The sequence below is a fragment of the Tiliqua scincoides genome, chromosome 1 (assembly GCF_035046505.1).
Source record: "Tiliqua scincoides isolate rTilSci1 chromosome 1, rTilSci1.hap2, whole genome shotgun sequence".
Taxonomy (NCBI): domain Eukaryota; kingdom Metazoa; phylum Chordata; class Lepidosauria; order Squamata; family Scincidae; genus Tiliqua; species Tiliqua scincoides.
This window is the reverse complement of record NC_089821.1, coordinates 108612703-108756881: the sequence shown is the minus strand read 5'-3', so window position 1 is coordinate 108756881 and position 144179 is coordinate 108612703. Positions and strand designations below refer to the sequence as shown.

At 43.8% G+C, this 144179-nt stretch overlaps 2 protein-coding genes across 2 annotated transcripts; both read right to left on the bottom strand.

Annotated features, from left to right (window-relative positions):
• Positions 1-25889: 25889 nt before the first annotated feature.
• Positions 25890-94107, bottom strand: MTX2 (metaxin 2). Its single transcript, XM_066612289.1, has 10 exons — positions 93893-94107; positions 67969-68016; positions 66929-66975; positions 46460-46532; positions 44463-44539; positions 41350-41442; positions 40910-40948; positions 40408-40533; positions 38588-38664; positions 25890-38227 (listed from the first exon to the last, which is right to left on the bottom strand). Exons 1-10 carry the CDS (start codon positions 93930-93932, stop codon positions 38017-38019), a joined length of 831 nt encoding a protein of 276 aa, XP_066468386.1. The 5' UTR covers positions 93933-94107; the 3' UTR covers positions 25890-38016.
• Positions 94108-130320: 36213 nt separating this feature from the next.
• Positions 130321-132230, bottom strand: HOXD1 (homeobox D1). The gene is made up of 2 exons (XM_066621665.1): positions 131540-132230; positions 130321-130643 (listed from the first exon to the last, which is right to left on the bottom strand). The coding sequence occupies exons 1-2, from the start codon at positions 132228-132230 to the stop codon at positions 130321-130323; spliced, it is 1014 nt and encodes a 337-aa protein (XP_066477762.1).
• Between the last annotated feature and the right edge of the window lie 11949 nt (positions 132231-144179).

Below are 144179 nucleotides of genomic sequence, written 5' to 3'. Positions count from 1 at the left end.
TATCTCTTTGATAGCGTTTGCTGATCAATGACAGGTAAACAAGATGGAAGCATATAGGGAGAGCAATAGCAGCAAAGAGGAGATGAGGAGGAGATATACTGAAGATGTGGGCGATGAGCAGACAAATCCGACAGCAGAAGAAATATCACCCAGATAAACCATAAAATAATACAGAGAGAGGACAGGCTAAGATAGTATGGGGGCCGTATCGCTGAATGAGCTCCGGAAGGAAGTGTGGTAGTATAAAAAACATTGATCTCTTTCATTCAGTGATCAAATGGCTTGTTATGATACTGTGTCATCTTGGATAATAGACAAAGTGTTCTGTGCAAAGAGCACTAGCTAGGATATTTAGAAGAGCTGGTGATTCCTTGCATGTAGAGGAGAAAGCAAAGAGCTGCATATCCAATGAGAATTAAGAGAAAAGTAGGTGGGTAATTCCTCTCAGATAAGAGGGCTGGAAACAAAGGATATTGCTTCTTCTGGCTCAACTGTTTCCACAAATATCTGCTCTCCTAGCACTATAAGGGAGGAGACTGATAATCTAATGCTTAAACTACAGGTGGGCCAAGGGACCCAACTCTCTTTGCACTTTGTTCAGAAGGCTATGGTGAGCACAATTTAGCTACAATTAGGAGGAAACAGAGAGTGGGGCTTGTGAATTTCACAAAGCATCCCCAACCTTTGGTCTTCCCAGCGTCATAACTATCTATCTTGGAACGCAGGTCTGAGCTCAGAATGACTGCCAATTCACTCACCCATCTGCACAAAGCACATTGAACTAGTCCAAACAGGATCAAATGGCAATACTCCTAATCATATGAGGGAGCAGTATGAATGTGCATCTCTCCCCCATCTGGTGTGCCAGTGCGCCATCACTGATGGGGTTCAAAAAGCCTCTCATTGTGCAAACAAAATACCTTACACATTGAGACAAACAATCTTCCCTGTGCAATTAAGTGCTGGGGGGATGTGTGCTCCTATGCTCCTTTGCTATGTGATTGAAGGCACAAACCAAAGAGTGCCCTAGGTCAGCACAAGTTCCCTACACTGGCCTCCCAGTGTCACAAAAGTGCAGTAAGGCATCACTGGGTGAGTCAGGAGGCCATTGTAGGGGACTTGCACTGACCTCCAGAGGTCGAATGTGGCCCCAGCAGTGCTAGTGGAGGATAAGTATGCTCCAGTGGTAGGCCGCAGGCGTAGGGGTCTGGGGAGTTTGGGGGAAGACATTGCAGGGGCATTCCAGGTCAGGGGAAGGGCGGGCTACAGGCAGACCAGTGGAGATGGTTGCCCAGGAGGGGGGTGTGGCCAGGATCTGGCACTTAGACTGGATCCTAACTCCCCCTCCTGGGTGGCTCAGCCTAAGGCCGGGCTGCCCAAATCTGCGCCACCTTTTCAGGTGGCATAGATCTGGAGCAGCCCCATTCAGACCACTGCTGCATTACCCAGCAGTAATGAGAAGCCCCCATTCCAACTGCTGCTGTGATTCCCCTTACCCCAGGTTCTGCCACCCAGCTGGCCTGCTTGTTCCAGTGTAGGATAGGTTTGGGCTGCCCGAGGCATAGACAGCAGATCATCCAAACTCGCCCATGTTCATTCGGTTATCCTGGGTTATATGAGTTTTATTGGAATGTACCACTATGGTACATTCTTCAGAGTCAGGCAGTGACACCATCAATTCCAGGAGAGGCAATCAAGAGATTGCAACAACTTATTATGGCTCATTTCACAATGTTTCAGTGCAGAATAATCTTCTCCACAGTGTTGAACAGCACAGGACCAATGTCTTTCCCCTGCTGAATTAATCAACTACATAACAATTCTGCAATACCGTAAGGATGTTGTGAGCCTCTGGGCTCCTGGGGGCCCACTATGTCTCACAAGGTGGCAATGGGGGACCAGAGGGACTCCAGCTCCTGTGGCAATCAGCTGGCCCCAGTTGCCTCAGATGGGTATGTGGGGGAAGGGGGTTGCTCCACTCAGTTCCTTCTCCCCACAAGCAGAGGCTTCCCAGCACCCTAGTCACTGGCAGGCAGCCTGCCTTCCCTACAGTAAGCTGCCTCTGCTCTCACGCCTGGCTGGGTCAGCTTTTATGCCTGGAACTAGCCCCTCCTGGCCACCCTTTCCTTCCCCAGTGTGTTAAAGAAGCAGTCTCAGGCCCTTCCTGCCCTGCTCCTCAGGCCCTGGGTTTGCAGCCAGTCTTTTCAAGGGGAAGGGGTTCACCCTGGGGCTGCTGCTTGTCTCTTTGGGGCCTGAGCCACCAGCAGCTAAGTCAGGGGGTTCCTGACAGATGTAGTTGCCAACTAACTTTTAAGGGGAGACTTGTTTTGGAGTATGGACCAAAACGCATGCAACCAACATTTCTCAAGCAACTGATTCTTGCATGAGCTGGACTATTAATAAAGGGATTTTTAGTTTCCTCCAACCTGTTTTATTTATATCTGCTATATGCCACTTTAAAATCTGGCATTCTGAGATAACTTACTTCTAAAATCAGGAGGTTGCACATACCCATCATGGCTTGTAGCCTATGATTAACTTTTCCTCCAGAAATTTGTCCAATCCCCTTTTAAAGGCATCCAGGCCAGATGCCGTCACCACATCCTGTGGTAAGGAGTTCCTCAGACTAATGGCATGCTCGGTAAAGAAATATTTTCTTTTGTCTGTCCTAATTCTCCCAACACTCAATTTAGTGGATATCCCCTGGTTCTGGTGTTGTGCAGGAGGGAAAAAACATCCCTTATCCATTTTATCCATTCCTTGCATAATTCTGTATGTCTCAATCATGTCCCTGCTCAAGCACCTTTTTTCTAGACTGAAGAGCTACAAATGCTGTAGCCTTTCCTCATAAGGGAGGTGCCCCAGCCCAGTAATCATTTTTGTCACTGTCTTCCATCCCTTTTCCATTTCCACTATATCCTTTTTGAGATGTGTCATCAGACACAGATGGAAAGTTTATACGGAAAAGGACTTGAAGCCTGGTCTATACGTGCAGAAGAATGAGGTGGTAGCATAGACTGCTGGTGGGGGTGTGTGTGAAATTTTTTGATGCACCCCCTTTCAAAAAACTCTCTGGAAGGAAAATTAGTATTTTAAAATAGCAAAAATTAGGGAAAACAGTTCTATAACAGCCTACTTCTTGCTTCACCAATTTTCTGTTTGCAAGGAGGTTTAAAAAAATGCAGAGGAAACACTTCAAAATGTGATACAAAATTCAAACACAGTAGTGTTTGAGATTCATTTCTGGTCAGTGGGTTCCACTGGGTTTCAAGTTATTTTAAAATATTATTGAAAAATAGATTTTTGGTTGATTAAATAGTCAGGCTTTTTCTTATTCCATTAATGAATACATCTTGTTGCTCAAATATATGGCCAGTAATATATGCTGTAGAAAGTGTTATTCTAGGGTAGAAGCTTGAGGACAACATTCAAAATAAAAAGAAACAGAGAAGACAAGATGGACAGGTCCTTGCCAATACAGATGCCTGCAAGAGGAGGGGGGCTTGAATGCAAAACTTCACACTGGCTCACAGGAGATCCATGTGGAGGCAAACAAGTGTGTCGGAGGTTTCGAAGATCAACAAAAGGAACCGAACAAATTAATAATCCTCTCCTTCAGAAAATTAAACTTCACTCTGCTAAATTAGTTGACCTTCAACGTTTGCCCCAGGGGAACAAGACAAGATTGGAGAGTTTATCTGAAGAAACAAAGAAGAAAACCAGGTTGAAACAAGATGGCTAGTGGAGTGGAAGGGAGAGTTCCACAGATGTTTGTTTATCTACCTTTAATGAGAACTCAGTGAAAGGGTGGGATTAAAGCCAGCTCTGCATGGAAGTTGGGCATTGCGGACCCTGGTTTTTTGCCATGGGCATGTCAATAAATATGAATAAGGGCAGAATCCTAACCCCTAGGTTAGGCCAGCGCAAGTCTCTTGCGCCAACCCAAGGGTGCGCCGACTTAGGAGTTGGGGAGGCCAGTGCAAGGAGCTGTGCTGTCTTCCCCGCGCGAGATCCAAGCCCAGCAGGGTATGTTTGCATTGGCTGAGCTCGGGTGGAGAGTGGGGATCCTGACCCCATTTCCAGACAGCACAGTGCAACCCCTTGGCAATCTGTTCTGTTTGGATCTGCACCATCTTGTCAGGTGACACAGATCCAATTAGACCCATTGGGGCCACTGCTGCATGACACGGGGTAAGGGGAAAGCTTTTCCCTTGCCTAGGTTTGCACTGCTTTTGGCCCCAGACTTGCACTGGATGCAGTGTTGGCCCACTGGCCTGCCTGCTCCAGCGCAAGTTAGGATTGGGCTGCAAGAGTAATAACTCACAGAGCTAGGAAGGGAGAAACATGCTTACATGCCACATGCAGTGAGGTAAGGCTGGAAGGGAACTCATTTTCATTCCCCCATGCATTTTTTAGTTGTTTAAAGCTGGGGTCTCCAAAGTTTTCAGTATGAGGGCCACATTCTATATTTTACACATTTTCACAGGCTGGAAAATATAAGTTTTATAAATGAATGAATGAATGAAATTTAAAGGAATGAATAAGTTTTACTTGGATCTTTTTTACAATAAGCATGAACATGACAATTACAATATGAAATATGTAATTACAATGAAATATGACAATAACAAAGAAACAATGCCTTGTTTAAACTGAGAAATATATAATGAGTAAAAATGTGAAACATTAGCAAATGCTCTGACCCAAAAAAATGTTGCTGCAGGCCAGATAAAATATTGTGGTGTGCTGGATTTGGCTACTCAGCTGTAGTTTGGAGACCCTTGGTTTAAAGTAGTCTCCCTGCCCTCACTTTATATGTGAATAGGGCAACGTGTGTAACCCTGCATGTCTAGTTTGGCCTTCAGCGGAAAAGGACAACGGGAAATTCACATGGTGTTACAGTGTTGTGTATTGGGAAAGCCCCCAAAAGACCACTGCAAAGAAATAATCACTTTTAAAGAATGGAAAGATTTTAAACAAATATAATATAAATAAAGTTATCCAATAAAACCAGAGATGTGTACTTTCTTTGTCTCTACGTAACAAATACTTGGAGGACTTTAGCAGTTTAGACTCTTATCCTAAACTAGTCATCTGAGCCTGATCCTATGTAAGTAAGTCCCACTGAGACTGGAACCCTAAATAACCTGACATGGGGGTAAGCCCCATGAACTAGTGGTTCTTGTTCCAGTGTCACCACCTTCTAAAACTACTGAACTGAGAGATGATTTAAACACTGGAGTATACTGGAAGCATATTACAATTTTCCCAAGTAGCTCTCAGGGCTCAGTGTGTCATATTTCATGTATATAGAGCTGCTGAAAGTTTGAGGGAAGAAAGGCAGGAAAAGAATGCCCCCGGGGGGCCTGGGAAATGCTATGTGTGAACACAGATCCATGAGAGGCAGAACACTGCGGAAGTGCACCCACCAACCCCTCCTGCTTTCATGGTAACTAATAACAGGCCTCAAGTGCTGGCTCAAATGGAAAACTCCATCATTTCATAAATCCTTCACTAGTATATGCAAATGGGAGTCTCCAGGTTCTGCTGAATGTGCAATAAAATCTGTTGTTTTCTAACTAATGGGCTGCTTTTCAGTTATTTATTCTGACTTTGAGCAATTCTGTGTAAAGCAGCACAGGACTATGGGTATTCATATATCCACATAGGAATTTCTACCATGATTCTTGTACCTCCATTGTGTGTTGTTGATCTTGGCCTGAGGAGCACTTCAAGAACGGCTGCGCAGAGAGAGATGTTTGCAATCCTTTGTCCATCTTTGAGTGCCTGTGAACAGCTGATCTGTACTGACTTGCAGAACTGCTCCTTTCTCACATTATGAACACTGGTAGTTGAGTTTAAGCCATTTCTGCCCAAAGCTGCATATACACAACAGGGACCAAATGTGTACACCTGCGCGCTGTACAAAAACAGGTTAATGGTCCAAAGCACATACTGTACCACTAGGGGAAAAGGCTCCTTAAACTTGTCCCTAGCTACATGGGAATCCATCTTGTTGTTATTCATATTTACCTATACAATTCCCATCCTCCAAGAAGTTAAGAATGGCATACATGGGTTACCTCCTTTGATCCTCACAACAACCCTTTAAGGTAGTATAGGCTGAGAGAAAATGGCTGGCCCAAAATCACCCAGTCAGCTTCACGACTGAGTGGGAATTTGAACTGAGGTCTCCCAAGTTCAAGTCTGATGCTCTAGCCCAGGGATATCCAAACGTTTCGGCAGGATGGCTGCATCACATATCTGGCATGGTGTCAAAGGCCAGAAAAAATAAAATTTAAATAAATTTGAATGAATTTCAATACCCATGAATTAGGAAAAAATCTCTGAAAGGCCAGAAGCACCACAGACCTGGTTCCATGATGTGTCCCAACAGAAAACGTTCTCCCCAAGTTCCAAATAGCAGCAGTTAATTAAAAAAAAAAGAAGCAAGATGGACCTGAAAGGCAAGAAGGCACAACAGACCTGGCAAGCAGTACTGACCATGGCCCTTTCTCCTCTTTCCATTCTCCTGGTTCCATCCAGGCACAGTGAGCCCTGAAATCCTCCAGCGGTGAGGGCTCACTGGAGGCCCAATGGAGAGGCTCACCACTGGTCGGATGTGGGCTGGGGTTTGGAGACCCTTGCTCTAGCCACCACTACACCACACTGGCTCTCACATTTCCACAAGCAGCTTCTGTGAAGCGAAGGTGAAGTTTAGATAAGGATGGAATTGTCCATATAGGGTCTTCCCACTTAATCGACGCACATTTAATCCCTTCATGGGGAACCAACTTCATGGACCCACATAGGGAGTCAGGCTTGGGTAATGTTTAAATGGCCCCCTAATTCATGGTGGAGTGATGTCATATTTACATTACAAGCAGGTATCACCGACTGTTGAAGAGGGGATGTTGAGATTTACAATCCAAGTGTAATGAAGAATGTTCTAATAACTCTATGAAGTCAGAAATCTTCTCACTCCCGACAACAGAAGCTGGTTGTAGCTGTCAACTGACATCCTTTGTCTTGTTTTCTGGGGCCAAGCCAGCAGCCCTGCTCAGAAAAAGGTATAACCTAATATGGCTTGTTACGCTTCTTTGCCTCTTCATTTTGCTTCCCACTGCTATGAGAAATGTGGGAAGTATCATATTCATTATTCAAACAGATAACATGAGAGTTTCCAAAGACATTGTTTGCAAAATTTCTGAATCAATATGTCAAGTCGTGCTGTTTTGTGTCATGTTACCGAGTGTTACGTCCTAATCTGACATGATAAGATTACATGATGTATTTGATCTTTAAGCAAGAATTCCTTTGATATGTTCAGCAGACTTGCAGCCCATCAGGGTTTTTTAAAAAAAATTCTTATTATTATGGACACACAGGTCAAATCTGCAAACAATTTAATGGCCATACATCTCAACCCTTGTCAAGCTAGTCCTCTCAGCAAGACTGTCCCAGAAAGTCTTATCAAAGGCTTAACACTTCCAGATGCAGAGTGCCCACAGCCTGCATTGGTTTTTCCCAGTGGGTTGGCTGGGCCATTCAGCATCATGGAGCAGGAAAACCAAATTCACTGACCTCCATTTTCACTGATTCATGCAAACAGATATCTTGTAGACATTCAAGAGCCACAGCTAGCCTGTAGATTGGTGTTTTTTAACCTGCGGGTCATGACCTCAATGGAGTCAAGAAGTATCATTTTTTTTTGGCGGGGGGGAGTCATGGTAATCTTTAAAGCCAGTGGCAAAGAGGGCTTGGATCCAATCCAATAATGATCCTGCCTCATCAAAACAGAGTTCTTGATATTAATCCTGAACAGCCTCTTCTTGCTGTCTTGTCCCACAGCTCCTAAGACTGACCCTGCTCAGGGTGCTACCTCACAGGGTTGTTGTGAAAACACGAGAGGTAGGAAAAACTGGAGCAGGCCAGGCCAGGGGTTTAGAGGCTTGGGTCCCATGAAGGGGCAGGATCAGCGGTGGGTCCCCAGTCTCACACTGTATTCATTTATTGGGGTTGTGGCATTGAAAAGGTTGAAGACCTCTGCAGATTATTTGTTACTGAAATGTGAGCTAGGCCAATGGAGCTGTACAGGAAAATGGCTTCAGACAGGTCTCAGCTCACATTAATTCTTCTGTCTGAGAGTTCTGGCCTCAATTCTTCAGAGAACCAGAAAACGTGGTTTGCTAATTTGCACTTCGTTTCCCTTTCAGAAAATATTGGATCCAGGGCTGCCATGAAGCTTATAGGTACCAAGAAAATCAAAAGAAATTGAAGTGACAAGGATGAATTTGACACAGGCATCACAGAAAGTAAATGTATTATCATCATCATGATCATTAACTGGCAGCAGAGTGGGGCAGAGCCTGGGTGTCTGGTTTTCATGCTTGCAAGGAGGAATTCTCCCTCCCTTCTCCCTATGATGGGTCAGTGTCCCAGAATGTGCTGCTGGCTCCAGGAAAACACCATGTTCTAGAACTCCACAAACTCAAAAATTCAAAATATTTTTTCAGCTGTGCGTATGTCAAGAATGATTCATTTGACTAGGGTGTTTTTATGACAGCCAATAGGGCTGTTTAAAACACAGGCCACAGATCTCCAACAGCCTTTGGATTAGAAGGGCTGCTCCATCTCCGTCCCACTTTCCAAAGCCCAGGAGTTGATCCACTGCCTTGTGAGCCAGACCTGTACCTTGTGATATGTGCCTTTATCACTCAAACTCTGTAGCTCATCCTGATAATGCTCCACAGCTCCCATACCTTCTGTGACAGATGATGGGGTATTGGGGATATTCTAATATAGTCACACGGCACTTCAGACACAGGAGTGACTTGTGGGACTGCATTGGTCTCTAACAGCCCAATCCTACCTATGCAGCTTCTGCTGCATCCCAAAGGATATTTTCGGCTGCTAAAAGGGGGACATTTTTCCCCTTGCCCAGGGGTAAGCCCCAGCAGCCACTATGGGGTAACTTAGACTTGCACCAGCTCAATCACTGCTGCAAGTTCACTTTGCTCTGTGAAGACAGATCAGGCCCAGGAAAGGGCCCTGTCACCACCCCATTCTGCCCCCTTCTCTCCTGTTCTGCCTTTCCCCTGCCCTATTCAACCCCCGCCTCCTTTCAATGCCCTGCACAGTCTTATCTGCCCTGACAGGTGTGCAAGGATCTGCCAGCGTGCAGGAGGTCACTGTAGCTTGTTGCGCTTATCAGTGAGTGCCAGCAGGTCTGCTGCACTTATCAGTGGAGGCTGCTTTAGGATAGGCATAAAGTTGTGCCAGTGGGGGAGGGGGGTAAGATTGGGGCATAAGTTTCAATACCAGGATCTTAATCCTGCATCATCCTTAGATACAAACCAACACAAGAATTGTCTTACTGAATCTAGTCCAGTATTTTGCTTCCAGCAGTGACCACTCAGATGTCTTCTCCTTTTGGGCTTCTGAATGCTGGCTATTCCTTATTGTTTCCCTCCTGTATGTTTCAGAAACTTCAGATTTCCCTTCTGGAGGAAGGGAAATTTTTGATCCAACCCTGTATGTTTCAGAAACACAATTTCAGAAACATACAGAATGTTTGTTCTGTATGTTCAGAAACATACAGAAACATACAAATATGTTTCAGAAACATACAGGGTTGGATCAAAAATTTCCCTTCCTCCAGAGGAAGAAGCTCTGTCAACAAAGGAAGGAACCCTTTGGATTCAACCCACTGCACCTGGGCATGGAGGAGGTTCCACAGAGCAGCCATAGAGCTGCTATTTTCAATGAATTCATCAAATGCTCTTAAAAGCCCTCTAAACTAGTGGCCATCCACTATGTGTGGAAGTGACTGCCATACATTAATCATTTGTCATGTGAATAACAATTGTGAATTCCTTCTGTCTGTCTATCCTGAACCTGCTGCAATCCATTTCATCATGTGGCTTCAAGTTCCTGCATAATTCATAATTTGATAAATGTGCCTCCTTTCCTTTCAGCTCTAATTTTGAACATCCCAAATGCTTTCACTTCCCCTCCATAAAGGGATGCTGCAGAGAATAGAAGGGGCTCTGTGGTTGGTGCACAGCAGTCTACATCAGTTCAGTATAGAACTAGGAAAGCCAGTCAATTTCTTTCTCTCCTACTGAGTGTCTGAGCTCTGTACTGCCCATAGTGACCCCAAGATTCATGGTTGGGAACAAGCAATTTTTTCCAGTATGTATGCATGCACATCTGACCCTCTCTCAATGCAGATGTTTTCTGTGTCATCAAGTGAATGGCAATAATGATGTCTGGGAGCTAGGGTGGTACTTTGTTCAAATATAAACTGGCTCATTCTATCTTAGGAAGAGAGTGCTTTCATGCAAGATTTTTAACAAATGTGCTAAATCATGGACTATGCTTAAAGGACTCTCTTCCTGATCTATATTTTTTTAATAAAAGGGATCCCAGTGCAATCACAGGAATGGACAAATTATCACTTGGAAAAGAGCCTCCTTCACAAAGAGTCCCTCTTGCCTCTGCCTTATAAGTGACCCTTGTGGCAGTGGTGGTTGTGTCATAAGTTAACCAAAAATTCAGATATTAGTATTTTCAAAGAAAGCCTCTAGTCTAGTGCTTTGCTTTTCTAATACACTTTTGTGTAACCTGAGAACTTTTGTACAAAGTAAAGCACGTCACCATTGTAAGCAATCTGCAAGTTGAGCTAATAGGCCCCATTCCAAAAACATCTTTAATTTTTGGTTTAACAAAATGCAACCTGACAAAGAATTCTGTGAGACTTGAAAGCTTATGTACCACTTTGAAGCTTAGTTGGTTCTGCTCTCTCTGTTTGGATCCCACCACCACCCATAGAAGTTTCCTATTTGCTATCTCAAAGGACACTGTGGTCTGAAGAAATAAGTCAAGCACAGTGGCGTAGCTATGGGGTGCAGGGGGTAGCAGTTGCACAGGGCATCAAGCTTTAGGGGGGCAACAAGCTGAGCTTGACACTAGTGTCCAAAATTGTGAAAATCTGAGTATGTTGAATAATAGCATCATGTTATATATCATTGGAAAGGTAATTTTATGCAGAATGCAATGAAACAAATTGCACTGGAATATCTGTATTCTATCAAAAGGTATGGCCAATTAACCAGAAAATGAAAACACAACTGCTTGTGGAACAAAAAGTGGATTTACTTAACTCCAAGCTGACCTATGAGATTGATTGTTCTGAGTGCCAATGAGATGTTGTTATGATACAGTATGGAACCAATAACTTTTTATTTATTTAATTAAATTTGATTTTGTCATGCAGGGGGGCTACAAAATATTCTTTGACCCCAGATAGCAGATATATGCCTTAGCTATGCCACTGACTGGGGGGAGGCAGCATAGCAAGTGGGTGGGTGGGTGAGCTGCTGGGGGAGGAGGTGGGTTGCTCCCAATTTTCACTTTTTAAAAAACCTAGGCATGATGCCACTTCCAGTTGTGACGTCACTTCTGGGGCAACATTTTGAACTTGGCACCAGGCTACGTGATCATTAGCTATGCCACTGGGCAAGTGCCTTCTTGCGGAGAGGCAGCAGGGCATTAAGTCAAGAGGAGTAATAGGAGTCAGTGGGTGCTTTCATCCCATTCCTGCCCAAAGCAGCACAATGGAAAAATACATGATGAAGGATACTGAAAATAAGTGTATCCTATCCAACAATAGGAGGAAACCTAAGCCAGGATGATCTGTGCTTCCTCTCAGGGCCTGCGTCTGCCAACAGCACTGGTGGTGAAGGTAATCTGTGTGTGCAGAGAAAGTCCTGTGGTATGGAACAGGAAGGCTTTTCTGACTAGACAAGCGTAAAGGGATTTGTCTGCTGCAATACTAAGGGGGCTTTTCCACAGCCTTCATCACCTATTTTGAGCTAATACCCTTCATCTTGATTCAGGTCAAACTACACATAGTGTTAAGCATACAATTAGTACTTTGTTAAAACAGCATTCGCAGGAGACCTGATCTGGACTGTGTGGTGGGGGATGGTCTGAAAGCCTGAAAACTCACAATATACCACTGAATTTCAGCTTCTTGTACTGTCAAATACTGAACACCATTGCATGTCAAATATGGCAAAACAGCAACTGTCAGATATCAGCTACTGAAACCAAACATCAATGAGTGTCAAATAGCGCTATACAATACATGAGCATCCAAAGAATATCTGGACACCATCCAGATTGAAACACAAGGTAGCCATGATGATTCTTGCTTTAGTTACATCCAGACTAGATTACTCTAATTGTCCTTTACCAAGGATGGGAAAACCCAGCATGTTGACTTGACTCAAGTTGAGTCTAGAGTCACTGTCCCCCACGACTCCACTTGAAAAAGAGTCATAATGGGGGTGTTTTCAGAATTGCCGAGTCACCCTTTAGTGACTCTAAAGGACTTGAGTTGAGTCTCCTCCCCTTTAAAAAGCCCATGGCAGAAAAAAAAGGGGCTGCAGCCAGGGTCTGTGTGGGGAAAATTCACTTTAAAGACTCCCCTGTTGCCCTGTCCCATCTATAAACAGGGCAGGAGGGGGTGGGAGGGACTGCAAGAGAGTGGGGGCAGAAGATGCAAAAGGGAGAAGGGTCACACACAGCAGCTACAAGGTTTACTAGGACAGCCAGACCCTTGGCAGCTCTACTCAAAAGTAGTCCCACTGCAAGCCAGTCATTCGATAAGGCTCCCTCCTCTCAATCAGCCATGCCATGCAAAGCATGATTGCTATGAACTTCCTCTCCCATTCCCTGCTTCCTCTCTCTCCTTGGCTTTTCAATCCCCTTGGCTCCTCCTCCTGCCCTTCCTCAGCCAATGAAAATATCAGAATGCCCAACCTTTGTCCAATGATTATCCATTCCTTCCTTCCTTCCTTCCTTCCTATCAGAGACAGGAAAAGAGAGCCCAGTCCCAATTCCCCCTCATTCATTGCAACATTAATCCTTCCCTGTCTTGTGGCTGGAACTTTCCTGCTGCTTGCCTGGTTGGAATGCTGGCCCCACCAGGTTTTTCATGCAGCAAAAACAGTTAGAAGCACACACAGGCAGTTAGAAGACCCAGACACAGGCAGACTCAAGTCAGCATGCATGGGGACAAGTGCAGAGTCGGGGGGCCCTGACTTTCTTTCTTTCTTTCTCATAGTCTTCCGCACGCGCAGCTTTTGGGTGACAAATCGCCAAGTCACCCAAAATCATGCATTTTCGCGACTCGAGTTTGAGTCACTGACTCAAGTTCCCAACCCTGTCAATTATCTAAGGTTGGCTTTCCTTAGAAACCACCACTACTAGTACAGGACTGCCAGATGAGGTAGGCAAAAGAGAGCATGACACCAACTTTGCAACACCTCCATTGTCTCTCAGTTGGTATCTAGACCCAGTTCAAAGTGTTGGTGCTGATTGTTAAAGTCCAGAAAGCTTTTGTCCAGGATACATAAAGGACTGCTTTGTCCCACACATGCCTATCAGTCCTACCTCAAAGACCCTGATCTGGGTCCTCAACCACCTGAAGTCTGAGAAAACTGAGATAGGACTGTTGGAATTTAGGTGCAGCGTCACATGCAGGGCTCTGAAGGGCAGTGTACTGTCCAGTCACCTGAGACCTTATGCCTGTCCTCTCTGTGGTTCTTGCAGGAAGTGAGGTCCTTAACACTGTTTCCTTCCTTCCTACGTCCTCTTTGTCTCTCCAGACACCAAAGGAGAAGGGTGCACTCTGCCAGGGCTTCCTTCCCACTGGCCCATCACCACACTTCCACACAAAGGAAACAGCTCTAGGGTTTCCTGTTCCTAAAGTATCAGGGTCTCTGAGCCTAATCAGAAGATGCATGTAATCAACTATGAACTGTAAGTAAAGTATTTCTTATGAAACCTTAAACAAGCCTCTTCTCCTATGTATGATAGCAACTAGCCTGGGTGGTGGTATACTGGGTATTTTACTATAGGAAGGGGGGCTCTTGCTGATTACTTTGCTACTTCCCCTTCTCTCTTTCAACAAGGACTTCTCAAGCTCAGTCGAAGCCTCCCATGCCTGAGGGGATGCTGCAAGGGAACCAGGGATTGCCTCTGAACCAGGCATTCCCTTTTCCCAGTGCACCACAAACTGAACTCCATTGCTTCCTCCAACCTGTATGTTATATAGTGGGTCCATGAGAATAAACGAAGGCATAGAGATAACAGCTCAATATGATTATCCCATCTTCAGAACAGAACCTGGCAATAAAACACAAGGCAAACACCCCTGGCTTTTATAGCCTTTAGCTCCGCCCAGACTCCCCATGATCCCCTGCAGTTGAAACCTTAACTAGAGGGCCAATTGGATGGTAGGATTTCAATCCATCACCCAATTGGCCAGCCATTAGTCTGGGCCAATCAGTTATGCAGGATTTCAATCGTGCATAACTTACATACATAGCGCTGTCCTCATGTCCTCCTCCTCCTGGCCACCTCCTGCCCCATCCTCATTTCTTATTAGTCCAATTTTCACCACTTTGCCTTTTGAAGAGGCAGAGCAGCAGTATGGGATCAGCAACAGGAAGCGAGGAGGAGTAGTTATAGGCACAGCCACCACAGAGCAGGCAGATGGGTAGGTGGGTAGGTGGTGGAGGCAGAAGGTGGGTAGGTGGTGGAGGCAGAAGGAAGGCACAGGGTGTGCATTTTGTCAGGCCACCACCTAAGGAGGCCACATTGTCCCACTTTATGATCAAGCCAGGCCTGCCTTTTGTACACCGGTGTCAAACCCTTCCAAGCCTCCCCCCCCCCCAAGTTATTTTACTTCCTTTGCTGTTGGCCTTTGAGTAACCAGAGAAGACCTGGTTGTTCCAGGGGCCATTCTGAGTCCCCTGGGTGTGCAGGGACTTTCCCTCCAGCTATTGTGTTGGATTGAGCTGAGCTGAGTTTCCCTTGCTGCTTTTCACTTTGCTACTTATTGGATTTTTTGTTTGTTTGCTCTTGTTTATAAAAAAATGATTGCATCTCTTTTTAATATTGTTGGCAACCCTGAAGGGTCTTTGACGCAAACAGCAGGCTAGAAATAAAAATTCATCAAGGAGAATATTGAGAGGAATTTTGGGGATCAAAGTCATTTCCAAGCGAAAGCTTTCACCTTTTCCTGTCCATATTTCAAGGAAATTTGTCTTTCTGGTTACTGAAATAAGCAACAATATGATATGTAACAGGATGAAAACTAGGACATAGATTCAGCTAAGTAGCTAATTCCTCTTTTCAAATTTCTTGTCTTGTAAACTTCACATCATTGTCTGGAGTTGGATAGCAAATACGGAAACAGCTAAATGAGAAACTTCCTTTTTCCTCAGGGTCCAGAGAATACCCAAAGAAAAGTAATTAAAAATGGTGAAAGTAATTAAACACACATGTGGTGGTGCGTGAGGCAGTCTATGGCCTATAGTAGGATTTCCAACCAAAAAGAAAGAAAACAGCTTGGCCTGCTTTTGCTCCTTGGTGAGGACCTTGATGTACAGAAATCAGTTGTTGATCTTTCACAGCATGGCGATAAAACTGGTTACATGTCATTGTGTGCTACAGTGGCTAAATGAAAAGTTGGCAACCCTATGGAAAAACACTGTTACCCGGCACTTGGTATGTATTCTGCAAACACTAGCATGTTAATTTCTTTAGATTTCAATCTCTTCCAGGCTCAAACTTAAAAGTTAATTGCATGCTTAGATGCTTTGCTAAGTGCAGGTGGGAAATGTGTGTGTGTTTTTTAATCAGCATTATTTCATTACCTTAAAAATTAGATTGTCTCATTTGCAATGGCTGGTATCCCAGTCCTGCAATTCTGATATGGTGGACATTTTTGCTTCTACCAGTATGAGCCAGCCAGTTTGCTCCAGCAGCAGTACTGTAGAAAAATCAAACCCCTAGAAATCCAGAGAAGGCAACCATGGCAACTGTGCATCTGCTCCCCCAATTGCCCCTGAACAAACTTCCCTAGCAACTATGCAGGGGAAGCACCTGTCACCATGCAGGAACTTCACACCCACAGAGCTGGCATCATCCAACCCATTCTTCCCCTATAACTGCAATATCATAGCTTCTGAGGAATGCAGGGAGAAAGATTAATAGTATTTACATTTATATTCCACCCTTCCCCCATGAAGTTAGGGTCAGATGCCTGGATGGGGCTACTCCGCTTTACTCTCATAGCCTTGTTCATGTTAGGCTAAAAGGACATGAGTGGCCCATGATTACCCAGTGAACATTGGGGGTCAAGCAAGGATTTGAACCAGATTTCCCCAGTTCAGTTCCAATACTCCAACCCCTATACACACTGGATCTCATTGGAATAACAGCCTTCCTCTCTGCCACTTGATTCCTGATACTGCCACTCAATGCTGTAGCAGGAAGTGAGCGCCATGTAAGTTCAAATCCTTTTCCCAAGTAAATAGTAGCATCCCCTCATCACATCTCCAACACCTATCCACAGTCAATGCTTCGTGTTAGGAGTGAGCTGAAACTAGTAACACTTTTGCACAAACATTTTCAGTCATACTGAAAAAAATCTCTCCCGTTTGGTAGTTTTTCATCACTCCATGTAAAAATGCTCACTTATTTGCATAAACAGCCATCACTTCCTTGCACCCTTAGTTGCTCTCTGCAATGTCATTTTGTAGCTCAGTTGATTTAGTTTGCTGATGCCAAATGATGGCATCTCATTCAATATAGCATTGTGAAATCATCTTCTTTGCCAGCTCAGTGGTTCTCAAACTTGTGGGTTTGTGTACAGGTTCCCCGTCCCTTTAAGGGGCAGGGAAAGGGGAAAGGCAGGGAAGCAATCCCTAGGATCAAGTCCCTGTTGGGGAGGGGGGGTGAAGGGGGTTGATTTCACTTACTTACATAAAGTAAGTGAAAGCACCCCCCCCCCTTCATTCCCTCCTTAGCAACGCGATCCTGGGGATTGCATTACTGCCCTAGCCCCTCCCCCAAAAAGACTTATTGAGAGAGTAAAGTTTCCTCAAAGTTTGAGAAACACTGTGCTAGGTCAGGTGTCTCCAAACCCCAACCCGGGGGCCAGATGTGGCCCGCAGCGAGCCTCTATCTGGCCCACAGCCAGCCTCTTGTCCCCTAAAAGCCTGTGGCCCACTCGACTGAACATGACCAGAGCTGCGCTCTGATTGCATCTGGAAGGTGTTCTGAGGGCTGGAGACGCTGAGTGAATGAGCCCACTCATTCATTTATTCACTCTTCTAAGTTCTATCTCTAATTTATTTAAATTTTATATTTAAATTTTTTCCCGGCCCTCAGCACTGCACCAGATATTTCGTGCGGCCCTCTGGCCAAAAAGTTTGGAGACCCCTGAGCTAGGTGATAGGGTAGAAACATTGTGCATGAATTACGTTTTTTTAATAGCCTCCCAAACTCTCTTCAGTCATTCCATCTCCTGTGCAGGTCTTTCAAGTACAATCTAGTCACAGAGCGGACCTCCCCATACGCCTTTGCATACAAACACTGAACACAGGGCAAGTAGGAGGTGGGGCTAAGTGGCACATGATCGGCAGAGGGGTTTGGCTAGCGTGTTTACCCCTCTTGGAGACCCTCCTATATTCCCCCTATTGGAACTGGAAATGCCTAATAGGGCACTGGTGAACCTGGGGGGTTGAAATGCCTTGGGGTGCCATGCTGTGGAGGCATCTTTCTTGCCCACCTCTGCCCCCATCTGGAGGCCCTTTAAGCCAAACTTCTAGTTCAGCCATTTTCAACCACTGTGCCATGGCACACTGGTGTGCCCCGAATGGTCTCCAGGTGTGCTGTGGGAATTTGGGAGAGGGTCATTTATCAATTGGACCATTGGGGGGATGTGAGTCTGCATTGATAGCACAGTGTGCCTTGTCAATTGTCAAAAAGCTGATGGTTTGCCTTGACCATTTTAGTGCCTTGCCAGTGTGCTGCGAGATGAAAAGGGTTGAAAATCACTGTTGTAGTTTGTAGCTGAAAACCGGAAGTGACATTTTAAAACCTCCTTGAGGCCTCTTCCTGCCCTTGCTGAAAATGTGGGGGAGTGACATTCTCCTATGTGGGGGGGGGGCAGCATTTTGTGGTTCTGTGGGCAGTGCAGGAGCCAGGATCACAAGTCGAATAGGGTTGTAGTAAGCATTGTATTTAAGGTTTAAGAACATTGTGTTATGACTGGAAAAATTAGATGCAACCTTCTATACAGGAATGGCTGATCAAATCTTTGAAGATTGCTGATATCTTGAAGTTTGATCAAACAATCAAACTGATAGTATTTTTTTAAAAATGGAAATGTTCTTCTGATGGTTAAGTGGATTGTATTTATCTGGAATACACTTGGTGTTCTCATCCAACATGAATTTGTTTTTGTTATTCTCTCATCTCATTGAACAGGAATTTGTTTTATGTTAACGTGATAATTACCAAAACAAACAAATCATCTTGAATACAGATTTCCTGTTTTAAAAAACTTTCTGCATTACAGCAGGACTTGCCTGTTAAAATCACCCCCTTGAACAGTTGTTGGGGGACTAAATGAATTTCTCTCAGTTTCCATGACTTGCAGGGTTGTAGAGCTACCTCTGCCCTGCCATGTACAGCAACATAGATACTCTCTCTATCACTATAGCCAAACTAAATTTTTATCTTTTGTAAAATGCCATGCACTTGAAATACTTTGTCATTAGCACAGATAATGTGACTCCACAGGCTGTTTTTATGTGACAAAATTTCAATAATTACCCCGGTAGCTCTAGTTGTCTCCAAATGAGACAACCTGCTGTGCATTTAGGTGCACAAGAACATAAAAGGAGATACCCACTTGAAGGCACATTGGAATGCACATGCCATTCCAAGCAATGTAGGATGGATAGAATGGCTCTTTGCTCAGATTCAGTCTGGATGTGCATCTAAATATAACACAGATGCATGTTCTCAATCCAGCAAAAGATATGGGTATGAATTCATAAAGACACCCAAATCTCCTTAGCTGAATCCATAAGAATTAATAGGAGGCTACAATGAAGAGACAACATTAAGTATTGACAAGTTTCTTGTGCATAGCTGTATGTCAGAGTTTCTCTGTAAACTGTAAGTTTCTCTGAACATAGCTGTATGTCAGATTTCTTTTTTTTTTAATCTCCACCCGTACTGAAGAAAACGTTCAGGACAGTGAAAGCATTGTGAAACTGCCTACCAGTAAGGATACAATAATAGCTCATTTCCTGATCATTAATCCAGACATCATGCAATCAGTCAAAGGAATCCATTTTCCTTTGCAGTTATTTTGGAGACTGCTGCCCTATTGTCACCAGTGCAAGGGACCCTTGACTCAGCAGCCCATGTCTTTCTTTAATTAGAGCCTGTGATAACCTGTGGTCAAGCTCGGTTTGCCAATGGCCATCTATCATAGCGCCTGAACTCCCTGGCATCAATCTTTGATACAGAGACAGCTGGAGTGGGAGCACCAATGGGGACATAGAAGGACATATTGTGCATACATGGAAATGACTGTGCAGTGCCATTGCCCACTGCAGTCAGGCTCCATATCCTTGCTATTTGAGTTCTGACCCTGAGTCAAAAACACAAGCAGATTGCCAGGATGCTGAGAATCCAAAGCAGAGCTGGGGATTTCAGCAGTCCATGTTTCCAATGAGTAACTGCAGTGAAATTGAAATTCAACTGTCAGGACTGAAATGGATTCTATATTCATGCCAAAGTCAATGTTGGTGAGCTAGAAATTCCTCAAATTTTTAAAAAGGGGTTGTAAGGTCAGTAGCACTGCTAGGGGCAGTGACAATGTCATCAGGTCATGTGATGTCATCAGGTCACGTGATGGCATCATATCACTTCTGGGTTCTCCCTTCTTTAGAACTCCTAAGCACTTTCTGGCAGACGCTTTAGTGAAGAGTCTCCAGCAATTGTCTGCAGTATTTGACGTGGCCATGTGTGCACTTTGGAGTTTTAAAGCATCTCCAGCAAGTAAGCAAGACTCTTTACTACAGCTCCAGAGTGTATGCATGGCTGCATCAGTTGCCATCATATGCTTGTTAGAGAATCTTTACTAAAGTGGCTACCAGCAAGTGCTCCAGAATTCTAAGAGTCTCCGGCACACAAGAGTCTGTTGGCAAGTGACATGGCCATGCATGCATTCTGGAGTTCTAAAGAGTCTTGCTGGAGACTCTTTAAAAGTCTGGAGCACATATGTGGCTACACTGAGGCCAGGCAGTGCATTCTTCTGGTCTGGTACGTAGGGTCCCCCTCAGTGGCATCACTAAGATTCGTGTCACCCGGTGCGGGATGCCAGCATGTCACCCCCCCATGCAGTGGGTTGGGCAATACCCCAGGTGGTGGGCATGGTGATGTACCATCACTCTGCCCCCACTGGTTTTTTTGGCTGTACCTTTTGATAGAACAAAGATAGAACACATTCTGCATGAAATGACGCATTAATTGATAGATAACATGATGATATTATTCCCCCAAACTATGATTTTAGTGATTTTGATCACTAGTGGTGTCACACACACCCCCCAGGATGTCAACTTACTAACACCTTATAGCGGCAGTTCTCAAACTTTTAGCACTGGGACCCACTTTTTAGAATGACAATCTGTCCAAGATCCACCAGAAGTGATGTCATGGTGGAAGTGACATCATCAGGCAAATTAAAATAAATAAGTATAAATAATTAAAGTAAAACAAACAAATAAGCAGAAGCCAACCCTGGTCCACCAAGTGAATTTCCTCTGTAGCCTGCTTGCAATAACAACCCCCCCCCCCTTCAAAATCAGTAAGGTTTTCAGTCCCACCCAGTGCCCACTTCAGTTTAAGAACTTGTGTTTAAACCAGATCACTGTCAGGATCCACCTGGCTTTGCAAGTTTCAATAAGGTTCACCTTATCAGCTGAAGCCCCTGTTTTGATCCTTTTTAGTGGGGGGGGGGGGAAGGCTGCCTTCTGGAGCATTTGTTGAGCTCCAGTTCCATCAGATCAGGACTATTCTGGTGGCTTCACATTCCCCTTTGCCTAGCCTGACCACTAGCCAAGGCATATTTGCTTACTCGCTAGTAAATGCGACCTTCCGGCATAGTTTCGCTTTCCATAGGGCTCAATACGTTCTTCTGCTTGGAGGGAGGAACTTCCTTGCCATGTGTTTTTGGGGGCTGCATTCATTGGATCAGGACCATTCTGGTGTCATTGGATTCCTCTCAGCCTGCCCTTTCCAATGGACCAAGGTAAGTTCACCTACTCACAAGTAAACATGCGATATGGCTCAGTTTCACTTTCCATAGGGCTCCATACATTTTTTGTTCTCCGGTTTTTTGGCCATAACTTTTGATAGAAAGGAGATATTTCACTCTTGGTTTTTGCATTGCATTCTGCTGGAAATTCCTGATCGGTATATAACATGATGGTATTACTCCTAACCACCATGATTTTAGCATGTCACCCTTCAGTGTGCATCACCCCCCATGTGTGTCACCCTGTGCAGCCTGCACCGCCACACCCCCTAGCAACGCCACTGGTCCCTCTGCCCTCAACTTGCTATGCCACTGTGTAAGATATCTACAAAACCGATCTTGTCAGAAAAGTGGAATATAATTCATTTCATCCTTCAGTTTCAATTAGTACAGCCAAACTATTGTCTGGGGCTGCTCACTGAGACCACTTTACCCCAATTGTTTTACCCTAGAACAGGGGTCACCAAAACCCAGCCCAGGGGCCAGATGCGGCCGGCGGCCAGCCTCTTGTCCCCTAAAAGCCTCTGGCCCACTTGACCGAACATGATTGGGCCTGTGTTCTGGTTATATCTGGAGGGTGTTCTAAGGGCCAGAGAGATTGAATGAATGAGCCCCTTCATTTATTTATTCACTCACCTAAGTTCCATCTCTAATTTATTTATGTAAATTTTATATTTAAAATTTTTTCTGGCCCTCTACACCATGTCAGATATTTGATGTGGCCCTCTGGCCAAAAATTTGGAGACCCCTGCCCTAGAAGAATAAGACTTGTCTCTTTTTCACAAGTGTGCTGTATTTTTCTTAAGGAAGAGTTGCCATATCCAGCAGTGACTTTTTCTCCACCTATTGCTTTTATGTTTCTAGGCTCAGCTCAATCCGTTGTTTCTTAATCTGTTGATTCAAACAATTTAGTACCCAGATTCATGAAAGACCATGTATATCTTGTCATCTGTTCTGTTTCAACTCCTGCTCCAAGTACCTTTGCAGAAAGGTTCAGCACTCTACTGAGCAGGGCCTTCTCAGTTGTGGTGTCAGTTCTGTGGGATGCTCTCCCGAAGAGCACTTACTTAGCCTCCACATTGTGCACCTTCAGACACCAAACAATGACCTGGCTGTTAAACCATTTGGGCTCAGCTAATATTGTCTGTTGTAGGTACCTTTTACTACCAGTTTTGAGACTATTGCTCAGGCTGCAATGCTATACACGCTTTCCTGGGAGTAAGTCACTTTCAGCACAATGGGAGTTAGTTCTGAGTAGGCATGCATGGCATTAAGCTCGAAATGCTTATTGCAATTATTGCTGCTGTTTGTGTTTTATCTTTATATTTTGTTTTAAGTTTGCAGTTTTGCACCAAGAGTAGTTAAATGCTTCAATTTACATTTTTTTTTCAAAGCAAGATTGTTTCAATTAATATGTACAAGTTAAATAAAACAACATTAGTATGATAATCTAGAAGAGGAGGACTGATACGGTCAATTAATTTGCAAGGAAACCATCCTATCTGTATTTGGACAAGTTTTCTAGAAAACATGTGGACACGATTCTACTGTGGGTTATTAGGCAGAGTTTGGATAAGCATCTGTCAAAGACAGTCTACATCTAGCAGATCCCACAATGCCCAGTTTTAGGTTTGACGACCAGAGAGAGGTCCCTTGCAGACCAGGATTGTTACAGCTGACAACCCTTGAATTCAAAGCTATTAATAAAGCATCTCAGCTGTTGAAATGGTGTATGCATTCTTATTCAAGTAGGAGACTTTGGTACATGTCCCATCTGCTCAGGGATATTAAAGAGAAAAGACCATCCAGCCCAAGCGAAGATATTTTTCAGCATCTAGGGATGAAGCACTGCAGAAAGGACACTAAAGCTACAGTGAATTACATTTAATAATCATCAGATGTTGTCAGATCAGTGTGCATTCTTTATAAATCATCCAGTCCAGAGAGATATTCTTCCAGCCAGGTTGCTAAAAGTTTCAGATAACAGTTTATATCCTTGAGGAGAAAAGAAGACAGGAATACAGGATCTTTAGTGAATCTTCTCGCCTGAACATTTTAGCTACAGTAGCAATCATGGCAGAAATCGTAACTGGAGATGAAACAGACATTAGAGGAAAACATTTGTAGATACAAACAGTGGCGTCACTAGGATTCGCGTCACCCGGTGCGGGAGGCCTGTGCATCACCCCATACAGTGGGTGGGGCAACGCCCCAGGTGGTGGGCGTGGTGATGTACCATTGCCCCCCCCACTGGTTTTTTGGCTGTACCTTTTGTCAGAACACAGATATTTCAATGTGGTTTGTTTCATTGCATTCTGCATGAAATTACGCATTGATTGATATATAACATGATGGTTTTCTTCCTCCAAATTCTGATTTTAGTGATTTTGAAAACTTGTAGAGTCATACACACACACCCTGTGTCAACATACTAACACCTTATTGCAGCAGTTCTCAAACTTTTAGCACTGGGACCCACTTTTTAGAATGATAATCTGTCCAGGACCCATTGGAAGTGATGTCATGGCCAGAAGTGACATCATCAAGCAAATTAAAATAAATAATTATAAATTATTAAATTAAAAGAAAAGAAATAATTAAATAAGGGGGAGCCAGTCCTGTTCCACCAAGTGAATCTACTCTGAAGTAAGTCCTATTGTGGTCAATGGGGCTTACTCTGAGGAAAATGTGGGTAGGGTTGCAGCCTGTAAGCCCAATCCTATGCATGTCTACTCTGAAGTAAGTCCCATAGTGGTCAATGGGCAGCAACCTCCTCGGGTGTTTTTTGGGGGCTGCATTCATTGGATCTGGACCATTCTGGTGTTGTTGGATTCCTCTCAGCCTGCCCTTTCTGATGGACTATGGCAAGTATACCTACTCACAAGTAAACACGCGATATAGCTCACTTTCCATAGGGCTCCATGCATTTTTTTCTTTATGGTTTTTTTGGCCATAACGTTTGAACGAAAGGAGCAATTTCAATTCTGATTTTTGCATTGCACTCCGCTGGACAGTCCGCATCCAACAGTGTATGGCATGATGTTGTAGCTCCTAAGACCGTGGTTTTAGCGCATCACCCCTAGGGTGCATCACCCCCCTGGCCCGTCACCTGGTGTGGCCTGCACCCTCCGCACCCCCCTAGCAATGCCACTAGATACAAATTCCAGAAGCAGAACCAAGTGACTGAATTGAGATGAATATTCTCATTTTCTAGTTCTACCACCAAACATGCCACCAAGTGAGGGCAGGTCACCCAGTAGGTGGCCACCAGTTACTGGCTAGGCTCAGTCCTCCCCCAGGGAACAGGGCAGACATCCAGTGACATCACTAGGGTTGGTGTCACCCAGTGTGGAGGGGAGAGGCAAAATGAAGGAGGATGACAGTGGTGAGGACCAGAAAAGTCACCAGAGTCCAGGTCTACCAAGTTTCCTAAAGTAGAGCCCAGGTCTACCCACTGGATAGACCAGGCTTCCTAGTAGGATTTGGTCTCCTTTAATGTCAGCAGGGGTAGATCTATACATCTGGGGGCGAAGTGGGGCCCCCCCACCAACAGGTATTGCAACTATACCCAAGGCCAAGATACCATCAGCCTGGAGTCCAGATCTACTGGACTTTGTGATGTTGAGCCCAGGTCTACCTGCCTGGTAGACCTGACCTCCTGGTCTTTTGCCCCTCCTTTGGTGTCACCCCCCATTGGTGTCACCCCATGCGATCTGTACCCAGCCTGCACTCCTTACTGATGCAGCTGCAGTCATAAATTGTGGGGGTCATGACAGCTGTTCAGGAGTGTCATGCACTAATTCTGGCCCTGCCATAGTATGTTTCAGCAACTTATCTGCCACAGAATAGTGTTCACCATGGACCATTATTGTCTATATTGTTCAATGATGTATTTTAATGTTGGTTAGGGTTTTTTCTTTTACTACGAAAAGAATACAGAGCCTGAGTATAAGCCTGCTCTATATCAGGTAATTTTCTAATAATTCATGATCTGCAGGGACAAAGCTCAGCAGCTGGTTCTTGGCTAAGTACTCATTAATTTGCGGGTGCTTGTTTTTAAAAATGTCCAAGGTTTAAAATAGACTACTACCAGCGGACCCTCCCAAATCTCACCCCCCTCATTCCAGTTGATCTGCTATATTAGTGTGAATGTTATTGGGGCATTTCTGATAGCATACATGGTTGAGTAGCTTGCACATGTAATTTGGATGCAAAGCACTTATCTGCTTTAGTGCCTGTAATCAGGCAGATATAAAAATGGTAGGGCAATTGTGTCTGCTGCCTACAGACAAGAGGATCTCTCTTAAGGATGTAAATGCTACAAACACATCCCTCTACTTTTAAGGCCTGTCAGAAAAGACGAGCACTTTCTATAGTTAACTTTCACAGAAGAAAATAAATATGGTGGTTTTTTCCAACCTACTATCAAGCTACAGTTGTGCTTCTCCAGATCATCAACTACTACATTTCAGAACAATGCCTTTCTTGCAACTAAACTGCAATTTTCTTCCAATTTGCTCATTAAAATGGCTAACCAAAGAACATTTGGCAGTAATCTGGACTAATTGCAGCAAGCCAGACCCCTGCATATTAAACTAACGCTGAAGTCCTAAGGCATGCTTACTTGGGTGTAAACAGCATTGAAATCAGCAGGACTTAATTCCAAGTAAGTAAATTCCAAGTCAGCAAGCCTTTTCTTATGTTTATGATCACATTACATGAAACATCTTTTTAATACAAGTTGAACAAGCATCTGAAATACATTCCAAGGTGCCTTTTTAAACCAGAAACAGAAAAAGATGTGATCACTTCAAGTCAATAATGTAAACAAATGAACAGAAACAGCAGGCATTCCTATTGGCTGACATGGTGAAGAGTTGGTTACATGATCTTAGAAGGAGTTTGTATTTATTTATTTAATATCTGTCCCTCCCTTTCTCCATGGCTGTCAGGGTGCTTACATGGCTGTTTCCTTCCCTTGCTGTATTCTTACAACAGCTCAGTGAAGTAGGCTAATGAGAATGATTGGCTCAAGATCATCCAGCGAAATGCATGGCTAACCAGGGATTTCAATCTGCATCTTCCCTAGGTCTAGTTTGACACTCTGAGATACTACACACTGGCTGTCAAATAATGAAGTCAAACATTTCAACTTTGGATATTTTGATTGTCAAGTCCCTTCATAGAATTATCATTTCCAGCATTCTTTTGCAGAAGCCACAACAATTAACCTGTTTTGAAACTGGTTTTCATTTGTAATGTAGACACACCCTTAAGTTCACTAGGTTGCTCACTGGATCATTGTTCTGTTTTGAGTTGTACATGCATGCATGCATCTATGTGGCATGTGTGTGCATGTATAACATTAGCCAGTTTTAAATCTCAGCAATGTGCACCAAGTAGTCCTGTGACTAAACATCATAAATTTGATTGGTGCTTTGTTGGCTCCCAGAAGAACAAATACATAAAAACACCCCATGTGAAATCTTAACCCACTGATATAAAACAGCACTGGCACGGTTCATATCTTAAACTGACAGAGTGATGTTGATTATTGCAAGGACAATGGCCTGCATATGTCAACCGATTTGCAAATAATTTATGTCACCTTATCCTCCATTATTGTTTTTGCAGAGGACATACACTGTGTCACCAATATTAAACTGTCTCCCCTTAGAAAGCCTAGCTCAGCTTTCCTTCTCCTCCCCCCCCCCCCCAACCAGGCTGAAGCTGCAGAGCCATCTGCACAGAGACAAACATGCATATGGCCATCATTTGTCCAACATTTTACACAATGTGAAGGTTTTTTTACTTGAAACGCCAGCCCGTGCAGCAGATGATGTATGTGTTTCTTCAGGCCTGTGATTACCAGCACAGAGATGCTGTGCAGTGCTCCTCACCTCATCAGTTCCACAAGCTGCACTCCAAGGTGTGTGAAGCATTTGCAGCAAGATGGCATCTGACATGCAGCCAGGCAGGAGCATTCTGCTGTGAATATTTGACTCCAGATTTTCTTCCCATCAGGGTCAGTTTCTGACCTGCTGAAATTAGTGTGTGTGTGTATGGTGTATGTGCCTGCATGTGTGTCAGGGTGGTGTTAAGATTTAGCACGGCAAAAACAGCAATTTCAAAGCGAGAATGAATGCATTTGAAATGAAAGGATAGCAAAGGGCATTAGGGGCTGGCCAATACCTATTAAACGACCCTTAACACTATAAAGGGAAAAAGATTAATCCAGTGATACACAACTTTAAAAACTGGATGGACAACTAAAGAAAAGAAATCAATGTGATTGGTAGCAAGTGATTCACCCAGTGGCCTTTTAAATACAAAGCGCTTTTAAAGTGTTTTATTATTTTGTTTTAAGAGGTAGATGCTTATTCAAAGCTACCTTGGCTTTCTCTTCATGTTATTCTGCATCATACCTTGAAATCTGAAAAAGCTATATATTAATAAGTCACAGAAGAGGACTGATAAAATGTTGTGGTTTTTTTGTTGTTGTTGTTGTTCTAATGGAAATAGACAATTAAGTCTTCATAAGAAAATAAGAACAGCCCCGCTGGATCAGGCCATATGCCCATCTAGTCCAGCTTCCTGTATCCCACAGTGGCCCACCAAATGCCCCAGGGAGCACACCAGATAACAAGAGACACGCACCCTGGTGCCCTCCCTTGCATTGGCATTCTGACGTAGCCCATTTCTAAAATCAGGAGGTTGCACATACAGATCATGTCTTGTAACCTGTAATGGATTTTTCCTCCAGAAATTTGTCCAATCCCCTTTTAAAGGCATCTAGGCCAGGTGCCATCACCATATTCTGTGGCAAGGAGTTCCACAGACCAACCACACGCTGAGTAAAGAAATATTTTCTTTTATCTGTCCTAACTCTCCCAACACTCAATTTTAGTGGATGTCCCCTGGTTCTGGTGTTGTGTGAGAGTGTAAAGAGCATCTCCATATCCACTCCATCATTCCCATGCATAATTTTATATGTCTCAATCATGTCTCCCCTCAGGCGCCTCTTCTCTAGGCTGCAAAGGCCCAAACGCCATAGCCTTTCCTCATAAGGAAGGTGCCCCAGCCCCGGAATCATTTTGTTTGCTCTCTTTTGCACCTTTTCCATTTCCACTATGTCCTCTTTGAGATATGGTGACCAGAACTGGACGCAATACTCCAGGTGTGGCCTTACTATCGGTTTGTACAACAGCATTATAATATTAGCCGTTCTGTTCTCTATACCTTTCCTAATGATCCCAAGCATAGAATTGGCCTTCTTCATTGCTGCTGCACATTGGGTCGACACTTTCATTGAGTTGTCCACCACTATCCCAAGAACGCAGCTGCCATTTTGCTGCCCATTCTGCCAGTTTTAGAGATCCTTCTGGAGCTCCTCACAATCATGTCTGGTCTTCACCACTCAGAAAAGTTTGGTGTTGTCTGCAAACTTAGCAACCTCGCTGCTCAACCCTGTCTCCGGGTCATTTAAGAACAGGACCCCCCCCCCCCTTTAAGCACAGATCCCAGGACAGATCCTTGGGGCACACAGCTTTTCACGTCTCTCCATTGTGAAAATTGTCCATTGACTTCCACTTTCTGTTTCCTGATCTTCAACCAGTTCCCAATCCATGAGAGAACCTACCCTCTAATTCCCTGAGTAAGGGGATTTTTCAGTAGCCTTTGGTAAGGAACCGTGTCAAACGCCTTCTGAAAGTCCAGATATATAATGTCCTTGGGTTCTCCCACATCCACATGCCTGTTGACCTTTTTAAAGAATTCTAAAAGGTTTGTGAGGCAACACTTACCCTTACAGAAGCCGTGCTAACTCTTTCTCAGCAAGGCTTGTTTGTCTATGTGTTTTGAGATTCTATCTTTGATGAGGCATTCCACCATCTGGAATAGACGTTAGGCTGGCAGCCTATAGTTTCCTGGGTTCTCTTCCCTTTTTAAAGATTGGTGTGACATTTGCTATCCTCCAATCTTCTGGCACAGTGGCCATTTTAAGGGACAAGTTGCACACTTTAGTCAAGAGATCAGCAACTTCATTCTTCAGTTCCTTAACAACTCTTGGGTGGATGCCATCAGGGCCCGGTGACTTATTGATCTTTAATTTGTCAATGAGGTCTGAAACATCTTCTCTTTTAACCTCTATCTGACTTAATTCCTTAGTCAGGAGGGGCCATTCAGGCAGCGGTATCTGCCCAAGGTCTTCTGCCGTGAAGACAGATGCAAAGAACTCACTTAATTTCTCTGCCATCTCCAAGTCTCCTTTTATTTCCCCCTTCCCTCCCTCTCCATCCAGAGGGCCAACTGCTTCTCTGGCGGGTTTCCTGCTTCTAACATATTTGAAGAATCTTTTATTATTCCCCTTAATGCTGCTGGCCATGTGTTCCTCATAGTCTCTCTCATGGCCTCCCGTATCACCTTCTTATATTTCTTTTGCCAAAGTTTATGTTCCTTTTTATTCTCCTCACTAGGGCAAGACTTCCATTTACCAAAGGAAGCTTCCTTGCCTTTTACGGCCTCTCTAACTTGGCTCGTTAGCCATGCAGGCACGCTCCTGGACTTAGTGGAGCCCTTCTTCCTTTGCGGTATACACTTCTGCTGGGCCTCTATTACTGTTGTTTTAAACAGCCTCCATGCACTCTGGAGAGATTGGACTCTTTTTACCTTCCCTTTCAACCTCTTTTTAACCAGCCTCCTCATTTGAGGGAAGTCCGCTTGTCGGAAGTCAAGGGTTTTTGTGACAGATTTGCATGGTATTCTTCCCCGACATGCATGTCAAAACGGATCGCAGCATGGTCACTGTTCCCAAGGGCTCAGTAACATTCACATCTCTAACCAGGTCCTGAGTACTACACAGTATTAAATCCAGAGTCACCTGTCCTCTGGTGGGCTCCATGACTAGCTGCTCTAAGGCACAGTCATTTAGCATGTCAAGAAATCTGGTCTCTTTTTCATGACCAGACACAAACTGACCCAGTCGATGTGAGGATAATTGAAGTCCCCCATGATTACAACCCTGTCCCTCCTTGTCAGCTCCCTGATCTGTTTCCTCATTTCAAGATAAAATCCCTTGTATAGCTTAAAGAGGAGACTGGGAGAAAGATAACTTTCAATCAACGATTATATTTTTATTACAAAACACATAGGTAAACATAATGCACATGGAGAATTGATAAGTCTAGATTTCTAGTATTTGTGTGTAGTGTACCTAGCTTTATGGTGGTTGCATGTGCCGTGTATTTGGTGCATCCGAGAAGGAATCAGAAAAGGATAGGTTGTAGGGAAGGATTTTAGGGGTCCCTGGTCTGCATAACCCAGTTGCTAACTAACATGGGGAGAGAAGGGGAGAAATAGGTAGGATAGAAGGGAGAAGATTCCAGACACAAGATATAGTTACCTGTCCTTGGAAGCAGATGGATAGGAGGTGGGGGGGGGAAGTCCTATGGAGGACCTGTGCCTTGTAGGGCAGCCAGAGAGAGAGAGAGAGATACCATGTGGCTGGAGCTTCCTCTTAAAGGGTTATGGCTGACCTGGAAGTTGGATGTGAATGACCTGGATGTGGCCTCCTGGATGCGCATGCTCACTACACACAGTAGGACACGTGGAGCATGCAAGAACATGATGACTGGGTATCAGCCATGACTGGCCTCCTGGGGGAGGGCGGGAGGCAGTTTGCATAAGGTGCTTAAGAGTGATAAAGCTACAACAATAGAACAATAGACTTCTTCCTCTGGAGGTGCATGCTTGTTTTGCCTAACAGTGATTGAATCAGGAGGCATCCCTGCATTGCTAGAGGTTGTGCAAACTTGTGACTTCTACCAGGGCCTTGGAAAAGTGTACTGGGGGAAGGGTGTCCTGTATTCTGAGGTTTGACCAGCATGAGTTTTAGTCCATAATACATACAAAATCACAACTTGGAAGGGAAAAGGAGATTTTCACCGCCTTCAATCTCTTACTTTGCTGGATTCTACCCCTTCTTTAACATAAATGGCCACCCCACCTCCAGCATGCCCCTCCCTGTCTCTCCTGTATAGTTTATAGCCTGGGATTGCGGTATCCCACTGATTTTCTGCATTCCACCTGGTTTCCGTTATGCCCACTGTATGGAAGTCCCAAAACATTCCCCAGTGCCTAACAAAACTAAACCCCTCCTCCTTACACCACCATCTCATCCACGCATTAAGACCCCTGATCTTTGCCTGCCTAGCTGGCCCTGCGTGTGGAATAGGTAGCACTTCAGAGAATGCTACACTTGTTTGAAGGCTTCACTCTTAAAACACTTACTAGTGAGGTGTGCCACTGAACACAGTGGAACTTACTTCTGAGGAAACATGCACAGGACTGCATGGCAAATCTTTTCTCATTACTTAGTAGAAAGTTATATTACCTTAACCTTGTAATTAGGACAATGTCAGAGCCCTTTGCAGCATGCTTTGTTGAACAGAGCTATAAATTGGTGCTAGGCACAGAGTATTATTTATGTATGCAACCTTAGAACAGACTGCAGCTCTACCTAAACACACTTTCCTGGGAGTAAACCCCACTGAACACAGTAGGACTTGCTTTCAAGAAAATATGCATAGGATTGCATACTTAAAACAGGAAATCAGACAAGACTGCTCAGGCTGCTGGTTGATCTGCTAGTAATGTTTAGACTAGAGTTAAGTTTTAAAAGAAGGAATGTATTCTGGTGACCAGCTGCAAACTGGCAGTACTGGGTTTGCTTGAGAAAGTACAAGCATCTCTATGCATTGTCATTTGGAACAGTCCAATGTGAATTCTGAACATCCAAAGAAACATGGCATTAAAGTCCATTTTTGCCCAGCCCGTGCTGAGTATGTGCAATGTTGTGCAGAAATGGCGTAAGCAGTGCGTCGGCAAGGCTGGCCATGCCTTTTCTTTTTTGCCAATTTAACCAGTGATAGTCCAAAATGCAACTAAATTCTTCTTAAATTTGATAGTCCTGCCAAAAGCTAAGCATTTTGAAGGACTGCATGGTCCATCATGAAGCCCCTTGGAATAAGTAACATGCAAGTGCTTAATTATTATTAACATACTTAGAGCCCCATTCATTGCTTTTAGACATCATCCATTTATTCAAGACAGTTGCTCAGATGTCCCTTAATTAACTATTAATCATTATGTGGTTTGCTACCCAGGGAATTTCTACCCGCACAAGTGTTTCCTTCAGGTGATGTCTTCGGGCAAAGTAGACACGATGGAGCCACATCCCATGAGCCACGAGAGCCCTGCCAAATTGCTACAACACAGGAGGAAGCGGGCAGAAGGCAGATACTGAACCATTTCTCCTGTCTTTATTCCTTCACACATATCCACACACACAAAAGATCCTTCTCCTCAGCCATTTTCCTCCTCAGCGGGGTTACTTTTAGTCTTGGAAAATTCACTGGAAGTTTGCGTGGTATGGGGGTGAAAAGTCCAGGAAAGGCAACGGTTCAGCATCACCATTCTATCTGCCACTGGTGCATTTTTCCATTGTCCCCTGGCCTTACCCCATATGGTCTGCATTCCCACATGTGGGCCTCCTGCCACCACATCTGGCTGGCCCTTGTGGATTATTCCAACAAGCTTCATGAGCAACCCATCAACAGCACATCAGCCACAGAATGCACTCTGATCTCCAGGTAGTGGTTAGAGCACGAGGCAGTCAAAAGCCTGAACTCACATGAGCACTGCCATTTGTGACAAGGTTAGGGCTGCTAGTGTTTCAAAGGGCATGAAGAAGTGAAACAGTAAGACTGAGGACAGAAGAATTACTCTGACACCTTGTACAAGTACAGACACCTCCCTCCAAGCATGGTTCCAACACACTTAAGGGGTGTTTTTTTTTTTTTTTAGTTCCTTCAGTGTAACCCTCAGTTTTGTTTTGTTTTTGCATAGTCCTGCGGAAGCCAACAGCAACCATTTAGAAGCCTGCCTCCTAAAATAATTGGGATTCTCATGTCTAATTTCACTTTTACTATAAAAGATAAGATAACAAACAGCACTTTCTTAGTAACAATCCATTAATCAGAGAAATGATCTTCGTGGGTGTATAGATAATTTAGTTAATTTGGTACTGTTCTGGCCTGCTGCCCCACTCGTGCCCAAAATTACAATTTCTCCTCTAGCAGGTGATAAATAGCAATAAGCAGGACTGATAATATGAATGTTCAAACAAGAAAAGGCAAACATCCTGCAAAAGAAAGGAATGGAGATTGTTGCAGGAGCCAGTAGAAAGCTACTTGGATTGCTGTTCAAAGGTGCCAGCTACAGGAAATGTAATATTTGCGAGCAGCTTCGGCTTCACCTGAGAGGCTGCCTTAAGTGCAACCCATATATGACTAGATACATACTAGCCTAGACTTCTTCTCACACTCCTGAGCCCTCTGTATGAAAAGACTCCCTTACTGTATGCTTTTAAATGTCAGAAGAGCATAAATCTCAACTTTATAAAATTTCAGTTTAGTATCCCCAGTATACATTGCTTATGATTGTACATATAACTTCAAACACCTGTACTGCTTTACTGTCAGAAAGGCAACCAAGGAGGTTTACATTAGAAATGCAACAGACACAGACTAACAGATACAACTAACAGCCCGATCCTAACCTGCGCTGGAACAGGCAGGCCACAGTGGCCTGAGCTGTAGCCAGGTTAGGTGCATGCTGGAGGGCACTTCAGGACAAGGGGATATTTTCCCCCTTACTCTGTGTCACGCCCCAGTCACCCTTACAGGGCTAGTATTTAGCTGGAGCAAATCAGAGCCACCCATGTAAAGTTGCTCAAGCCCGGGACTGCAGTTAGGATGCAGCCTGCACTGCCACAGCCTATCCCGCCTCCTCCCTGGCCTGATCCATCTTCTTCCATCCCCCACGCAAAAAGTCCGTCCCCACCCCCAGAACAATATGAAATTGTACAAAGGCATTCCTGGCCACAGACACAGACTACCTTTCCAGAACAATGCTGGGTGAAGAAAGGCTCCCAAGATGAAGAACTTGATCCTTCAGACTGATCACTGAATGTATATTCTTCTAAATTTGAGGATCCAGACTTTGCTTTCTAGTTATGATCTTAGTTACAACTGCTTGTCATTTTGTGGGGTATGTGTCAATTTTTAAAAAAAAATTCATTTGAACTGTTGAACTGTTCAGTTGCTCTGAACTGTTCACAAAATCAATGTGCCACTGAGGCACCATTCTAGAACAATTACAATAGTCTCTTCACATCAGATCATAATTTTCATTTTTTTAGCCACAGAACCTGCACAGCTTTTTCCCAAGAAACTCAGCCAATCTAATATGAATAGACTTTTCAGTTACACAACTGTCTCATACATATAGGATTCTGTTAAGATATTCCACCAGGGTTAGGGCATTGAAGACAGCAAAATCTTCCTCCAAGAGATTTGCTTAATATAAGAATCCTTATACTTCAACCAGAAGCTACACAAAGTTGCACTGAAACTCCCCCCCCCCCCCCCCCGGGAAACTCTGTTCATTCAGATGGAGTAAGCCAGCAGTACAGACTGACCCTCTAAGGAGAAAGATCAGAGCTGGGATGAACACTTTTCACTTTCAAATTGCGGGGGGGGGGGGGGGGGAATAACTTGCATATTCCTAAAGATCCATAGAACCTCTCAGCAGCCCTGAAAACAACAGGCCTGTTCCTGATTCTGTGGAATAGTGAATTGCATACCAGTATTACTGAACAGGGGTTCATGAACTCTAATGCATATATAATTCATTGTAGAAAACCTGTAACACTCAAACTACTAAGAAAAGCAATTGAAAAGATATGTAGAACCATGCACACATGTTGGTAGATGTCTGTAGATGTCTTAGTCAATGTATCAATGGTATATAAATGTCAGTATGGAACATTTTAAGCCCTTGGTCCAATTTATCAAGGTCCCAACTTTCCAGCACCAATGCAGCCACGCCAACGGGACTTGCACTGCATCCTGTGATGGGGGGGGGGGCAGTCACAGAAACCTGCCCAAGGTAGGGGAATGTTTGCTCCCTTACTTCGGGGCTGCATTGCAGCTGCATCAGCACTGGAAAGTTGGATAGGATTGGGCCCTAAGGTGCTTCTGTGTACATTGTATGTGTGAACTATAGCATAATAAATTTGCACATTTTCTTGTGACACCCTGTATTTGTGCAAAATATTCACTGCCTTTGGGGTGGAACACTATTGTTGGCAACCTTCAGTCTCGAAAGACTATGGTATCGCACTCTGAATGGTGGTTCTGGCACAGCGTCTAGTGTGGCTGAAAAGGCCAATTCGGGAGTTACAATCCCTTCCACACTGGGAGCAAGTGCAGTCTGTCCCTGGTCTGTCTCCCTGGCTATGGGCCTTCCTTCTTTGCCTCTTTGCCTCAGACTGTTGGCCAAGCGTCTCTTCAAACTGGGAAAGGCCATGCAGCACAGCCTGCCTCCAAGCGGGCCGCACAGAGGCCAGGGTTTCCCACCTGTTGAGGTCCATCCCTAAGGCCTTCAGATTCCTCTTGCAGATGTCCTTGTATCGCAGCTGTGGTCTACCTGTAGGGCGCTTTCCTTGCACGAGTTCTCCATAGAGGAGATCCTTTGGGATCCGGCCATCATCCATTCTCACGACATGACTTAGCCAACGCAGGCGCCTCTGTTTCAGCAGTGCATACAATGCTAGGGATTCCAGGGTGGAACACTATAGATGAGTAAAAGTATCTTGCCTGCTCCCCATGGTTTTCCTAAGTTCTGAAGGAACAGAGAAGTATTGTGCAGTATTGGCAACCCACACGCTTTTTCTGTGGGCCATCATAATTTCTATAGCAATGTATCCAGGCAGTTTACCACACCTTTTGAAACCATGCCTAGAAAGAGACAAGGATTGATAGTACAAGATTCTTCTGCATTGCTCCACAGAACTCAGGAAAGGAGCAGGACCACTATATTAACAAGTGCCAGGGAGTAGCAGAGAATGAACCAAGAAAGAGCTCCAGTGGTTAACTCATGGATTTTCTAAAAATTGCAATTTAAACTTTTCATCAATTGATTGCATTGATTAATCAATTCAATCAATCAGAGTTCCAGATCTGTGCTAATGGTAGCAAGGCTACATAAATATTTTTGTTGCTGTAATATGGTGACATGACAATTCAACAGAGCTTCCAGACTTTGTTATATGACAGTTTGGTTAAGTTTCAAAATTAATTTTCCAAGCTCAAAAATCCTAAGCAAAAATAAAACATACACTCACGATGATATAATTGTATTCATTCTTGAAACGCCACTTCCTCTGAATTAAACAGTGCAATAACTACTTAGTCCTATCATTTGAACAAGCATTGCTGAGGCTTAACCTAATTTAAATGGAGCATTCTTATAACTAAATTAGGGCAATGGAAAGGGGGTGATGGGGGTAAGTTTACAAAAACTATTTATCTGCAAAGTCTTATAGTTTTGCAGCTCATCTTACTTTACTTATTGAGTTTGCAACATAATTCACTCTTCCCCATATCCTTAAGTGCAGTCTGAGTGGCTCAAATAGATTTATGCACACTTTATTTGCTTATAATAGATTAGTTTCTCTTGCTAAATCATTTCTAGATAGCTGGAATGTATAATCTGAGAGACACTTTCAAACTCAGTTAATGCATAGTGTCAGACTTTAAGAAGAAGTTAAAAGGTTGATTGGATGCTACTGAACAAGATTTGCAGTCATTTTCTGTTGCAAATTGGTTTTCATGAGGTCACTAATGATTCAAACAACACACAAAATTTGAACACTATCATAAAGACACATACACAAAACCCTGTCACCATGATACACAGAAAACAGAACTACCTGGTAACAGAAAGCAAGCAAAGCACATACAGACTGGCTGCTTCATGCCTGAAGAATTATTGTCCCGAAGACGACTCTAAGCCTGAGCACCTTTCAGAAGACACAGAAACCCCTGTGTATGGCCTTTGCTGGTTGCAGCTGACCGAACTGAAATGGGTAGGAAACGGGCTAGCAACAATTGAGGAAACCATTTTCTCCTATTTATACAACATGGGAGCAGCTGCTGTAAATCCAAGAATTTGTACAAGGCAGTTATAACTGCAGTGCCTCCAAGGTGCATGGAACAACTGCAGAACCTTCAAGTGGCACTTAATCTGATGAACATCAAACCATTACCAAGGAACTATGAGTCATAGAATAGTTTCCTTTCACACTAAGGTATTAATATCTGACAACTGAATGAGTTTAAACCAATTTCTAGCTATCATGGAGTTGTAGTTTAGGGATGGCAGCCTTTCTTTGAGATCCTTAGTTACTTCATGGGCTTCCCAAGGTAGCAGGTACCAAGGAAACCACTGCAGGTAAATAGCCTTTAAACTGGTTTTGTTTATGTGGTGTAGACAAGAGAACTTCTCAAATCTAACAGCTTTCTCAAGACTAGTGTTATCATGTCATCAGCTTAATTCTACAAAATACAATGCAAACTTGTAAGAATACAGCATGCAAAAGACTTAGAAATTAAGGACAAATGTTGTTACAGTTATCATGTTTTTTGTAGTTAAATTTTAATGCAATATTGTTCCAAGGACACTTTAGAATGGTATTAAAATGAAATGCAGGCTATCATAGTGGGAAAACACCAGTAATTTCAAGGTGAATACAGTGTGTGTTTTAGTCACAAGCAGATTCTCTTGGGTTAAAACAGTTTGGCAGTTTCAAACAAAAAATGTGCAACAGTCCTCCCGTTCACAGCCATTGCTAACCACTGCTAAATACAAAATCAAAGCTTCGTTTCATAGTATCTACCAGATATACCAGAACACATTCAGCTCATCAAACTTTGCCTTAATGTTGGCAGAGGAACACTCCCTGAGCCATCTCTATTAGGGCCCTCAAAATAGCGCTGCTCTATTCTTCTGCAAAATGCTATGAGGTTACTGTAGCTTTTCACTTTTTCAGACAGTTCATCACTGATCAGCTGAGTAGTAAGGATTGTGAATAGATGTCCAAATACCAAAGCATCCAATTCAGTTGGCCTAAGAGTAAAGGAAAAATTAATAATATGGAAAAAGATAAAACCACCACCACATATCATACAAAGCATCAGTAGCAGCTCCTTTTCCAATGGGTTTTTCAGTTGTTTTATCCTTAAGATGGTAGGAATTGGGGCTTTTTGAGACCCCTATATTCCAGAACTTGTGCAAGAACACAATGGTTTCTCCCAGACCATCCTTAGCCACTGCAAGGGAAGCAACAGCAAGACTCATCTGGGTCATGACTGTGGCTCATGTGGGTCATCTGGGTCAACAGCTGTGATGGCACAGAGAGAATGTGGCCATAGATATTTCTTTCTCAGTGACTGGCCATTCTCTAATTTTAAGTCAAAAGTAGCTTACTTTTTATCAAAGAAATACAGTTGAGTTCCCAGCCTCTGAGAAAGGGCTTGACAGCACTGATCTACATCTTCTAGCACCTAAAATAGCAAGCAGAGAGAGAGAGAGAGAGAGAGAGAGAGAGAGAGAGAGAGAGAGAGAGAGAGAGAGAGAGAGAGAGAGAGAGAGAGTGTACAATGTAGCTTTTACTGGATAGCTACAGGAACATACAAAACTGTATCATATAACTATGTCAAGACATTAACACAATTGTAGACACTGGAATAGTTGAAATTCACACAGAAAAACTATTGCTGGTGGATCTTGGAAGGATACCCAAAATAGTTTCTGGTATGGATTTATTTTTTTCCTCAGATGTGGCTCTGTTCTTTGTTCTTCATTCCAGCACAGATATTTCATTTGAAACATGAAATCGCTCTTTTAGTGATATTCTCTAACTACCCCTAAAAGCATTAGACAAAATGATAAGGCATAACCAGTGCAATGAGCAGACTTCCTTAGCTAATACAGAGAAAGAGGCCAGGATACAAATGGCTGCAGGCAGTGTTCTTGGAGTACATGAGGTTTACAGCTCTCTCCCCTCCTTCCAGCAGCAGCCCCTTGAACCAACACTCCAGAGGTCAGGAGGTCACCTGGAGTAGCACCTCATAAGGCACAAGGGGCTGCCACTGAAAGGAAAAAAGTCAGTATCAAGCTTATGGATGCACATAATGCAGCATTTTGTAAGGAGACCTCTCTGGATCCTGGTCAGCGAGATCATGTTAGGTTTTTTAATATGCCGTTTAATTACCCATTTACAACTGGGAAAATTGGTCATTATTTTCACCTTATTTCAACTTCAGCTTCACACACTGTACCACACTTTCACCTTGTGATTATAGTACTATATCAGGACTCCAAGCTTGCCATGTGAATAAGAAGGGCCACTTTATCTTTGCAGGATAAAAATACTCATTTTTTTCATGGTGCATAATTTCTCCCCTTCAGATTGTTCATAAGCTTGAGTTTACTTGGAGGGAAGTCAGATTATTCTACAGCGAGGCTGCCATGCTCAAATTAGCTTGATGAATTGGACATCAGATTAAAAAATATATATTAATATAGAACTTACAGAAAATGTGCATGGCAGGCAAAATCTTGGAAGAGGCATTCCCTCTTCTTTCTTGTCTGCAGGACCGGATGCCTTTTTCTTTTTGGAATTACAGGCGTCCTTGGCATCCTCCACCTGCCCCGAAACACCTGCGTCCCGCCTCCCCCACCACCCCGACTTACCTCTGCTGCCTGGCGCTTCGCATGGAGTGCCAGGCGATGGACCACCAGCCTCCAAGTGGCACTGTCCCAGCACAAGCTTGCACTGGGCCAGCTCTGGCATGTTTGCAACAGTGCACACCAGCAGCAAACAATTAATCAACTAATGGCACAATCCTATACATGTTTCCCCAGAAAATGATCCCATTATGTTGGAAGCGCAGCCTAAGATTTCTTTCATAGGCCCAAATCCTAACCAACTTTCCAGCACTGGCATAGCGGTGCCAATGGGACGTGTGCTGCATCCTGCAGTTGGATGGCACTCACAGAGGCCTCCTCAAAGTAAGGGAATGTTTGCTCCCTGACCTCGGAGCTGCATTGCTCTTATGTCAATGCTGGAAAGCCAAGTTAGGATGGCGCCTTTAATGCAACAGCATAATCCTAAAGACTACTGTTCTCAGACTGCAGACTAAAACAGTAAATATAAATGTACTGAGTGGAGCAAAGAAGGCAAACCCTTTTTTGATACTGCATTACCACCTAAAAGACTAAGATTTGGAGTAGTAGTGACTGACCTGATCAAATGACTTGTTGCCCCAGCCAATAGCTTTCATTTTACAACGAATCTCCCACTGCTTCTGATAGGCCAAAATACGATTCAGGGGCCAAGGATAAGGAGAGCCATACCTTGGCTGAGTTATCTTTATTTAAGAAAAAAATGCTCACATTATTGTATAGTTGAGAATAAAACTGGATATTACAAAATGATGAGGGCTGCTACAGTTTTATTGTCATTGCACTGTTTTTGTATACTATTCTGAGCAATTATTCATAACTTGCAGCTACAAAAAAAAGCCTTTAAAATTATATTAAAACCATCTCCGCTTTGAAACCAGAATATCTAGTAATGACATAGAGCTCTCCCAAAATGTATATGCAAGCAAAATTAAAGCGAAAACACAATATCATTAGTGGTATAAACCTCTATGTTTCATTTATGAGGAGGGACTTGCAATTGTGAGCAAAAGTGTTTTCTCATTAAAATTTAATTAAGATAAATGCTGCAGAATCACTCACCTCCTGGACTGTAGCATCATCACACCACTGAAGATACAGCTAAAAACCAAAGAATACTAAAACTTCATAACATATAAGGTTACACAGGCAGCAGCTATTCCTTGCAGCTTTGTCTTCTACCCCTTGCAAAAAAGTCATTAACAATAATATGTAGACCACAGAATGGTGGTTGCCAGTTTTGTCACCATAGAACAGGCACAAGATCCCATTTGACAAAGGAAAAAAAAAAAGATTGAGAATGCAATATGTAAATTTAGATGAATGTCGCATTTGAGCCTCCTGGTTAATCATTACCCACCCTTGTGCTTTATCCCAAAAAAGTAGATAGACATGCATTTGCAGTATCACAAATAAAATAGTATTCCTTTCTCTCCTTCTCCTCCGCCCCCACCATATCATTTATTTAACAAGACTGACAAATTACTAGTGTTTGGCCATACCTCTGCTGTCAAAAGCATATTATTGACTAATTCCATGTAGGCTTTCATCTCAGCTTTTTGGACTTCATCCAACCCGTCACTAAGTGAATGGCCCTAAGGCAGGACAGAAAGTCGGGGGGGGGGGGGGGAGGTGTTGGAAGTGAGAAAAGAAAACATAGCAAAAACCATCAGTTTGGGTCACTTCCAAAGCCGATTGAACTCCAGGGCTTCAGTTCAGCCAGAGAGCTCACTACATCATCACAGACTACACATTAAGAGCATCTGTGTAAACCATAAACACAAGTTTCACAGAGAAAATAAAAATACTGAAGTGCAATCTTTAAGCAGAAAGAAAACACAAGGGGCACCAGTGTACAGTATTTCTAGCTGCAGACCTGTTTTGATTTGCCTTTCCAGCCAAGTAGCTTTTGCAAATACCATGTCATCTTTGTAAATAAACAAAGGCAAATTATGATGATGCAAACATCTTATGAAAATATGCTATTCAATGCATAGGCATCGATTTACAAGGCTAAAGAAAGCAGCAACAGTCAGCGTGAATACTGGCTATCTGGAATTTTAAGATTTAAACAAAGTGAATCTCTGTTCCAAAACGCAGTAGATGGTAAAAGCCAAGATGTAAGTGCAGTGCCTACGTTAGCCAGAATGGCAGATAGCAATCTTTCAGGCAAGGAACAAGATTCGGAAGGGCTACATGGGAAGCTTCCATAAATACCAAGGCTACTGAAGCCCTTGCCTTCCTACTCCAGTGCTCTCAAACCCAAATGCAGACAGGCAGTTCCTGGACCCTTTGCAGATAACGATGAAATCCACAGGTTGCAACCAACAGGGCCTTTGAACACAACTGGAACCTTAGGGTGCAATCCTAACTTGGCTTTCCAGCACTAAGAGCAATGCAGCTCCGAGGTCAGGGAACAAACATTCCCTTACTTTGAGGAGGCCTCTGTGAGTGCCATCCAACTGCAGGATGCAGCACATGTCCCATTGGCACCGCTATGCCAGTGCTGGAAAGTTGTTTAGGATTTGGGCCTTAAGGTTCTGATTGTGTTTGGGAGACGCAATGTGGGTCAAATCTGTGAGTCCCGAATCCATGGATAAAGAGGGCTTGTGCACACACAGAGAGAGATCACCACAGAGAGCTGATTTCACACCAAGAAAAGATTTTGTCCTGAACATTAAAGGTGCTGGACTTACCTAGTGACTAAATGATAAAGAAGTAGGACTATAAGGGGGAATATTTATTTGCTGCTCTTGAGCCAAGGCTCTTAGGGTGACATATATAATAAAATATTTCAAGCATAAAGACAAAATACATAAGCAAATAACATTCCAGCATAAAACCACTCTAAAACTGTTTTCGCCTGGTGCCATACAGAACACAGAGGAGGCCCTAGGCAGAATTATTTGAGGAGGAAATTCCAATGGCAGACTGCTGCAACCAAAAAGGTCCTCATTTCAGTCACCATCCATCTGATCTCATAGACAGCAGAAAACTTGGAGAAGAGCCTCTGAAGACCAGCTCAGAACCTGGGGAGCTTAACTGAACTGTTATGGGCAAGATTCTAATCTACATTCACAGCTGTAAGAATATTCATTTGCACAGCTACAGCTATGACTTGGAAATCTATCTGTAATAGCACAAATGCCTTGCCAAGCTGAATTTCTTCCGAAATCTTAACAAATGATTTTCTTTATGAGCCACTAGAAGCCTTTCCATAAGAACATAAGAACAGCCCCACTGGATCAGGCCATAGGCCCATCTAGTCCAGCTTCCTGTATCTCACAGCGGCCCACCAAATGCCCCAGGGAGCACACCAGATAACATGCAAAACAAAGAACGTTATGCTGTCTTCTACTGATTCTTCCATTCTGATTCTACGTTATTACCATATATACTAGTGTACAAATTGATCTCATGGATCAATCGAGGGCAAGTTTTAAGCCAAAAATCATGGAAATCCCCATGACCCGTGGATAAGTTGAGGGGTGTATGAAAGTCTTCAAACTGGTAGATAATTTTACCTCATTTTACCCTGGAGCCAGATCCTGAAAATGACTTACCAGTAATTGTTCTGAAGCAGCACAAAAATGGAGTCATTCTCCAAACAGGAAGCAAGGTGCTTATGGTTTTGTGAGGAGTACAGTACTTCCATAGCAGCAGCCCTCTCATAGTCTACAACTCCCATAAGCACCTTCACCTTGCTTCTTGTTTGGAGAATAGTTCCGTGTTTGTGCTGCTTCAGAACAAGGTAACATGGCTCCTTTTTTCCCCTGCTCTGGCTACACACCCCCACGCATCCCATTTCTCAAGTCCAGTCTCCCCACCTCACCAAGCAACTGCTCTTAGAAGCCGAGGCCTTACTCCACTGATACATGTATAAGTCGACACAAGTTTTCAGGGTCAATTTTAAGGCATAATGTTTTGAATTATACAAGAGTATATACAATACATCACCAGGATAATCTCATCAACACAAATTTAGGGCGCAATCCTAACCCTTTATGTCAGTGCTTTCCAGCACCAACATAAGGGTAATGCAGCTCTGAGGTAAGGAAACAAACATTCCCTTACTTTGAGGAGGCCTCCATGAGTGACACCCAACTGCAGGATGCAACACACATCCCATTGGCACCGCTATGCCAGTGCAGAACCAGGGGACATCCACTAAAATTGAGTGTTGGGAGATTTAGGACAGACAAAAGAAAATATTTCTTTACTCAGCGTGTGGTTGGTCTGTGGAACTCCTTGCCACAGGATGTGGTGATGGAGTCTGGCCTGGACACCTTTAAAAGGGGATTGGACAAGTTTCTGGAGGAAAAATCCACTACGGGTTACAAGCCATGATGTGCACGTACAACCTCCTGATTTTAGAACTGGGCTATGTCAGAATGCCAGATGCAAGGGAGGGCGCCAGAATGAGGTCTCCTGTTATCTGGTGTGCTCCCTGGGGCATTTGGTGGGCCACTGTGAGATATAGGAAGCTGGACTAGATGGGCCTATGGCCTGATCCAGTGGGGCTGTTCTTATGGGGTTAGGATTGCACCCTTAATTAGTTCAACTATTACCTGGATATTTACAGAGGGTGACCACTGTATTGGTGTATGCTCCTTACCTTGGCTTTTACAAACTGGACAATGGGGCCAAGTTCAGAAACTACTTGATTTCCTACATGAATAAAGGGAACTTTACCTGTGAGATGAAAGGGGGAAACATTAACAGTCGCCGCTTTGTCAGACAAACATTTCAACCCAGTCAGTCCATCTAGCTTGAAAAATTAACTCTCTTTTTGTACACCAATTCCGTTCATGCCACCCCTAAAGTTTCATTGCTGTCTTAGACATGCAGTCAGAATGTTCGGGAAAATATCCTGTGGTATGCAGTGTCCCTGTAACACCCCAGGGTGCCCCAGTGCACGGTTTGGGAACTGCTGACTTTGGGCCTAATTAGATGCATGCACAAACAGATGCATCAGAGGCATGTGTCTAAGTGGAACCATCTCTTTTTCCTCAAATACAATTGTGCATGACGGTGAATCCAGTCAGAACCGGGGAAGCAGGGAAGGTTCATTCTCTCCCTGTGGGCAGCTTTCATGCTGAACGTTGTCATCCCCACCACAAAGGTTTGAGATTTCTCCTGAAATACTATAAGTAGAACAGATTATGGATTAGGTGCATCTGAATTCCTTGGTGGCTTCTGCATAAAAGCTTCTCTGAGAATAGATAAAGATCCAAAATCTGTCCTTCGCATAACAAGATGCAGGGAATTTGGGGCTGCATACAATTGCCCCTGAATATATATACACAGACAGCAGTAGTACTACAGGTGCAAGTTCATTCTGCTTCACATCCTTCACTGCCCTGGGAAAGTTTCTCATTCCTACTTGAATACATGGAACTGCCTTAAACTCAAACATACCATTGGTCCATCTAGCTTGAGGAATTAACTCTCTCTGTTATCTCTTGAAAAAAAAAAAAAAAGATTTTAAAGCCAAGTTTTAAAAGAATATTTATAATTTCACTATCCAAAGTGTTACTCTGGGTTGTGGCCAATTGCACAGGCTCACAAAGCAACAGTAAGCAGAAACAGTGCATCTGTACAATGATGAGAACTGCAAAAGGAACGCAGGGTCCCTTGAACTTCCAGACCTCTCAAAGGTTTTATCGATCCAGACTTTACTTCCACATAGCTACTATATAAAGAATGATCTTTTGGTGTTCCTGCAATAAGAGTCAGCATTTCAGTACTCTCAGAAGGCTCTTATCAGATGGAGGGAATGAAAACTGAGCCAACTATGGAGACACCGAATCTCATAGAAGGAGATGCTTTCACAGCGATGGGTTGTGTGCATCTCGTAAAGGTTGGTCTTCATGCAATTATGGCCACAGACCTCTGCATGTTAATCTGAGAGTAAATCTGACTGAATTCAGCCTGCAGAATCTCAAGCAATGTAGGAAGCAGCCTTCTGGACATACCCCCCCCCCCCCCCACAGCTACAAGTAGCATCACCATGCATCTTGGCGACATACAACTAATCTGCAATAAGGGCCAAATAGAATGTGACAGCAGCATTGCCCCAATCATATAAGAAGAGAGGAGTGAGGGGGGCTGGTTTTAAAAGAGGTGTATGGGTGAGGACTATATCATCCTCCCCAGCTCCTATCCAAAGATTATGTTCCCCATAGGCTCTCCACTCACTTTTTGCCAAACCAGGGCTTTGATGTCAGAAGTGGTTTTAGCTAAGAGAAAATTATAGGAAGGGGACTTCAAGGAGATAAGACATGGGAGAGGGAAGGACTTGGCTCATCTCATCCACATGCCCCTTTTGCTTTGAAAATCAGAGAGCCCTCCACTACCCCTTTGCTGTGACAGTTACATATTTGCACATACTGAACTGCCACCATCATGTCAAATGGCTGTATTTTGATGCATTGTACTGCACAGCACACAATTAAGACTATTCAAATGTATTAAATCCATTCCCTACAGAAAGGAAAGCTTAGTGTAATGAGAAGCAAGCCAATATACAGTAACTCTGACTGATTTCCAAGATGAGATACTGTTGCCATAGTTTCCAAACAGAGGTGCAATGTAAATGAGTACAACTCTTACCAGATGGAGACATATATTCTGCATTTGCCCTACAAACCAGCTGGACTGGCAGACTGCACATTTGCAAAAAGGCCTGAAAAGACAGAAAAGTAAATAAAAAGGTTGTAATTATTCAAAAGCAAAATGTATATTGTTAAAATGGATTGGATTCTTAAGTCTCAAAGTCAGGCTACGTGTTGTTTAAAAAGCTTTTTGTCAAACAACATCTCAGTGCTTGTAGATATAAGGCTCTGACATTTCACTTATCAAAATCTCCATTTTCACCACCTCAGCTGCTGCTTCGGCAAATAATGAGCTATCAAAGATGGCAAGTGGAATTAGGTCAGTCCAAAATGTACACATAGGTCCACAGCTTCTATTCAATTACTGTTGCCTTACCAAGATATTCTCCCCCCCCCCCACATACACACACACACACATTAGAGATAAATAAATCTTATATTACATTTATGTCTGCTTGCCACTGTTCACTGTTGTTTCAGTTTTCTAGTTTGGAAGAAAGCAAGCATTTCTGCAGTTTCAAAATGAATTAGTGAGAGCACCACCACTGTACAGACTGTTGCTTCTTTAACTATCATTCTGAGTGGAAAGCTATCTGAATATACTATATAGATCTGATTTGTCACATTCATCCACCTCCAACCACATCAGCCCTCTTTATATTTAAACATTTATGAAACCCGGAAAAGGTGCTTTTGTTGTTCTTCTGTATTTCCCATATGCCTGGCTGAGCATTCAAAGTGCTTATCCTAGCCCTGGGGTCGGCAACCTGCCATTCTGGAGCTGCAAGCGGCTCTTTCAGCAGTCTGCTGCGGCTCCGTGCAGGGCCAACCCGTCCGGGGGGGAGGGGCTCGCCCCTCCCGCGACGCAACCGCTGCTCACCAGCCCAAGCGCACCTCCCACGCGTCCTGTGGCTGCGCCCCATAGGAGAGGGCGTGAACGGGCTGGCGGAGCAGCTCCTGCCCAAAGAGCCCGCACCGCTGCTGAGGGCGAGCCCCCGCCGCATGTTCCCTCCTGCCCTAGCTGCAGCACAAAAGCAAGCAATTGAGTGCAGCTGCTCAGTCCTCCTCCCAAGCTCTGAGCACAATCCTGTGCCTGTCTCCTCAGAAGTAAGTCCCATTGTGCTTGCTCCCAGGAAAGTGTGCACAGGATTACAGCCTTCAAGCTCCCCACTCAGCATTCCCCCGTCACTCACTCACACTCTCACTGCTCCATTTCCTTCACTTGGAAACCTGAAAGGGGTTTGGAGACCCCTGCACCAGATGGTATTCTGTGTATGTTTGTATACTGTATGTATAACATGCTGTATATGTAGCACCAAAGCATATTTCATTGTTGGGAAGTAATCACTGTTAGTATGCCTTTTATTTTATGCAGTTTTGAACTCTTAGCTTGTTTGTTCAGGAGCACTTTTGTGAACAGTGTTATGTAGTACTAAGTGGTCTTGTTCAGAGGTAGTATTGTGTGTAAAGGCATTTACAAAAGTACAGAAGTAAATGACTGTAAAGAATGACAGTATCCTTCACAAGCAGTTCACCTGTGCACAATCTAAAACTGTTGTTCTCCAACTGTGGGTCTGGACCTGATTTTTAGTGGGACCTATAAGAGGGGATTATATAACTGTGCGCAGAGTAACTGATTGTTTCTGTCTTTTAAATAACTCATGTTTGTTTGTAAAATGTAATGTACGTTGTATCTGTGTGTACACATAGGTGTGCACTTATACATATATTTGTGTACTATTTAGGTTTATACTCTCTACGATTTCTGTACAGAGTTCTCACCTATCAAATGTTTATGCCTAATAAAGGTTTTGTTGACTGTTGACTGTATATAACTGTGACCTACAAGAGGGGAGTGTATAATATAACTGGGACCTATAAGAGGGGAGCACAAACTATATATGCAGTGTTATCTTCATTTTAGATGTCAAAAGGGTTTTGTGGCTCCCAAGGTTTTCTTTTTTCCGGAAAACGGGTCCAAATGGCTCTTTGAGTGTTTAAGGTTGCCGACCCCTGTCCTAGCCTATAAGAAAAGAAAGCTGCTGCATGCACATGCTTCCTGTCACTCAGGTGAGCTAAATGCAAAGACTAACTAAATCCAGACTCTTAACAGATTTGAAGCCTACATTCTTAAAAAAGGTGGGTTGAACATATGATCTTGCCTTATATGGTGTCAGTCCATTGGACCATCCAGGTCAGCATGACGTGTACAACTAGCACCAGTTTTTCCAGGTGCTAGCACCAGGTCTTTCCCAACCCTATCTAGAGATACTAGCAATTGAAACTGGAAGCTTCTGCATGCAAAGCATGTGCTCTGCACTGAGCTACAGCCCCATTTCTATTAAGGGCAAAACATCTACACTGGGATGGAGCTTGGGGAGCAACCTGCTCATGCTAGAAAACAAGTAGAAGCTGGGGTATCTCTTTCTTCAGGAACAGTTAGAAGTGCACTTAGGGCACAATCCTAACCGGCACTTAGGCCGGCATAGGTGCCCTGGGAGGGTCACAAATGTGCTGTAAAGCACATCTGCGCCTCCGTGGGAGGAAGCTGCATCGGCGCATCTAGATGCGCCACCACATGGGGGCCAGCAGAAGCCTCCGCACTGGCTTCCACGCCGCCACTTGCGTCAGCACACCTGCACTGACACAAGCAGCGAAGGGAGGTGGGGGGGTGTGGAGGAGGCGGGAGGGAGGTGTTTCTGGGTGGAGGGAGGGTGGGAGATAGGCTGCCTGGGGAGAGGGGGTGCAGGGAGATGAGGGTGGGGCTGGGACCCTGCAGTTATGCCAGATCCCAACCACCCGTTCCCAGGGAGAACGGAGCAGCTCCAAGCCACTCTGCTCTCCTCGGACTTGCGCCACCTGCAGAGGTGGCACAGGTCCGAGGAGACCCATTGCGGCCAGTAGCCCTTACCCAGGGGTAAGGCGAAGAGCTTCCCCTTGCCTCTGGCTGAGCCACTGCAGCCAACGAACCTGTGTTGGATGCAGTTCATGCCTCCTAGTTTGCCTGCTCCAGCGCAGGTTTGGATTGCGCCCTATATTGCACTATCTGCCCCAGTTGAGACTAGGTTTTAATTATAAACTACGAAGGAGGAGGTGCAGCCAAACAGAATGAAATCATGGCACGGGTAAGGGGGTTTTGCTACACTGTTCTCATAGCAGCTTTAATCCCAATTGTGTCCCATCCCCCCAGTTTACCATTTTTTAATAAAAAAAATTAAACGGATGAAATCCACTGTGGGAGAAACTACTCTAGCCCTTTGTCATGGATTTGTCTTTTTTATGGGGCCCTCCCACTTTCTTTTCAAAATTAAGCAAATGCCTCTAAGTCCTGTCCCCAATATGAGAGTTCTGGCTGAAGATGCTAATTTCTTATCATTTGGGCAAATATCTAGAGCAGTCAAACAGGCTCTATTACCACAACAGAAAACTGAAGGTGATAAAAAGTAGAAGTGCGGGGGGGGGGAGAAACGAGGGAGGAAGCGTCCTGCTGTACACTCTCTTGTCCTGGTCCACTCATTCCCATGCACAGTTCCAAAATGTGCATCATTGCATGCGAGAATGTTCACAAACTCTCCTAGCAAACATGTGATTGGGCTACGTTGGGCAGATGGGTGTCTCTGAAAGACCACACTAAGAAGGGGAGGCTTCAAAATGATACACTAGGAGACCACTACATTTTTAAAGAGCTGCACGTTATTATTTTTCCTACTTAAAATGTTTTGGGCATATTAGAATCACAATGAGTAGTATTTTCCTTCACCAGAAAAATGCCATTGTGAAACTTCACAGAGCAAAAAGGGGGTTGTATTTTTCTCATAGTTTCCTTTATGATAACAAAAACAAAGAGAAAACTGTAATGACAAGTGAAGAATTATTCTCCAATCTGACCGAAAAAAGGAGGTCTGAAAATTATGAAGTAGGAACAAATGTATAAAATATTCCCTTTTCCTATCAAGCAGTGGCAGACCCTGTAAATTGAAAAGTCTGTCTGAAATTACAAATGAAAACTGCTCAGTATCATTCTTGGAGTGACGGATTATATTCCTAATCCAGTTATAGTAATAGCCACATTTGTAGTTTAACATAAATTAAGAGTTTAATTGTATTTGTGACTACTTCAAACAAAGTAACAAATTCCTTTGTACCTGTAAATGTAATTTATAGCAAAGCCAAGTTCATTTTCCAAAACAATCTGTTTTACACTGCACTGGAATGCTGCTGTAATGGTATAATGTAATTCCAGCTGCAGAATGGGGGAAGAGTAGACTCACTGGTAGCACAGAGGAGGTTTTGAAGATAAATGAAGATGCTATTCATTCAGGGGTAATTTCATCTTAGAACCATATGAAAGATGTTTCACTCAGACACAGTAGATGCCTGGCTTGGGATTTCAGTCTATATTCAGCTACAATGTAATGTTGTTAAATCGATTATGTTGATACTGTATTTCTAATCATGAAGAATTCTAGCCATTACTCTGCTTAAAGAATGGATTGTCAGGCTCTCATTATACTTCCCAATCCCTCTCCAGTTTAGAGCAAACTAGCGTACCTTCAGTTCTAAAAATAAAAATTATAAAATTCACATAAGAGTCACAAATCAGAAAAATCAAGATCAGATAATTGGAGACTCCCTTTTAAAAAAGGTTATATAAAATGGCCTTATTTTTCCATTGTGAAAAGCATCTTCCAATGTTTTGTGACAATTCTTCATACAGAGCAAAAGTTTCCACCAATAATATTTCTATTTCTAGGGGATGGGGAACTCTATCTTCCATGCCAACGTTTCTTTTACAGCATTGCATAGAATATGCCTATACAACTTTATTGGCTAGTGCCTGTACAGGGAGCCCCCTGTATCTGGGATCCGGTATCCACTGATTCAGTTATCCAGGGATGCGGTCCATGGGGCCCCCACACGTGCCCCCTGGTGGTGAGGGGAGTTCCCACAACTCAAAACACATTACTTCCAGTTTCACGGAGAAACTGCAAGTGATGTTTTCAATGCCTTATAACAGTGTTTCTCAAAGTGTGAGTCGGGACTCACTAGGTGAGTAATGAGCCAATTTCAGGTGGGTCCCCATTGATTTCACTATTTTATTTTTAATATATTAGGCTTGATGCTACTATGGTATGTGACTGCATTGGGGGAAGATGTTATATATCTGTCCTTTTAACAAGCTACTATATACAAGCCATTCCTCATTATCCACTGGGGTTCCGGAACCCTTAATGGATAAAAAAAAACTGTGGCTAAAAAAGCAGTGGAGACATAGATTTAAAGACCCATTGCTCCTAATGGAATAAGGTTGTGCCTCACCATCAGCAAGGGTTTGCTTCTGGGACTCCCTGCTGATACCATAAAATGTGTTAAATAAAAGCAGTTTAACACAATTTAAAAGTGCATTCCTTTACAATTGTGGTTTAAAACAGTTTTTCTTACTGTTGTAGAGAGGCAGTCAGCAATTAGAACTCCTGTTTTTGCCTGGCTCAACTGAAGAATGCCATGATCACTTGCATGACTCTCCCTCTACAACTATAAGAAAAGCAGTTTGTTTTTTTTTAAACTGTGATTTTAAAGGGATGCATTTTTTCCCCTTCTCCAGGGATCAGCACATTCCTTTTCATTTGCAGTGGCCATTCATGTTGAATCAAATCTATGTATAAAAAATCCGTGTATAACAAAGTTGAACCTATATATGCTTTTAACCAGGGGTGGGCAAACTTTCCACTTTAGGGATCCTGGACCTTAAACAACTGTATAGAAGAGGGAATTTCAGCAGGTGCACCTTGTTATCTCACATCTCTCTTCTACACAATTGTTAAAAGTACAGGATCCCTATAGTTGAAAGTTTGCCCACCCCTGCTTTTAACAATGATATTAAATGGGACTTACTCCTGGGTAAGAGTGAGTAGGACTGCAGCCTAGGATTGTTAAAAATTTTCCTGCTCGATGATGTCACTTCCAGTGGGTCCTGACAGATTCTCATTCTTAAAAGTAGGTCCTGGTGCTAAAGTTTGAGAAGCACTGCCTTAAAACATTACAAGGCCCAGAGAAGCCCTCACTCCCAATGCCATATAAGGCATTAAAAACGTCACTTTCAGTTTCTCAGTGAAACCAGAAGTCATGGATTTTGAGCTCTAGAGTTCAGTCTGAGCCTGGCAGAGGCTTGAACATGGATGAACATCCATTACCTCTGCTTAGCTCAAAAGCCCCTCCAGATGGCAGCCAGGCTCCCCTCACCTCCAGAGGGTCCAGGCTGTGGGGACGGGCATTCGCCTGTATCCACAGGGGGTTCTGGAATGGAACCGCCATGGGTAAGGGGGCATACCCGTACCATCACTTAATCCTATGACTGCAATTTTTATGAATTCATTTCAAAGGACTGGGACTTTCAATGAGTTTTCCCCCTCAACATCTCCTAATCCTTCAGTCCTGGAAGACTACGGCGTCACGCTCTAAATGGTGGTTCTGGAACAGAGTGTCCCCTCCAGTGCGCGAAGCCTGGGTAAAGCAGGTATGGAGGATAGGCTGTTACCCATGCAGCAAATCCCCCCTCTCCACGTCGCTGAAATGGTCCAATGGAAAGGCAGAGGCCAATACGGTTGGTTCCAGCGGTGTCGCAGGAGTTGCCAGAACATGACTGTGTTCAGCTATGAACTGCCTCAGGGACTCCGGCTCCGGATTTTACCTCGAGGTTGACTCCTGAAGCCTTTTCCATAACTGGATGTAGCCACAAGGCAGTGGAGGTTTGGGATCAGAGTTTTCCTTCTCTTAGATGAGCTGCCTTCCCAGGCTAACGAGTCCCATCTACCTGGTGGCTGTTTAGTCTCCTCTTACGACAAGTACAGCCAAACTGAGGGCCTATTCTTATCCCCAGCCCCCAGGGGTAACATCTCCTAATATACCATAGCCATTATGGGAATATTCAAGGTTACCCTTCGCCTGCAGCAATTGCCCAGCATTTATTTACTTCATATCCCTTTTCCCTCCAAATAAACAGAGAGCTCAAAGCAGCATATAACATAAAGAAAATACAGGAAAATGCAAAAAGAGGAACAAAATAAAGTACAATGATTATAAAAATCACAAGGAATTGTGCAATAAAAACACTAACACAATACAATCACAAAACCACAAAGCAACTAGTTAAGAATGGAAGTTCAGATGGAAAAGGAAAGTCTTCTTTTCTCACCAGAAGGGAAAGAGTAGATTTTGTTGCGGGCTCCAACTTTCCTGTATCAAAGTTGGAGTCATACCTCCTGTGTAAGCAAGCCTTTAAACCAAGCACAGCTTTTACCACTACCTTACCAGGCTGGTCAATGGCAGAGCATAAATCTCAATTCAATCCACTTTATTGCCAGTTAAACCATTTCTAACCAACACTGCATATACACAACAGGGATCAAATGTGTACACCTGTGGGCCAGGCAGAAATGTGCTAAAGAATCTCAAGCAGCAGAACAAGGAAAGCCTAGCCAGGCCAAACATCCTGGGAAAGGCATTAGGCAGGACTGTGCTGGTTGGACCATTGGTCAGACACCCTGTAAATAATTTTATATAAGACAACCCCAACCAATTGATTGTGTATGGGTAGGATAGTGCAGTTCTAGACCTAGTATGAGCCTAGTGTAACAGCTAAACTAAATTTTGGCAGAAGTCCATGTCTATGGCCCTTCCACTTTTTATTCTAATTAAATCCAAGCCTCCATTAGGGCAAATTGCATAATTAAGCAAATGCCTAACTGGAGTATAAGATTTGCCCCCACCTCCACCCCCAATATGGAAGTGCTGAAAGGAGTATCTCCTGGCTGCAGATGTTCATCTCTTATCCTTTCAGCAAATGCCTGGAGCACTCAGACTGTCTCTATTACCACAACAGAAAATTGAGAGTGATACGGAGAAGAGTTGGGTGAGGAAGGAAACACTCCTGCTAATATACCCTCTTGTCCTGGTCCAACTCATTCCCAGACATAGTTGTACAACATGCATCACTGCATGCAAGTATCGCCACAATTCTCATAGCAAACATGTGGTTGGGCTATGTCAGACAGATAAGCAAGTTGGAGGTCTTCTGTACCAACTCCACAGTCCTGGTAGGAAGGTTCTTAATTATTCTTCCACCTGCCACTTTCCCCTGTATGCCCATTCCCTTGCATATTTTCTCCCAGCTGTAGCAAATACAAGCCTGGGAACCCTGGTGGGGGAAGAGCAGAGGTAGGTAGTACCACTACCTGCCACTTCTACCCCCCAAATCACATCCACCACATTTTAGTAGAGACCTGGAGTCAGAGGTGTTGCTAGATGCAGCGGAGCCTGGGGCAGTGATGTTGTGACATCACTTCCGGGTTCTCCCAGAGGAGGTGGCGGCAGTGGGAGCTTTGTGATCTGGCTGCCGCTTCCATTCCTTCTCTTTTGGAGGCTCTCGATGAGAGTCAGATTGCAAAGTCGCCAAACATGAGAAGGTGGTGGCAGCCTCTACATACCTGTGACCATGGCTGGTGGTGGTGCTGCTGCTCCCACTGTTGCCACCATCTTGTCTGGGCCCAATGCAGTACCCCCTTCCTGCCTTGTACCTGGTGCCAACCATCCTCCACTCCCCCCCCCACTTGCTACACCACTGCCTGGAGTCATTGCAGAACATCATTTTTTATCCCTGGTATAGTTCTTCTTTGATAATTGTATCTGTGACCTGGAAAGCCTTTTCTAGGTGGGAGAAAACAATTGTACAAGTAAAAAAAAATGGGTATCACTAGCTGGATATAGCAGTACAGGCTTGGAGAGTATAGTGGACAATTAGTATAATGCTGCAGCACTGGTGGTCAATGCTAGTTTGCATCAGAAGGAATATCCTTTCCAACATTCAGAATTTTAATTTTTCTACTTTACTTAGCACTGGTAAAATCTTATCTGGAGGGCTATGCTCGGTGCTGGGTACAACTGTTCATGTTCGACACTGACATCGTAAGGACTGATTGAGGAAGCTACGATGATGGTGATGCATTATGAAATAACATGGGACTGAAGGAACAGGGTTAGGTTTTAACCTACAAAATGTTGTGCAGGGAAGGAATATGCTGCAGATTTTCAAATAAATGAAAGGAATATCAGATGAACAAGAGTTTACCATACCCATTCCATACAGGACAAAAAGCAATGCTGTTCAGTTACAAAGCTTCCAGTGAAAACCCATTTTTGCCCAGCCCACAGGCCATAAACACGTGGTCCCTGTTGTGTATATGCAATGTTGGACAGAAATGGCTTAAGCATTAGAGGCAAGAAGGCACTTTTCAGTAATGGATCAAGTTGCTCCAAGAGGATAATAGACCTTTTCTCCTTAGAGCAACATTTCTCAAACTGTGGGTTGGGACCCACTAGGTGGATTCCCATTCATTTCAATGTTTATTTTATTTTTAATATAGCAGACTAGATGCTACCACGGTACATGATTGCTCCGGGGAAATTACACAAAGTATAGATCTGTGCTTTTAACAGGCTAGTATGTACATGCTTTTAACAACAATAGTGGGGCAAGTGTGGATAGGATTGCAGTCTTTGGAATGTTTGGGGAATTTTTTTTTAACAAATCAGCAAATATTGGGAGGGTTAGGAAGGTTCTTTATTTTAAAAACATTTTTAAATGTATACTTATTGTCAACTTTTAATTTACTTATTTTGATTTGATTTTGTCATATGGAAGTCACAAGTTTTCCTGCTTGCGACTGTAACTTCTAGCAATGACATCGCTTCCATGTTAATTACATCATTTCCAGTGGGTCCTAACTGTCATTCTAAAAAGTGGGTCCTGGTGCTAAAAAGTTTAAGAACCACTGCCTTAGAGATTTTCAACACAGGACAGACAGTAAGAGGACACAGAACTTTAAGAATGACCTAAAGCAGTGGTTCTCACACATTTAGCACCGGGACTCATTTTTTAGAATGAGAATATGTCAGGATCCACCGGAAGTGATCTCATGACTGGAGGTGACATAATCAAGCAGGAAAAATTTTAACAATCCTAGGCTACAGTCCTACCCACAATTACTCAAGAGTAAGTCCCATTGACTATCATTGTTAAAAGAATATACACAGTAGCTTATTAAAAGTACAGGTCTGTAACATTTCCCTAAGTGCAGTCACATACCATGGTAGCATCAAGTCTAATATATTAAAAATAAAATATTGAAATGAATAGGGATCCACCTGAAATTGGCATGTGACCCACCTAGTGGGTCCCGACCCACAGTTTGAGAAACACTGACCTAAAGAAATTGCCATGGGATAGTGATTAGAAAGGAAGACCATCTGACCAATTCTAATCACCCAATATCTTAATTTGTGTGTTAAGATTTACATGAGGAAAGCAGCATGTGGTCTGCCCATATTCTATCCTGTGTGTTCACTTAAGTAGAATAGAATACATGTCAGTTACTTCCCAAAAGCATTGCTATTTTTTCTTTCAGAGAAGCCCAAATTCAAATGATGCATTAGTACAATTACTTTCTGCCTCTCCCCAATGCAAAAAGTTGAGAAACAGCTGGTATAAAACAAAACTATATATTAAAAAATAGTAGGGCATATTTTTACGTAAGAGCTGAATGGAATATATGCTGACATATGGCACAATTTCTGACACTATACAGTGTACATTGGGGTGTGAAGAGTAATGAAGGTTCAGATAAAGAGTTTTATTTTACTTTTTGGTCTTTCTCCTACAAATAGCATGCCTCCAAAACCTTTAATGGTAGTAATGACACCATGGAGAGTTTATCTGTCTTTTGCAAAAATACGACACATGGAAGGCTGAGTAACTGAATTCTGAACCACCTTCCCCCCCCAAACCCTTTCAAACACTGTGGCTATGCACCTTGAAAAAGAAAATGCTAGGAGGTTCCCCCCACCCCATGGTTCTTGCACCTTTGTTGTCAGGTAGGAAGAAGATAAGCAGGAAGAAAAGCAAAAATAACACACAAGGTAACTTTTGTACTACAAGTGTATCCAATTTTTGCAAGAGAAAAGCTTATTACAAGTCTTCCTTGATTGTTGTTTATTTGCATAGTAAGGCAGAAGCTGAAGATACTGAATTAGTACTAAATATGTTAAACTCCAGCAAAAAAGAGAAGTCACTTCCAGATGAAAAATTCCTGAAACAGCAAAGCTGACTAGCATACTTGGGTCTTGAGGAAAAGGGCGGATAGAAAATCCATAGAAAGTGAAATTTATTCATTAGATATTAGAATCTATTTATGGAATAAGATGTATTAAGAGTTTTCTTCTCTGAATCTATGCTATCTCTCAGGTATTAATACAATCAGGCATTAAAGACAGTTATAATAAAAAGGTTAATATAAAGGAAAGTCAGAATATTCACATTAACTCTCCTACACTTATAAAAAGGCACCTTACTAACAAGATACTCAATTCATAGTAGTTGACTGGCAGCCCAATCTTATGCATGTCTACTCAGAAGTAAGTCCCATCAGAGTCAATGGGGCTTACTCCCAGGAAAGTGTGGATAGGATTGGGCTGTTAACCAGCACAAAGGTAGTGTATAAGCTGCATAACAAGTCACTATGATATTTCATTTGGAATAAATATGAATACTTTACACATGCACTTTTCCCAACTCAAATTATCTGGAGATATGAAGAAAAAAAAAGTACTGAAAAATTTTCTTATCTTCTGATTATCTCACCTCCTTATCTCAAGCGCTGAATCAGTATAAAGTGGTGATCATATAGTTAAATTAGTTATCATATTGTGTTCATTTAGACCCCAATACTTCAGATGCACAACTGTATTTTCCCCATTCACATTATCTGCCCTTTGTAGTGAAACCCTGTGTTTGACATTAAAAAAAAAAAAATGACCAACATACTCCAGATACAACAGAAAGAGTGCTGAAGTAACACAGAATAATCAACCTCTCTGCTGTAGGAGCATACATTAAATGTGACTTGGTCTTGTTATCCTCACTGTATTACGTAACACTGAGGTTTGTTGACAAGTGAAGATATTCAAAACATTTCTGCATCAATAACGCAGAAACAAGTAGTTATAGGAAATTCTACCATTAAAAAAAGAGGTTGTATTTGGGGTTTTTTTTTTGTGATATAGTATAATTAAATGAACATTACAATTTTACTAGAATTTAATGAAAGGCAGTATGCAATAAAAAAGCACAGCACACCCATTCTCAATATTTCAAAAACAGACCGTTCTACTTCTGAAATTATCATTTTCTTTTTTATTTGAAGTGACTCTTAATGGAAACTGAATTACTATCAGTATCAAGAAGTTGCAGTACAAACTCAAAAAGACTGTCAATTCCAGCAGCACTGTGTGGCATGGCAGTTAATGAACTAAGTGTAGCACTAATTCAATTACCTACTTTGCGAGCAACTGTAGTCAGATGGCATTTCTACCACATATACATAATTTCCAAATAATGCAAAAGAGAAGGAAACACATGAATCTGGATACTCTCTGCACATTCTTTGAAGACCATGCCAAGAAACAGTGATCTAACTCTTCAATGGGCTCTTGTGAAGCAATGTACGTTGAACTATAAGACTTTCTAAATTTCCTTGGTACATGGCAGTATATTTGGAAGAGCATTTAAACAGGAGTAATTGCATAGGTCAAAGAAAAGCCCAGCAACTTCAGTCATTAATATTAATAAATATTGAACAATCTCGCCTCATGCTGAAAGTTTAGTGGCTAAAGCTTGGACCTGTAATGCTTATTTCAAAAACAAAAAATTATTCACATGTACAAAATAAAGCAGACCCATCATAAAAGTACTAGCTGGATAAAAGCACAGGGCAGCAATTTCTTGCCTGTCTGTTTCTCTCCTACTTGGGCTGTGGCTGCAAAAAGCTTTGCAGGGTGGAAGTACTTTTGGAGCTCTCAAGGATGAAACTGTAGCTCAGTGGTAGATCACATGCCTTGCATGTGAATTGTCACAGGTTCAATCATCTTCATGTACAGCTGGGAAAGGCCCATTTGAAACTCGGAAGAGTGACAGCCAGCAAATATAGACAATACTGAATGAGACGAACCAATGATCAGATTCAGCATGAGGCAGTTTTATATGTTCAACCTTGACACATTATTAAGAACAAGCTTAAGAATGCACATCATATGCATGCATATGAAGTGGCATTACAGTTATTTCTCAAGAAGCTATGCTTATCTGTTCAACCACACATACATGCAGCAGGAAGTTCAGATTAACTGCACTCTTCAACTCAACTCATGTACAATTATATGCACACGGGTGACTATTTCAAACATGACTGAGTACATCTTAATCCTAATGCAAGTGGAACCCTCCAAATGCGACCAAAGCTGTGCTCCAGTCACCTCTAGAGAGCTTTCTGAGGCCCGCAGAGGCCATGTGCATCCAAGTATGGCTCTGTGGGCTTCAAAATGGCCTAAAAGACCAAAAAATGCTTCTTCTGGTTTCTGGAAGGAAACCGGAAGTGATGTTTTTAATGCCTTGTAAGGCATTAGGAGGCCAGGGTTGGAAGTTGCGTTTTTTTTCAGCTTTCAAGGTCATGCTAAAACCTGCAGAGGCTTTATACCACAGATTTCTGTATCTGCAGGGATCTGCAAATGGATCCCTTGCAGATACCAAGGCCCCACCTTTATATCAGGCTGCTTGTTGTCCTATGGAGCAGCAATTAAAATAGCGGGCTGCATTCCCCAGCACAGCCAGCTAGGCACAGTAGGAGGGAAAGACACTGAAAGGCAGCTCAATACTTATTTGTGTTCTGCCAGGCTGAGTGTCAAGAGAATGTTCCTACTCCCACTTAAATTGTGGTTTCGTAAATAGACAGAAAGAGGGGAAAATGTCTTTGGTCCAGTCACCCCAAACTAATTTCCTCAGCTAGAGAGCAGCCTAGATGCACATAAGGCTGCAGTTTTCAAACTCTCTGGGAGTTTGAAAGATGCAGTAAGTGCTTGCAGGGGAGGGGAAGGAGGCAGTGGGGGTGGGGGGGAAGGCAGCGACGCGATCCTGAGGATTGCTGCCCATCCCCTCCCCTGCAAGCACTTACTGCATCTTTCCCAGAGAGTTTGAAAACTGCAGCCTTATGTGCATCCAGGATCGTGTTTGAAAACTGCAGCCTTATGTGCATCCTCAGGATCGCGTCGCTCAGGGGGGCTGCAGGGACTGGGATGTACTCACCAGCCCCTGCAACAGCATCCTGGAGGTGCGGGGAGCCCTGCACGAGTGGCTGCAGGGCTCCCCAGCCTGCAGAAAGTGAAAGTGGAGCGATCCTGCTCCACTTCAGAGCACCATCGCTCTACTTTCACTTTCTGCAGGCTGGGGAGCCCTGCATACACTCGCGCAGGGCTCCCCACACCACGGGAAGGCTGCTGCAGGGACTGGTGAGTACATCCCAATCCTTGCAGCCACGTTAGTGGTGAGATCTTCCCCCCGCCCCCGCCCCTTAAGGGGGCAGAGACCATGGCCCTCAGGCTGGGGCGTCACAATGCCCCATTCTGAATACCAGTGACATAAGACAATTAATTGATAAGGCTGGTGACCAGTCCCTTTCCCCCAAATCACCAAGTGCTTTTGTGCTTGAAGAGGGAAAGCATATGATCCAAACCTATATGAATGAGAAGGGAAATACTCAGCTAAACTGGTTAGGAGCCTGTACAGCAGGGGTCAAAAAACTTTTCAGCATGAGGGCCTCGTTGTATATCTGACACAGTGTCAAATAAATACAAGGAGAACCAATGTTCTGAGAGTTTAACTGAATATAATAAGTGGGTGGGGTGGAAGGAGGAAGGGAGCCGGGGGCAAAGTTGACTTGCAGAGGAAGAGGTGGAAATTGACTTTGAAAAAAGCATCAAGCAACCTACAAATGCAAATAGAATGTTTTTTTTGTATCGGTTTCTCCTCCGTATAAGTTGAACGTAGACATTAACTTTTTATTTATATTCCCCCAGGATAGGTATATATCTCATTCAGCCACTAGAGGTGCTGAATGTAATGGAAAGAAATTATTACCTTGTGATACATTTATCACCTCTAGTGGTTGAATGTAGTATATACCCAGAAGTGCATCTTTGGAACTGTTTTTAGCCCTGAGAGGTTGGGGAACTACATGGGCTGGATAAAATCATTTGGAGGGCCAGATGCGGCCGTGTTGGGGTTTGGAGATCCCTGCTGTACAGGAAGAATATGCATATGGTTTATCCACACAAGTGCTTTAGACAGCAATAACAGGTTTATATTGTGAGTTGGGTCCAAAGAACCACAGAACTTTCAGAACTCAAAAATGGGCTATAATAGTAAATAAAGATCTCTGATCCAAAGATGCCCACCCATTAGCAGAAAGTCCCTTGCTTTCAAAGGGCCATTTCCAATACAGCAGAAGATGGTAGCGTGAGAAAAGTGACCCCAAATCCAGGGACGGTCCTGCTCCTAAGCACATCTTGCCAAAAGTTATTTTCAAACCTTTGTTATGACCCATTCGATTTATAGCTTTGTCTCTTCCTTATTCACCACGTTCCACATACTGCAACACAATCCCCAACATCGTGACTCTGCAGCGTGAGAATTCTACCACTAGCATTTCACAGAACAGTACAATATCACCGTCTCCTTCCGCTCCCTGTTCTGTGAATCCAAGCTACTGTTTCTACAGTCCCATCCATGATCATGCTGCTTCACATCACCATGCAAGAAAAAACGAGAAAGACAGCAGGTCCAAGGAACTTCCCTGTCAAAATTTAGATTGTAAAGAACAGCGACAGGTGAAGTACGCTGATGCGGTTGCATTTGGGAATGAAGACTGGGTGGAAGGTTAAACAAGGTGGTTTCACAAGAGCTGTGCAGCTTTTGAAAACTATGTGTACACATTGCTATGATTTAATTGTACATGAGTGCAGAAGTACTATATTGCACCACAGAAGAGGTACTCCATGTGTGAAAGATATTTCCCTCAAAAAGTTAAGCAGTTGTTTTGCCAAATTCCTGTTCTGAGCTTTGCCTAAAGATCTTATGCCTACTTTAAACTAATTAGTTCCCCCAGATTAACCATGGCTAGATCTAGCAGACTGCAAAAACTACCACTGTACCCCAGCACCAGCAGGAAGGAGACTAGTAAGTGGCTTGCCTATAAGTCTGCAGGGTCCCTCCTCCAAGCAGCAGTTCTTTCAGGTATAATAGCACCACCTCAGCTCTCCACCACTCAGCAGTCTCTGTTTGATTAGTCCGTTAGTCAGCACACCAGTTCATGGTCCATCCTCCAGTCCATCAGTCAGGGTGCCAGTTTGTTTGCCAGTCCATAAGTTAGTGTGCCAGAAGTCAGTTAGCCAGGGAGTCAAGTCAGTTCAATAAGTAGAGCTGTGAGTCAGTCCATGAGTCAACAGGTCAGTTTGGCCAGTAGGCCAAAGAGTCAGTCTGTTTAGCTATCTCCTCTCCTCTTTCTCCAACTACAACCCACAAACTCCCCCTGCATCAGGTGCTGCTTACAACTCTGAAGACCTCATTGCCTCTAGTGGCTGCAGCTGCGCAGAACACTCCCTGATGAAATCCCAGGCTTTAACCCCATGTCTCCCAGATTCACCAGAGCAAAAGGCCACTGCAGATACCACATCCTATCTTCTCGCAATATCTTCCACAATTCCAATAAAGCAGTTAATTATTTTTAAGCTACATTGCTGTGCAGTGTTGTGCAGAATCAGGGAAACCAATGGATCTGAAAGAGTGCATGTTTTGGGAAATGCCCACACCACAGCAACTGAGCCAAAAGAAGGTACAGGATAAAGATATGAGAAACAGGGTTATGAAAAATACCATACTGAGGGTTAGAAGCTTGGCTTCCTTATACTCCTATATCTCCTCCTCTGAAGAAACAAACATCTATGCCAAAATTATAGCCTCTTCATCAGAAAGATGACAGAACAGCTGCTTTATTGGGCACTGCTTAAAAACAACTAGCAAACCAACTGTACATATTAGATCAATGTATTGTGTAGAAAATAAAAAGAGTTTTTTTCCCCTTTTAGAGAAATCACTACTGTATTCCTTATTACAGATCCTTATAAGCCGATACCATTTCCTTACAGCAAAGAAAATTGTTCCATAGAGTTTAAAATCAGATATCCACTGAAATAATATTTATAGTCATGGTTACTATCAGTTGTCAGACCAAAAAATATTGAAGAAAAAGATTTTTAATATATTATGGTTAATTTATCATCTAAGTGACATGTGTAGAACAACAAAATTGAAATAATCAAACAAAATGTTCCTCTGGGGGAAAAATTAACTTGCTTTAAAATGCTATTGTTATTCATCTGAACTCCTATAATCTTGATATGTAGACATAAATATTCTAAAAGTAAAATATTGAGTTCAAAAATATTTACAAGTGTCATCTACTTCTGCCCTAACAAAAAGTTATTTACACCACAACACTCAGGAACGTATTAATGAAAATAATGTTTTGCTCATCTGCAGGATCAACTATGAATTACAAGCAGGATCTGTGACAAAAAAAATTGGATAGTGCTATTCACCTTTAACTCATTCTAGTCTCGTTTTTTTTAAATTAAAAATGTAAAACATACTTTTTTAAAAGACTACAGTCTTTTATGCAGCTTTTATTAACAAGCAAGTTCTTAACTTTTGTTTCCATTTTAAACAGTACGGTGAGTTACATCCCCAGGTGCCTTGTGCAAGCAGAAATGTAGAATCTGGGGAGAGCAAAGGTCTAGCTATGGTGCACATCAACATCAGGGGATATGGCTGAACAGCACACTCCCATTTCCCTTCTACTAAAGCACAGCATAGCCAGATTCATAACTCCCAAAGAAGGATATAGTATCCTCCCATTCATTGTGCTCCAATTCTGTCTCATTTTCTGCAAACTATTTCACTCTTTGCCCAAAATTCTCTGCCCTCCTATTCCTTGCTATTTGTGCCTTCTTATTTCCTTTTTATGTTCTTGATGCTACCAACTGTGTTTATTCCTCCATGCATTTTCAGAACGCTGCCATGTGCACTTCAATATTTTTTGAATTTATCAAAGCATTTTACCATACCTTCCTACCTCCTAAGAGGCCCACAAGGGGATTTACAACAATTAAAATGCATGAATACAATAATAAAATCATTAAAATCCCAAAATAAAATGCCAGTCCCCAAATAATCAAAATAGCTGAACTGAGAGATCAATAAAAATTAAAGAAATGTAAAACTTGCACAGCAGAGGAGGCCACTAATAAAGCAAATAGCTGGTCAAATAAACAATTTTAACTAAATAGCAGAAACAAATCAAAGCTCAACAGGACCTAGGGATTCTGTTGAACCTCCAGAAGGAAGGAATTTCAAAGTTTGGCAGCTGCAATCAAAAAGGCCCTGTCATATGTGTGTGTGTCCCTACCAAATTTCAGAAGGGGGGCAATACACAAAGAATCTTCAGACGTTTAGTGACGTGGGCAAGCAGACTTATGAGGGGATAGACAGCTTGGTCCCAGACTGTAATGGGCTTTAAAAGTTATAATCACTACCTTGAATTCAGCCAGCAAGCAAGCAGACAACCAATGCAGATGGTTCAAAATATATGGCAATGGTAACCAATGCTCCCATGCCGAGGACTCAACTAAAATTCATATTGTAGTATTTTTCACCAGTTGTAGCTTCCAGATGTTCCTCAAGTTCAGCCCCAAACAGATCACATTACAATGATCCAATCTAGTTGCAATTGAAGCATGTGCTACACAGGCTAGATCTGACTTCCTTCAAAAGGGGTAAAGTTTTTGTGACAGCAAAGCTTTGCAAAAGCCTCTGCCCACTGTCACAACCTGACCATGTAACAGTAAGGCAGGTCCAGAAGCACTCCTAGGGCACAATCCTAATCCCTTATGTCAGTACTTTCCAGCACTGGCACAGCGGTGCCAATGGGACATGTGCTGTATCCTGCAGTTGGGTGTCATTCACGGAGGCCTCCTCAAAGTAAGGGAATGTTTGTTCCCTTATGAGCTGCACTGCCCTTATGTCAGTGCTGGAAAGCACTGACATTAGGGGTTAGGATTGCGCCCCTAGACTGTTCATCTGGTCTTTCAAGGGGAGTACTACTCCATCCGGAAAAGGTTGAACATTCACCTCCAAATCAGCCTTCCTATGGATCAGTAACATAAGAACAGCCCTGCTGGATCAGGACAAAGGGCCATTTAGTCCAGCTTCGTGTATCTCACAGTGGCCCACCCGATGTTTCAGGGAGCACACACGATACCTGTATCCTGTACTCCCCTGCATATGGCATCTTGAGGTAGCCTACTTCTAAAACAAGGAGGTTGCATATGCCCATCATGGCTTGTAATCTGTGATGAACATTTCCTGCATACAATCCTTTTTTAAATGCATCTAGGCCACACACCACCACCACATCCTGTGGCAAGAAGTTCCACAGAATAATTACAGGCTGGGTTAAGAAATATTTCCTTTTGTCTGTTCTAAGTCTCCCGATACTCAATACCAGCACCCCATGATCTCTCTCCTGATACATCACAAACAGCTCAGAACCCATTAGCCCAGTGAGATCAGATTCCTTCTGATCTTCACCACACAACATCAATAGAAAATCTACAAATATGGGACCTGTGCATGCATAGTGTTACGCATGGTTCTGGATCAAAAACACAACCTGTGTCAGAGCCATACTGCCACTGGCTATCCCATATTCTAATACAGGCGACTCCCTATATTTGTGATTTCATTTCTCCATTGTTCTCTATCCCCATGCACTCATTACTTATCTGCCTTCCTTTGCAAGGCTCTTCATTTGAAGCCCTTCCTGTTACAGAATGCTGGAGGAGGAACACGAGAAGTAGTCAGCCAGAATGCTGGAGGACAAAGACAAGCCAGAACACTAACAGGAAGCTTCCTGTCAGCATTGTCTTAGTCTTCCTCTTCTAGTGTTCTGGTTGATTGCTTCTCACATTCCTCCTCTAGCATTCTTTAACAAGAAGGGCTGCAAAGATAGACAGATGAAGAACAACACTAACAGGAAAGGCTTGTGCCTTTCCGTACTGCAGTACTGCAGAATAGGGTTTGCTTTTATCTGTTGTTTCAGTATCCTCAGGGGCAGAAGCAAGAATGTATGCCCTGTGGAAAGGGGGAGGTCGCCTGTACTCTTCTTTTAAAAAGTATATTTTGTTTTTAATTTTTAACTCCAAAAGGGCATGGGCAAAGCCTAAAGTGCAGATGAAGTCTAAGAAATAGTTTGTCTCAATGCAAATAAGTCATTGGGACACAATTCAACGGGATGGTTGCTAGTATACACCTCACCGGAATTACTTGGACTCAAGAAGAGCAACACAACGTGCACATCTCCAATTCATTTCAATGTGGCATACATAAATGAAATTTTTCAGTGGAGGGGGCCCCAGATCTCCTGAGACACAAGTGAACGTTTCTCAAGTAAAAATGGTCATGTTTTACCTGAACAGCAAGACAGGCAGCATTATCAGAAAGCAAAATTTGTTCCTCTGCAAAAAGAAAAATGCAAGGCACAATTACTAGAAACAGTGGCTCCTTCCCAATGGATAATTGCAGATCATTTGGGGCACAAAAATAAATGGTGTACAAACACAAGGAGACAAACTACTTTAACTCAAATCACATGCCCCATTACTTTAATGCAGTGTTAAAATGCCTGTGGTCTGAAGTCCCAGAAATGTTTCTTCTAGATATGCCCAACCATTTATCGTATTGTGCCAACAATTAAAAATCCTTTCTAAGAACAGAAAATGTGTTTCAGATGTTAAAAATAATAAAATAAAAGGGTAATTATTCACTTCCTACTAGAAATAAAAACAATTTTATAATTCCTCTTGCGAAAAAGTAAAAGTAGTCACAATCCCTATAAAAAAACCCCAGCCTGCAGTTAATATTGCACACTGTGTCTAGGTCTGTCACACAAAAGAAAGATGACAAGTACACAGCAATAAAAATTCCATGCTTAGAAGACTAGGGCTGCTACCTATTAGTCTTCATTACTTTGCAGTCTTCTGACAACTGTAGCAGGCTGCTGAGCCCCAAATGGGGGCCATAATGTGATCTGATGATATATGAAGAGCTGCTAAAGGGAGCCTGAACCATCCTCGCCTATACATTTTAACAGTTCCTTTTTACAGAGAGCCCACTTTACCACAAGACTTCAAAAATCTGCTGCCTCAGCTATTGGCGCAGTAAATCTGCCAGCCAGGCCTGCAAACCACATCATTTTACACTGCCTACAGCAGCCAATATAATGAGTCAATAATAAACCAAGGACCTCATAGGCCATGAATAGCTGGTTTATATTGGCAGATACAAGCTTAGTAAAAAATAAAATAAAAAACCTCTGACCAGACAAACACCACAAAGGATTCTCTTCTTAACAAGGTATCCCCCACCCTTTGCACTTGCCAGACTCCAGTTAATTATCTTGCTGCATATTTAATGATGGCAGTAACTGCAGGGGAAAAAAAAGTACCCACCTTTCAAGGGCTGATACAATGCAGCATTTTCAGGCCATGGCTCTGCAGCTGCAAAAGAAAAGCAAACAATTGATTAATTCAGAATTTTAGGAAGCCAAAATGAGCATTAGTCATCGTTTCACATTGGAATTTTCTCTATTTGGATCTATAAAGTGCTCCCCCTTCTGCCTGCAACTTTGTAATCTACCTCACAAATCACTCTTTGCTCTCTTCATGCCACAAATATCTAGACAGATGAGGAAACAAGATACACTCCCTTCATAACCATGCTGCAATACCACCACAGCATACCTATTATCTAACACATGGCAAATCTCACACCTGCCAAAGTACTGCTATGGATTTCTCAGCTCTAGTTCACTTTTGCCTATAATATACTATTCTCTACCAGTGGTTCTCAAACTGGGACGTCATGATGACCTGTCCAGAGAGCCCTGGCCTCTCTCCCCTTAAAGGGCAGGGAGGGGGGAAGGCAGTGACGCAATCCACTAGATCGCGCCACTTTGGAGGTGCACAGAGGCTTGCTGCCAATTACCAGAGCCTGCAGCAGCCTCGCAGGGGTGTGGGGAGCCCCGGCACCAGCCTCCACAGAGCTCCCCACACTGCAGAGTCAGTAAAAATCACGATTGCAATCACTTTTGGTTTCAAGAATGCAAAACCGAAAGTGGTCGCGATCACGATTTTGAGGGTCTCCACAGCATGGGGAACACTGTGCAGGCTGGCGCGAGAGCCTCCACACCCCCGGGAGCCTACTGCAGGCTCTGGTAATCAGCAGCAAGCCCCTGCGCCCTTCCAAAGCTGCGCAATCCAGCTGATTATGTCTGCTACCTTCCCCCCACCACCGCACACACTTACTGCAGCTCAAACTCTCCCTGAGAGTTTGAGAACTGCTGCTCTATCCTATTCCTTCACATAAGACCATAAACTTAAAGCACACTGAAGTTGAAGGATTCTGCTAAGAGTTCGGGAGTATGCACAACTGGCACACAATGGCTTCCTCCAAATCATTGTGCCAAGTAGCTTTAAATACATGTTTTCAGGAAGTTTCACAATTTCAGATATCCCCACATACAAAGTTAACATATTATATCATGAAAAAAACCTATGCATCAACACTATCATTATACCATTCATTCGTTTGTTCATTCATTCACAGAAGCTTTTCTGCACTGAATCTTTTGCCAATGATCCACTGTGCACTGCAGAGGATTCTAGGAAATGTTCTAGACCAGGGGTGTCAAACATTAGGCTCATAGACCAGATTCGACTCATGGAAGCTGTTTGTCTAGTCCATGTGATAATTGGGATTTCCCAAGTGCTGCCCTTTCAACAGTACCGCTTCTGCCAAGGTGTCACTTCACAGAACACCTAACCTGCAAAGTGCACCTCAGCAGACGTGGCACGGCTGAAAAGTTGGCCCTTGTGATATTTGGGTTCTCCTGGTGTGTTAATTGGGTTCTCACATATTTGAAAATATGATCAAGATCTGCACATTTTCTCGTCTGTCATTTGCAGTAAATACAGTTGTTCCAACTCTTCTCAGCACAGTGACCTAACTCATTCTTCATGATGGATCCTGATGTGGGACTGACTTACCAGGAAAATGGAGAGGCTTTTCTGGGTCACACTGCTCCAGCAACCCACTCTACTAGCCTCTGTGGGCCTCAGAATGGCCCGCAGAAGCCTTGAAAAGCCTCCCAGTTTTTGGGAGCAAGTTGTAAGTGGCTTGTGACTGAAAAACTACAGTCTTCTTTAAATAAGTACATCTGTCCTGAAAGTTCAAAGCAAAATAAAAAAAACAAACCCAAGATAAATATTGTGACTATTTTTTTCTTAGTTCCTCAAAATGTGTTCATAATTACAGTACATTAAGGGTATTTAGTAAGTCAACATCAGTATATTTTTTGAAACATCAATCATTGACTTAGTTTTCTATATCTATATATCAGGGATTCTTAAATTATGGTGTTGGTTCCATAACTCAAAAAGAGAATCCATCAGATAACACGAAGACAGACAGCTCAAAGCCTTCCTGAACCATGGGGAAGCAAGACTGAAAGGTAGAAAACAGGGCTAAGTATTTCCACTACAGAGAAGCTAGAACAAGATATGAGAAAACACTTAACAACTGATTTGGGTGAGAGAATAAAAAATATGCCTGTGTAAATTATTTCTCAAGATCCACATGAAGAGACACTACTGCCTTACACAGAGTCAGACTACTGGTCTGCATAGCCCAGACTTGTAAATACCTATCTGGAATCTTGGGTTGCAGGATGGTAAATGAACCTCAGCACAAGTTTTTGTCAAGTGGAGATTTACCAATTCTGCAAGCAAAACTTGCAGGCTGTACCAATGAACTATGGCACTGCTTCTCAGAAAAGCAAGTAAAGTCAACACATGTGTGGTACCAAAATGTTTTTTTTTCCCAAATAAAAATCTGCATCACTTTTCGTTTTAACAGTTTCTAAGTGATTCCCCATCCTTCTAAACTCATGAATACAGATCTTGCACAGCATTTGTTTGCCATCTTTTTCATCCTGCTAGAATGCTGTACAATGCACTCAAACCACAACCGATATTTGTATTTAATAAATGGTATAGATTCTAACTCTTGTGTTTCTTACTCTTTTCTCAGCAACACTTTTCTGCCATCTCCAATTCCACACTCACATGTGACCCACACTGGTTAGAAAAAAAGAAAAAGGCACATAGGGAGTGAAGAGAGATAGATGGCAGGATGAAGACAGAAATCATATAAATGACACATTTCTGCTCCTAAACATCATCCCATTGTGTATCCCATTCATAGTTCTCAAGAAAGTGCATCCAAATACCATTTAAGTCAGCTGGCTAATCCAAAATGAACAGATTAGCCAGCTGACTAAAATGGTATTTGGAGGTACTTTCTTGAGAATGATGAATGGGATAAATTGGACTGATGAAACTCTTCAATCCAGTCTTCCATTTTGGAGTTCATAGAACCTTTTGAGCTTATAGAACTTTCCCTTTGGTGTTTATGTGTACAGGTTGAGCCTCATTATTTGCATGCATTCCGTTTCAAGCACTCACTGGATGGAAAAAACGTACTATAGCAAATCAATTTAAAAAACAAAGTTTCTTTGCCCCAGTGATTTAAAAACAGCCTTCCTGACCTTTGTGATGTAAGATAAGAGTCATTAAGAAGACAATCTATCAATCAGTCCTCCTCCAAGAGCTTACAAAGGCACTTCACTCAGCCCCTCCCTTCACCAATGCAAAGTGATCACCTTTCTTTCATGTGTGCCCAGGGGGAAGGGAGGGATCCGTTGGAGAGAGAAGGACTGATGGATTGTCAGCCAGTTGCCCTCTCTCTCTCTCTCTCTCTCTCATTAAGGAGGCTATTGTTAAAGGACTATTCAGTTTTTTAAACTGATTTTAAAGGGATGCATTTTCCCCTTCTCCAGGGATCAGCACATTCCTTCTCATTTGCAGTGGCCATTCGTGTTGAGTCAAATCCGTGTATAAATAGGCTGGACCAGTACAATTCTTAGTGTGCAGAAAATGCATCAGAAAAGACAACTGCTAGTGGCTGAAGGACCAGCAGGACAACTAATTTTAAGGAACATTGTTTCGCCAGCTTGCTCAGGACCTTAGGGAAACTGGGCATACTCAAAGATCACCTCTCTACTAAGCTATATACAGTACAGAGCCTTTTAACAAAAGGGAAAACAAAGGAATAAGGACTTTCATCACAGCACCATACGAATACATACCACTAAATAAGTGATTAGTAGGACTGATATTTTGATATGCTGACATTGCCAGTCATATCATATTTGCAGGTCATAGTTTGAAGACAACAGCCATAACGTTGGGATTGCAAATGGAACTAATTTGTGCACAATGAGTGAAGTTAAGATACTGTTCAGTTTAAAGTTATTTACTCAACATAATCACCACAACTAATGCTTTTACTACAGCTATCTAGCAACTTTCAACAAGATCAAGAAACTGTGTGTGCATGATCCTGCTATCACAACAGTAACAAAAAATACTTGTGACTTTGTAGTGCATGTCTTCCATGGTTTCCACTACCTTAATCTGCCTTTTTAGAAAAGTTGGATGAGATTATAAACCTTGTAATATCGTATATACAACTTGGCAAAGGTCACTCCCTTTAATATTAAATACATTTCCACACAACTGTATCTCTATGTGCATATGGAAAAACTAATCATATCCAAGTGTCATAACCAAACATTTTTTATTGCAATGTTTATTACTTTAGCACAAAAGCTTGCCCCCTGGAGAAATGCATTCTCAAGATGGAAATATATTCCTAATTCTTTGAAATGGAGGAAAACACAAATACAGCCAACAACACAAACAGAACTCTACAAAGATTCTGTGTTACTTTTTCTAAGATAACGAGAACAACCCAATTAAGAAGTTTCGCTTCTGGGAATACAGGGGCCTTTAATGATATAATTATGAAATAAATATGTAATAGTTAGTTGCCATAAGAGGTCCAAATGTTATCAGTCTTCAAAAGACCCTAGAGAGAGATTGCCAGTTAGAACAGGCAATGTTGGGTTAACTAACCAATGGTCTGACCATAAGATAGTGTTATATGTTCAATGCCAACAGTGGGCTGCTGAGCTGAGCTGAATCCTAATCTGCACAAGCAAAACTAAGATCATGCAGAGGACAGACCTTCCCTTCTCCCCTGCAGTCCCTTAAGAACTCCAAATACCTGCTTCAGAGGGTCAGGAGCCCTTGGGTGAGAGCTGCAGGGGGAGAGTAGAATTCCTGGAAACTAGATAGAGGCACCCTTCACAGATGGTAGGGTAGAAAAAAGAACATATTTCTTAGATGAGCTTCATTCTGTCTATACAAACAAGGCTCCAATCCATTTTAACTAGCAAATGCCACATTGCTAACATAGCTAATCTCAAATAGGATTTTAAGAAACAAGAAAGGCTACATATACATTCGGCCTCCATCTTACATGAGGGTTCTAAAGTAAGCATGTAAGAGGAAAATAATGCTGCCTTAACCTAGCTTATATCTGCAAAACACACTCTCTCTCTCTTTAAGAACTAAAATCACACTACAAGGGAACTGAGGGAACAGCAATTTCATTCTCTCATTTCAGACTTGTACAGGGGCATAAACAGAGTAAGTTGAATGGCGGACGGAATCACTTGCACTGTTTAAATTGTTTTTTCTTCTTTTTTTGTTTGCCGAGCACATCTACTTAAATTTGCACAACTAAAGTGTACATAAAACGTGGGCCAGCTGTATATACAGGTGGAGTCTTGCTATCTGTGGGGGATCCATTCCCAGACCACTCGCGGATGCTGAAATCCATGGGTTCCAATTCACAGGGACTCTGAATATGCCCGGAACCTTGTTCCATCATGTTTGGAGCCTTTCTGAGATCCGGAGCAGTTTAAAGAGTACTTCCAGTTTTCACCAAAAACTGGAAGCACCCTTTAAACGGCTTCAGGGGGCGGGGTTCTGAAGCCTGTAGAGGCTGCGCACGGTCTCCGTGGGCCTCAGAAAGGCTCCCAGATGCCACCAGAGAGCAGCTCCGGTGGCATCTGGGAACTTAGGTTCAGCTTCCACCACAGGTTGCAAATTTGCAGTTAGGGAGTCTGGACCTGTATTCCAAATTATAGACAGAATAGTTTCTTAAAACAATATAAATATGGAAAATATAGTGAAAGTTACCAACAATTTCAACATTTTTTAAGACCATATGTTTGGGCTAACTTTTGAGGAACACGGTTGTGGTCCCTCAACTGTGGAAAAGGTACATAAATTACACTGAATTTGCAGAAATATCTTAGCCCACTAGGGAACAGTTTCTTTTATGGCCCAACATAATCCCTGGAATGGGGGCAAGATATAAACCTAAATAAGCCTAAAAAATACATTCATTTCACAAAGATAAGTTTAGAGTAGGAAAACCCCACTATTATTAGTCAATTTAATTTAATATTTGTTTGGAGGGGGGCAAATGCCTCACTCCCAAAATTGATGAGATCAAGAAAACACACACTCTGAATGAATGGAAGCCATCTTAAAAAGGGAGGGGGAGAGTACACAGCATTTTTAATGTACAGCATGACTCTTGCCTTGTGAACAATAGGTGAAGGCATAATTTGTAGAATAATAGGCACTAATATTACACGCTGCTTCAGTTCTGTCATATTTCCAATCCATCAAGTTGATTAATGCTATAATAACTCCACACAAACTTATCATTTGTCTAATAATGAAGTCAGACCAAGTTTATCCTTCGGCAACAGGATTCTTTTGGTCTTTAGATGTTATGCGTTCATCTCACCTAAATACAGGGAGGAAAAAAAACAGTTAAAATTCAACATATGGCTGATGAGTCAGAAATGAGAACTGGTTCCATATAAAGGGGCCAGCATCAGAACCTTCTTGCAATAGTGTTTGAATACTATTTCCTAAGCATGGCCTGAATGGCTCCAGTACTTATCTGCCTCACAATCTCCTTCAGCACAATTTATTTGTTATATACATTATTCACAATTATTTCTTTATTTTTCACATTTTTTACCACCCTTCCTCCAAGGAGCTCAGGATGGTGTATCAAGGCTCTTCCCTCCTTTAGTCCTCACAATAACCCTGTGAGGTAGGTGAGGCTGAAAGACAGTGACTAGCCCAAGGTCACCAAGGATGCTTATTGGCTGACCAGATTTGAACATGAATCTTCCAAGTCTCACTCCAACCTCCTCCACCAGTGGTTCCCAAAGGGGACAAGGTTAGGACAAGGGAACAATATAAGTATTTGCTGGGGCAGAGGGGGATTTGCGACGAAAACCAAGAGTGCCATTTTTTTCCCCACAAATACAGAGGCCTGAAGAGCCCTACAGAAGGCTCCCTGGACCCCCCAGGACTACAATACTGGCTGAAGGTTAGTAAAAAAAAACCCTCCCATCCCTGGCAGTAGCACGATCCTTGGGAACGCACTACAGCCTCTCCCCCCACCCCTTAAAGGGGCAGGGATAAATGCTTCCCTGACTGGTGGGTTGTAACCCACCAATTTGGAAACCACTGCACCACAACATCCCAGCTCTAAGCCCATAGTGTCTGCAAAATAAAAAGGACAATTCAGTTCATATGCTGCATAGTAAATAGTGTCAACTCAAACTCAGGGAAAATCACAGTATAAGAATAATATCCAAGCACCCTATAGTGTGACAATCTGACTAGTATTTGTTTATGCAAGATTATTATGTTGCAGAATAGTCATTTTTAAAAGGCTATTATAGCAAAGGCATCTCTCCTCTCTCTGCCAGCTGCTAGATCTGCAAATTCTCATCCAATGAAACCGTTCTGTGTGGCAAATGGCCTTGTGAACCTCAACAGTCTCCACCGTCAAGTTTGGCCATCGTTAGTTCACCAAGATGAATTTGAAAATGGCTCTGAAAACAAAATTATTCATGTTGGATTTGGCTTGGTGCTGCAAGTTTGTATACATAGTACCTGGGATATCAAAGCATCAGTGAAGGATTCAAATACTTTCAGTGACTGCAACATTTAACTATGACTTGCACATGCAAAAAAATCACATATGAAAGACTGAACAGTTTTATAGTTGTCTCAATATAATACTTTCCAATGAGCCTACTGATAGTTTCAGCTGTGAGTACAACAAAGATGGTGAGAGGTCTAGAAACCAAATCCTACAAAGAATAGTTAAAAGAGCTAGTATGTCGTCTGATGAAGAGAAAACTAAGGGGAGATACGACAGCAATCCTCAAATATTTCAAGGACTGTCACAAGGAATAAGAAGCCAACCTTCTCTATGTGGCCCTAGATAGCACCGTTGAAACTACAGAGAAGTAAATTTTAACTGGACATTATGAAGAATGTCCTAACTGTAGGAGTTCACTGGCACTGGAAGTCTGCCTCATGCAGAAGTGGGCTGTCTCATACTGGAAGTTCTCATACTGGAAGAAATACCTGTATTCTTCTCATACTGGAAGAAATACCTGTATTATTATTATTATTATTATTATTATTATTATTATTATTATTATTATTATTAATAATAATAATAATAATAATAATAATAATAATAATAATAATAATAATAATAATAATAATAATAATAATAAGTTTTTAGGCCAGGGGTTCTCAAACTGTGGGTCACGACCCACATTGAATTTCTGGTGGGTCGTGATAAGATGGCAGCTGCCATCTTGAAAAAGGGCAAAATGAAGTTGGCGGCACCATTTTGAAAAAGGGCAAAATGACCCAGGCAGAGCCATTTTGAGAAAGGGCAAGCAGATCCAGGCAGTGCCATTTTAAAAAAGGTCAAACAGACCCAGGTGGCACCATTCTGAAAAAGGGCAAATAGACCCTTGGGGAGCTATTTTAGGCTTCCAGGCACAGAGTAAACAAACAGAAAGAGTGGCTTGCATATGTGCAGGGCAGGCAGCGTGCCACTTTTCCTCTGTGAGTGTGCTGCTGCCCAGCCCCATTCAAAGGAGGGGAGAGGAGAGCGTGCTTGGAGATTTTCAGGTGCATGCTCCCTTATTCTTGGGGGTGTGCAGGACCCCTCTGTTTGGCTCCTTTAACTTAGGCAGGCGAGAGGGGGAGTGGAGAAGCGCCCTGGAATGGGAACCATGGGTGGTAGCTTCAGCGTCCACACTCTGCTGCCACGCGCTCAGTCAGGCAAGAGGAGGAGTAGGAAAGCGCCCTGGAGTGGGGACCATGGGTGGCGGCGGAGGAGGCTTCAATGCCCACACTCTGCTGCCACGCACTCAGCCAGGCAAGAGGGAGTGTGGAGAGGCCAGGACAAGCGAGGGCTCCCAATATAGCTACCCCACTGTTTGACTCCTTTTAGCAGCTGGGAGAACAGTAGGGCATCCCTGTCTTCCCAGCTGTGAGGAGAATGCTCCATGGCCCCACCCCACACTTCTCTGATGCACACCATTAAAAGTAGTCAAACAGATACGATACATCTCTGCAAGTGCCTTGGTCCTCTCTTCTGCACTGAACATATGTTTGAGAAGCTAGAGACAGGGAGTTGGACTAGATGACCTTTTAGGTTATTCCATGATTTTGGTGATCTTCAGGGTTGTGTGTGAAATGAGCTGAAAGTAAGCACTGAGCATATGTCTGAGAAGCTACAGACAGGAGGGTGGACTAGATGACCTCTTATGTCCCTTCCAGTTCCATGATTTTGGTTATCTTTAGGTTTGTATGTGAAATTAACTGAAAGTAAAGTCAGTGTATGTGGTAAAGAAGCATTTGGAATCTTCAGGGTTAATTGTGAAATGGAGTGCATTACTGGTAATGGGAATGGTGGTGGCTGTTCTCGCAGCTGAGTGAATTCAGAGCCCACAAGCCTTGCTTGTATCTCTGGTTCAATCTTCAGAGAATTACAGCTCTGCCATGGTCTTTCACCAATTTTGCTTTATTGTTGCCAGCTGACAGTTCTGGCATATGTTTAAAACTTCCTACTTCTTGGTGGTGGTTTTACAGATGCAGGTTGTTAAACTTTCATATTTATTCCTAGAAGCATTAAGATATTCAGTAGAAATGGATAATTGCTTTTTAAATATAAACACCAGACCTTTTCAGAGCACAGAATCATGTCATTAATTTTGTGAACTCAGCAGCCCTGATTTCCACATTGCCCTATGCCCGCCCAAACACTGTTTCACCTGCTGGCATTCTTGTCTCCAAAGCACCATGACCCAGGCTAGTTCCAGGGAGTGAGTAATAAGATTTAAGGACCTTTCCTTTTGGAGAATATCACAAAGCTACATTAAATGATGTTCCCAACTTAACACAATGGGCAGTAAGAAGGGCTTACGCCTGGTATGGTACAATGGTAGCTGGGGGGGGGGGAGAATTGGAAGAAGCTTCTGAGCTGGAATATTTTCTCTTTATCATTTACAGTTTGAGTTCCTAGATAAGAACAGTGATGTCACTTCCTGTTTGATGAAATCACTTGCGGCTCTGATAACACAGTGATGGCACTTCCTGCTTGATGATGTCACTTCCTGCCATGGCATCACTTTCAGGTTGATAACATCACTTCCAGTGGGTCCCAGACAGATTGTCATTCTCAGAAGTGGGTCCCAGGCTGAAAAGGGTGAGAACCACTGTTTTAGGCACATCTGAGTGGCCACCTCTCAGGGATGCCATAGTAACTACAGGCACTGACCAAGGGGCTGGACAAAATAACTTCTAAGGAAGTCATCTTCCAACTCTTAGTATTCTGTTTTTCCTAGAGAGACACACAGGACAAGCCTAGTTCAGTGCCCTTTTAAAATAGTCGTGTCTCAACATCCACAGGGGTTCCATTTCTGGAACTCTTGCGGATGCCGAAACCTACGGATAATTAAATACAGGGTCAGGCACCCTATAATCCTCCAAACATGACTGCAGCTGTGCACTGATTGTGTCCAGAGGGCCTAGGGAAGTCTCCTCTACCCTTAGAAGGCCTTCTAAGGCTTCTGGAAGGCTGAAAATTGCAACTTCCAGTTTTCCACTGAAAACAGGCAGTTGCTATTTTTGGCCCTCCAGACATGACTTGAGCACAGTTTCACTCATGTTCAGAGGGACAGGTCCAGCTGAACCTGTGGGTTTGGATCCTGCAGTTAGATAAAAATGAGCGTCCCAAACCTGTGGATAATCAGTCGGGACCTGTAGGCAAAGAAGTTAAGTTTAAGTCATATTTCTGTAGCACAGAGAACATGAAAAATGCTTATAGTTCAGACTACTTCAGAATTGTACATATCTATAAGCCCTTATTACTTCAAGGAGCCTGCAGTCAGGTTCTAGAACTATAGTTAAGAGATCTCTCTTCCATTAGCAGTGATCAATAAAGAAGGCACACAAGCATATATATATATATACACACACACACACACATACACACACACACACATACATACCTTTGTGAATTAGCTGCCGCATCATCATCTTCATTTGCTTTTATAAGTAAATACCTCTACCAAGGCATGATCAATTTCAAAATGTACTCAGACCTCTCTTGTAAAATTGACATTCTACTGCAAGCCAAAAAAGAACAAGTTCATTGAGTTGGAGATTCAATGGTTCTTCAAAAACACACACATTTATTTGAGAGTGTGTGTAAATTTTAAACAATAAAAAATTCCAGGGTTCAAGAATTATAAGACAATACCTATCATCTTTCTTTAAGTTAAGTCAGAGCTATTCAAACTGGGGCATCGCGATGCCCCAGAGCCCTGGCCTCTGCCCCCTTAAGGGGCGGGGGCAGGGGGAAGGCAGCAACATGATCCCCAGGAACGTGTCGCTCAGGGGGGCAGCAGGGACTGGGATGCATTCACCAGTCGCTGCAGCAGCCTCCCTGGGGTACGGGGAGCACTGTGCAAGCGCCTGCAGGGCTCCCCAGCCTTCCAAAAGTGAAAGTGGAGCGATAGCACTCCCCGCGCTCCTTCCAACTGCCTCCCTCCCCTCCCCTGCAAGGACTTACTACGGCCTTCAAACTCCCTGAGTATTTGAAAACCACAGTTAAGGAAATCTGCTACAAATATAATAAATTCAAGCTAACATCCACAGACTGAATCAAAAGGTGTCTTCTCACATACGAAAGGAATCTTTCACTTATGAGTGTTGTATTCTACCTTGTCCTAAAGCACTGAATGAGAAACATGAAAGCAAATCCAAACATGTTCTTCCACTTGCACAAGAACTCGACATCACCCAGATATGTAAACAGGGCAGAATAATAAATCCACAAATACAAATATCAATGCAAATTTTTTAAAAAATCAAGTAATGAATTCACCTGATTGGCTGTGCAGGTCAAATCAAAACTAAAGCTAAAATTCTTATTTCAGACTGCAAGTAAAAGTAAAAGCAAAACCATGATTAATTTTTGTTTCACTTGCAGAAACCACACAGAGCCATCTCATTTATTTTCTTGAGCTGGAAAGTGGAAGTGTGCATTAGTTTTGTACTGCTTTTGGTTACTTTAGAGCAGGGTTCGCCAGGCCCTGGCCCACGGGCCAGATCTAGCATTCACCAAAATCCCTCCCTTCCGTAAGCAGCTCTTACTGTTCCACTGCTCTGCGACTTCATTCATCACCCATCTGGGCATAGGGACACTCTGGGCAGTTGCGTCTATGGCCCATGTCCCAGCAGCCTTTGCACAAGGATGTGCTGGCCATAGACACAACTGCTTAGAGCATCCCTATGCCCAGATGGGCGATGAATCAAGTGGCAGAGAAGCAAAACGTTAAGCACAGATCAGGCTGGGGAGTTTTTGCTGTGCAGTAGTCTCCAGTTTGGAGACCGCTGCTTTAGATCACTGACTGGACCCATGTCATGGACCCATGGTCCATGGACTACAGGTGATCTGCAAGACCCTGAGAAGCAATCTGTGAGGTTTCAGAAAAAAATGATTGCCTTCAATCACTTCCAGCATTTTGCCGAGCAAACACTCCCTACAGACCACCTGAAAGGGTGAAGAACAGACCACCCATAGCCGCAGCCAGCACTGAAGTGTCGGCTGTGGGAGGTCTGTTCTCTGCCCTTTCTGGAAGTCCAGTGGTTCTCAAACTCTCAGGGAGTTTGCCTCAGAAGTCAGGGGGGCAGGGAGAAGGCAGAGGCGCAATGCCCAGCATTGCACCTCTGATTGGAACACAGGGGATGCTGCCACTCACCGCCGCCCGCAGGAGCCTCCCGGGGGTTGGAAGAGCCTGGCACCAGCCTCAGCAGGGCTCCCCATGGAGCACAGACCCCTCCAGAAGGCAATCACGACCACTTCCTCTTTCTTGATCACAAAACCAGAAGTGGTCTTGATCACCTTCTGGAGGGCTCTGCGTTGCGTGGGGAGCCCTGCTGAGGCTGGCGGCAGGCATCCCCAACCCCCGCAAGGCTCCTGCAGGCAGCAGTGAGTGGCAGTGTGCGCCTGCGCCTCAATCAGAGGCGCAATGCTGGGCATCACATCACTGCCTTCTTCTCCTCCCCGCCCCTTAAGGGAAAACAGTACAGGGCTCTCAGGCTGGGGTGTTGCGATGCCCCAGTTTGAAAACCACTGTGGTAAACTGTGGGGAGTGCTCGCTCGTGAGACGCTTCTCCACAAACCACCAGAGAGGGTAGAGAATGGATAGCCCACAGTCAGCAACAAAGCAGCAACCCACAAAACTTCTCTATTAATAATAATAATCACTATTATTCTCTTCTTAATTATTAATCATTATTAATCATCATCTTCTCTAATTATTACAAATTGAATTGTATTTTTTGAATGCAGGGCAGTAGGGGTTTCATGTGATCCACAACAATTCCAGTTTTTGCCTCAGTGTTCTGCAAGCTCCTAAAGGTTGGGAACCACTGCTTTAGAGAGTCAAAATAATGCCTAATCACAAAGAAGAATGACTTAGGCTGCAATCCTAACCAACTTTCCAGCACTGACATAAGGGCAATGCAACTCCAAGGTAAGGGAACAAACATTACCCTACCTTGAGGAGCCCTACATGACTGCCTCCCAACTGCAGGATGCAGCACATGCCCACTGGCACAGCTATGCCAGTGCTGGAAAGTTGGTTAGGATTGCGCCCTGTGTGGCATTGTTACAGATTTTCATTCAGTTGACTGGATAGACTTTTCTCAGCTGCCAATGTTCCACCACTTCATTGCATTACCATTCTATATAGGACGTGTAATTCAGCATAATTTCTACACTCTATTAAATGTTTCTTCATTCTTGTCACGTTATTAGCATACCCCTACCCACTGTATTTATATCTAACAATTCATCCTTCCTTCAGTGACTTCATTATAATGAGGCCACATAGGCATTATCTGAACTGCTCTGAAGTTACCAGCAAGTTTCTGCCTTTTTCTATTTAAAAAAAAGTGCTAGTAAAACAAATGTTTGCTAAGATATCTGAGTTCCGCTCTCATCCACCTCATCTGGCAGCATCCTTTTGAATTCTCAGTTCAGAGGACCACATTTATCAGAAGATGGATAATGATGCAATTATGGAAGTAGTCAAGAATGTCCCTGAAATCCACAAACTAGACGCAATGGCAAACATTGCTGGGTATGATGTAAAAGAAAAATTTTGGACAAAGACATCATTTGGCGGGCAGCAGCGAATGAATCTCCTTTCATACAGTATGATACTGTAGCAGCCAACTCTTGTCCAGGATTGCCCTATGGATCCTCAGCATTTCGCCAACAGTAGCAGCTTGGCGGAACTGGAAGATTTTCAGCTCAGTCAAGACAAAGAGAAACAGACTTAGCAAATGAATGCTCTGCTAAGCCTGTGAATGTTTCTCAAAAACTGTTATGATGGGAAGCTTTATCCCTTTTGGGGCATGTGCACACATGGGAAAGAAAGCATGTACTGTATGGACAACAGATTAAAGAGCAGTAAAGAACGGGGGGGGGGTTATGTCTCATAGCCTAATTTTTTGCATATCTAGCAGGAAAGTCCTTGTATGAAGGTCAACCAGGTTACCCTTCTCCCACCAATCTGCATCTTCCCTCCCCTCCCTCCCTCCTTCCCTCAAGCAAGCAAAGAGGGCAGATCTGCAGGGTCCTCCAACCAATGGGGAAGCACCGGATGGCTGCTAGGTGACAGGGACCAGGCCATGGACCAGGTCAGTAGGTTCTATGTGTTAAAGAGTGGTCACTTGTGTTTAATAAGGTGGCCCAAGTTAAACCCAAGTGCAGTCTGAGGTCTTCATTGAAGGATGCAAGGGTAAATAGAATGCCAGATGCAGGGAAACGGCAGTGAGATGCAAATATCTTGTAGTCTTGTGTGTTCCATGAGGCATCTGGTGGACTGCTGTGAGATACAGAAGCTGGACTAGTTGGGCTCTGGGCCTGATTCAGCATGGCTCTTCTTATGAAGATGCTAACTGCCCTTCCACAGCAAGGGACTAGCAGCACCTGGATAGTCTCAGTAATAGTTCCTGAATTGCTTTTGTTGCTGCCGGAAGTAGCAGGCAAGTAACAGCCAGGAAGCACTGGGAAAGTGAAAAGTACAGTGACAGGTGATCTCCTCATCTGGAATTGCCTCAGTCCCTCAGTGGGGCCTCTCCTCAGTTTGAGCCAAACTCTTCAAGTGGGTGTAGCGTGCAAGCTCCTGTGGCAGGTGACAAAGGGTCATGAGTTAAGGATAGAAGAAAAGGGAATTGGCTGTTGTTGCCTTTTAATTGCGTTAATTTCTTAACTGATATTTTTATCACTGCATGATGGAGTGAAAGCATTGAGGAAAAGAAGATGTTCTATTTTTATTTATTTTGTTTTATTTTATTGGAATTGCTGAAGATCTGGCGAGGAGGTAGGATGTGGTGTCAGCAGTGGCCCCTTTAAGGGTAAGGCCTGGGTATTCAGCAGAGTGTGCTGCACAGCTGCAGCCACTTGAAGGCAATAGGGCCCTCAAGCATAAAAACACCTAATGAAGGGAGAGTTTGGTGTGGGCAGTAGAAGGAGGAAAGCTTTAGGAAGGAGACTGGACTGAGGAACGAATGGCTAATGGACTACTGATGTGTGAATGAACTTTGGAGGCTACTGGAACAGACTAATAATAATACTACTACAGGTATTTTTATACCGCCTTTCTTGGTCCTCAGATTTCTCCTTAGACTTTATTCAAGGCGGTTTACATAGGCAGGCAATTTTTAAATCCCCGTAGGGATTTTTACAATTTAAAAGAAGGTTTCTATCTTTCAAGAAACCACAACATTCAGATGTTTCTTTCTTGATCTGGTCGCACATTCTGGCCTCCATCCTCCCACGCTCAGAGCAGATGGAATAGCTCGGCTCAGCTTGTCAGCTGCTTCAAGGTCGCACAGTGCCGGTGGCCTTGAACTGGCGACCTTCGGATGTTATCTTCAGGCAAATGGAGGTTCAACCCTCTGGACCAGACCTCCTGCCCAGGATCTTATCAGACCTTGTATCAAGAAGGACAGCAAAGGCAAGAACCAGGATGGCACCAGGGGGAGGAAGGCTGGCAACCTGGTGGACTCCAGGCTGGGAACCCAAGACTGACGGTCCCAGAGGCCTCAGGGCACCAAGAGTCAGAGGGGTGAAGGGGAGGAAGGGTTGGGTCTGGGGGAAGAACCCACAACAGGCTGATGCCCTGGTTGGCCTCGCACAGCACTGCCCAAAGGCAGAGCCCTTCTGTGGGCACAGGACGAGAGAGCCTGGACACTACCTGCTGAACCCTTTTAGACTAGAGACTAGAGACACTAAGAGTGGTGTTTGGCTGCCACGCCCAAGGCCTGCTGAGGACCAAATTGCTGCTATAGTGGTGGGAGAAGCTGCTGGCAGGAGAGGGAGGAAGGGGGACCTCTGCAGGTTAAACAGGCAAGCTACCCTGGTGGTGGGGTCCAGCAGTGCTGCAAGGCGGAACTAGGGTCATTGTTGGGTAAAAAAGGAGAGCTAATGAGCTAAAAGTGGGCATAGATTCTCCAGGCAGAGCTTGGATTGGGAATCTGGCAAAACAGGTTGTGGCAACCTTTCCAAGCCTGTGCAAGAGAGGGCTTGGATCCAATCCAATAATGGTAGTGCCTTATCAGAACTGAGTTCTTGATATAATCCTACACAGTCACTTCTTGCACTGCAACTCCTAAGGCTGCTCCCTCACAGGGTTGTTGTGAAGACACAAGGGATAAGGGGAAACAGAGTGGGTAGGGGTGGACAAATCAGGCCGAGGAGGGTTGCAGGATAGGTGGTGGGTTCCCAGTTGCATACTTTATTGGGGTTGTGGCATGAAAAAGGTTGACAACCACTGATTTAGGACATTGTAAAAGTTTCCATAAAACCCACATCACTCTACACACTTCCCAAAGAGGTTTGCAACCACCCTTGAAAGTAGCCGGACTCAATTCTATGTATCTTTTAATAATCAAACACCTGAAAACTGCCATTTATATTGTTATTTTTCCCAAAATGCTTTGGTCACTGACATTTTATGATAACAGTGTCTACATGTTAATTTAATACTTTAACTTCACACAGTGGGCCCTCAGTATCAGCAGAGGATTTGTTCCAAGAACTCAGTGGATACTGATTTCCGCCAATCTTTGGGGCCTGAAAAACCATAAGAGCCTATCAGAAGGCTCCAGCAGGCTTTATGAGGTGAAGGAAGATCATACATAACCTCCTCATGCCACAAAACACCTCCTAGATGTAACCAGAAGGCACTTCCAGTCACTTCTAGGAGGTCAAGTGAGGCCCTCTGGCACAGGTGGGCATAAGGGGGACTCACATAGATTTGCTATTCTATCCACCTTGTTAGTTGGTGCACTGTAACAGAGGGTTAGTTTTTGTCTACAAAAGCAGTCTATATGGAATTCCACGTATTTATTATAGGTATATATTATGGATAATAACTCACCCTAATACATCTGAATGCATATGTGAGATTTACTTTTGCACATCTCTATAGTGCTTTGGAGTTGAACTTCAGGCGACTTAAGAGATCAAACAGCAGGTAGTGAGTGTTTTTCAAAACAGTCAAAACTTCAACATTAAAATATCAAATGAGAAGTGGAGTCTCTTAACACTGGTAAAAACACTGGAAGATTCCCATCACCCACAAAAAAATAACTCTTTTTTATTTACAGAGAGGGAATGAGCAAATGTTTAGAAGAATTCCATTAATTATTTTTGTATCAATTTTTCTGATGTAATATTATCAGTTGATTTTTAAGAAAAGGTGCTGCTATAAGAAAGATGGTTTCAGACATCATCTGAACAGCAAATGTAAGTGATAAAAGAAGTTCTTTTATTTTGCAGACAGTTCATAAGCAATATATTTACAATTACCAGTACTCCTTACAAAGCTTTATATGCAACTACAAGTGAACAAGTTGCTACGATTGCCTCTCAAGTAGATCTGAGCTCTGACTTATGTGACAACCAGTTTGAAATAAATGCAAACAATTGCCTCCCACATTACGGGGGGGAAAAAATATGCTGTCCCCTTGGTGTGAGAAGCTGTGCTGTGCAGCTTCATGGGTAAAACTGTGGTCTTGCAGTGAGACATGCAAGCCAATCATTCCCTCATTATCCAGTCAACACTATCACGAAAAGCCTCTTAACGCTTCATAAATGATTTGGTCATCATTTTCTATTTAATCATTAGTGCATTAGAGCAACAGACTATGCTCAGCAAGTTCAACAGAATGCAACTTACCTAGTGGAGGGGGCAAAGCTTTAGAAACCAAACATTCACTATACTGCTAAAGTACCGCAGATGGACAAGCATGAAAAGCAAAGCAATTATGTCTGGCAGAGACTACACATTCTCCAGAGAGGAGAGGAGGACATTTTTTAAAAAGTCAACATCCACACATGACCCACTACTGGACCAAGAAAAATCTCCGAATACATGTCTAAAAACCCAAAGAAAGTATAATCATCCGATAACAATTTAAGTGCACGTGCAGTGAAGATCGATGTTTTATAGCTTCTGTATCATCACAGCAGTTACAGTTAATTGGAACTGCAAGACGAAGTGATTGTTTTCATGAACAGGACCTTCTATTACTAGCCAATCAAATTTCATTTTTATTACCAATATTAAAAGTTTCTCAATTATAACTGCACTACCATGCATGCATAATAAGGAAGCTGGTATTTTTTAAAAAGGAGGGGATGAACAGAAAATAAATCCATTATTTTAAAGAGGAACTTACTCCAATACTCATTTATTTCCACCCTTGAATGATGCTTATATGAACAACAATAATGAACCATTGGATTAAGAGTGATGAATGTATGGACTTCATCTCTTCTAGTGTTCAGTATTGTACTTATGAATTAGACTGGATACCATGTTGTTTTTATCACATTCATATCTTGCCCTTCATCTATAGAGCTCAGGGCATACAAGTTCTATACATACAACATACTGTGAGTTAGTTTAGGCTACAACTGGGGTGTCAAATTTGTTTAATACAGAGGCCTGAACAACATTCATGGTGCCTGCTAAGGGTCAGAAGTGATGTCAATAGGCAGGAAGCGATGTCATTAAACAGGTCATAACCAAAATCAAGCATTTTTCTCACTTAGGAACTCATTAGCTGCAAATGACAGAAGAGAAAATATGCAAATCTTGATCATATTTCAAGATATGGGAGAGCCCAATTTTCATGTGGGCTGCATTTTCAGCAGTAACACCTCAGCACTGCTCAGCAGCTGAGAGCCCTGGGCTACAATAAGGTAGCCTGAGACAACCCCATGAGAGTCACGGCAGTGTGGGAATTTGAAGCCAGGTGCTCTGGTCAAAGTCAGAAGTGGGTACTCCAAAAAGAGCCAATTTGCAATGTTGAACTGGCTCTTTTTAAAGCATGTCCTCTTCTAATACTCTAAATCAGGGGTCTCCAAACCCTGGCCTGGAGGTCAGATGTGGCCCACGGCGAGCCTTTATCCGGCCTGCGGCCAGCCTCTTGTCCCCTGAAAGCCCCTGGATCACTTTGCCGAACATGACGGGACTGTGCTCTGGTTGCATCTGAGAGTTTTCTAAGGGCCAGAGAGGTTGAATGAATGAGCCCATTCATGCATTTATTCACACATCTAAGTTCCATCTCTTATTTATATACATTTTATTTTTTTCAGCCCTCAAAACCGTGCCAGACATTTGATGCAGCCCTCTGGCCAACAAGTTTGGAGACCCCTGCTCTAAACCATTTAAAACTTCACATCAGGACACATGTCTTAGCAGCACAAAAACACACTGCAGATTGGGGTAATGAGACAAAAGAAGACCCTCCAGAATAGACAAGGAGCTGAAGGGTTCTGTTTTAATTTTGTGTTATCAATTCCCTCTGAAGCAAACCATCACTTTGGGGGCAAACAGTAGCTATGAGGAGAGTTTCTGGCAGGAAAACAACATGAAGGAACATTTTATCTCCTCCTCACACATCACAGTTTTGATCAGAATCACACACACATACACCCCACAGCTAGTGTTTCTTTTAAATAAATAAATAATACATACATACATACATACATACATACATACATACATACATACATACATACATCACTTCCAGTTGGAAGTACTGCATATCTCTTAACAATGCATTTTGGCACACACGTAGTTTGGCCCCTAAGGCAAACTTCTTGGGCAAGACAGTGCAGGATTACAGCTTGAAGAACAGTCTCATTTCAACAGTCAAAGCAAGGCAAGACCTTCATTAGGTTGATGCTGTATTCTGCTGCTTTTATGAGTTATTTATTTACTTGCAGATTTATATACTGCCTTTCCGCAGATAATAAACCCAGTAACCAAGACCACTTACAACCATACAATGAAAATACACATAATAAAATCACAATATTAAAATCACAGTAGCATATTTTTGTGTGAGTTTAATGCATTTTTGCTGAACTTTATATTTTGGATGCCACCTTGTAAGGATTTTTTCCTACAAGGCAGGGTTCAAATGTATTAAATAAATAAATTAGAACCAATTAAAATGTTACAGTAAGCAGATTTTTGAGCTCTTCCAAATTGTTCTCCAGGTTGGATGTCAAGCAAAACAACTCTTCTTCAACTTGATGACAACTCAAGTTGAGCTGTTTTGCTAAACATCCAACCTGAAAATAACTAAAAAGCCTGTGTATTGCCCTGTTATATTTTATTTAGTTCTAATTTCGGTATACTTATTTAGAGAGTCCCAGTTTGCAAACTGGCTCAATATTCTGCGTCACCCATATATAGGAGCGCCTATTTAAAAAATGAACACCTTCACCAACTTTTAGGGACAATTCACAAAGTATATCATTTTCATTCCCCCCCCCCCGTCTCATTTTAAGTAACATCAATTACTGTTCAGTCACAACCCTGCTGCCCCTTCCTCTTAGGGAGTGTTTTGTAACCAGTGGTATGGATAACAGCAGTGGTACTCGAGGTGGTGTATGGTAGTACTCACAAGACGCCTGAACACCTGTCGCCTGGCAGGAAAACCTGGTAGGAAGCTCAACTCAGTGGGCAGAGCTCCTAAGCATGCTTTTCCACACTTGAAAAAGCCCTCCTGTCCATCCTGAATCTCTTACTGATGTTTGCCATGTCACATCTGGCATTCCAACCCAGAAGTAACTGGTGATGATGTCATCACCAGGGCTGTCTTTCTCTATTGGAAAATGTAACACCATGTGATTCTTAAGAGAGCACCCATAAAGTATGCCTTAGAGCAGGGGTATCCAAAGTTTTTGGGAGGAGGGCCACATCGTCTCTCTGACACTGTGTCGGGGGCAGGGGGGGAAGAATTAATTTACATTTTAAATTTGAATAGATTTACATAAGTTTACATAAATGAATATATTAAAGATGAGCTTATATGAATGAATGAAGGTCTTGCAATAGCTCAAGGCCTATAAAAGGCCTTGCACAAAGCAAGGCTGGCCTTTCCTTTGCTGCTACTAATGCATCACAGATGTGAAACAGCAAGCATTGGAGGGAACCCTCATCCCACAGCTCATGTGACAGGTCAAACAGTTGCCCTCACACTGAAAGCAGTTGCTTCAGGCCAGCGTAGGCTGCAGCAAATCTCTGGAGGGCCAGAGACTCATTGGAGACTGGGGGCTTCCTGAGGGCCGCATTGAGAGCCCTTGAGGGCCGCAAGTGGCCCCAGGGCCGGGGTTTGGGCACCCCTGCCTTAGAGTACTGTTTCTCAACATTTGTCCTCTACTGTACCACTTCACATGGTCCATCTGTTCAAAGAACCACCAGAAGTAACTGGCAATTACTTTCGGTGGTACTTTGAATAGGTGGACCATGAAGAATCACATGGTGTTACATTTTCCAATAAAGAAATACAGCCCTGGAAACTTAATGACTTGTATAATAAACTATTCAAAAGTAGCATGACAGACACCTGCTTATAGGACACTCTTGGTGATGCTGCGATTACTGGACCTGGAGAGTTTTTCCTCACATCAGCTTCCAAGGCCTATCAGTTAAGTAGTGTGGTTGCAGCAAGAATACTTAAGATATATTTATTTATATCCCCTTCCCCTGACATTGGAGCAGCTCAAGGCCCCTTACAACATTTTAAACACACAATAAATACTATAATATTAAATCATAAAAGTAGCACTCATAAAAAGTTAAGACAGAAATATAATAATAATAATAAAAACAGCAGCAAAACAACAAAAGGCTAATAAGAACTGCAAATATATATATATATATATATATATATATATATATATATATATATATATATATATATATATATATATATATATATATATGAACAAATACCAAAGACAAAGTGTAAACCATAACAAAATGATTATAGGTATCAAGGGGGGAAGCAAACAAACACATAAAAGACTTCAGTCCCTGGAAGGCCAGCAGAGACAGCATAGATCAAGAAAATCAAACATAAGGCCCACGGACCAGATGCGACCCCCAGAAGTAATTTCTCTGACCCCCATTACAACTAGGCTCTCCCACTGTGATAACTGGGCTCTCTCGTATCTTGAAATTATGAACAAGATTCACACATTTTCTTTTCTGCCATATGCAGCTAATGAGTTTCTATGTGAGAACAAAGTGCTTATTTCTGGTCACCATCAATGATGTCACTTTCTGCTTAATGATGTCACTTCCGGCCTTCAGCAGGTGTCATGAATGCTATTCAGACCACTGACTGAAATGAGTTTGACACCCCGGTATAGATTTTAATTCAAATAGGAAGGAATTCCATAGTTGCGATGCCACCACAAAAGAGGCGGCACACAAGAAAGAGCCCTCTCAGATAACCTTAGGGGAGGAGCTGGTTCATATGAAAGGAGGGGAGTCACTTAAATATCTCAGTCCAAATGCTAAAGGGATTTAACAGTTTAAATCAGGGCTGTGGCCCTCTCAGGCTCTCCCAGCTGCTGAGCTGTGCTGAGATATCACTGCTAAAAGGGCAGTCCGCCTGATAATTGGGCTCTCCCGTATCTTAAAAATATGATCAAGTTTTGTGTATTTTCTCTTCTGCCATTTGCTCCTGAAGAATCATTTGCTCCTGGGAATCCAGGAGCAACTGTGGATCCAGGATCACCCCAAGCTGCGGACCTGCTCATTCAGAGGGAGTGCAACCCCATTCAGAGCAGGACATTAGTCCAATACCAGAGTCTTGGACTTCTGGACCAGGAGAACCTCTGTCTTATCAGGATTAGTGTCAAGCTCTGTTTGACAGTGGGCAACAAGCCCACTTAAGCTTGTTGCCCAGTGCAATTACCACCCACTCCAGTCCCTTAGCTATGCCACTAAGTAGTTCGTACTTGAAAAGTCTGACTAAAGAACAAGCGGTTTAACGGTTTAAACCAGGCATGTCAAACCCATTTAATACAGAGGGCCAAATAGCATTCATGATGCCTACTGAGAACTGCAAGTGATGTCATTAAGCAAGTCATGATCATAAGCACTTTTTTCTCACTTAGGAACCTGAACCTCATTCAGACCTGGTCAAGGTGACCCATGCCCTAGTGACATCCAGATTAGACTACTGCAACGCGCTCTACGTGGGGCCGCCTCTGAAGACATTCCGGAAACTACAATTAGCGCAGAATGCAGCTGCCCGTGTGGTTGCTGGGGCTCATCGGTTCAACTCAGTCAGGCCGCTGCTTCAGCGGCTACACTGGCTGCCAGTTCGTTTCTGGGCTGAATTCAAAGTGCTAATTTTAACTTCAAAAGCCCTATACGACTCGGGTTCAGAGTATTTGAGGGACCGCCTCCTTCCATACAATCTGACCTGTCCTCTCAGGTCATCAGAGGGGGCTCTTCTGACTGTGCCACCACCTGTGGAGGTGAGGGGGATGGCAGCAAGAAAGAGGGCCTTCTCAGTGGTGGTTCCCCGTCTGTGGAACTCCCTCCCCCTGGAACTGAGAACAGCTCCCTCTTTAGAGTCCTTTCAGTGGGGGTTTAAGACCTTTTCATTTAAAGAAGACTTTTAATGCTGACACAAGGGGCATGGCTTTTTTAAAAAAAAATTAATTTTGGATTCAAGTTTTACTGTGTTTTATTTTTTTAAAATATTTCATTTTTATACATATTTATATAGTTTATGTTTTTGTATGATTTCTTTTCTGTATCGATTTCTGCGATACAAGGACATCTGCAAGAGGGATCTGAAGGCCTTAGGAATGGACCTCAACAAGTGGGAAACCCTGGCCTCTGAGTGGCCTGCTTGGAGGCAGGCTGTGCAGCATGGCCTTTCCCAGTTTGAAGAGACACTTGGCCAACAGTCTGAGGCAAAGAGGCAAAGAAGGAAGGCCCATAGCCAGGGAGACAGACCAGGGACAGACTGCACTTGCTCCTGGTATGGAAGGGATTGTCACTCCCGGATTGGCCTTTTCAGCCACACTAGACGCTGTGCCAGAACCACCTTTCAGAGCGCGATACCATAGTCTTTCGAGACTGAAGGTTGCCAATATATAATATATATATATATAATATATATATGATTTCTTTTATAAGCCGCCTTGAGTGCCCTTTACCGGGACAGAAAGGTGGGATATAAATTCTATAAATAAATAATGGCCAAAATTGTGAAAACCTTGGTATGTTCGAATAATACCATCATGTTACATCATTGCAAGGATAATTTCATTCTGAATGCAATGAAACAAACTGTGCTGGAATATCTGTATTCTACCAAATACAATTAGGGTCAATTAACCAAAAACATTTGATTTACCATATACTTAGCAAATTATATTATTACAGGTGCACACCACTTAACAACAGCGATACCCTCTCCAATCCCTGTTGTTATGCAGTTAGGTTGTTAAGTGAACATTCAGTCCAATCTAGTGCCTTTGTGGTGTAAACACACTCCCTGCCAGAAACTAGCTGGCTGCACAGGCTACTAGAGATAGATTGCCTCTTCTCTGTGTTAAGGGCCTCTTTGTTGTGTAAACAGACACTGCTGCAGGGCATGGGAGACACGATTGCCTCATTAAGAGCATCTTTATTGTGCTTTGACCACCATGGTATATGTGGTCCATCTTTAAGCGGAAGGTTGTTAAGCAGCGGATGTCTGTATTATTATGCAGGATTTCTATACCGCCTTTCTCATTCACAATGAGAGACCCAAGGCAGTTCACATAGACAGGCTATCACCAAATTCCATATTTTAAAAAATGTACTTTTTACAATTAATGTTCAATGAGAAACTCATATAACTCCTCATTTCCAGAAATCTTCCCTCACGGTGTGGTCACCGTTCTTTGTGTGTGAGGCATCCGAGCTTGTGAGGCATGCCGTGTGAGACATCCGAGCTTCCAGTAGGAGAAGCCACAATCACTTAAATTTGATTTTGTTGGTGGAGGAGCTACAAAATCTTCTTCTACCCCAGGCAGCAGACGCCTTAGCTATGCCACTGCGCCATTTTTCATTGTTTTAAAAGTCTGGGTATGACATCACTTCTGGAAGCGACGTCACTTCGGGGGCATCGTTTAGCGCTTGGCGCAGGGCTACTCTTTCATCCACTATGCCTTTTATGCAGTCAGATCATTAGAGACAGTGCCTGGAGGATTTGCACCCCAAGCAGCAGGGACGTGGGTGGGGAGCAGGTGAGGCAGAGCCTCCCCACCGGAATCCTTTGAAAGGTACCGCCAGAGGCGCGCTGCGCGTGCGTTATGGGTGCTTAGGTGCCTCCCCCCGCAGCGGTGCTTTTCGAAGGACTCCAGTGGGGAGGCCCTGCCTCACCTGCTGCCTCCCCACCCACCACATGCCCCTGCCAAGCAGTCTCCCCAACAGCTCAACTGGGGAAAGAGCTGCGTGTCCGGGAGGGGGGAGGGGGGCTCAGCTCTTGATCCCCCCCCTCCAACGGACACGCCCCCTCCCCTGGCACCACCCAGTTCAAAAGTGAAGGAGCGAAAGCAACGGTCGCCACTCTCTCCAACGGCCGCAGTGCAACGGCCTCGCCTCACCTGCTATTTGCGTCACGAAGGCTTCGGCCACCAACGACATCCTTCCACGCGGGGGGGGGGGGAGGAGACGCGATGACGCGAGGCAAGTCCGGCTCCCTTCAGGCGGCGCTTGCTGCTGCTGTTGCTGCTGGCCCTTCCCCCTCCCTCCGCGCGTGCAGGCGCCCCAACCCAGCACAAGGTGAAGGGCGCCGGCAGGAGCTCCGCGGCTGCGCCGACAACCCAGCCTGAGAAGCGCATCCGGGGCCTGCTCCGCCCCTTGGCCCGACCCACGCCGCCTCCACAGCAGACGGCGTCTCCCAAGGAAGCCGTGCTCCCTAGAGAGGCAGCGGGCTCCAGCTGGCTGGCTGCCTCCCTGGCTTGCTTCGGGCCCAATCCTTTCCACACTTTCCTGGGAGTAAGCCCCATTGACTATAATGGGACTTACTTCTGAGTAGACTGGGCTCTGAGGCTGCAATCCTACCCACACTTTCCTGGGAGTAAGCCCCAATGACTATAATGGGACCTACTTCCGAGTAGACATGCATAGACTTGGCTCACAGACTACAATCCTTTCCACACTTTTCCTGGGAGTAAGCCCCATTGACTATAATGAGATTTACTTCTGAGTAGACATGCATAGGCTTGGGCTGTCAGTCCCTTTCAGAAACAGTGCACAGTGCTGGAGCGAGGGCTCTGGGAACTGTGAAATATACTTGGTGTGGTTAGCCTCTGAGCATGTGAGAAGTGCAGTTCTCTTTTGCTCTTGTGTGTCAGCACGCAGCACCCCACAGAGCCTCTGAGAGGAATTTTATCAGAGTAGAAAGTTTCTTCTTCCCAAAGAGGTGAGGAGGGATGCCACAGCAAGGGGAGGGATGTGGCAACAGCTGGAATAATCTTTGGAGCCCAGGTCTACCAGGCTTCCCAATGTGGAGCCCAGGTTTACAGTAATGTGGAAAATGAAACACCTTCCTAAGGGCCCAATCCTATCCAACTTCCCAGCACCTCAATGCAGCCCCAAGATAACAAATGTTCCCGTACCTTGGAGGCCTCTGTGACTGCCTTCCCATCACAGGAAGCAGTGCACATCACATTGGCACATCAGCACCGGCACTGGAAAATCAGATAGAATTGGGCCCCGAGTCTCTCTAAAATATTTTAAATTCAGAAAACCATTGTGTAAAATTAGCATCATGGTATTTAGGTTCACACTAGAATGGACAGTGTTTTGTGTGTACCAAAACATACTTCTGCAGCAGCTGTAGTCTTGCAGCTGTGCCCCTGAGTTCCTATACACTCCTTCCTTGTAAGCGGATCCACAAGCCAAACAGCTAATGTAGCAGGCCAATTTCCTCCTAGATTTGACACTATTTTTTTAGTATATTTTATTTATAACAATATTTTAAAAAATTAACAAACAACATTAATACATAAAAATACATAAAAACAAACAAAAAAAGAAAAATAGGGGGGAAAAACTACATGGAGTATCTCTAACAGCATAGCAAGAGCAAAGCCAAAAATTCTAATTACTTACTGCATTTATATTAATGACCTAAATTTCCACCCCACAAAAGCTATATCCCCAACAGTCCCTCTTATGACTAATCTTCAAATCCAAAACTCATTAAATCATTCCAGATTTGACACTGTGTTAAAGGAGTCTCATGTATGCATTCCTCAGCCCTGTGTATATGGGTTGTGGCAAGAGCCATCACCTCATGCCTGTGGTAGCACTTTCAGAATCCCACAAGGACAGCAAGTCCATGTGAGATAGGAAAATGTAAGATCCCAGGAAATTTCTGAGTACTCTCCTTTGGCTCCTGGGTCCCTTTTTCACCTGGGGCCTGGGTACAAATGACCCCCTGCACCCCTTTCTCACCCCCTGGCACCCCACCCAATCCCATGAAAGATTAGAAACTCAACAGGTGGTTGAATCATTTCCCATGGCAACAGGCATTGAGTTTCCCTTTCTCACACAGCTGTTGAAGGTATCAGGAGCCTGACAGCAAAAGAAGACAATCTCCTTTAACTCCACACACATAACTTTTCTGCTTGTGTCACGTGTGTGATGATTCAGTATCATGGATTCCCAGGCACTGTTTTAAACCCTGATTTCTCTCCTTCTGGAAATTAAGCACTTGCAGTTGTAATGGAAACGCACAAGATCCCTGGAGGAGAGAGGGTGTGGTGTCAACAGTGGCCCCTTACTCCAGCAGGTCTGGGAAGCATGGGGTTAACACCAGAGCCTTAGCATGCAGTGAGTGTGTTGCACAGCTACAGTCACTTAGAGATAACAAGGCCCTCAGGGATAAAAGCAGCACCTGGAGGAGGGAAAGTGGGTGTAGAAAGAGGTTGGAGAGATTGAGAGAGGCCATGCCCAAGAGCATGGTGGGCAAACTTTCAGTTTGTGAATTGTGAAAAGTGAATTGTGTAGGAGAGAAACTTTTAGCAGGTGCAAATTATCATCTGTGAGATGACAAGCTGCACCTGCTGGAATTCCCGTTTCAGTACAATTGTTAAAGGTCCAGGATCCCAAGAGAACCAAGGTGTTGCTGTGGTGGCTGGAGAAGCTGCTGTTGGGAGAGGGAAGGAAGGAGAACCTCTGCTTGTTGAACAGGTGAGCCACCCTGGTGGTGGGGTCCAGCAGCACTGCAGCACAAAACTAGGGCCATTCTTGGAGAAAGAAGGGGAACTAATTAGCTTAAAGTGGGCATAAGTTCTATAGGTGAAGCATGGCGTGTGAATTTGGCAAAACAGTGCTCAGGCTCATAGGTAGAGGTGGGGTTTTTTTGTGATAACAAAATAAAAACACAAAACACTGCTTTCTGCTCATTTTTGAGAAAAAAGATTAATAAACCAAAATCTGTATAATAATAATAATAATAATAATAATAAACCATTCTATAACACCTCTGCATATTCTCTAACACTTATATGTGTGTGTGGCTGCATCTGCTGTATCAACTACCTTTTAAAGTGATTATAATTTATAATTATAGTTTATAAAAATGCACCCTTGGAATAAAAACACATAACACTGCTTTCTGCACTTCTAACTTTGGAAAACACTGAAATCTATGAAAAAATAAAACCATTTTCACCCACCTCTACTCATAGGTTGTAGAAGAGAAGCTGGCTGGGCAAGTTTGACATCCCCTCCCTCTAAGTCAGGGGTGTCAAACTCATTTCATGCAGAGGGCCAAATAGCATTCTTTATGCCTGCAGGGCTGGAAGTGATGTCATTAAACAAGTCATAACCAAAAATAAGCACTTTTTCTCACTTAGGATCTCATTAACTGCACATGACAAAAAAGAAAATACACAAATCTTGATCATTTTACAAGATACCGGACAGCCAGATTTTTATGTTCAGCAGTGACACCTCAGCAGCTGAGAACCTGAGGGCTGCATCTGGCCCCTGGGCCTTATGTTTCACACCCCTGCTCTAAGTGAAAGTTCACTCCCAAGGAGCTCATGATTTCACATCTGTGCTGTTGCAAATTATGCACACTGAATTACCATGCCTAATAATATCATATTAGAGAAACAGGATGGTGTAGTGGCTTGAAAGCACTGGAAGATCTGGGTTCAAATCCTTACTCAGACATGAGCTTCCTGGCTGACTTTGGTCCTGTCACTATCTTATCAGCCTCTCCTACCTCACAGGGTTGTTGAGAGGACAGAAGGATGTAAGGAACTATGTACACCAACCTAATCTCCTTGGAGGAAGGGTGATACAGAAAAGTGAAAAATAAATAAAATGTTTAATTTCCAATATGTACTTGATCTCAGTAACCACCAAATCTTATCTGACATTTCCCCCTTCTGGGAAATGGGATTCTCAAATGAACAGCAAAATGCTGTGTTCTGTCTCCCTCCCTGTTCAGGTTGGCAACCTTCAGTCTCGAAAGTATAGCGCTCTGAATGGTGGTTCTGGCACAGTGTCTAGTGTAGCTGAAAAGGCCGATTCGGGAGTGACAATCCCCTCCACACTGGGAGCAAGTGCAGTCTGTCCCTGGTCTGTCTCTGGTCTGTCTCCCTGGCTATGGGCCTTCCTTCTTTGCCTCCTTGCCTCAGTCTGTTGGCCAAGTGTCTCTTCAAACTGGAAGAGGCCATGCTGCACAGCCTGCCTTCAAGCGGGCTGCTCAGAGGCCAGGGTTTCCCACCTGTTGAGGTCCATTCCTAAGGCCTTCAGATCCCTCTTGCAGGTGTCCTTGTATCGCAGCTGTGGTCTACCTGTAGGGCGCTTTCCCTGCACGAGTTCTCCATAGAGGAGATACTTTGGGATCCGGCCATCATCCATTCTCATGACATAACCAAGCCAACGCAGTCATCTCTGTTTCAGCAGTGAATACATGCTAGGGATTCCAGCTCGTTCCAGGACTGTGTTGTTTGGAACTTTGTCCTGCCAGGTGATGCCGAGAATGTGTCGGAGGCAGCGCATGTGGAAAGCATTCAGTTTCCTCTCCTGCTGTGAGCGAAGAGTCCATGACTCGCTGCAGTACAGAAGTGTATTCAGGACGCAAGCTCTGTAGACCTGGATCTTGGTATGTTCTGTCAGCTTCTTGTTGGACTAGACTCTCTTTGTGAGTCTGGAAAATGTGGTAGCTGCTTTGCCGATGCGTTTGTTTAGCTCGGTGTCGAGAGAAAGAGTGTCAGAGATCGTTGAGCCAAGGTACACAAAGTCATGGACAACTTCCAGTTCATGCGCAGAGATTGTAATGCAGGGAGGTGAGTCCACATCCTGAACCATGACCTGTGTTTTCTTAAGGCTGATCGTCAGTCCAAAATCTTGGCAGGCCTTGCTAAAACGATCCATGAGCTGCTGGAGATCTTTGGCAGAGTGGGCAGTGACAGCTGCATCGTCGGCAAAGAGGAGGTCACGCAGACATTTCAGCTGGACTTTGGACTTTGCTCTCAGTCTGGAGAGGTTGAAGAGCTTTCCGTCTGATCTGATCTGGAGATAGATGCCTTCTGTTGCAGTTCCAAAGGCCTGCTTCAGCAGGACAGCAAAGAAAATCCCAAACAAGGTTGGCGCAAGAACACAGCCCTGCTTCACTCCACTTCGGATGTCAAAGTGGTCTGATGTGGAGCCATCAAAGACAACAGTGCCCTTCATGTCCTTGTGGAAAGACCTGATGATGCTGAGGAGCCTGGGTGGACATCCGATCTTGGGGAGAATCTTGAAGAAGCCGTCCCTGCTGACCAGGTCAAATGCCTTCGTGAGATCTGTGAAGGCTATAAAGACTGGCTGTTGTTGTTCCCTGCATTTCTCCTGCAGTTGTCTAAGGGAGAATACCATATCAGTGGTGGACCTGTTGGCTCGGAATCCGCACTGCGATTCTGGATAGAATCCAGATCCTCCTCCAATCCTCCAATCCCTCCCTGTATTCACCTGCTTTAACAAGGAAGGGTTCTCAAATCCCATCTGTTCACTAGCATGATTGCCAGCCCTCCAGAGCTGGCCTGAAATCCCTAGGAGTCTGTATCAATCTCCTGAGGACTACTAAAAACAGTCCTGGAGATTTTAACAAGGCCTCTTTGGCTAACTTACATGTGAGGGGAGGATCTCCAGGAATAGCTTCAGTCAGAGCTAGCAACTACAGTCCCCACTCACATGCCAATATTCAGGTCATAGAGATATATGGGTGAATGATACCATGATCTATGCCACATGCCAAACTTCACATGCCAAAGAACGGTAAAGAGAAGTAAAAATACCTTTAGTAAGCAAAAGTTGTTTTCTCGTCTCCTCTCTTTCTGCCTATCTCTCCCCCCACCCCACCAAACATATGAAGTTCCAGATCATAGCAGAATTCACCCATAATTACAATACCAGGACACAATATATACAAGAAATTCACTTTCCTAATAACTAATTGAACTTATTTCTAGATTGTTTCTCTGTGCCAACTTATCCTGAGGCCATTTGGTATTGTTTGACTTCAGAATAAATTTGAATAATTTAGAGGGTACCCAAGTTGCTGTTTCATCCATAATATTCCACTTCCTTGCTGCAATATTGTAAGTAAGCTAACATATTGCTGTGCCAGTGACATTCATGTATCCACTTTACAACATCACTACTGACTACTCTGGGGACTAATCAGTTGCTCAGCAGCAAAATATTGCAGTTTGTTTGGAACATGCAATACCGCAGCATCAGATGCACTATCTTGATTCAAGGCATTTGGCTTTCCTGCAACAAATAAGGGTTTGAGCTGGTTTTGTGCTGTTAACCTATCATCTAGAAAAACTTCTATTTAAGTTATATTCGTATTGTAATATTGAATTTCAAAAATTTAAACTCTGTTGTGTTTCTTTACGAAAATCTGTATCTGTTGGCATCCTTCAGTCTAGGAAGACTATGGTGTCACGCTCTGAATGGTGGTTCTGGAACAGTGTGTCCTCTCCAGGGTGCGAAGCCTGGGTAAAGTAGGTATGGAGGATATGCTGTTACCCATGCAGCAAATCCCCCCTCTCCACGTCGCTGGAATGGTCCAGTAGAAAGGCAGAAACCAATACTGTTGGTTCCAGCTGTGTCGCAGGAGTTGCCAGAACGTGACTGTGTTCAGCCATGAACTGCCTCAGGGACTCCGGCTCCGGATTTTGCCTCGAGGTTGACTCCTGAAACCTTTTGCATAACTGGATGTAGCCACAAGGCAGTGGAGGTTTGGGATCAGAGTTTTCCTTCTCTCAGATGAGCTGCCTTCCCAGGCTGACGAGTCCCATCTACCTGGTGGCTGTTTAGTCGCCTCTTACGACAAGTACAGCCAAACTGAAGGCCTATTCTTATCCCCAGCCCCCAGGGGTAATCTGTATCTGGAGGATTATTATTAGTATGCTTCTATTTAGACAACCTCAGTACTGGAGACAGACAATTCCACATGCTTGTTGGGTATAAACCACAAGTCACCTTGATTTCTGAGATTCTGTCGTACATCTGACTTAGACCAGCATCAACTAACCACACGTCTGACACTGTATACCCCAATAATTCCAATGTCTGCAGGCTTCCTGTCCCTCTTACTTCATATTTCATTTTAATAGCAGAAGCTGAATTAAACTGTCAGCAGTATTTGAGAAGCCAACACTGTTTATGTTACTAACGGGTTTTACATCCGTCATGACTTATGTAGTAAATGTCATCACCTTCAAACATATGCTTTGCCTCCATTTGCTGGATAGTTATGGGCTAATACTCAAACCAACAATCCATCATAATGAACTGAATTATGATAAATATCCTCATCCGTTACAATATTGGCCAGTGCTTTTCATTACTATATTGTCTAGATCTAATTTCAACGTGACTTCTTCTCAGTATATTTCCACAGTGAGCTAGTCATTATCTCTGGCCTAATCTTGCAGCTCTCAGTGTAGTGGGGGGGGGGGGAATTTAATGAGAGATTTTATGGGAATTTCACCTCAGGTTGTATCTACCACCAGAAATGGTATGTGACCTTATGGATGGTAGCTTTCTGTATATTACAGGAAGGTGTATCTTCCACTCAGTCTTTATGTCTTATGCGGTAATTTTTTTACGTAAATTGTAACTTGATGAAATGAAGTAAAATCCATGAATTGCATAAATGGTGACATTTCTGTTGAGTTTTTTTTATCCTGGTGGTTCGACAGTGTGCGCTGGGACTCCAGTGCACATATTAATATCTGTGGAAGGAGAGACTGCTCTATTCACTGCAAAATTAGGAAATGCTCTGGGCATAGCTGTTACCAAAAAGGCTGTTTTGTGTAGGGGAATTATTTATATTAGCCTTCTGGAAACTTTTGGGACCATAGGCTGGATACAAGACAGCGTAGAGCAAAGAAATCTCTTGTTTAGCTTAATGAGACTGGGAGAAAGGTAACTTTCAATCAAAGGATTATATTTTTATTGCAAAAATACACAAAGGTAAAACATAATACACATAGAGAATCGATAAGTATAGATTTCTAGTACTGGTCTGGTGTACCTAACTAGTGGTGGATGCGTGTGCTATGTATTTTGGGGTGCATCCGAAAAAGAATCAGAAATGGACAGAAAGTAGGGAGGTATTATAGGGGTTCCTTAATCTGCTAAACCCAGTTGCTGACTAAAGATGGGGGAGCAGGGAGGAATAGGTAGGGAAGAAGGGGGGGGAGTTTAGACGCAACAATATATTTACCTGTCGGGGGGGGGAGTTGGAGGAAGAGTCTGGCCACTCCGGCCGGTGGGCAGTCAGAGAGAGACCACATGTGCTCTGAGTTCTCTCTTATAAGATTTATCTTGGACCTGGAAGTTGATCTAAACTGACCGGAAGTATCCCAGAGCTGTGGGCATGCTCAGTAACACACAATGGTACACGTGGAGTATGTAAAGAAAAGGTGGAAGGGTCCAGAACTCAGTTATCAGCAAAGCTTGTCTCTGGGGGAGGGAGGCAATTTGCATAAGGTGCTTAAGAGTGTTAAAGCTACAACAAAAGAACAATAGACTTCCTCCTCCTTAGGTGCATGCTTGTTTTGCATAATCAGGAGACACAGTGATTAGGTTATACATTGACCTGCAAGGAATTGGGGGTTTGTGTAATTCATGTGCTTGTAGCTTGGCCATGGCCCTTAGAAACATGTGCTGGGGGAGGAGTGGCCTGCTTGCTTGGTCTGTATAGTCCAAAATACATAACTAGATATAAAAACACAACTTGGAAGGGAAAAAGGGGATTTTCACGTAACATAGTAGCATTTCCCAACATTTGGGTGATTGAGGCACAGCCTGGTCATATGACTTATCATGTGTTCACTGAATGTGCCCAATTCAGCTGTGGATTGTATTCTTACACATCTTAATAACATGCTGCAGTAAGTACAATTAAAACATTGCACAATTAATTACAAAGATGGTATTCAAAATGGCATTTTTCATTTTGCGTTTATGTAACACTGGCCTGAAGCATGATACTTTCATTTTTTTTTAATTAAGAGAAAATTCCTCTCCTCACCCCCCAAAAATGGATTCCAATTGGATTTTAAATACCATATTTGGATGCCAAGCCATCCTGCAAACCTATCATCATAACCCTATTCTTCATACAGGATAAGAATTGAATCTATTATAAATATAATTCTGGGGTAAATATTTAACCTTTAAAAACAGAGGCGTGTGTCATTTGGATCACAGTGTTGGCCTGGGCTGATACTTTCGTTTATTTCACCACAAAAACCAATTTAAATGCAAACAACAAAATCTGAAACACACATTCAAAACTGGAAACTCAAGGCCCAACCTATGCAGTGTGTGCTGGCTTACTGCTGGTGCACACTGTTGCAAATGTGCCATAAGGCGTGTTTGTGGAGCTTAGCACTGGCCAAGCACTAGAGTTAGCCCAGTGCCAGCAGACACTGGGCTAGCACCAGGGGATCGCAGGTGCTCTGCCATTCAGCGGTCGCCCAAACTACCAGACCACAGAGGGGTAGGTGGAGGCATGGGGGAGGTGGAGCTCCACTGGATCCTGAACTCTGTGTCAGGCCACGAGGCTCAACATAGAGCACTTTGATTTTGTGCCAGCCCAAGAGTTGCTGCAGAATCAAGTAGCCCCATTACGGGGTTACTTTCCTTATCCATAGGAAGTGGACAAATGTCCCCTTCTCCTGAGGAGCTGCAAGCAGCTGCCTGGTTGTGTGTTGGATGCCGCAGCAGTCATTTTCAGCTGCACTCCGGGCAGCCAAGGATTGGGCTGTAAGTCACCATTCATGATTGCATGTTGAGATTGCTTCAAATACTACCAGATTTTTCAAAAGAAATCAGTCAGAAAATGTTCATGCACGTTCTTGGCTGAGATAGTTAATTAAAGATAGTGGGAAGATGTTAGTTGCCAGTTAAAATGATGTGATTTTTGTTGTATTCAACAATGTTTGCCCTGACTATAATGACCTCTTGCTCAGTGAGTTACGGCTGATTCAGACTTTTTTTTTTACCACAAGGTGACCTTTAAGAAGTACTTTGAAAGAGAGATAGAAGGGAATTAGTGTATTTGTGAGTAGGTTCAAGAGGCTTTTGGTTTTATAGCCACTGTGTGACTTTAGGGGTTCATAAACTGAATCTGCTGGTGACAGGACGGTGGGACAAGAAAAACAATAATAAACCCTGATGTCACACAGTATCTACCACAAAGTCTCCATGTTTTTAACCTGTGGCTAGAAAGTGACTGTGTATGTTAAACATCTGTAGATTTTCATTATGTTTACTACTGAAAATTTCTAGATATTATATGTTGCTGGATTCAAGCCCAGCAACCTTGTGGCTCCAGCACTCTTTCTCTTCACTCTGACCATGGAGGCTGCTCTTCTCAAGAGGAAATGACAGCATGCAGTGATAGATTTATGGGGCACTAGATAAGGGGCCCCTAATTAAATCAAGTTACAACTCTCCTCCAATATTAGCTAAATTATGCCCTGTATAACTTATTGTAAGCAGTGGTAAAGCCAGCATTGCAGAAGGTAATGGGACTGGACCCTCTCTGTTCCCTCCCATAATTTAAACTCTAATAAAAGACCATTCCACTGCAGCTACACACATCCCATTGTCCATAATCCTAATCTAGGAAATCAGATTATAGCAGAGGGTCTGTCTGGTGCCATTGACTGATAAAATATATTACTTTGGCTGCAATCCTATCCACAATTACCTGAGAGTAAGCATCATTGACTACAATGGGACTTACTTCTGAATAGGCATGCATAGGCTTGGGCTTGTGCAGCGCAATCCTATCTTGCGCTGGAACAGACAAGCCAGGAGGCCTGCGCTGTATCCAGTGCAAGATAGGGGCCAGAATCGGCTCAGGCAAAGGCATGGGAAACTCTTCCCCCCGGGTAAGCTACTGCTGCCCCAATGGGTCTCCTTGAACTTGCACCACCTCGAGAGGTGGCATAAGTCCAAGGAGAGCAGAGCAGCTTGAAGCCGCTCCACATTGCTTGCGAACAGGGGCTAGGATCCAGCATAAGAGCCGGGTCCCAGCCCTGCCTCCCGCTCCCCGCCTGCCCACCCCCGGGACTGCCCTCCACCCGCCCCTACCCCAGAACGCCTCCTCCAACCCCACCCCAGAGCCTTGCATTGGCCAAGCTTGGCTGATGCAAGGCTCCATCCCCGAGTTGGTGCAGAGGCTGGATTCCCCCTCTGCGGGTCAGCGGGCATCCCTGCACCAGCCCAGCCAATTTTAGAGGAGGTGCAAACCTGCTTTACAGCATGTTTGCAACTCTGGATTGTGCCCTTAGTTATATAGTTTTATCTTAATATGTTATAAGCCACCATGACTTGAAAGTTGAGGTACACATATATAAACCTACAGCCTCCCAGACACTTTGCCTTCCTACAGTTTGGACAACATGTTGGGGAGAAAGACCACCAGATCCTGCCTTTGTACCACTGGACAAGGCCACTGGCCTTCAGATAGGGCTGCCAACTAGCCCAGAAAAAATAACCTGGGAGTATTTTTTGCTTTGTGACTAGTTGCTGGAAAAGCAAGGGGCAAGCCTCTATTTCCAGCCAGTTTTGAACAAAAAAGTTGCAAAACTGAGAAATAGGCAGATTTTGGACTAGGTTCTTTCCCGAACCAATAAAATCTGCTGGTTTGTTCCCCCCATTTCTACCCTGGAACCCATTCAGATACCAGAAGATTTGTTTTTAGGGGTTGCCTTCAGGCTGGGTGATTTCTGCTTGACTGTTTGCTGTCTGCCTAAGATCTTTGCCTGTCCTTGGACCTGAACATCTGACAGGAGTCTTTTTCTCAAATTGACACTCAGGATCTCAAGTACATGCATTAAACGTTTGCCTTTCCAGATCTGACATGAAGGAAAAGGACATTTCTCTAGCTGATAATATCTTATAGCTGATTTTCTACTGTGACTGACAAAAGACATAATAAAGGATTTCGCATTCTCCATGAGACAGGAATTGTGTGTCACAATCTTCACCATCAACATCCTCCTTTTTAGTCAAAGGCTCTTTTCTAATTTAAATCTTTGATAGGCAAGGGTTGGGGGTGTAGGAAATGGAAACAGGAAAACTACAGAGGTGAATAACTTATAGAATGATAGATCCATTTGATACTGGAACTATCAAATTAATCTGATGTGTTACCTCATTTCTCTTCTTTTTCAGGGGTTTTTAGCAATAATAAATTATGTCACTTTATGTCAAGCAGTGCATGTTCAGCAATCAGAATCCAATTTTACTATGATGTTCATTAACTCCTATAGGGTTCTCAGCTATACTGCTGTGCTAATCAACATGATGAAAGTGCTGGAGGTAGTATATGACTTTCAGAGAATTTGTGGAACAGAAATATCAATAGTAGTCCACAAGTGGATCCTAATAATTTCTGCACTGCCACACCAACATGTAAAAATTGTTTGGAATGTTTAGCTAAAACACTAGAATGGGGATCTGAATCAACATAGGGATGGGTGTTTATGTTGAAATGATGGTGTACAACTGAATTTCTACTACTAAAAGTCTGGGTTTCAGGGATGTACCCAACATAGCATCATGTTGTACCTTCTAAAGATGAATTTTGTGCATGATAGAAAAAAGACAAATCTTTTCAACTATGAAGGTTGTAGAAGAATGTTTTAGGTAGCTTCAAGTGCATCTAGATATTGATGTCTACCAGAGATCACCTTACCAATATAACTGTTGAAAATCATAAGGAACTGAAATGACACTTCTGACTTGAGTTACTGATCTTTCTTGTGAGGTGATCTGAGTTATGAGATTTAGGCTGCAATCTCACTTTCCTGGGAGTAAGTCCCATTGAACACAATAGGACTTACTTCTGAGTAGACCTGGTTAGGATTGTACCCTTATTATCTAAAGATATTTACAGCCCAATCCTAGCCAACTTTTTAGCACTGGTGTAACTGCAATGCAGACATGGGGTAAGGGTAACAAATGTTCCCATATCTCAAGGGGGCCTTTGTGACTGCATCCCCAAAACAGGTGCAGTGCATACCCTATAGGCACAAGTAGCACCAGTGCTGGAAAATTGGATAGGATTGGGCCCTTATTCATTTAAAATTTTCAGTAGTCCTACGCCGGGGACTGGACAGGGGGAGTGTGTCCCTGTTGGTCCTGCTGGACCTCTCAGCGGCTTTCAATACCATCTACCATGGTATCCTTCTGGGCCGATTGGCTGAGTTGGGAGTTGGAGGCACTGTTTTTCGGTGGTTCCTTTCCTACTTGAAGGTTCGGTCCCAGATGGTGGTTTTAAATTTTAAATGGGGGATGCCTGTTTAACATCCTGGCCCTTGAGGTGCAGGGTGCCACAGGGTTCAATTCTGTCCCCCATGCTATTTAACATCTACATGAAACCACTGGGAGAGGTCATCTGGGGATTTGGAGTGGGGTGCCATCAATAAGCCGATGACACCCAGCTCTAGCTCTCCTTTCCTCCAGACTCCAGGGTGGCGGTTGAGGTCCTGGAGCACTATCTGGAGGCAGTAAGGATCTGGATGGGGGCTAATAAGCTGAAATTAAACCCGGATAAGACAGAGGCTCTCCTGGTTCAGAAATCCTCAATGCAGGCGCGGGACTATCGGCTTGCGCTGAATGGGGTTGCACTCCCCCTGAAGGAGCAGGTCCGCAGCTTGGGGGTCCACCTGGACTCGCAGCTGCTCCTGGATTCCCAGGTGTCGGCTGTGGCTAGGGGGCCTTTGCTCAGCTTCAGCTGGAGCACCAACTGCGGCCATACGTGGATCATGCAGACCTGGCCACGGTGATCTGTGCCACGGTGACATCGAGGTTAGATTATTTTAATGCACTCTATGTGGGGCTGCTCTTGAAGACAGTTCAGAAACTGCAACTAGTGCAGAATGCGGCGGCCCGTGTAGTTACTGGAGGTAGGTGGTTTGACTCCGTCAGTCTGCTTCTCCAGTGGCTGCATTGGCTGCCCATTTGTTTCTGGGTCCACTTCAAGGTGCTGGTTTTGACCTTTAAAGCCCTATACTGCTCTGGGCCAGGGTATCTTAGAGATTGCCTACTCCCGTACAATCTGGCTCGTCCTCTTAGGTCATCAGAGAAGGCCTTTTTACAAGTGCCGCCGCCATGGGGCGGCGGCAAGAAATAGGGCCTTCTCAGTAGTGGCACCAATGCTATGGAATTCCCTTCCCCTTGACTTAAGAACTGCTCCCTCTCTTGAAACTTTTTGGCGAGGCCTAAAGACCCTTCTGTTTAGACAAGCCTTCTGAGTTCCCGGCCTTTTTAAACATCTTTTCAACATTTTTTAATATCTTTTTAAATACCTGGTTACAGGCCTGATTCTTTTATCATTTGCTGCTCAATGCTCTTTTTACCTGACTACTTTTTTATCTGACTACTGTTTTTATGATATGTTGTTAATATGCTTCTATCTGTTTTTAAATTATGTTTTTAAATTTGTTTTAACCTTATTGTAAGCCACCTTGAGTCCCTCCGGGGAGAAAGGCAGGTAGAAATAAAGTTAATAATAATAATAATAATAATAATAGAAAAGTAATCAGGAAAGCACATTGGATCAATTGAGACCTGGTTTCAAATCCCTGTTCAGTCATGAAGCCAGTCACTGTATTCCAGCCTAACCTACCACACTGGATAGTTGTAAGAATAAAAACTCTTAGTAATCCGGCCCAATCCTTATAGGGCCGGATGGTGGCAGAACACACATTTCACTGGTACGACTGCTGTAAAGCAGCCATAAAAGGTGCTCCATCTGATGCAAACTGATGGAGGACCAGCAGGAAGGTCAAAGTCTTCCCATACACTCTGAAGCAGCTGCAAGATGCCATTAAGGTGGCAGGTCAGTGACAGAAGCAGGGGGGTGGGCAGATCCCCCCATCCTAACAAATCATAACCCCCTTCCCAGAGTCCATCCCATAACACAGGCCCATGTAGACCTGCACTAGCAATTTCGCTAATGCAGGTCCAAGTAGACACACACACACCCCGCACATCTCGGAAGCTTACAATTGTTCCCATATCCAGAGGAGTCCTCTGCAACTTCCCATCCCCTACCATACAATGGTAGCCATTTTTGCACCACAGCATTGGCAGGGGGAAGAACAGGATTGGGCTGTGCTTCTCGTAACTTGTTGAAGGAAGGTCAGGTGTAACGAATACATTCAAGGTCAGCTAGTACATTTAGTGTTTAAAAGACTATGGGTGCAATCCTAACCAACTTTCCAGCACCGAGGTAAGGGCAATGCAACTCCATGGGAAGGGAACAAACATTGCCTTACCTTGAGGAGGCCTCCATGACTGCCTCCCAACTGCAGGATGCAGCACATGCCCCACTAGCACAGTTATGCTGGTAAGTTGGTTAGGACTGCACCCTATGTTCATCTCTAGCAGGAGAGTCTCAGGTCTGATCTACACATGCAGCATAATGAGGTAGTAAAATGAACTGTACTATTTCCGGCTTCAGTGAAGGCATTGCATTTTTAGCATTCCTCCTTATGCTACAACATGTACATAAGAACATAAGAACAGTCCCACTGGATCAGGCCATAGGCCCATCTAGTCCAGCTTCTTGTATCTCACAGCGGCCCACCAAATGCCCCAGGGAGCACACCAGATAACAAGAGACCTCATCCTGGTGCCCTCCCTTGCATCTGGCATTGTGACATAACCCATTTCTAAAATCAGGAGGTTGCGCATACACATCATGGCTTGTACCCCATAATGGATTTTTGCTCCAGAAACTTGTCCAAGCCCCTTTTAAAGGCATCTAGGCTAGACGCCAGCACCACATCCTGTGGCAAGGAGTTCCACAGGCCGACCACACGCTGAGTAAGAAATATTTTCTTTTGTCTGTCCTAACCCGCCAACACTCAATTTTAGTGGATGTCCCCTGGTTCTGGTATTATGTTGGAGTGTAAAGAGCATCTCCCTATCCACTCTGTCCATCCCCTGCATAATTTTGTATGTCTCAATCATGTCCCCCCTCAGGCGTCTCTTTTCTAGGCTGAAGAGGCCCAAACGCCGTAGCCTTTCCTCATAAGGAAGGTGCCCCAGCCCCGTAATCATCTTAGTCGCTCTCTTTTGCACCTTTTCCATTTCCACTATGTCTTTTTTGAGATGCGGCGACCAGAACTGGACACAATACTCCAGGTGTGGCCTTACCATAGATTTGTACAACGGCATTATAATACTAGCCGTTTTGTTCTCAATACCCTTCCTAATGATCCCAAGCATAGAATTGGCCTTCTTCACTGCTGCCGCACATTGGGTCGACACTTTCATCGACCTGTCCACCACCACCCCAAGATCTCTCTCCTGATCTGTCACAGACAGCTCAGAACCCATCAGCCTATATCTAAAGTTTTGATTTTTTGCCCCAATGTGCATGACTTTACACTTACTGACATTGAAGCGCATCTGCCATTTTGCTGCCCATTCTGCCAGTCTGGAGAGATCCTTCTGGAGCTCCTCACAATCACTTCTGGTCTTCACCACTCAGAAAAGTTTGGTGTCGTCTGCAAACTTAGCCACTGCACTGCTCAACCCTGTCTCCAGGTCATTTATGAAGAGGTTGAAAAGCACCTGTCCTCTAATTTCCTGACTGTGGAGTTTTTTCAGTAGCCTTTGGTGAGGGACCGTGTCAAATGCCTTCTGAAAGTCCAGATATATTATGTCCACGGGTTCTCCCAAATCCACATGCCTATTGACCTTTTCAAAGAATTCTATAAGGTTTGTGAGGCAAGACTTACCCTTACAGAAGCCATGCTGACTCTCCCTCAGCAAGGCCTGTTCATCTATGTGTTTTGAGATCCTATCTTTGATGAGGCATTCCACCATCTTACCCGGTATGGATGTTAGGCTGACCGGCCTATAGTTTCCCAGGTCCCCCCTCTTTCCCTTTTTAAAAATAGGCGTGACATTTGCTATCCTCCAATCTTCTGGCACCGTGGCCGTTTTGAGGGCCATGTAGAAAAACAGCATAGAAGAGAAAGGCTAGGTTAGAACAATCTCTCTGATGTCTTGATTTTCTGTTTGCAGGGAGCATTTGTTTATTTATTGTAAAATAATTATGACCTGCCAACCACACTTCCAAGGGCAATGGCAACTGCAACAGGGGCTCCCATGATGATGGGCAGACTTTTATGTGGAGTGCTGGTCTTTCAAGTATTTGGATCCAAGGCCATTAAGTGCTTTATAGGACAAAATCAGCACTTTGAATTATCCCCAAAATTGTATACACAGCCAATACAGATGGCATAATAAGTAAGACATGATTATGACCACTAGTGTCAGTCAACAATATGACAACTGCATTCCATATTTAACAGTCTTCAAGGGCAGTCCCATGTGGACCTTATTACTGTAATCCAATCTAGATGTTACCAATGGACAGGTGACCATCACCTGATCTGACTGAGCCAGGAGTAAGTACAGCTGACACACCAACCAAAACTGGGTAAAGATTCTCCTCACCACAGTTATCACGTGCCCATTCAAAAGTACAGTTGGGTCCATGAGCATTTCTATGATGTGAATCTGTTTGTTCAAGGGGAGTACAATCCTATCCAGAATAGGCTGACACTCCACTACTGGGTCAGCAGGTCTCCTGACTAATCACAGCTAGTCCAGATTTTATTTTAGCTTGTTAGCCCTCATCCAGTTCATCAGTTTACATGGGAGGTACATTAGAAATTGTCACACCTGCATCAACAGTCTGAAGTGATACTTCTACCACCTCAACCTGCTGCCACTGTCTTCATTCTGCAGCACATGTCAACTTGGTCTCATAGGGAAGAGATGGTAGATTTCTCATCATCTCTGTGAGACCATTCCTGTTTCCCCAAAAGCTATCTGCAACAAGTGCCTGAGTCTGGATCATGAAGTCTCCTTCCCTATACCTACTACAATCCCTTGATCTTTCTTGATGGATAACAGTATTGCCAGAAGGCTTTGGTTCTTTTCTGGATTCAGAAGCAATCAGCATATCAATGAGTAAAGCAAATATTTTTATTCATAACACCTAAGCAGCTTTAATCTCAAGGAAGCAAACAGAATACACCATATGCTTAGGCCCCTTTAGCTGCAGGCAGCACTAACTCAGCAGTAAGTGATTCCTACAGGCTGTGATGTGTGTATAGCACCTTCTAGGATGGTCAACAGCTCACTAATAATGCTCACTGGAACCTTCTTAGATATGCCTACTATGCCTAATAATGGCTATTAATACATTTATACCCCTCATTAAATAGTACGAGAGGGATAAAATGTTGGGGGAGGGGAACCATCAAACAAAGTGGGCCACTCAGTTGTAGGTGTTCAGTCTTGAAGAAATGCCCAGTGTCTTCCAAGATGAGTTATCAGCAAGGACAGAAAAAAGACTCAAAAATATTCATTAGAAAGCATCTACGAATTGGCAAGGAGTGAATACAAACTATGCTGTCACTTGCAGGCACTCACTCCTAAAACTTTACCTTGCCTGGAACCATAAGATAATACTAACAAGGCTTAGAAGAGGCAGACTGTTAAGTGATAAGAATAGGTTATAAACTCTTCAGAACAGGCCCGTAGCCAGGATTCTAGAGGTGGGGGGGCAACTATTTTTTCGGGGGGGGGGAATTATGTTGGGTATCTATACTGATGTGGAAAATGAAGGGATAAGTACAGAGAAGTGTCAAGACCTGTAACTCCCCCAAATTTCATGAAGAGAAAATATTTTGGGGGGGGGGGGGTTATTGAAACACACATTCATTATCTGTAAAGCAATGTAACAATAATTTGCATAGAATAAATGCATCTCTGTATGCAATGTAAAATGTATTTGTCTACATAGACATAACATGCAACATATCCTTTCATTTTACACACCAGCACAATACACAGGCTTGCATCCCTGCAAAAGTAAAACATATCACTGTGATGCAGGTAGTATTTGCTAGTATTGAAGGCCTTTCATTAGCCGATGACACATTGCTGATACATTGATACATACTAAAATACAATTGATTCATTTTACATAAAAGCAAGAGGAAAGATATGCAAGTCAAATACAGTAATGCCATTGGAACACTAGTTGTTGTTTTTTTTTTTTTTACAGTAATCATTACTTTTAAAAAGCAAAGTACAGATTGGAATTATTGAATCTACCTAGCAGAGCTGAATTCTCCTATCTTTCTGAGAGTTGAATCTCCTTATAATCAGGGATAGATCCAGTGCCTGTATGGAGGGGGTCCATGAGCACTACCCTCAGAGCCCAGGTCAACCAGGTGGTTAGATCTGGGCTCCCGCCTGGACTTGGAGCCCAGGTCTACCTGCTGGGTAGACCTGGACTCCTGATTGAGCTTATAGCCTTTGTAGTTATTTGCTGGGTGGGTAAACATGGGCTTCCGCCTGGACTTTGACCCCAGGTCTACCTGCTTGGTTGGACCTGGGGTCCCACTTGTACATATTGCCTCTGTGGACATTTGCTGGGTGGGTAGACCTGGGCCCTCACCTGCACTTGGAGCCCAGGTCTACCTGCTGAGTATACCTGGGTTCCCGATTGAGCTTATAGCCTCTGTGGTTATTTGCTGGGCAGGTAGAGCTGGGCTCCCACTTGAACTTGAAGTCCAGGTCTACCTGCTTGGGTAGACCTGGGCTCCCAATTAAGTTTATACCCTACATAAGAACATACGAAGAGTCCCACTGGATCAGGCCAAAGGCCCATCCAGTCCAGCTTCCTGTATCTCACAGTGGCCCATCAAATGCTTCAGGGAGCACAAAAGACAGCAAGACAAAACCTATGTCCTGGTGCCCTCCCCTGCACCTGGCATTCCGATGTAGTCTACTTCAAAAATCAGGAGCTTGCACATACCTATGATGACTCATAACCCATGATGGACTTTTCCTCCAGAAATTTGTCCAATCCCCTCTTAAAGGCATCTAGGTAAGATGCCATTACCACTTCCTATGGCATGGAATTCCACAGATTAATTACACACTGAGTAAAGAAATATTTTCTTTTATCTGTCCTAACTCTCTCAATACTCAATTTTAGTGGATGTCCCCTGGTTTTGGTGTTGTGACAGGGAAAAGAGTATCTCTCTCTATCCACTGCATCCATCCCCTGCATAATTTTGTATACCTCAATCATGTCCTCTCTCAGGCCTCTGTGGCTATTTGCTGGACTTGGAGCCCAGGTCTACCTGCTTGGGTAGACCTGGGCTCCAGACTGAGTTTATAGCCCCTGTGGCTATTTGCTTGGTGGGTAGACCTGTGCTCCCATTCTAACCAATCTCCTTGGTACCCGCCCAGTGGGTGTTTCCCTGACACCCTATTTTGCTCTCCATCCTGGTGGGTGCCTTTCTCCACTGTCAGGACAGTTGGGGGGGGGATGCACTCATGGCTTCCCCCAGATCAGGCCCTGCTTAGAGTCTTTTCTACACTTAAGTTCTTGGTTCTCTTTAGCTCAAATGCTTTCCATGCTTTCTCTCAACCAGAAAAAGGGTATCCCCAAGCAGCAGCCATTAATTTTAAATATATATATGAAAGGCAAAAACCCCACCATGATTTCTCCAAACAGAAATGTTTCTCCCTGCCCCTACACAGCAATACTTCATAATAATTAGCATGTTCCACAGTAGAAGAAATAGCACCCTCCCCACCCCTCTGCCAGTACAAGTAGAAATCTCTCCCTGTCTCCATGTGCTCTGGATGGGGGCAGGGTGGCCAGAGGTCATAACTTCTAAGGAGCCCTCCAGGACCCTGTTTTACTCACTCTACACACATGCTCTCTCTCTCCCTCCAATCCCTGCCAGAAGCACCAAGCCCTCTTTCCTCCCGTGCACAAAAAAGGTTGCAAAAAGGGCTTCAAATCATCCCCAATTGACACTAGACTAGACAAAAAGAGGACAGGTCTGAAAAAAATTATAGGGGGGCAAACTGCTGGCTCAGGGTGGGCAAAAACCCCCTGCCCCCCCAGCTATGGCCCTGCTTCAGAAGCTTATATAAATTAATTAAAATATATTTCTGCAGATTGTTATAGCAAACTATTAACCACTAAAAAGCATGAAGGGAACAAAAGGGGCATGTGGTACACCAGTAGTTCTCAAATTGGTGGGTCACGACCCACCAGCCAGGGAAGCACTCAGCTCTTAAGGTGCAGGGGGGGGGCAGGAGAATTGCAGCAATGCAATTTCTGCTGGGGAAAGATGGGGGTTTGTGGTTGCTGAAGTCAGTGACAGGCTCCGGGGGGTGCAGGGAGCCCCATGGACACCTCTGCAGGGCTCCCCAAGCCTCAAAAATAGTAAACATCACTATTGAAAGCCATTCTTACTGACCATGCCGAGAATGATTGCAGGGAAGGCAGCAGAACCTGCCTGCCCCTGTAGTCATTCTCAGCATGGTCACGCACCGCTCAGAGTGAGACTGTCCACTTTTGTGAACCCCCGTCAGCTACACAGCTGTCTGTGCCAGCTATTTAGCTGGCAGAAATCCAAGACGCCCGTGTAGGGCTGCCTGGCCTGGGAATGGTGGTTAGGATACTGCGTTTGCCGCCGCTGATCCTGTCCTCCTTTTAGGGCTGATCGGCCTCCCATTCTGCCTGCCCCAAAATGTCCTCCCACTACCATCTCCCAACCCCTGTGCCAGCCGACACAAAAGTTCCTGTGCTAGCCTGTGCAGAGTTGGGATCCAGCACTGCCAAGCCAGTGCAGGCCTCCACACCAGCCCAGTTGGCTCTCAAGTAGGAGCAAACATGCCTTATGGTGCATTTGTGACACTCTGATCCAGTGCAGGAATGGCCGCACTGACTCAACAGCACATTAGGATTGCACTGTGAATTTGTACCAGTTCTGTAGCTGGGTTGACAAATTCAAGTGCTTTGATTGAACTGGGTGGACAGTATGTCTCATTCATTAAAGGTATATCACTGCATATTATTTTTTATACCATGATGAGTTTCCACAAAGAATCTTGGGAACAGCAGTTGATGAGGGTTCTGAGAATTCTCTTTTAGAGATGCCTAGTTACCCTTCTCATAAATTTCCCAGGATTCCTAAGTAGGCTATTAGAGAGTAGATACATCCTAAGATTTCACAAAATGAGCAGTATATTTAGGTTTCACTGCTACAAGGATGTAACAAAAATAGGTGTGCCCATGACCCAAAAGGAACATGTGATATTTTCCCGCAAATAATGAAATAATGTTTTAGCTTGCTCTTGGCCTTTAACTATTCACAGAAACAAAAGCAATGCAGGCAGGTTATGTCAGTGGACTTTACCTTGCTTGCAACAATTTGATTGATGCTGAAATTTGCTAGAAACCATTACAGGTAAAGACAACAAGCAATGCAACTGAAATGATCCCATTTCAGATTTTTAAAATTGCTCTTTTGCACCCCATTAATCTCTGAAAGCAGGCACTTTGGGGTGGTTTAGAACAGCAAGAAATATAAGTGTGAATGAAGCAAATGAATATCTGAATAACAGTATAGTGTGTGTGTTTGTGTGTGTGTGTTTTAATGGGAATTTTACCTTAATATTTCACCTTTGCTCAAACAGCACATAACCAGACTATTTATCCATCTGTGTTGGAAAAGCCATTTCATCGTAAGCAATCAAAGTACAGTGGTACCTCGCATAACGAATGCCCCGCACAGCGAAAAACTCGAAGAACGAAAGTGTTTTGCGAAGTTTGGTAACTCGCACAACAAATTTTTATGCAAAGACCTATGCTTCACAAAACAAATTTTCCTTTTTTTTTATTGTCCTGGTTTGTTTTAAATCGCACAACCGTTAATACCCAGGATGCATTGTGCCTGGAGGTTTAAAAAGCCTCCCCAATGCAGCCTGGGCTCACTTCTCCACGTGCAGTTCCAGGGTTGACTTCCAGGAGCAACTGTGGCCTGTGCTGTGCGCGAACTCCGTCTTTGGTCAACTGTTCTGAGCAGTTCTGAGCAGTTCACCAACTCCTTGGGGAACCTACCACCAGCAGTTAAGGTAAGTTTCTTTGAACTTTTCATAACTTTTGGGAAGTGGTGGCCAGCGTTTGAGGTACGTTTTGGGGGGCCAGCTGGCCAGTTGGCCAGTTTTGGCCTGCTGTTTTGGGGAGGTTAGGGGAGTTTTTCCAGCAGTTTGGGGAATCTGTGGAACTCATTTGCAACTGTTTTTCCAGACCAGGATTTAAGGAGCTTCTTCACAGGGACATCTCAAGCAGTGGAAAGGTAGGGAGCATAGCTTCACCATGTGCATTTGTTCTCCTGTGTTTGGGGGGGGCTGTTATGCCACTTTTTTGTCCCGGGCAGGTTTGGCCAGGTAGGGAGCGTAGCTTCACCATCTGCATTTGTTCTCCTGTGTTGAGGGGGAGGCTGTTATGCCACTTTTTTGTCCCGGGCAGGTTTGGCCAGGGGTGGGAAGGTGTGCGTGAAGCAGATGTGAAGCACTGCCTTTTGTTTTTGCGAACATAGCAACTGCTGACATGGGTCCCAAGAAGGCTGCTCCTGCAGAGGCCGGGAAGAGGACAAAGATGTCGCTAGAAATGAAGAAGGAGATCATCCAGAAGCACGACGGAGGCATGCGAGTGACAGACCTCACCAGGGAGTACGGGAGGAATCCATCCACCATCGGGACCATCCTGAAGATGAGGGAGAAGATCCTTGCGACAGATGCAGCCAAGGGAGTCACCAGGATCGTGAAGAACCGGCCAGCTGTTCTGGAGGAGGTGGAGAAGTTGCTGCTCATCTGGATGGAAGAGAAGCAGCGTGCAAGGGGACACAGTGACTGAGGCTGTCATTTGTGAGAAGGCCAAGGCCTTGCATGCAGACCTCATACAGCAAGAGCCAGAAACCTCAGCCGAGCCAGAAGTATTCAAGGCAAGCAGAGGCTGGTTTGAAAGATTCAAAACCAGATCTGGAATCCACAGCGTGGTCAGGCATGGAGAGGCTGCCAGTTCCGAGGTTCCTGCGGCTGAGGACTTTGCCATGGAACTGAAGGACATCTGCCAACAGTGGAAAAACGTGCAGACTTATGCACAGCGGCACCACCCAGACAAGGCTCTGGCACATGACCTTGCGAACATGTTTGATACAAGGATCATTTCCTCTTTCAGAGGGGTGCTGAAAAGGCGGCTGAAGCAGCAGACCATGGAGAGGTTCTTCATGAAGAAGCAAAGAGTGGAAGAGGAACCTGCTGCTTCTACCAGTGGTGCCCAGTTGCCTTCTTCCTCCTCCTCGTCCTCCTAGAAGCCTTGAAGTCAAGCCTTGAAGCCTTCTCCCAGTTGTCCAAGTTGTTAAGTTAAGTTAAAGCAGTGATGCTGAGACTTGGGGGACAGAGGGGTCTGTCTCCAGGTTGTCTTTGGCTAACTGTAAACTGCTTCTGTCCTAGCTAGCCAGCCTGAGACCGTTCCCAGTTTGCCAGTGTCCCTGCCTACTCTACTGCGTCTTCTCCACGTTTGCCAGTGTCCCTGCCTACTCTACTGCGCCTTCTCCCAGTTGATCAGCGTTCGTGCCATCCCCAGAGAGACCCTCCGCAGCTCTGGGAATGTAAAAGACTGCTGCTGTGATGTGAAGACGTTCTGTCTGCCTCCAGTTTCCTGACTTAAAAGACTGGTCCTGTAGGTTGAGACACTTCAGCCTCACTTGGTAACCTTAAAATGTTTGTGTGCAAGTGTCCCCTAGAGCCTTAGAGAGTCCTTTGGTGATTTTAAAAAGTTTCTGTATTGGTTTCTGTATGATGTCCCTGTTTACATGCCTTAAAAATGTACTTTCTGAAGAGTTTTGCACAGTCCAAGGACTGTTTGTGACTGTTTCTGTTCAGTTTCAGTGTTGAGCCTCAAGTCAGATGGTCCTGCCTCATGTTTGCTGATTTTTAAATGTTTTTCTGTCATTTTTTTTAAGTTTTGTGCTTGAAATTTTTGAAATCCTCTGTACAATATGTATGCCTTTAAAGAGCACTTAATAAACACTTTGTAAACCAAATTTGACTTTGTTCTGACTTTTCTTGCCCATAGGAATGCATTAATTAAATTTCAATGCATTCCTATGGGAAAACGCGCTTCGCAAAACGAAAAACTCGCATAACGAAAGGACTTGCGGAACGGATTAATTTCGTTATGCGAGGCACCACTGTAAATTGAAAATAAAAGACCATAAAGGATTTTGGGGGGTTATAGAAACATAATAAGCATATGCTGTATCCTACAGGATAGGAATGATTTCCAAATATTTTAGTGTACGTTTCTCTTTGCTAATTATTTAGGTAGCATGTAACTTCAACTCCCAATACCCAGATAGCTGCAAATGCACCAGCCCTTATCTGCCCCCCTCCAAATCCCAGTTTATTGGCCCCTGGTGATGTGGAGTAAAATGTACTGATTGTTGTCCTTTCATTCTATCCACTTTTTGGAAAATGTGGCCAATTGAGAAGACACAACATTTTAAAATGGAGTCTGTAGTTTCCAAGGGGCATCCATCCATCTGTCCAAGAAAACAGTAGCTATCTATCCACAGTAGTCATGAACCAAAGGATAAAACTTTGTAGGCTACCCTTTGGCCTCTCTTGGCTAAAACGATGAGTGATTTATGTATCACACCATAAATCTTTCTCAAAGGTCATGAAACTATTAAAAATCATCTTATTTTTAAAGTGTCCAGTATATATTAACATAGACTGACTCTTACTGGACGCTAATTAATAAAAATTTGCTTGGTTAGCTACTATTCCCCTTTTATTAGCTATCTCACACAGTAAGTTGTTGATGTATTGGAAATGGCCAGAAACTGCCTTGCTCAAAAGAAATGATGTGTTTTGCTGTGACATACACTTTTAATCATTGTTACTGTGCTGAAATACAGCTACTTTTAACTTCTTTCCATTATTCAGAAAGGTGCTTCCATTCAAGACAAGGTCAACACCAGGTCAACACCAGGACTAGTGAATACAAATAGTCAGAAGAACAGCGTTAAGTGATGCAACACATGTATCTATTTAGTTTAGAACAGTGAATACAGGTAAAGAAGGGATTCAGTTACGTAACCCAGGAGCATCAGTTAATATGTCTATTATAGAACATGCCTTACACCCAGATCTACACATATTTCTTTGGATGTTGCACTGAAATCAATGAAACTTATTTCCAGATAAATGACTCTAGGAATAGATTAGGGTGCCCTTAAAAGCATTTGGGTTATAAAATTTCTGCCCTCTACATCCACTACGTCTCTTTCTTAGTAGACAGAAAAACAGATGTTGCCAGGATGGTCACTAAAATGGTTAGCCTTTTCTGAGATAATGTATATAAAGTGCTTTGAACCATCAAAACGTGCTCTGTACATTGCTAAATGCAATTGTATTATTGTTGCTACAGAGTTATTTAAATAGCACAAAACATTTTAAACTCAAATATCTGCAAATTCTCATGATGTTATAAACCCATCTTTTTCTCCTTAAAGTCAGGTGGCACATCTCAAACAACTTGTTCCTAAATTACTCACTTTTCAGTCATTATTGGCTCCCAAAGTGGCTTTCAGAAACCCATCAGAACATGGGTCTGTGCCAGGGGAGGAGCTGGTAGTGGTGGTTTTCATATTATTCTAGCTTCATGTTCCTTCATGTGTTTGAGCTGTTAATGCTGGTGAAGGGGTGAGTGAAGAAGCAATTGAGGACTAGGTCCCGGTGCCGCCTGGAGCACAGTACAGCAAAATATTGCCCCCCGCCCCAAAAAGGCACATCTGAAAACTGGAAGTGCCTTTTTTTGGCATTTTGAAGGCTTCAGAAAGCCTTCTAGGGACCAGGGAGGCCAGGGGCAGCTGCCCTGGCTCTTAAAAGGCTTTCTAAGTCCTTGAAAAAGGACCTGAAAAAAATGGCAGTGAGAGAAAGGGTTGCAGCACCGCCCCCCTGTGGGATGCCACCCGGTGAATTTGCTCCCCTGATCCCCCTCAGGTATACCAATGGAAAGGAGTGTCTTAGATAGTAGTCCACTGCCCTCAACTCCAACCTTCATGTTGCTGGTAGCTGCTACCTGCTTACTGTATGGTGTTCCAGATCAGTGACAAGCATTTTATCTGAAGGAATTCTATTCAGTATGGCTCCATATTTTGTCTGATGATAGACAACTATTAGTTTCCTGGTGGTAACGTTTTGAAGAGCAATACTAGATGATCTGAATTGACCAAGGTCTCATTTACACAAGAATAATTTAGTAAGATGGGACACAGCAGGAAGGCCAGGGACAGAGAATAAAAGGAATTAAGGGGAAAGTGGTTCACACAGTTTCTGTGCAAAGAGAATTAAGTCATAACACAACTTCCTTTGGAGAAGGAAGTTTTATCATTTGTGTTGATTTTCCTCCTTTGAAATGAACATTGAATTACCCCAGATGAGGAGATGGACTCAAGAGAGGAACCACATTAAAAGAAAACATGTCAGTCATCTTGCAATTGCTTCTCCCTCATAGATTTTTTTGCCATTTTGTTTCTTAAGCATCTTTAGACAATGTGATTTCTGTAATCAATGTTACATTATAGAGTACCCTGGTGTAATTCTATGTAAAGGTTCTCAAATTGTGGGTGAAATGTCCCTGAAGAAACTCAGGGCCCAATTCTATCCAATTTTCCAGTGCTGGTGCAGTTATGCCAGTGGTATGTGTGCTGCATCCTGTGGTGGAGGAGCAGATTCTGGGGCCTTGTCAAGGTATGGGAACATGTGTTCTCTTACCACAGGGCTGCATTGTGGCTACACCGGACTGGAAAATTGGATAGAATTGGACCTTCAGGTATGTATTGGGAGAGATACCAGCCTTTGTCCCATCCATCCCTATATCAGCAGCTTTCTCTTTTACTTTCTGTCCCTCCGTCTTCTGCAAATCCATCACCTCATCCATTTGTCTTTTTATTTGATCCAAACTCTTCCTCCTCGTCCTCTTTCACAGAGGTTGCAGCACTATAATTGCTGCAAATTATGAGGGTTTTTTTGGAACTCCATACCCAAACCCGTACCAGGGCTTCCATAGATCGTAATATTGCATTGTTGTGATATTTTTTAATTATATGTAAGATCAACTTCTGCATCTGAAAAATAAAAAAAAATACAGTTTTCTCTATATGAACAGATTCAATCAGACATTAATCTCACTTTTATACATAGTTGCTTGACTCTTTATAAGAATATGGGATGTATAAGTACGTACATCCCTTTAGTATCAATTGAACCAAGCATATCTTTATAAATGCTTGGTTCAATTGATACTAAAGGGATGTACTTATACATCTAAGGGATTATTCTTTCTTCACTTCTGCTCTTGTTTACTTGCTTAATACAACTGCTGGATTGTTTTGCCATATCTGTCATCCTCTTTCATATGCCTTCCTATCTCGAATGTCTGTGAGTCTTTACATCTCCAGAGTAACCAGATAATGATATACAAAGAAATCTCTTAAGCGAAAATAGATTTTAAAAGAAATTTGAGGGAAAAATAAGGCTGAACAGGCAAACCTTTTACAGAATGAGAATTCAGTCAGAGGAAGGTAGAAGGCTCATCTGTGTGTTCTGATTCCGGGGAGAATTTTGAATCATTCCTTTATTCCTTTCAGCATAACCTACAACCTGTTTCCAACTGTTTGGCATCAGTTGAACATATGCGGCACCCAACTGCTGGGCTTAATGTTGTATGAATGGATGTTTAGACCTTATCTATCATTTATTTGTCTCATGTGTATGCCCATATATATATTACAGGCATTTTTATTTAATTATTCAGGAATTGGCACATGAGTTGCATTATCTCATTCCTCTGGGCCCCTTGCTGACAGAATAATGCAAAGGAACAGTAGCTAACACTTATACTCTTCAGATTGTTCATCAGAAAATAAGACCTCATTAAATTGCCTGTATCACATGGGAAGAAATTATAAGTGCTCAGTGTAGAAAATGCCTCTCTTTTCTCTTTTCAGGCAGCTGTAGAAATGCTGGTCGGCTTGGTCTTAATTTGCAAGTAAATCTCAATATTTGGGCTGTGTCACTTTGATGGATATAGAGCTGTTCCCCACTACAAGGTCAACATGTGTATCTGTTTATTCAGGGAAATATATGACATGAGAAAAAATCATTATAAAGGGTCTGGCGTGCTGTAAGCCTCTTTCCCAGCTGTATGGCTCAGACTCAGCTCACTGGGTGGCCCTGGGCAAGTGACTGTATTTCAGCCTTAGCACCTCAGTACATAAAATGGGAATAATAGTGACCACCCTCACACATTACTGTGAGGTCTGAGCAATGTTAGGGCTATGGAATATTCTGCCTCATTGAAAGACCTGTTTAAATGCTGGGCACAATCCAGCAGATGGCTCTCTTACAGGAGATCAGTGAAATGGATGGAAGCTGCACAGCAGCACTAACCTTTTTGAAGGTTTGCCAGTTGTTATAGGCTGGTTTTCTTCAGAGTCTCCATTTCATAACACTCACATAAGCTTACAATGAAGGGCCGACTTTATATGATGATAAGGTGGGGTCTTAGTATGCGACCTGATCCATTATATTCCGCAATTGATAATAGCTACTGTACTCTCGTGCTGCTTGTTTTTATTTTACTAGATCTTGCACAAAATAATTTCTCATTGGATTATGCCCAATTATAATAGCTACGTGGGATAATTTTTTAAAACACTAATGACAATCATAGTAAATCATCATCATTATTAAGGAAACTGTTCCTTAAACACTGAACACTTTCAATGCAGCACATCCCAGTGGATGGCAAGGATAAACAATGGTGTGGATTTTCAAACAATCTTTTTGACTGTTATAGTTCATGAACTCCTGTGTAGTGCATGTGTGATGTAATTGCCTGACACTGGCTTTGGAAGCTACAGAAAAGCAAAGCAGAAGCAATGAACAGGTTCTCCAAGGCTCTACAGACAGCTTGTTTCATCCTAGACAAGAAGAGAAAGAACAATTCAGTTCCCACACTATTTATTAGCCAATCAGAGACCCAAAAGAAACAAGAACAATTTCAATAATAATTGTTTTGATGTGTAAGAAAGTTACCTCCTAATTCATTTCACACTGACCAACAAATACTCTGCTACTGGCCATGACTCCTGGTTTCTCTAGAACTTTTTATGTCTTCTAGCCCCTACATAACTTACAGCAGTTCATATCCTGTGTGTATGCGCATGGGCTGCTTGTAGGTTGGGCCAGTTTGTATCTTGGCCTAAGGAGCCAGACAGCTTACAAATTTCCTGGGATCTTACATTTTCCAATCTTATCTGGACTTGCTGACTGCCTGGGATGTTGAGGGAGTGGACATGCAGCAGCTGCTGCCACAGGACATATGTACCAGGTTGAGAAATGCATAGTGACCCTCCTTAACACAGTGTCAAATCTGGGAGGAAACTGGCCTGCTACTGTATTTTATAGGGTGCGGAGAAAATGTTGTGCTGTCCAGGGAGAAAGCAATGAAGATTTTTTTTTTAATTGTTGCATTGTATTTATATCTATAAGAAGTTTTGATTAGCTTATCACTCCACAAGGCAGCCCTCTCCCCATACAGCAGCCAGAAACATCTGCTGGGATTCATGTTCACCAATCTAATCAAATCTAATCTTACTGTTAGATTATCCAAAATACTATTTATTGTAATAGATGATGAACAGAATTCTTGTATAATTAACCTTTCTGATAAGTGCTGGGCTAAAATACCATAGTAGAATTTCTATTTAAGACAATTCTGTTGCCATATGGTAGTGTTCAAGATAGAACCTTGTAACCAGAATAAATTCCTCATGTAGTAGTCTCTGGACTCTTGCATGTTCTTGGCAAGAGTATTTTGTATCTTCTTGAAAGAACAGTGACTTTGTGAGGATATGATGGACCTTTTCAAAATGACAACAGTTCAGTAGGATTACCACAATACAGCAACTGCAAAACAAGGTAAAACTGAGATGTTTTGAGTAAATTCTGGCCTGAACCACCCAAGTGCATAGAGAAGTCCAACAGTTGCTTCAGACAGCAATAGTTTTAGTGGTGCTGATGAATAACGTGCATTCTCCTATACTTTATGTGTCACTGAAAGGGACTTTGGTGCTATACCCAGCAGATCCATTTGGTGCATCTGCAGGATCTGCTAAAATGTCTTGCACCAGCCTTAAGAACATAAGAACAGCCCCGCTGGATCAGGCTATACGCTTATCTAGTCCAGCTTCTTGTATCTCACAGTGGCCCACCAAATGCCCCAGTGAGCACACAAGACAACAAGAGACCTGCATCCTGGTGCCTTCTCTTGCATCTGGCATGCAGACATAGCCCATTTCTAAAATCAGGAGGTTGCACATATACATCATGGCTTGTAACCCGTGATGGATTTTTCCTTCAGAAATTTCTCCAGTCCCCTTTTTAAGGCATCTAGGCAAGATGCCATCACCACATTCTGTGGCAAGGAGTTCCACAGACCAACTACAAGCTGAGTAAAGAAATATTTTCTTTTGTCTGTCCTAACTCTCCCAACACTCAATTTTAGTGAATGGTCTCTGGTTCTGGTGTTGTGTGAAAGGGAAAACAGCATCTCTCCATCCACTCTATCTTTCCCGTGCATAATTTAGGTCCCCCGGGTCATGAAGGCCATTTTCATGCATTGTTTTGTTCTACTATTTTACTTGCCCTAAAAGTTTGCCTTTAGCATTCTAGTCACCAGAATCCTAGAAGGTTTAGAAGGAAGTGTGTACAGGTGCATGTGTGTCATTGTTTTTGTTCCCCTGTAAGAATAGGATATTTCTTATGCCACTTCATTGCTCATTTTTATCTTGGAATGACATGATGATGAATAAAAGAATCATTAAGCCACTAGTCTACTTGCAAATAGGAATGTCTGCTGTCAGTTCAAAATATTTTGCTGGACACAGTACCAGCCCATCCACAAGGCCGAATGAAGTGGTTGCCTCAGGCAGCAGACTGGCAGGGGTCACCAACTTCCATCCACCTGCTTGTCTCTACTGATTCCCCCACTCTCTGGATTGGAAAAGGGAGACAAAAGGGAGTGTGGAAGAGAAAAGAGCAATTGGTAGAGTATTGGAGGAGCAGAGGCTAGCACATCCCCAAGGTAAGGAGTAGAGCATTTGGCACACCACCACAAAGCCCAATCCTATGCATGTCCACTTAGAAGCAAGTCCCACTGTAGTCAATGGGGCTTGCTCCCAGGTAGGTATGAATAGGATTGCAGCCGCAGGCACTAGGAGATCTTGGGGCAGCCTTGCTGGACTATAACTACTGGACATACCTATACCTGTATATTGAGAAGCAAATCCCACAGAGTTCAATAGCATTTCTTCCCATGTCAGTGTGCACCAGACTGCAACCTTAAGTGTTTTCAAATGGCAATTCAGTGTGGTTCAGTAGCTGAAATTGTGGCTTACAAAAACCAGCCTTCAAACCCACACTTGACCTTCCTTTGTTCTCACCTTCCTCAGAGGCCTCGCAGCCATAAAATAGAATAGACCCACCTACACTGCCCTGACTATTTGGAAGATAAGCAGGGTGCAAAAGGTAAGATTTATAGGAAACGCTACCAAGAGGCATCTGTTTTGCATGCGTTTGGTAACAAATATATTGCCCTATTATGAGAAAGCAGCACTCCCATAGCTGATCAGCATCACAAAGGGAGAAAAATCTACTAGGCAAAGGTGAACTTCTTGTCATACTGGATTTGTAATTTCCACCATTGTGCTCCTTCTGATATTTGGAGGGACATAATTCCAGAGGGCTGATGAACAACTCAGTTGCGCTGGTCCTTGTTGTGAATGGTCTCTGTGCAGTATGCATCTGAGGAATGCGTACACATGCCATGCACTGATGCCCTTACATTTCATGGCCTTTTAGCCCCACTGGCTACATCCCCCCCCATGCCCATGTCTAATATATCTACCAACTGAGAGTAACACTTCATTCCTCTGACAAAGTAGGCTGTAGTACATCAAACTTATGCAATAATAAATCTGTTCAGGCTTTAAAGGTAGCTCAAGACTCTCTTTGCAATATCCTAAGCTAGTGTTTCTCAAACTGTGGGTCAGGACCCACTAGGTGGGTCACAATCCAATTTCAGGTAGGTTCCCATTCATTTCAATATTTTATTTTTAATATATTAGACATGATGCTACCATGGTATGTGACTGCATTTGGGAAATGTTACAGACCTGTACTCTGAACAGGCTACTATGTATATGCTTTTAACAATGATAGTAAATGGGGCTTACTCCTGGGTAAGCATGGTTAGGATTGCAGCCTAGGATTGCTAAAAATTTTCCTGCTTAATGATGTCACTTCCGGTCATAACATCATTTCTGGTGGATCCTGACAGATTCTCATTCTAAAAAGTGGGTCCCAGTGCTAAAAGTTTGAGAACTCCAGTCTGACTCTATGGGTATTTAGTGGCAAGTCAATCTGATTGTGTTCCTTGGGGTTACTCCAAAGTAAGGCTACAATCCTGTCCACATATACCTGGGAGTAAGTCCCATTGACTATAATGGGGCTTGCTTCTGAGTAGACATGCCTAGGATTGGGCTGTGAGACTGCATAGGATTGTAACCTGGGAGATCTCTTCACCCTGTGCTCACATCCACCTCTCAGAGGCTATGGGCCTCAGTGTGGAATCAATCACAGCTTGCAGAAATGCTGGCAAGAGCAAAGAGGGAGCCCCTCCCACCTCTCACGTGAACTCTGCCTGACCCTGTCTTTGCTTCTAGGTCGGAAGCAGCTTGTGTGCAAACCTCCACCAAAGTTCTGCCTCTCTCGCTATATATAATTAGATCTGGTTCTTGGATTCTACCCAAGTATATATTTAAAGAGGCTGTAGTCCTATCCGCACTTACTAGGGAGTAAACACACCCTGACTTTGGAGTAAATTGCACTGCACAGCTGAAAAATCAAAGGAAACCCTCCAATCACCCTGCACCTTTCCAACAAGCCTGGTATCCAGTTATTAAAAGTAGGGCTCGCCAAAGAGCACCCCGATAGATGATACTGTACTGGGGTTATCTCAAACGTGGGGGCAGGGAAGGGATCAGATGCACTTCTACCCTCCAGCTACGATTGTAGAGCGAGGTTAACCCATTTTTGCCCAAAGATGCACACATTTGGTCCGTGTTGCGTATGCGCAACGTTGGGCAAAAATGGCTAAGGTTCTCAGCAAGAAGTTTCCGCTCCAATCGCCACCTAATGCGAGCCTATGAATGTTGATTCAAAAGTAGGCTTCACTTTGCCAGTGGGACCTCTTTCCAAGTCAGTGTGCTTGAATTAGCTAACTTCAGTGGAAACCCTTGGATTTAAAGTTATTTATTTCTGTTGAATGGGAAAGTCAAGCTTATAGCCAAGGACTTCCTTCCTTGCACAGGAGTTGTAACAGAGTTGCCGTATCTGTTTCCCTGACCTCATAGAGGAAGGAAACTTTGACGATCTCCTTGGGGAAGGAAGATGTTCCTTGAAGGGCCATAGTCAGCCCCAAGAGCTGACTATGGCAGGGGCTTTCGGAGGTCAGTGAAATACTGAGTTCATCGGAGAGTTCCTAGTATTTTAGAACTATTTCACACCCAGTTGTATTTGAAATGATCTTCACCACAGCGAACAGTAAAGTACAACCAAACCATGCGTCAAGGCTTCTCAAGCAAGGTTTATTCTTCAGTGTCACTTACAGTCATGGACTTTAGTTTGAAATGGCTCTCAACAGAACAAGACGCCCGAATCATGACACGATTACCTGAGACACGTCGCCTTATTCTGGCGTTTCAGTAAGCGCTCTGAGCTTCTCTAGAAGTATTAAGGCAGGATATCAGATCTGTCTTTCACATTTAGAACACAAACTTATGCGCATCTACTCAGAGATAAGTCCCATAGTGTTCCAAGGGGCTTACTCCCAGGAAAGTGGGTATAGGATTGCAGCCACACTCACTCGGACTTAAGATGGGTAACTAGCAAGGACTGAGACCAGAAGGTCTTTGTTGGGACCCCAACTTGCAATCAAAGATCATCTACTGGAGGAAGGTGCCCCTCCCATAGGTCACTCTTGTTATTTCCGGCTCTGAAATATGAATCAGCTCATTTTTGTGGACTGCCATGCAAAAGTTTAAATTCCTAGCTTTTAAAAGAAATGACCCTGCTGGCTCATAGCCATACCTTTTTTTTTTTTTTGGGGGGGGGGGGTGTTTGAACAAGTTAGGCTATAATCCTATGCACACTTACCTGGGAGTAAGCCCCATTGACTATAATGAAACTTACTTCTGAGTAGACAGGCATAGGATTAGGCTGTGAAACTGATAAAAGTGAACCCAAAGGAGGGGCACTTGGCTAACTCAAGTTACTGTATAATTCGGGTGGGCAAACTTTCAACTTTAGGGATCCTGGACCTTTAACAGTTGTGTAGGAGAGAGAAGCTTTGAGATGACAAGCTGCACCCGCTGAAATTCGCTCTTCTATACCATTATTAAAAGTCCAGGATCCCTAAAGTTGAAAGTTTGCCCAGCCTTGGTATAATCAAAGTCAAGCAACCCAGGTAAAGACAAATCCACAGGACTCTGCGTGGTTGCACATTAGTCCCAGCTCTCATCTCTAGAAGACTTTCAATACAAAAATAAAAACCTATTCTTGAATAAAAATAAATACTGTACAAAAACAGAGCAAAACATTAATTTCACTGATGCCTGGTCTTAAATACACATCACTGAAAAGAACTTTCACTGAAAGAAGTGTCACTGGTTAGGGCAGAACTCTCTGACTAGTGCCTTAGGATCCCAGGTTGACCTTTGAAAACAGAAAGTAATCTCATTCTCCACTGATCGCTCCACTGCTATTTAATGATTGTTTCTACGCACAGGCACCTTTGAAGAAGCAGCAGTAGGAAGCCTTTTAGGACTCCTGTTACATTCAAATCAAAGTCAAACCTTTTAAAGGAATGTTTTTAAAACGCAGAGCAGGCACTCTCTTAACAGGTCACTGTAAAATCTTTGGTTTCCTTAAAAATAATTTGGCATCCTTCTAAACACACACAAAGAAAAACACACATTTAAAAATGCGTTTTTTCAAGGGCCGACTGACAAAGACCGAGATCCTATGCAGTTACATAAAAGTAAGCCCCCTTGAACTCAGTGGGACTTACTTCTGAGCAAACAAGACAGGATCCGGCTGTAAAATTAGCTCAACAAGGCCAATAACAAAGTTTAGCAGCAAGGCTTAGCAGCCAAGGGCAGCTTTCCCTGAAACGCAATAAACGTGTAAACAAGTCATGTAAATTAATAAACATGAAAACAAGGCACACATGTGCCGTTTGTGCCTTGAATCAGTTCCAGTAGGAAGCCAGTCTCCATCACTATAGGAAGCCAGACTTTTTCTTCCCCAAGAGTAGTGTACACCCAAGTGCAACAATCGTCCTTTCTTCTTCCTTGCCCTGCAATGTGCAGCATTTGACCCACGTCGGTGGGACTTTTGCTTCCAGTTCTCTGCTATCTCCTCAGTCACAGGAGGTTCCCAGAGAGCTTTAAGGGGAGCCCTCGGCTGGAGAAGAGGGTGCCGAGCGCACCCCTGCCTGAGTGGGGCTGGACTCCAAGGAGGACGCCTGAAAAGAGGCGGCAGGCGAAGGGATCGCCGTTCCTTCCCTCTCCCTCTTCTTCTGCTTCATCCTCCGGTTCTGGAACCAGATTTTCACCTGACTGTCATTGAGGCCCAGAGACGTGGCGATCTCCACGCGCCGGGCCCGGGTGAGGTACTTATTGAAATGAAACTCTTTCTCCAGTTCGGTCAGCTGCTTGGTGCTGAAGTTCGTCCTCACCGCGCTGGAAGGCGCACAGCCGGCGAGTTTGCCTGCGAATCAGAAACACTGGCTGAGTCGGCGGGGCGGACGCTTGAGAAGAGCCCCCTTTCAAATGGGGAGGGGGCGGAATAGCTGCTATATGCAACCCTAGAAAGTATGCCTTATAGCCCAATCCTGACTACTCAGTTCAATTATAGTCAACAGGACTTACTCTCAGGTAAGTGTGGATAGGATTGCAGTCTCATCTGGCAACGCAAGAAAACGGGGGCGGGGTTAGAGAGCCCGATCCCGGGCACGTCTACTCAGAAGTAAATTACACTATAGACAATGAATTTTACTCCCAGGTAAGTATGGCTAGGATTGCAGACTGAGATACCAGCACCCGATCCCAGGCACCTTTAGGTGGGAGCAAGCCATGTTCGTGTTCAGTGGACCGCGTTTGAAGAAGCGAAGACGGAGGCGATCCCAAGTTATGGAAAGCCCCCAGTGACTCAGCCAAGTTAGTTAGAAAGAAAGTCCAGCTAAATCACGTGTACGACTCACAGGGAAGAGTTGAGCACTCTTCACTCTGGTTCGTTCGGTCCTCAACTCCCCGCCTGGGAAGAAAGTTGGGTGGATCTCCAAGCTGGAAGAGTCCGGGATGGCCCCCTTCGGCACCCTTCCTGAGGAACCCGCACTACTGAACTCAGCCCAATTCTAGGCCCATCGACTCAGAAGTAAGTCCCACTACAGTCAATTGAGCTTACTCCCAGGTAAATGTGGGTAGGATTGCAGCCCCAGAGCCCACTCCTAGGCATGTCTACTCAGAAGTAAGCCCCATTACAGTCAATGGGGCTTACACCCAGGAAAGTGTGGATAGGATCGCAGCCTCAGCCCGCTCAGGAATTCGCCCGTCCCGCCCCCAAGCCGGGGCCCCCTGCCGATCCGCGGGGATGGAGTGACTCACTTCTGGGGGGCGCGTTCCTCTTGACTTTCATCCACTCGAAGGTGCTGCCGCCGCTGCAGCTGCTGGGCGCGGGCGAGGCGCGGGCCTTGGGGCAGAGGTCCGGAGGCGCCTCCTTGAGGCCCGGCTGGAGCGGGTGGGCCAGCGGGTAGTCCACCTGCAGGTAGGCGCCGCCGCCCGAGAAGACGGAGGTGGCGTAGTGCAGGGGGGCGCCGGGCTCGCCTGCGGCTGCGAAGGGCGCCTCGGGTGCCAGCAGGCTGCACTCGGCCGAGGCGAAGGCGCTGGGCGCGAGGGCGCAGGGCGCCAGCTGTTGCTGCGGGGGAGCGAAGTCCGGCAGGCTGCCCGCAGCTGGAGCCGGGTAGGGGCCCTTTCCGCCCGCTGCCAGGGGGCAGAGAGCCTCAGTGGCGCTGCCCAGTTTGCTATCCACGCCCCGCGCCAGGTACTCCAGGAAGGAGTTCATGGCGCGCCCCTGGGGGGGGGGGAGGCGCCTTCGCTCTGGGGAGCCGCTGCCGCAGCTGCTACTGCCTCCCGACCATGGTAGAAGCCTCCGCCGGGTCAATAGTGCCCTGATATAGAGCCAGGGGAGCTGGCACGTGCTTGCCCGCCGGCCAATGGGAGCCCGCCTGGCGCTGGGCAAGCCCTGGGCGCGCTCCCTGCCTGGGCTGCCTGCAGCTGTCCGGGCTCGCTTGGGCATCCTCCTCCTCTCCAACGTGACCCTGCAGGCGGGGTGGGCGCCTGATCGCACCTGCCCAAAGCTCGGAGGAGGGGAAGGAGGGGTGAAGAGGGGGGCACCTGCGCAGGAGAGGTAAGTCGGGGATCCCAAGCCTGCCGGGCGGGGCATTTGTTCCTGTGCGCAGCTGGTGACCCTTCCATCTGTACAGGATGGGGGCTCAGGGGCACCAGCAGATCAGCCAGTAGGGCGTTGGGTGAGAGAGCGGGGCACTCCCACTTGCTCAACTACTGCACAGCCCTAGAAGAGTCGCTGCATCAGGGCTCGAAGGAAGCACGAACGACCCCACCAGCTTGGCAATAGATCTGAGGACCAGTGAGTGGCTTGCTGCGGCCAGCGTGCTCAGTGTAGGCTGCGGGCAGGGAGACCCAGGCTGCTGTCCTAGTAAAGGAACTCCGCAGAGGACCGCAGCCGCACTTCAATGAACTTTGTGGCTTAGCGGCTAAGCTGTGAGGAGCTGAGGATCTGTGCCAGGCAGCAACCCAGCGAGGAGACATTGCAAGCGACCCAACGACCCTAACTGGGAAGGAAGTGCCATACAGAGTTGAATGGCATGTATATTCTCGTGGAACTTTTTCCTAAGGCTGAAGAAGTGCCACCTCTCTGCACTGGGTCACCTTGCACGTCACCACCCTTGAGAGGACTGTTATAAAACAAAACCAGGCGATGCTACACTCCTATACACCTATGGTTAGGCGCCCCTAGCCGTGCATAGGATCAGGCTGTGCAAGGTGGTGGGGATGGAAATAATCTCTCTCTCTCTCTCTCTCTCTCTCTCTCTCTCTGGTTTCTCCTTAAAGCAAAAGTTTCTGAGTTATTCCCAGTTCTTGTTACTCGTTGATTAGGGAGAGATGCAGTGATTGAGTTCCATCTCTTGCCTTGGTCCCGGAGGAGCCGATAAGGCATATCAGCTTGTGTGTATCCGGATCACAGGAACAACTCCTGTGCACGCTTCTGTGGGTATCGTGCCTCCCAGGGAACTTAACGGAACTTATTTCCACACGTGGCGTGGGACAGGGCGGAAAGAGTCCTTCAACAAACCCTTCCAATCTCTACTTTGCTCTCTAGCCTTCCAGACCTTTCCTTGGTGCTTTCCGCACCCCCCCCCCCCCAGCTTTAATGTTCTTGGAAAGAAGAATCAGCTTCTTTCCATCTTCGCCTCTGGAAGACCTCTGGGTGCTCCTCCAGCTTGTACTTTGTGACAGCTTAGGAAGTTCCCCACTCTCATGGAAAATGTGGCAGGTGTCTCCGCTGCCTCAGAGCCCAGTCCTATGCCTGTCTACTCAGAAGTAAGTCCCATTATAGTTAATGGAGCTTACCCCCAGGAAAGTGTGGATAGGATTGCAACCTCAGTAGTTCAAAGATGCTGAGCAAGTCGGTCAAAGAAAATCTCTCTCTCTCTCTCTCTCTCTCTCTCTCTCTCTCCCTCCCTCCTTTGCTGCCTTAAGTGCCCTGAACCTTACTTCTTGATGTGGAAGAAAGCCCTGTGGATTTCAATGAAACTTACTCGCTCCCAAGAAGGGCCAGAGATGCTAGGTCGCTGCCTTTTCAAAGCACGCGATCCCTTCACGAGTTTCTAAAGACACAGGGCTGGGGCGAAAAGCATCCGGAAGCCAATGCAATTCGGGACGGTTTCCACAATGCCTACTACTCTACGGAGAAGCTATTAATGGTCCTTCGCCAGCGGGTAAGTGCTTTGTGGGTCCTTGCAAGTGAATCCGAGGCCTCCCGCTGCTAATGGGCTTCCTTGGTTCCCTTGGTAATAATAACAGCCTTGTTGCTTAATGACTCCTGCTTTCCTTTGGCATAACAGGAAAGAGGGGAAGTGGTACAACTGCTTTGCTGAGACTCTCCAATGGTCTCAGTGTATATCTCCTTTTGAGGACTTGATTTTCCTGCAGTGGCTGAAGAAAATTGGACTAAGTTCTTTGTGCCACTCAATTAGTTGCTTTTCTAATCTAAACAATACTGGAGAATCTCAGTGAACTCCTCTTTGCTTGGCTGCTACATTTAAGATCTGTTCAAATCTAGACATGAAACATGGTACCCACTGCAAATCATGGCTAATTTTGGAAAGCAAAAGATGCCAAATCTCTTGGGTTGAAAGTCAAGGACTCAAGGACCTTTCCCTTTTTACTAGAGTGCAGCCTCCACTTTTCAGGGGAAAGCAAGGTGGGTGAAACTCTTACCTTGTGACTGCTAGCTGTTCCGGCAGTGAGCAAACTTCAAATCTACTTGGAAGCTCTCTCTTGCCCCTTCACATGTGCCAAGCTGAACTCTGGCATTACAAAATTCCATTGATGAGCTTTAGTGAATTGTCTTTGACAAACAGCACAATCCTTTTCATGTTTACTCAGAAGTCTCTTTGTATTCAGTGGGGCTTACTCCCAGGTAGGTGTGTATAGGACTGCACCCTAAAGCTACCATCCAATGAACACTTTTGAAACTTAAGTGGGATTTTCTTCTGAATCTGAACATAGATCAGGCTGTTAGTCTTTATCAAATTCATAGTGGTGCTTTAGGTAAAGAATAACTTATATTTATACAGGTGTGCACCACTTAACAATGGGGATACATTTTCCTATCCCTGTTGTTATATGACTAAGTCATTAAGTGAACATTCAGTCCAACCTATTGCCTTTGTTGTTTAAACATACACTCCCCGCCAGACACTAGCTGACTGGACAAGCTACTGGAGATAGATTGCCTGTTCTTTGCATTAACAGCCTCTCTGTTGTGTAAACAGATACTCTGTTTCAGGCTATGGGAGATGCAATTGCCTCACTAAGAGCGTCTTTATTGTGCTTTAACCACCATCATATCTGGGTCTGTTGTTAAGTGAATGGTCATTAAGCGGTGCACACCTGTACTTACTTATTATGTATGGATGTGACTGCAGTGTGAAATCCCATAATTATGCTACAGCCTATGCATGCCAGTGGGATTACTTAAGATAAATCAGAGTGTTAGACTGAAATTCTGTGACCACTTACCTGAGAGTTGGCCCCATTTAACTTAATAGGACTTACTTCTGAGTACTTATGCATAGTATTCTGCTGTTAGGATGGATCTTAAACATACTTTTCTCAGAAGTAAATCCTACCCACGTAAAAGTGAATAGGATTGAAGCACAAACGTTGTTATGTAAATAAGCTTGAAATCCTAAACTTTCTTACCAACATGATTAGTGTTTATATTAAGAACATAAGAACATAAGCTGAGCCACACTGGATCAGACCATAGGCCCATCTAGTCCAGCTTCCTGTATCTCACAACGGCCCACCAAATGCCCCAGGGAGCACACCAGATAACAAGAGACCTGGTGCTCTCCCTTGCATCTGACATAGCCCATTTCTAAAATCAGGAGGTTGCACATACACACCATAGCTTGTAACCCATAATGGATTTTTCCTCCAGAAACTTGTCCAAGCCCCTTTTAAAGGCATCCAGGCCAGATGCCGTCACCACATCCTGCGGCAAGGAGTTCCACAGACCAACCGCACGCTGAGTAAAGAAATATTTTCTTTTGTCTGCCCTAACTCTCCCAACACTCAATTTTAATGGATGTCCCCTGGTTCTGGTGTTATGTGAGAGTGTAAAGAGCATCTCTCTATCCACTTTATCCTTCCCATGCATAATTTTGTATGTCTCAATCATGTCCCCCCTCAGGCATCTCTTTTCTAGGCTGAAGAGGCCCAAGACCCATAGTCTTTCCTCATAAGGAAGGTACCCCAACCCCGTAATCATCTTAGTCGCTCTCTTTTGCACCTTTTCCATTTCCACTATGTCTTTTTTGAGATGCGGCGACCAGAACTGGACACAATACTCCAGGTGTGGCCTTACCATAGATTTGTACAATGGCATTATAATACTAGCCGTTTTGTTCTCAATACCCTTCCTAATGATCCCAAGCATAGAATTGGCCTTCTTCACTGCTGCCGCACATTGGGTCGACACTTTCATCGACCTGTCCACCACCACCCCAAGATCTCTCTCCTGATCTGTCACAGACAGCTCAGAACCCATTAGCCTATATGCGAAGTTTTGATTTTTTTGCCCCAATGTGCATGACTTTACACTTACTTACACTGAAATGCATCTGCCATTTTGCTGCCCATTCTTCCAGTTTGGAGAGATCCTTCTGGAGCTCCTCACAATCACTTCTGCTCTTCACCACTCAGAAAAGTTTGGTGTCATCTGCAAACTTTGCCACCTCACTGCTCAACCCTGTCTCCTGTCATTTATGAAGACCATCTCCCTCAGCAAGGCCTGTTCGTTTATGTGTTTTGAGATTCTATCTTTGATTAGGCATTCCACCATCTTACCCGGTATAGATGTTAGGCTGACCGGCCTATAGTTTCCCGGGTCCCCCCTCATTCCCTTTGTAAAGATCGGCGTGACATTTGCTATCCTCCAATCCTCTGGCCCTGTGGCCGTTTTGAGGGACAAGTTGCATATTTTAGTCAAGAGATCAGCAACTTCATTCTTCAATTCCTTAATAACTCTAGGGTAGATGCCATTAGGGCCCAGTGACTTATTGATCTTTAATTTATCGATGAGGTCTGAAAATATTGTTCTTTAGTGTCTCAAAACACTGTAATTATGCTGTAGTCCTGGTCCATGATAAACTACTAAAACCTGCAGGTGTGAGATTGAAAGAGACTGGCTTGCCTAAGATGTGCATTTGTGATAGAAGTGAGATTTGTACCAGTGTGATGGCCAAAGTTTGGGACATAGATCAGAGATACCTGAATTCAAATCCCTGCTCAACCATGAAGCTTGCTGGGTAATAAAGGCCAGCCACTATTCTAACCTACTTCACAGGGTGTCGTGAGGCTAAAATGAGAGGAAACATCATGGGCACCATTCTGGGCTACCTGAAGGAAGGAGAATATGAAAATAATATAATCAACAGCAGAGACTTCTCGAATCAGGGCCCAATCCTATGCAATTTTCCAGTGCCTATGCAACCATGCCAATGTGCTGCATCCTGTGGTGAGGAGGGAATCACAGGCGCCTCTTCAAGGTATGGGAACATTTGTTCCCTTACCTTGGGGCTGCATTGCAGCTGCAGCAGTGCTGGAAAGTTGGATAGGATTGGGCCCTCAGTCACTACAAAGTGAACACCACTGATCTCAGTTGAAATTTACTTTGGAGTAACATACCTAGGACCAGCCTCTTCAGTCAATAAGACATTTCAAGTTATGATGCCAATATTTATGACCAGAATCCAAGACTGCAGGTAAAACCACTGACTTTCAAGAACTGTATTCCCATTAGGCCCAGTGAATCAAGAGGTTTGAGGACTGGTCCAGAGTTTCACTGTTCTCTTCTGTCATTTCAGACAATGTTGTCATTCTGGTGCCTGGAGCTTTGTTTTTCAATGAGCTAGATCCCAACTGTCATGCAAGTAAAAGAAACCAAAGGCCACAAGATTAAGAGCATTTAGACAGAGAAGTTGCTTGTGGCATGTAATGGAAAGAGCAAGATCCCCCAAGGACCTTTCCCTTTTTACTCCACATTACAGGGGAAAGCAAGGTGGGTGAAAATGTGGACACAGTTACAAAATAGTTCAGATTTTCTCTTTTATTTGGAGCATTTGATGTAATACCTGTGCTGGGAAGCACTTTCATCATATAGGAAATCCAATCTGCACTTACCCTTAGCCATTTTCTTCTGAGGCTCAGTAATAGCACCAAAAAAATATGTTCTAGTTCCTAAAGACCTCCTAAAGGTTCCTAAAGACCTTCCTAAAGACTAAAGGTTCCTCTAGTTCCTAAAGACCTCCTAAAGTTCCTAAAGGCAAAGGGAAATGTGAGGCCACCAGAGTGATCCTGATTTGATGCAACTGGAGCTCAACAAATGCTCCAGAAGGTAGCCCCCCAATAAAAAGAATGAAAAGGCTTGACAGGGTAAGGTGAATTTTGTTCTGTTTTAGGCTGCAGTCCTATCCACATTTTCCTGGGAGTAAGCCCCACTGACTATAATGGGACTTACTTCTGAGTACACAGGCATAGGAATGGGCTCTCAGACTTGTAAAACCAGGTGGGTCCTGATAGTGATATGCTTGAAATATAAGAACTTAAATTGAACTGGGTAGGGGTGAAAATCTTACTAATTCTTTTTGGGGGGCGGTGTTATTGCAGGCAGGCTACAGAAAAAAATTCACTTGGTGGAACAGGGCTGGCTTGCCCTTATTTAATTATTTGTTTTACTTTAATTTATTTATATTTATTTTAATTTGCTTTATGATGGCTCCTGGACAGATTGTCATTCCAAAAAGTGGGTCCCAGTGCTAAAGGTTTGAGAACTGCTGCAATAAGGTGTTAGTAAGTTGACACTCTGGGGGGAGGTGACACCACTAGTGACCAAAATCATTAAAATCACAGTTTGCAAAAATAACACCATCATGTTATACATCAATCAATGTGTAATTTCATGCAAAATACAATGAAACAAACTGCGTTTAAATATCTTTATACTATGAAAAGGTACAGCCCAAAAACCAGTGGGGGTGGAGCGAAGGTAGATCACCACGCCCACCACCTGGGGTATTGCCCCGCCCACTGCATGGGGTTGACGCACTGGCCTCCTGCACTGGGTGACGCGAACCCTAGTGATGCCACTGTATAAAGCAGTTAACTTTAGTAATGAAGAGGAAGGGCCCGATCCATCCAACTTTCCAGCACTAATGCAGTACCAAGGTAGCAAACATGGAAGCCTCAATGACTGTCCACCACCACCACCATCAGAGGATGTAGCACATGCCCTATTGGCATGGCTTCATCAGCTCTGGAATGTTGGATAGGATTGGGCCCAAAGTTTATTACTACTTTCTATGGCAAAAGATGTCCTAAGTTTAAGTGAATGCTGGTCACATTACTGTCACCATGAATCATGTAGAGAGTGTGGCATAGTAATGTGAGCCACATTCAATTAGGACATCTTTAGGCCACAGAATCTGCTATACCTCACCAAACTAGAAGTGATTCAGGGTAGTTTAGCTTTGCTATAACCATGCAATGGATATTAAAATGGATGCAGTTTGCTCATTAATTTTTGCATAAGGTATTTTTCATTAGACAAGTAGCATTCCAGAATAGTCTTATCAAATAGTTTGGGGATTGAACAATGTGTTGTTCTAGAATTGTTTGTAATGAATACTGTATAATTTGGTTTAGAACTGGATTCATCTCACTAGTGGCATGTCTGTCTGAAATTATTTTTCCATTAAGAGCAGAAGGGGTAGAATCTTGCAAAGGCTGGATAACATCTAATTTTTTCTTTGTCTTTTATATGCAGAAAACTTGTATACTTCACTGCTGGAGAGATGAAACATGTGGATGAGACCTAAATTTATAAAGAAATTGGGGGGGGGGGTAACACAAGTGGCCTGTAAAATGGAGAACACTTTAAGATTTTCCTTCCAATGGTAAAGCAAGGCCTCAGTTTCAAAAAGTGATAACAATATAATTTTAAAATATAAAAGAACTTTAAAAAAAAAATCAAAAAATGACCTTGAGAAAGGGAAAGCAGAAGCGTGTCATTTGTAAGAAATGATATCACAGGAACAGTCCAAATGGAAGTAGGAAGCAACAGTGCACCGGATAGAGTACCAATAAAGCTGTTCTTCCAAGCAACCCAGTTTTGCAATTTAAAAGGTGTGGAAATGTAATTTCTTCAAATTTTGGTACTAGCCATAACAACATCTATGCACAGCCTTGAGTCACCACTCTGTGGTCTAGCGCGTAAATACACAAACATATATAGTCTGAAAAGGACATTGTCCACCTAAAAATCAGAAGACTGGCAGGAAGTTTTCCAGAATAGGAACACAGGCGAAGTGGGGGGGACCTCAGGCAAGACTGGAACACTTAAGGCAGTGGTTCCCAAACTTTCTTGACTGCCTGCTTCCTTGACCTACTAGGCCATTGACCATGGCTCCCCATTAGGACTACAACTGTATAGGGTTGCAGGTTTTTTGGAAGGATTCCATGGCTTCCCTTGCTGGTTTCTGTGGCTCCCCAGAAGCCACTGATCACAATTTAGGAACCACTGACTTAAGGTGATGAAGAAAAGTTTGTTGATGAATGAGACACAAAGAGTTTGTAGAATACAGTATGAGAGGTCCATATAAGTGAAGACTATACATTTCTCAAAAATTTTACAATGCAATCCTAAGCAAGTTTGTTCAGAACTGAATCCCACTGACTTCAATGGGGCTTACTCTCAGGTAAGTGCATATAGGACTGCAGCTTAGAGTGTCTTTTAAAATGCTTTTTCAAGTAATTAAAAAATGCTTGTAAGTAACAAAAAGGTTCTAATTCAGTCTTCTTTTTGCTGTGCTAGTTTTCTACCTCCAGTGAGATTTTGTTTCTGTTTTTTTTTTAATGTAGAGAAGCATTCAAAACTGTATTTCCAGACTTGCTGCCTCCCAATAAGCTCGGAGCAACCAATTGAAGCTAGGTTAGTTTAGGTCAATCTGAAGCACACCATTTCTCCTGAAATGACTCTTTAGAGAAAAATCACTGTGGTTTTGTTTTAGAGTCTGATGATCAACTATTACTTTCAGTGATGTGCCACAATATTAGGTAACTAGATTTGACTCTAGTTTAATTTAATCCTTTTTTGCCCAGCCTACAGGTGTACACTCTAAACCTGTGTTTAGTTAGTGGTAGTCTGTGTTAGTGTGTCTGTGTTGGTCTGTTAGTGTGTCTGTGTTAGTCTGAGTTAAATAGGTGTAAACTCTATAGGAGGAACAGGAAGGGGCGGGTTGGAGATGGAGTGGCCATTTATGTTAAGGAAGGGATAGAATCCAGAATCTAGAGAATCAATCTCTAGAATTCAATCTCTAGAGATTGAAGGTGGGTCTGACTCCATAGAACCTCTATGGGTTAAATTACCAGGCCTGAGGAGTGATGTAATACTGGGAGCGTACTATTGTCCTCCAGACCAGAATCTGGAAGGGGACCTTGAAATGAGGGAACAGATCAGGGAGGTGACAAGGAAGGACAGGGTTGTAAACATGTGGGACTTTAATTATCCTCATATTGACTGGGTCAATTTGTGTTCTGGTCATGAAAAGGAAACCGGATTCCTTGACATGCTAAATGACTATGCCTTAGAGCAGCTAGTCATGGAGCCCACCAGAGGACAGGTGACTCCGGATTTAATATTGTGCAGTACACAGGACCTGGTTAGAGATGTCAGTGTTACTGAGCCATTGGGGAACAGTGATCATGCTGTGATCCGTTTCGACATGCACGTCGGGGGAAGAATACTGGGCAAATCTCTCACAAAAACCCTTGACTTCTGACGAGCGGACTTCCCTCAAATGAGGAGGCTGGTTAGAAGGAGGTTGAAAGGGAAGGTTAAATGAGTCCAATCTCTCCAGAGTGCATGGAGGCTGCTCAAAATAACAGTAATAGAGGCCCAGCAGAAGTGTATACCGCAAAGGAAGAAGGACTCCACTAAGTCCAGGAGCATGCCCGCATGGCTAACCAACCAAGTTAGAGAGGCCATAAAAGGCAAGGAAGCTTCCTTCTGTAAATGGAAGTCTTGCCCTAATGAAGAGAATAAAAAGAAACAAACTGTGGCAAAAGAAATGTAAGAAGGTGATACTGGAGGCCAAGAAAGACTATGAGGAACACATGGCCAGCAGCATTAAGGGGAATAATAAAAGCTTCTTCAAATATGTTAAAGTAGAAAACCCACCAGAGAAGCGGTTGGCCCTCTGGATGATGAGGGAGGGAAAGGGGAAATGAAAGGAGACTTAAAGATGGCAGAGAAATTAAGTGAGTTCTTTGCATCTGTCTTCATGGCAGAAGACCTTGGGCAGATACTGCTGCCCGAATGGCCCCTCCTGACCAAGGAATTAAGTCAGATAGAGGTTAAAAGAGAAGATGTTTCAGACCTCATTGATTAATTAAAGATCAGTAAGTCACCAGGCCCTGAAGGCATCCACCCTAGAGTTATTAAGGAACTGAAGAATGAAGTTGCTGATCTCTTGACTAAAATATGCAACTTGTCCCTCAAAACAGCCACAGGGCCAGAGGATTGGAGGATAGCAAATGTCACGCCAGTCTTTAAAAAGGGAAAGAGGGGGGACCCGGGAAACTATAGGCCAGTCAGCCTAACATCAATACCGGGTAAGATGGTGGAATGCCTCATCAAAGATAGAATCTCAAAACACATAAACGAACAGGCCTTGCTGAGGGAGAATCAGCATGGCTTCTGTAAGGGTAAGTCTTGCCTCAAAGCTTTTATAATTCTTTGAAGAGGTCAACAGGCATGTGGATGCAGGAGAACCCGTGAACATTATATATCTGGACTTTCAGAAGGTGTTCCACATAGTCCCTCACCAAAGGCTACTGAGAAAACTCCACAGTCAGTGAGGTGGCGAAGTTTGCAGATGACACCAAACTTTTCCGAGTGGTGAAGACCAGACGTGATTGTGAGGAGCTCCAGAAGGATCTCTCCAAACTGGAAGAATGGGCAGCAAAATGGCAGATGCGTTTCAATGTAAGTAAGTGTAACATCATGCACATTGGGGCAAAAAATCAAAACTTTACATATAGGCTAATGGGTTCTGAGCTGTCTGTGACAGATCAGGAGAGAGATCTTGGGGTGGTGGTGGACAGGTCGATGAAAGTGTCGACCCAATGTGCAGCGGCAGTAAAGAAGGCCAATTCTATGCTTGGGATCATTAGAAAAGGTATTGAGAACAAAACGGCTAATATTATAATGCCATTGTACAAATCTATGGTAAGGCCACACCTGGAGTATTGTGTCCAGTTCTGGTCACCACATCTCAAAAAGGATATAGTGGAAATGGAAAAGGTGCAAAAGAGGGCAACTCAGATGATTGCTGGGCTGGGGCACCTTCCTTATGTGGAAAGACTACGGGCCTTGGGCCTCTTCAGCCTAGAAAAGAGATGCCTGAGGGAGGACATGATTGAGACATACAAAATTATGCATGGGAAGGATAAAGTGGATAGAGAGATGCTCTTTACACTCTCACATAACACCAGAACCAGGGAACATCCACTAAAATTGAGTGTTGGGAGAGTTAGGGCAGACAAAAGAAAATATTTCTTTACTCAGCGTGTGGTCGGTCTGTGGAACTCCTTGCTACAGGATGTGGTGATGGCATCTGGCCTGGATGCCTTTAAAAGGGGCTTGGACAAATTTCTGGAGGAAAAATCCATCATGGGTTACAAGCCATGATGTGTATGTGCAACCTCCCGATTTTAGAAATGGGCTGTGTCAGATGCAGGGGAGGGCACCAGGATGCAGGTCTCTTGTTATCAGGTGTGCTCCCTGGGGCATTTGGTGGGCTGCTGTGAGATACAGGAAGCTGGACTAGATGGGCCTATGGCCTGATCCAGTGGGGCTGTTCTTATATTCTTACACATTTGGTCCCTGTTATGTATATGCAACATTGGGCAGAAATGGCTTAAAGTACTTGCATCTGTCTTTCCTGTTAATAAGCCTTCAATGTGGTTTGCCTATATTCATCAAAATCCAAAGTACTACCTAGAAAACAAAGAAATGGAATTTACATCATGTAACCATTTCCTCCCTATCACCACTATAGAAAATGAAGAGGAAGGATATTTAGCTGCCACTTCAAAAACTTCTGTGCTAAGCACAGCTACTTGGAAATGTTCTATTATTAAGCTGAAGTGAAACAATTAAAGTAAATTTGTTTAGGATTGGGGCAGAAGTGGTGGTAGTTTAACTCCAGTGGGAAAAATTACTTTAAATCTAAATACTTTGGTTTTACTTGATCTAACTTCATAGACTGCCTGTGGCAGAAGAAATCACAAACAAAAGATGAATAAAATATCATAAATCTCTCTAGCTCTGGTGTGCAAAATTTTGGAAGAGAATTACAATGGGAGCTACAACATT

Excerpts from the sequence above, each read along its gene's own strand:
- MTX2 (XM_066612289.1), bottom strand. The coding sequence starts at position 93,932 with ATGTCGTTGGTGGCCGAAGCCTTCGTGACGCAAATAGCAG. Across the intron at positions 66,976-67,968 it reads ATTGTATCAGCCCTTGAAAG|AGGAACAAATTTTGCTTTCT; the intron begins GTGGGTACTTTT and ends TTCTTTTTGCAG. Across the intron at positions 38,228-38,587 it reads CTGTATTTCTTTGATAAAAA|GCCAACTGAATTGGATGCTT; the intron begins GTAAGCTACTTT and ends CTTTACTCTTAG.
- HOXD1 (XM_066621665.1), bottom strand. The coding sequence starts at position 132,230 with ATGCCCAAGCGAGCCCGGACAGCTGCAGGCAGCCCAGGCAGGGAGCGC. Across the intron at positions 130,644-131,539 it reads GAGGAACGCGCCCCCCAGAA|GCAAACTCGCCGGCTGTGCG; the intron begins GTGAGTCACTCC and ends TCTGATTCGCAG.